This window comes from Coffea eugenioides, chromosome 6, assembly GCF_003713205.1.
Source record: "Coffea eugenioides isolate CCC68of chromosome 6, Ceug_1.0, whole genome shotgun sequence".
In the NCBI taxonomy this organism is placed as follows: Eukaryota; Viridiplantae; Streptophyta; class Magnoliopsida; order Gentianales; family Rubiaceae; genus Coffea; species Coffea eugenioides.
The window spans coordinates 9,400,253-9,510,884 of NC_040040.1; the positions used below are offsets into that span (position 1 = coordinate 9,400,253).

A 110,632-nucleotide genomic window follows, 5' to 3' on the forward strand; every position below is an offset into this window, starting at 1 on the left:
CAACTCTATTTCTTATTTCCTTTTTTTTTTTTTGACGTTAGTAACTTCAACAATGTTAAAAACTCTCGGACGACTCGTATCGTGCATGCGAAAATTGTAGTCGTCAAACCGTACGAACTTAAAACTTGGTGCACTACCTATACCTTCTGTGCTATATATTATACAGTATCTGAATGTATGTAAATGCTTTTTGGAATGCTCATCAACTGTTGGAGATTCTTCAGAAAAAAAAAAAGCTAAAAACAAATTCAGAAGGGAAACGTAATAGATATATTGAAATTGAGGCCGGAATGAGATAGATCATATTGAAAAATCAATGCGATTATGTTTTCCTTAGCCCTCCTTATGGTGTGGAAACTAAACTAAACAAAACTAAACAAGGGAAGTTAACTGTTGCATAACCAGATTCATCAAGAATTATATTATCAGATTCTTTTTCTGATATTCATTTTAATAACAACTTATTTTATGAAGCTCACATAAAAAGAAAAAGAAATGCTTTTCCCAGCCAACTATTATTTATCTATTATTGCAACAATGTCCAAAGTTCATAAGAAGAAGATCCGGATCATCATGATGTATGTGATGATAGAGTACAAGTCAATCTTTTTGAAGATCTTTAGACGACGATTCCCTGCTTAATTAACTCATAAAGTCGAGAAAACAGCAGTGTAACCCTGGAGACACATAGACCCCAAAAGCTGTTAAGATGAGGATTAAGTACAAGTTCCCTGTGCAATCTGTACTAGTGCACGCAGTTATAAATAATCAGTGGGAATCTCATTTGTTTATGGGATTGAGGTTGATACGGTGTGTGGTTGGATTGATTTGGAACCGGTGGCGTTGTCTGCAGATGCTGACCAGCTGCCTGCGGTTGGACGGATATGTTTATCGATTTGTCTCTGCACACAATACGGTTTTAATTAATTAATCAATTATAAATCCCTCTAGAGCATGGTTTAGCGGCAAAGATGGACGCTTAAGCTCTTTTCTTGTAAAAGACTCCAATGGTCCCTCAACTTTTACCATTTTAACATTTGGTCCCTTAATTTTTAAAATGTCTATTGGGTCGTTAAGCTTCTCAATTTGGCTTAAATGGTTCCGAACACCAAATTCAACGAGGATAGTTTTTCTTTTTACCCCCTCAAGATTTGAGTAATGTTAGTTTGTCCCCTCCCTTGTTCGAAGGCTAGGCAAATTGTCCCACTTAACAGTTTTGGGCAAGCATTTTAGAGTTGAGCTAGTTTAGCTAATTCAAATTTATAAAGCTACTAATTTTAACAATTTTATTCAAGCATGGATTCTATTCTAATATGTAATGAAGGAGTTATTGTTAAATAAAGCATTATTTAAATTGTTTGACTTATAATAACAAATTTAGTGTTAAGCAAGCAAAGAAGAATTCTTTTTTTATAAAAAAAAATAACAATATATGCAGTAGTTTAATTTTGTTCTTTTTATCATTTTATTATCAAAATTTATTTTCTATAATAGTGACTATTCTAAAATAAGATACTATTTGATGAAAAATATTTTCTTGTATTTATTTTCTGTCAAATTGTTTCATATCGATGTTGGATTTAATGTTTATTGGTAATTTTTTTATTAAATGGAATCATTATAAGAAAAATAATGATCATGATGGTAATGACGATATTTTTATAATTAAGTTGTTATATAAAGTGAGCATAATTTTGTAGAACTGAAGTTGTCACGTCCAGTTAGTCAAACTAGCCAACAATTAATTATTTCACTAAAACCACTAGCTATGCTAATATGGTTGGTTATCTCTAAGATTAGATGGGAGAAATAAACACTAAATTAAGATTTTTTTTTGAGGCGTGAGAGAGGTAGGGGAGGTGGAAGGGCCATGAAAATCGCCATTGGCCTAAAGGTTCCACTTTGAACCAAGTTCATTAGTTGGGGACAAAACATTAATTTAAAAGTTGTGGGACTAAAAACGAAGATAGGCTAGAAGTTCAATGACCATTGTTGTCATGTAGCCTAACTTCTCATGCATGTATTATTTCATATTTGATCACTAGGAGTGAGCATAGATTTACTTGGTGCGAATGACAAGTTTGTTTGCTATTAAAAGGTGAATATATAGAATTTTGTCTGTTCACTAATTAATAACTCTACGATTTTAATTAAGGAATCAGTACTGGCTTTAGAGGAATAACGGCCAAAGTGAGAAAAGGAAAAGAAAAGGGAGTGTTACCTAAATGAGTGAAGGATTGCGGATGCTGGGAAATAGCAAGAATAATGCATTCTCTTGTAGCTTTGCATGTGCCCACAATCTATAGTAGATATTCCTTCTCTACAATCTTTCCATCTCCCACTTAATTCTGTCTTTCTTTGTACTAAATCAAATCAATGCACCAAACAACATCAAATCGAACCTAATCAACATATTCCCTGCAATTATTTACTTTATCTTATCAGGAATCGATGTTTCTCTTTTCGTGGGTTAGGAAACAGCTATTAAAACTATTGAGCAAGGCAGGAAAGCGCAAATATGTTAGCTTGTATTTTACCTCAAAAATCTACTGCAGGAAAAAAAATGAAGTGCAGCTTATATTAATTTATTGACCCCAAAAGCCTCCTCGGACAAAAAAGGTACCCTCAAAATACTTCTTGACTAGCTTCTATAAAAGTCTGGTGGCTCAAGTTCGAGTCTGATCAGGTCGAAGCTACAAATCAGCGTGAGCCAAATTTAATTATAAAATATAAACAAGGAACATGAACAACTTTTTAAGAAAGATTGAACTTGTTAAGCTAGGGATCGAATCAAAAATCAATCCAACGAACGTCTTTTGGTAGTAGATAAATTTGGAGAAGTCAATAAAACTAGAGTGTTATATTATTTATAATGGTTTTTTTTTTTTTGCATTTAATTACACCTTTTTTTTTTAATCAGAGAACAAGTCCCGAGGCAGACAATTTTGTGTATTACTATTCAGAATTTCGTATGCATTGAGATATAACGTATAAAAGCTTTGGTTTAAAGCAACCTATATACCTCTGTAAATTTCCGCTGGTAGGTTTGAGGGGCCAAAGGCCTTTGTAAATTATAATACGGTTTCATAAAAAATGAGCCACTGTCTTTAAATATGACTTATTATTTTATGCGTTAGAGCCTATGAAGCTGCTCAACAAAATAAAAAACAAAAACCAGGAAATTTATTATTATTTTTTTCTAAAAGCTTGGAGAAGACTATATATTCTGTTTGGACGTCGTTAGCCATGGGTGGTTGTGACACATATCAAGAAGACACTAAAAAATGGCCATTTCTTGACCGCTTGAAAGAAAGAAAGAAAGAAATAGCGTAGGAGGATTTGAATAGTACATATTTAATCGTTTAGTATTTGGGATGTCAAACTTTTTATCCCTGATTGTTGGCAGAACCAATTAATTTGAAAACGAGCGATGCTGGGCATCATCTTGATGCTTCTTCTGTAGTTTTAATTAATTCAAGTTTTTTGGGTTCTGGAATTTGACTAATGGAAAAACCTCTTAATTTATTGACTTCGGACCCCAGCAAACTTACGCATCTTTGGAGACGTAGGCGGCAGGCATCGATCCTTGGAGCCCAGAATCCCTTTTCTCCCTCATCATTCTTTATCCTTAAATCGGTCGTATGTGGGCATATTATGTCGTCGACTGCCAAATTCATGTGATACTAATTTAATCGATGGTAAAAGTTGAATTCGAATGAGAAAACATATACAAATCAACCTTGCATTGGAAAAACCCGACTAATTAATACTCTGCTTCCAATGCCGACGCTTGGGCACATTGGCGCTTCATTGGCGTTTGACACGTAGCCACGGGCCAATATGCTCGGGCATCTCATGTGCACGTGCTGATCATATATGCATGTCATGTCAACTTTATTCTCGTGAATAAGGAAGGTTGAATTGGATGTTAAGATAAAACGAATTGCAAGTAGAATATCGTTGATTCGTAAATTTTTACTAATTAACAAAATTCATTCTTAAAACCATTGAGCTTGGCTCACTGTCCACCAAAGAGGGACTTGGACTATAGGCGCCGGGGGGTGGGGGTTCAACTTCCACTTGTAGCAAAAAAAATTTAAAGATGGTGTCAAAACACCCATTTGATTTATACAGGTCTGAATACTTGCTAGCCCTTAATACAAGTCTCTTTAGACTTCCCCTTCTCTATAACTTGGGATAGAATAAGTTATACAATTATTATCGTTTTCGAAAAAAAAAAACAAAAATCATTCTTAAAAAAAATTAATATATATGAATTATTTTTTTTAAATAAAATTACGATCAATTCACAATTATGAAAAAGATATAAGACAACTCAACAATATTACAGACTAATTCAAATAGTGTGTAAGAAATATTGACATACAATTAGACACAAATATGAACTGAATTAAATATGATTTGACAAATCTGAGCCATAAGAGCGTCTTATGGCCATTTTGATTGAGACCAATGTATTTTCTTAAATCCTAATTATTACTCCATATATTAACAAAGGGATGAAATGTTGATTACCAAGTGTGACTTTAAAAAAAAAAAAAAAATGTTACCAAGTGTGCTGCCAATATTGCCATCCAACTACGTGTCTCGTTTACTTTACTTTTTGGTTGAACGGTTTAAAAGGGTTGGGTCATTAAAGTGTGTTTGAAACCAGTGAGCTTTGTCTCGATATGGCCACAAAAAAGGAACTAATGTTATAGGTTAGTGGCTCGAATTCTACTTACAGTGAAAAAAATTTAAAGGAGGTATTTGGGCACTTCTTTAATTTAGTTAGATCTGTATACCTAATTCTCTTATATAGTTTCTTTAGACGCTCCTTTCCCTAGAATAGATTAGTTTATAGAAATGTTATCGTTGCGGTATCTGTTAATTTTTTACACAGTTTCTTTAAACTCTTCCTTTCTAGGATAGATTAGGTTAGCCTTTTACATAACCTCTTTAAACTCCCATTCTTTAGGATAAATTAGGTTATAAGAATGTTACCATTGTAGCAAAAAAAAAAAAAAAATTAAAGTGTGTTTGGCCAAGACGGTGGTTTTATTCGCTACTACTGTTATATACCCTATCTTCTGTTTTACAAACCCTGCGCAAGGACCACAGAGCCCTTACTTTCCCTGCTCTTTCCCCGTCCATCTCCTCGGTTTACATTGAAAATACAAGTACTGGTGATGTTTAGGAAATGATGCTGTCTTTTTTATTTTTTTCTTTTGAATTTTTGCGTGAGTTCACATGTCTGTTTAACAAATGATAGGACTTACTTTCCACCACACAACAACTCATAAAATATGACCCACAAATCATGCGTGGAACAGCTCAATTAGATATTGGTTTATTGGTGCAAGGCAGCTCAGAATTATATGCTTTTATATGGTTTTTGACCAGAGTAATTGCCATGGATCCACAGTGGACATAAAGTAACCCTAGCGCACGTAGTCATACATACAAGTTGCGGAGAGTGTGAGAGTCAAGCTAATCGCCACGTAGCATGGATCCACACTGTCAATATATAATTTTTTTTATATTAATAGATTTAAAACATATCAAATAATATGAATTTAAATTTAAAATTTAAATAAATCATGTCATATAACATTAATTCAAATTTAAATTTTTTTTGATCAGTTCAAATTTAAAATTCAAATTATATATACGTGACATACATTCATAATTGTTAGTGTAAAAAAATCAGTATACTGTCAATGCATAAAATATTAATTCTTTAAATAAACTCTTGAAATCATTTTCAAGAAAATATGCTATAAGATTTCCAAATTTCCATGAAAGTGTTGAGAAATCATGGTCATGGTAAAATCTTAACTTCTTTCTAATGATTGACTTGCTATGCTAAAATAAATGGCGCAAGCCAATATCTAAATTTTCTTTCTCATCAATCCCGCATTATGCCCGTCTAAATTTGTAGTACCTTTGAATTTCCTGTTTAGCTTTGAAAATAGTCGTTTTTTTTTTCTTTTGAAAGGATGGAAGGACGCAGTGGAAAGGAGAGATGGATTGGGTTCTCTAATTTATGCAATTCTCTTGATCCATGATTAAGTAGTTGCTCATTAATATGACAAAAATAAGCCCCTTTTGATGTTTGATTAATTTTGCAATTTACCCCCAAATGTTTTATTTCTCTCACTTTATTCCTTATGTCTGTCTAACTCATTAAATGTACCATTAAAACATGATTGTTCACAGAAATACCCCCATTTTAACCATTTTGTGACCAAATCATCCCTCTTGATGTATTATTCGAAAACGACCTTCACAAATTTTCAAAGCCAAGTTTTTTTGCATCTATTGAGTATCAATCACACCAAAAATTTCTATTTCATCCACAAAATTTATAGGTAAAAAAAATGTTCTATTCTTTTTCAAATTCATTTTCTTACTCTTGCTCTAGATATTGTTCATCATACTGCATAGAAGAACCAACCTAAGAGCTGGAGCGTGTTTTTTTTTTCCCTCCATCAGGATGGATATTTTTGGAAATTAAAAAAAATATCGGATTTGAACCTATGGGCATTTTTGTCTATTCATTATTTTTTCGAGGATACCATTGCCCTTTTCATTTTAATTGTCACTACCGTTATAAAAAATTTGCTTTGACTATTAGTCGAGGAATAAAGTGAAAGAAATAAAACGTTAGGCGACAAACTGCAAAATTGACCAAACGTTAGGGGGAGTTTTTAGGATTAACCCTTATTCATATGTAAGAGCATTATGCTAATATATTCACCCACCCATTCTCTCATATGTGTGTGTAAGTGTAATTTGAGCAAAAAGTGCCTGGACACCTTGAAACGTTTCATTTCGGATTATTTCGTGGTGAAGGAGGAGCAAGATCAATTCATGATTGCATTCCGTGTATTTTGACAAATCTAAAACTAATGAAGAGAGAGACAACGGTGTGAAATAAGCTACTTAAGGGCAATCACAAGAATTGAAAGATATTCTCTTTTTTTTTTTTTTTCCTTTTCAAAAACTACGCTTGGAGACAATTTAAAGGGACAAATTCCGTTTAATTACCCTAGCTAATAATCGATGGGAATTATGTATTTACGTTGCTGAGCATCGAGTATGGGATCGGTATCCACAAAAAAAAGGAAGGATATGATATGGATTGAAGAGAGGTAGTATGACATAAATAATATGTTTGATGAAAAAATAAATTGCATACTAAATGGTGGTCCTTGTATGGTATGACCCAACAAGCAAATATCTTATGTTCCTATTTTACTCATCGCCATCTTTTCTTAATGTAGATCGAGCTTGGCAAGAATGGATTGCACTCTATCTATTGGCATGTTGTCTCTAAAACTGTCATATTTTCCTCTTCATATATTGCACCATAAATACGACCAACTCATACTTCCACCGTTCAACAAAAGGGTGGTGCTTAAATATATCTTTTGACCGTCGATCGTAATCCGGATAGATACCCACAGGCAAGTGAAACTAACTCATATCTTTTTAATTTTATTGTAATCCATGCAATTATGAATTCACAAGTGCAATCTAAGATGTTAATTTGTCTGCAGTTTTGTCCGGAGGAGAATGGCGTCGACAGTGAAAACGGCGCGTGCAAATGCCAAATAAGAAGAGCGTTGGAGAGTGGTTGTTTTATTACAAACGATTATTATATGAGTTTAGAGATCAGAGACAATCACTTTCAAGTGCTTTGTCTTCCAAGTCCATGAATATTGTGGCCAAGAAAAATTTTTAATTTTTAAATATAGGGCTCTTTTTTTATGGAAGTTTTCAACAAAAAAATGAGCTAGAACAGTATAAAATCCAACCATATATACATTAATGAATCCTGTAAATCTAGATACAATCTGATCCAGCGATGCAATAATTACTAGCCTTCAAAGTGTTGACAGCTTAAAAAGGGTGTTGAAGATCTCTGCTTCCACTGCACAGGTTAGCAAGAAATTTTCATTTCAACAAGTTGTTAGAAGGGATTCTCTCTCCTCTCTTTAATTATCAGTGTATCTCATCTCATCCCATCCCATCTCCGACTGTTGCTCCAATCATCATCTAAAACTACACACACAGACACACATATGGGCAGCGGTTACTATGGCGAGCCAAACTTAGGAAATGAAAGATCATCTTCGTCAGGGTCATCAAGAAAAGGCAGAAAGGGGAACTCAGACAAGCCCAAGCAACCTCAAAGAGGCCTTGGTGTTGCTCAGTTGGAGAAGATTAGACTGCATAGCCAAATGGGCTGCTCTAGTTATCTTCCTTCTGCTCAGAATCCCTATTCTCCTAACCTCAGCCAGGTCTCCATAAAATATACTTCTACATCTCTCTCTTTTTTCTTTTTCAACACCCCCCCCCCTTTTTCCCCCCTCTCTTTTTGTTTCCCCTCTTGTTTTGGGTTGTCTTTGTTGGCATCAATCTTTTTTTTTTTTTTTGAACTTTTGAGCTGATAATTATACATTCTTTTGCAGGAGGATGTGAGACTTCAAACAGCTTATTCATCATCGTCTTCCCTCTCATATTCAACGCCATCCTCCTCTTCTTACGGTTTCCCCAGCCACCAAAACATTGGGGTAAGAAGACTTTTTAGTAGTCGAGAAAAAATGTTTCATAGCAGACGATTTCTTCACATTTGACTGCCCAAAAAAGTCTTGCCCCGATGAGTCTCTACGGTTGGGTTGGGGGAGGGTGGGGAAGGTAAAAGAATAGTTCTATGCAGGTATAGTTGACGACGGATTCTTATTTACTATCTCATGCTTCTGCTGGTAGATTGACCTCCAAAGCATCTCCTTCTTGATCCCCTTTTTCTGATTTATTGATCTAAACAGATGGTAGTAGTAATATAAGTTTCAAGTCTACCAACGGATTGCAAGTTCCTTGTATCAAACCCTAAGTTAGCCCTTCTGCTCAAAGTTTCCTCATTTATTAGTAGAGCGAAGAAAAGAAATAATGAAATTTCGTAATTAGCCCATGAATTAGCATGCATGTGTTCGGAGATAGCGTCTTTTTTCTTCCAAGAAATTATGCAGCAACTACTTCTTGAGCACAGATTTCCAAAAAAGATATGCTTCTATAAATCAGAAGAGGCGAATTTGCGTGAATTGCGCTTATGTTTGATCATCACTATGTTTTTCAGATGGGAATGAGCGACTTGGAAGGAAGAGCAAATATAAGATATGGAGATGCCCAGCCTACCACTACAACCAGGTACCAATGCATACCAAGAGAATTACATTTTATTTGACCTCTTTTTTTTTTTTTTTTTGGCTTTTGGGTTCAATGAAGTATAATGATCTTAAATCTTTTTCTTTGGAAGAGCTTCTATGAGCAATTTCCTAATTCTTTGTCTCAGTTTCTTGAATTTAATTGAATATGAAGAAATATTTATTTTTCTCTTCATTTTTTCAGTCAGTAAGTATGTAGCTTTTTTGTGTATACCATTAATGATAGAATTCTTGAATTCAACAATATCAGATGGCCCCCGGGCAACACATTCTTCGATTATTCCCAACAATATGCACAACCAAACATGACTAGACAGCTCTTGGACCTACAAGTAGAGGTATTTAGCTACATTGTCACATGAAATTAATGTTATGGTTGATAACTAGGACACCAAATAAATTCCAGTGTCATCTAACAAATTGCTTTTGGTTTGGACACTATTCATCTAACAGGACTCGTATGAAAAGAGGCGGAAGAGAGACGGAAGCGACTCAAGTAGTCACAATTCTGAATCAAATTGCCGTGAAGACTTAGATTTGGAGCTTAGACTTTCACTTTAATCTACATATTTTTCATGTGATACTCTGTGCATGATTTTCTTCCTCATGAATTATCAAAGTAGAATAGTATCGTGCCCAAAATTCGCACAATTCATTCAGCACAAGTTTATGCAATTGGATTGTCACTGTGTAATTGAAGGTACATTGACTTTCAATGAATCAACACATTTTATAATTTGACATAGCTTTTACCCTTTGGTTAGGTTCAAAGATTGACATGCGGGACAATGAGTTTCATGACACGAATCATTTCTGTTCTCTTATTCCTTCTGTTCAAAAGCATCATACTTTATTAAAGAAGGTTAATAAAGGAGGGAACACAAAAAATCTTGATAAGAAAAACTCAGTACTATAAGATGTAAAAATTTCTTTTGCGCGCGGTAAACGGGAAAACTTTTTGCGCCGTACTTTTGTGTTTACCTTTGATTTAGTCGCCTAAGTTATTAGGAAGAGGGTAATTATCATTGATTTGTTGGATATTTGTCCCATAATTGTGGTCTGGGAAACAGTCACACGGGGTAGAGCGTGAAACATTAGCCGTGTACTTGAACATAGCAATGGTAGTGCTTTGCCAATTATGTTGACCGTTGCCTTAGAAGCATGAAACATTGCCTTTCATTTGCCCAATATCACAAGGAAAAACCTTCCTAACCATCTCCGAAGGAGAAGACAGGGTAAACGGTGGCAAAGAATGTGATGTTACTGGGTGATGTTGCATTAGTGAAGAGTGCTGCATCTCATTGTATGATTTGGCTGCAGATTGAATCAATTAAGAGATATATTCTGATACTACACTGTCAAGAATCCAATCAGAGTCGAGCATCATAGTTGATACACTTTTGAAGGAGAAGACAGGATAAACGTTGGCAAAGAATGTGATGTTACTGGGTGATGTTGTGTTAGTAGTGAAGAGTGCTGCATCTCATTGTATGATTTGGCTGCAGATTGAATCAATTAAGAGATATATTCTGATACTAGACTGTCAAGAATCCAATCAGAGTCGAGCATCATAGTTGATACACTTTTGAAGGAGAAGACAGGATAAACGTTGGCAAAGAATGTGATGTTACTGGGTGATGTTGTGTTAGTAGTGAAGAGTGCTGCATCTCATTGTATGATTTGGCTGCAGATTGAATCAATTAAGAGATATATTCTGGTACTAAACTGTCAAGAATCCAATCAGAGTCGAGCATCATAGTTGATACTATTTTGAAGCAACCAAAATTGCCTTATTTGCCCACTAGGGCCAGTAAAATTTGAAGGATTTCTTAGGTCAGATTGGCTATAGTATGAAGCATAATATAGCTGTGTCCGGTTGACACCAGTTTGCCATGCATAGAAATGTAGAGAGTGACAACTGACAATGTGGTTCCGGAGACTAGTAAGTACAGCTTCAGAAGCTCATTCGTTCAAAATCAGCAAGAGCTGTTATTTGATGACACATGCGGCATTTGCGCAAAGCAATTCGTGCTTTGATAAGCTTAGGCATTCGGCAGTAGACCGTGCCGTTTTCGCATAGATACTAGTACTGTACTGGGGGTAGGATTAGGACCAGTGAGCTAAAATAATCCTGTTAAGTGACTTAGGTGTCAAATGGTTTACAAAATGTATCCCTCCTCTTTCTTTGTTTTCTTGTCTCTTCTTTGATGATGCATTTTTAGAATCTATGTAAAAAATTAGAAACGTAGAGCACCCTTTTTAGAAGATGAACGTTTTAAATATTTGAACCGTGTGTATAAGAACTTATAAATTCTAGAGGTGTACAAGCATTTGAGGCCACGACCTTCAAATGCATTGACCTTAAACAAAGTAGGCATTGAGAGGAGCATAGCCAATCCTTGCTCTTCCTGCTATTACATAATTTATCCAAATATACGGGGAGGATTGCTTGACATCAGTTTACACAAAAGATGTTGCTTACAGTGTTTCTTAATTGAGTAGTCTCTAAAAGAAGCGTAACTGAATAAAGATAGAGTTCTTGTAAACTTGGTTGGTGTTTTCTAAGAGTAAAGATTGTGTCCTTGTGTGCTGGTGGTTCACCAGCTGATTCAATAGTTCAGTTGGCACTTGGGGGTAATTGATTTGGTTGAAACACCACGGAAAATGTGTTTTAGTCGTGTCATTTGCCTTGGAGTCAAGCCTCCATTGAACTTTTTGACTAGTCTTCTATTACACATCAGCTGAGTTCCTAGTTGCTAATACGAAAAACAAAATCCAAGTTAAACCGTCAAAAGTTAGTGTTGCAGTTCATTAGCACCCTCAGAGCTTCCTAAGAAAACGTAACCTAACAAATAAAGCAATTGAAGGTTCTACCATTTTGTTCGAAAATGCCTAGACGAATGCATGGTAATATTCTCGAAATAGCTATCTGACAGAATGCACTTGAGTCTTTCTATGGTTGCAGTTTGAAAACTGATGTATGCGACTAGTTTTTGCGTACTATTCACAGAGAGAGAATTAGGTTTTCGGAATGTTTTGTGAGTAAAGTCACTTCTCCACAGACTTTTAATGTGATGAGTTATTAAAACCTATTGATGTGTTAAAAAAAAAAGATTTGAAGGCTAACGGTTGACCAAATGTTCTGTGAAAATTGATGGAAGTGTTGCTTTCACCGTTGGATAAATTTATCATTGGATTATATGCTCAAATCTACATGTAAATTGTTGAACTAATTTTCTGGAATGCTGATTTGACGAAGCCTGGAAATCAATGTTTTACCTGCTTCCCCAGTACTATTCTGGAGATGGATCGACATCCCTTCCGTTTCGTTACTGAGTTGTGGTCAAATAGTTGGACCTCTGAAACCAAGCAAGTGACTCCAGCTTCTGGCACTGCTCCCATTTTTTGCCCAATTTTCCGTCAACAAATGGGCTAAAGATTCCAAGAACAACAGCGTCAACAAGCCTTGATGAGGCCTGCCAATTCGTTTGTGCATGTTTTCTTGACAGATTGTGTGAATTCAAGCCTGTCATTATCAGGTTGCACGAACAGATTGGCACGCCCGATGGGACGCATCAAGAAAAAATTGGCACTTCTAGAGGAACACATCAGCTAATTCTAATGTCCAAGGGTTTTGGTGCAAGACATTGTTCAGATCATAGTGTTCGTCCGACCAAAATGTTTTAGGCATCATTTGGATTGACATTTGATCAATAGACATTTGAATTTGTATGATTTATAAGCTTAAATACCTTCTAAATAGCCTAAACAGTTGAAAGAAATAATTAGCACAATAAAAAATAAATAACTTTTTTTGAAGAAAAAATTAAATCAAAGGTGGCTAATTCACACACACACATATATATAAAAACTCTCATAATATAAACTAAAATTGTAAAAAAATTAGGAGGGGCCAACTTTGTCTTATACATATATTTACATATTATGAATTAAAATTTTCAAAAAGTTGGCCCCCCTCAGCACCCTCTTGGCTCCGTCATTGTTCATGGGACCAAAATGTTTTAGGCATCATTTGGATTGAAAAATTTGACCAAACATTTGATCAATAGACATTTGAATTTGTATGATTTATAAGCTTAAATACCTTCTAAATAGCCTAAACAGTTGAAAGAAATAATTAGCACAATAAAAAATAAATAACTTTTTTTGAAGAAAAAATTAAATCAAAGGTGGCTAATTCACACACACACACACACACATATATATATATATAAAGACTCTCATAATATAAACTAAAATTGTAAAAAATTAGGGGAGGTCAACTTTGTGTTATACATATATTTACATATTATGAATTAAAATTTTCAAAAAATTGGCCCCCCTCAGCACCCTCTTGGCTCCGTCATTGTTCATGGGACCAAAATGTTTTAGGCATCATTTGGATTGAAAAATTTGACCAAACATTTGATCAATAGACATCTGAATTTGTATGATATATAAGCTTAAATACCTTCTAAATAGTCTAAGGAGTTAAAGAAAGAGATTTAAAAGATTTTCAAATCTTTTATCAAATCTGTCAATTCATCCAAATGCAGCCTGTAGAATTCCTTGCTGCTACAAAGAACTCATGTCTCCCTTTTAACATCTTGCCCACTTATCAACTTATCTTAGTATAACATCTTGCCCACTTATCAACTTATCATGATAAATACCAAGGATAAGACCTTATCTTGACTCCTAAGAACAAGGGATTGTAGCTACAACACGGCCAGAAGATGTATATTACCACTACCAGACTTCCAGCGGCGCTGCTGCTGCTGCTGCTGCTAACGGACTTTTTGCATTAACCTTCAGATATCTCCCCTTGAAGGCGCTAATAGTCATCCGCGGAAAATTGCATTATGACACAAGACCAATCGAAAGGAAAGAAAATTTTCTCATCTAACCTCAACTGCTGGCCAATTCTACTTGCATTTCTCATCTCCAATTGTTTTAGTTTCTATAAGTTATTTTCTGCATACACATTCAGCTCCTTCTGGAGTCTAGCCCACTTTCAGATCACTACATTATCATGCAATGTACAACCGTATTGACAAAGCCAATCTCCGCAATGGAAGTGATGAAATCTTCAGCATCACCGAAATCTTGATGAGCATTACATTTTTTTTTTATTTTTTTTTTTGGTGTGTGTGTCACCAAGTCTAAGCGAGATTCGAAGTCTTATAATAGGGAAAGGGAAAACTCAAAGATTTGAGAGTTGGAACTCTTCTTCTTTTTTCTTTTTTTTTTTTGTTTTTTAAAACACTGTTGTATTATGAATATGATTTGCCGTTCAAACTATACTGTGGCCCAAATTGATTGATACTAACTCCGATATGAGATTTCAGAATTAAGTCCAGTCCAATCCAGACCCAAATATAGAGTGGAAGATAAAAGGCACGTCAACTCGGAGGCTTGTTAGTCCAGCCTTGGCATATTGAGCCGCCAGACACTTGTTAGTCCACCCGTTTTATTTGCTTAAATAACAAACATTTTACTTCCCGTCCCCTGTTACAAGTTAACGGCCATCCTTTTTATGCGTGAAAAGCAGCACTAAACCATCTCATTCGAAGAAGGCTCCTACTTTTCACCAAAGTCACCGTAGTGCCACGCTAAACTTTTTTCCAACCCCACAAAAAAAAAAAAAAAAGGGGTTTGGGTGCACCGACCAAAACTCACATTCCTCCTCAAGAACAAATTCCATACCACAGATTCTGCAAGGTACATTATTTTTTGTATGGTATCATGCCACTAACAGCTAAATATTACTTATAGTAATATATTTTTTTTTGAGATTTTAGTACAAAATTTTCACTTTGAAAAAGAGAAATTAAAAAAAAAAGGGGGAATATATGGTAGAATTGAGATTTTTGTACTAGGATGTGGCTTTATTTGGGAATGTACTTCAAATATTCTGTCTCTAATCGACACATTTGACACTCCTCATACAAGCGCCAGGCCTATAAATTGAGACATGCAGAGGGAGACAAATATTTCACGGAAGCCGTGAAAGGGGCATTCTCCGATATTGGGGATTTTGGAATTCATGGCTGTTCTGTTCAAAGCCTTTCTTGTTCTTCCCCTTGTGTTCCTTGGCACCTTTGCCGGGACACCCATCAACCAAGTCCAAAAGCATGGCTTCTCCCTTGGCATAAGAAATCCCTTCGGCAGCATTCAATTTGGTTTTGGAGGCCAAGATGGCAGTAACTTTGATGGCTTCCAGCAACCTCCTGATGGCACCCAACAGCCCTCTGGCAAGAAACCCGAATTCCTTACAAATTTTCGAGGTCGTTGGGAGATTCATTCTGAAAATGCTGGAGTTTCAGCCATGCAGTTCCAGTTGCTGCCTAACAACAAAGCCGTGTGGTTTGACACCACCAACCTTGGCCCTTCCGGACTTCAGTTCGACCCTCCATATTGCCACCCAAATTTCAACAATGCCAGTCTAATCGACTGCTACGCTCATGCGGTAGAATATGATACTGAGACTGGATCCGTCAGGCCATTGAAGGTTTGTTTTCGTTTATGTCTTGATTTTTTACCAGCTTAAAATTGAGGTCCATATCCCTTTACCTCATACTCAAATGCATGCTGCTACTCAATATACTCAAATGCATGCAAAAAATAAATTCGTCCGCTTACGTGATACACATTTTACCGGCGTGACATGAAATTACGCATAATATTCCCTTCATGCATCAGTGTTCCTTGCTATAAATATCTAATTACCTCATCCATCATGCATAATCCACAATTAACAATAATGATACTTGGACGGATGGAGCTGGTGTAAAGAGTGAATTAAAAGTACTTACATAGTACTAGTAGCAGTAGTTTACTAGCCTATATAAAAAATTAAATGACCCATGGCACAAAAACTGAAAATGAAAACAGATTACAATTTTTTTTTTTTTTTTTTAAAAAAGAGGTGCTCTCTAACTTCCTATTTAAATGGTCTTATCTTCTTTTTCAGTTTTCGTTCGATCCCTGGTGCTCATCAGGAGGATTGGCAGCCAATGGAGAGATAATCAGCACTGGGGGAGCCATTGAAGCAATGAGAGCTGTTAGAACTTACACTTCCTGCGATAACTGCGAATTTCAGGAAAACCAAGTTGCCCTTGCGGAAAACAGATGGTATAAATATCTATGAATGATCTTCTCTCTCTCTCTCTCTTATTTTTCCTTCAAAGGATTTGTGTTCGTTCATGCTACAGAAATGAATAACTGTTTCGTTAATTAATTCCTCGTAATAATTACAGGTATTCGGGTCAGCAAACCCTAGAAGATGGTAGTTTTTTGCTGGTCGGAGGACGTGATGTTTTCAGCTATGAAATCGTTCCGCAAAACCAATTGCAATTCGAGCCAAGACTCTTTCAACTCCCTTTCCTTAGGGAGACCAGAGATGAGAAAGAGAACAATCTCTATCCATTTGTTTACTTACTCCCTGATGGCAACGTCTACGTCTTTGCAAATTCCAAATCCATCATTCTCAACCCCTACACCGGCGAGACCATCCGACAGCTCCCCGAGTTGGCCGGTGGATCCAGGAACTACCCTGTTTCAGGAATGTCCGTGCTTTTGCCCCTCCAACTTTCGGCAGATGGCTCCCATAACGTGGACGTTGAAGTCATGGTTTGTGGTGGTAATGCCCATGATGCTTTCAAGTACGCCGAAAACCCTCCCAGAAAATTCTTGCCAGCATTGAACGACTGCAACAGACTCAGCCTTACCCAAGAAAATGCTGACTGGGATAAGGAAATCATGCCATCAAGAAGAACCATGGGCGATGCCTTGCTTCTTCCAACGGGAGATGTGCTGATGCTTAATGGTGCAAAGGCAGGAACCTCTGCATGGGAATCTGCAGATGATGCCAACTTTACGCCAGTGCTCTATCGTCCCAGTGCAGCCAAAGGGAAGAGATTCAAGACATTGAAGCCCACGCAGATTGCGAGAATGTACCACTCCACTTCTGCGTTGTTGATAGATGGAAAGATCTTGGTTGCGGGCAGCAATCCCCACCAATTTTACACTTTCAACGTCAAGTATCCTACTGAATTGAGGGTGGAGAAGTTCACACCGCCTTACTTGGCTCCTGAGCTTGATAAGCACAGGCCTGTAATTGTTGAAGATGCATCTGATAAACAATTGATATATGGTCAACAGTTCGTGGTCAATATTAAGTTGGATGATCAAGTTGATGCGTCTGACATCAAGGTGACCATGTACCCACCACCATTCACCACCCATGGGTTTTCTCAGAGCCAGAGATTGCTGGTTTTGGGGCTGACCCAGGTGACGAATCAGCAAATCACGGCGGTGGCACCACCGTCCGGCAAGATTGCTCCTCCAGGGTACTATATGCTCTTTGTTGTTCACCGCGGGGTGCCAAGCCGTGGAATGTGGGTGCACATCATGTAGGCTTAGAGCTTTAATATATATAAATAGCATTGTAACAATATGGTTCTCTTGTGAAGATATTTATCTTCTCTTGAGTAGAGATTCATCTTCTTATTGGTCGCCCATTGTCACAGCCATAAACTTCGGTATCTTCTTTATTCCAATAGAAAAAGACGGCTCTCGGCTTGGGATAAATATTAGTCTTACGCTCTCCGTTTTGGCAAATCAAAGGCCCAGAGAAGCATTCCATCACCTAATGTAGGTATAGCCAGCCACTTCATCCCATGACATGAAAAATTGTCTGAGGGTACATACTACAGAGTCACAAGCCAGCCCTTGATGCATGATCAGATATAAACCTTTTTCTCTCATTTCGTTACATAAAAAATGATCGATTTGAAAAGGCTTTACTAAAAGAAATGTCACAACAAAAATTATTTGAGGTTTGAAGTCAATCACCCAAGGGTTAGTTGAAACTTCCAATAAAAGAATATGACAAAACGATTCCCAGAAGTTTCTGTTAGGAATTAGTAAGATCCTTTTGACTGATCAGGGTTGCTATCCGGCCAGAGCAACACCGCTTGAAATGGACGTATTAGCTGGAGAACAAATATAATTCATCTCAAAGAAAAGAACATCCTTCGGTTTTCTTTAAACAAAAAAAAAAAAAGAATAATGCAAGCTATGATAGATAGAATCAAGTCAACTTAATCGGTAACTAGAACCGTAACTGCCTGCTGCTACATTACTACTGCTACTTATGATAAAGAAACAAATAGTCTTAAGTTTTGTCTTAGTAAGGGAGTTCAATGCTAAGCCTTGCTCTTTGAAATCCTTCCTTGCTTTCTCCTTTTTCTGGAAGCTAAATTTAGAAAGCGCATGCACAAAGCAAACTTACTTGTTAATAAGCTTTTCTTTTCGAATGATTGAGCTGACTTGGAAAAGAAAAAAAAAACGTACATGATTACGCACGACATCTTTAGGCTACAATTGCGAGTATGTAGTTAAGAGACAGCAAAGAAAAGATGAAAAAAAAAAGAAGTTTAAAGTGTCCGAGGACAAGCTGATTAATTTATACAGCTGAAGAGGCAGAAAACCGTTGGCTTGCATGCGTCCCTCTTGGAAATGCAACCTCTTCCCTGGGGTAAACTCCAGCTGGCCGAAACACCCTCATTCCTTCACTTTTCATTAGGCCCTGGCACGTCTCCTACCTAAGAAGCGTTTCCCAGCTAAGACATACAGTTTCTAGTTGTACTTGAGTTTCGACTTTAAATTTTATATTAACAGCTAACCCCAAAACATTCCTCTTGAGACTAGAATGTTTCTATTTCTACAATCCAGATTCCGCGTTTCATCTTCAGACTTTCTCTATATACTATAGCAAAATGTTTTGAAGTGATTCTACGATTATTTCTACAAGACTCTGTGCATAAAAGTCTTCAAAGGTACTTAATTAATTTATATGCATAAAAATATTGAAATTCTTGATTTTCCCCCTCGGTTCCTCTCAGATTCAGGCGTGTAAGGGCAGACTTTTTCTGATTGTTGAAAATAACATCGTGACAGCTACTAAGAAGCCTTTTTTTTTTTTAATATCTAAGATTAATCCCAAGGCCTGCCCGAGCAATTTTCCAGTTAGACATGGTGAGCCAGGCATTATCTGATCGATCATAGCCTATATAAAACCAGTAGGCGTAAATTACAAAATGCTAGCCAAGTAAAGGAACAATTAAGAGATCAATAAAAGAACGTATTGATCACTGGTCACATTCATCAACATGGCATGTTTTCGAGTTCTCTGCGTGGCCCTTTTCCTCTCAGCATTCGCATTTCATTCAAGTACAGTAAATGGAAGCATAATAAAGAGCATGTACATCAGCTGGGGTGCTCAGCATACGGCAATTGAAGGAGATGATCTTGCGCTTGTCCTTGATCAATCTTCAGGCAAGTATCATTCTGACCTACATTCATTATGCATGAAAGTGCACTACTTGTACTTTTGAATAATATCAAGTGTTCTATCAATCTTATTGGTTAAGAAACAAAAAAAGTTTTGGAGCAAAAAGATGATGATAGAAGGTTTTCTATTGCTTGAGGATAAGATTAAAGCAACCACAGAAGATGTTTGGATCAAACAATCGGCCTCTGTGGTATTGATAAAGATGCTTCCCAAAGATGACAACATCCGGATCCGTCCACTAAAGATGACAGCTGTGTTTTTGTTTTCCAGGGACGGGAGCACAATCGAAGAAAACATTTCTATTTGGAAACATTGAGATGCTGATCAAATTCGTACCCGGAAACTCTGCTGGAACAGTCACTGCATACTATGTAAGTGCAGCTCTCTCACAACTTAGCAAAAAGATGGAATTCTTCTGTCTCTCTCTTTTTTATTTTTTTTAATAGAGGATTGCTTGAGGAATTTATTGAAGGAAAACTTGCTAAATTCCAGAATTGGCATATGCTAGTGAAATGCATACTGTGCAACTAAAATACAGGCTCATATCTAAATCACATCAGCAAATTAAAGGGCTGATTCTTCAGTGAATTTTGCTGGCAGCTATCTTCTACAGGCGACAAACATGATGAAATAGACTTCGAGTTTCTAGGAAACTCATCAGGACAGCCCTATACTCTCCACACAAATGTGTACATCCAGGGAGTTGGAAACAGGGAGCAGCAGTTCTACCCATGGTTCGACCCATCCGCTGATTACCACAACTACACCATCCATTGGAACAAGAATGCCATTGTGTACGTTAAACTACCAGCTAGAGAGTTTAAACCCCCGGCCTCCCCCTCCACCCTCTCCTTGATAGGTTTAACCGACATTAACTAAAATTTTCTTGTTGGTTGCAGTTGGTACGTCGATGGCATTCCACTCAGAGTCTTCAGGAACTATGAGAGCAAAGGAATTCCCTACCCAAGTCAACAAGGAATGAGGGTGTACACCAGCCTTTGGAATGCTGATGAGTGGGCAACCAGAGGCGGCCTTGTGAAGACTGACTGGAATAGCGCACCATTCATTGCCAGAATCCGCAATTTTAGGCCAAGGGCTTGCTTCTGGAATGGGCCAGTTAGCATCAGCCAGTGTTCCCTGCCTTCCCCTGCCAACTGGTGGAACACTCCAGCATTCAATCAACTCAGCGCAGCCAAGATGGGGCAGATGAACTGGGTCAGAAACAATTATATGATCTATGACTACTGCAAAGACGCCAAGAGATTCAATGGAGTGATGCCAGCTGAATGTTCCTTACCACAGTTTTAGGAGTGAGGATGATCAAAACTCTTACTCTTATTTTGTGACATATTTTCACAATAAACTGTTGTAAACGAACATATTTCTCTCTGATTTAATTCATTTTTTTTTCTTTCTTTGGATGTATTCCATGTGTTTAAATTGGTGCCACACAGCAGAGTCGACCTTCTGATTGATAATTTGAGAATGTAATTTAATCCTTCTGAGTTTAAGTTTTTTTTTTTTAATTTCTTGAATGTACCATCATTATCCATTTCCTTCCTGTTCTCTGGATTTTACGAGCCTTTTAAGGTTCTAGGTTTTTTGTTTACCTCAAAACATTGTCACAACTTACAACCCCACATAAACAATGGATAACTAATAATCATTCCATTTCCATGGCAATCAAGCTTCCTTTTAACTTTCAAGCCTCACTCTTACCAAACCGAGGAGAGTAGCAAAAGGTTGGACCGACAATCGACAGGTTCACATGCAGCAGCGTAGGCAAAAGTATCGACCAAGAATATGGAGCTTGAAGCGACTATTTAGATAATCTTGAAGCCTGAAATGATAAATTCGAATTTACTTTCTAATAGAAGAATCCTCAACATCAACCGCAGATCCGTGGCTGTTTTCAGTCGGTTGCGAACTGTTCCTTCAAAGTTCAAACGAGAACACATTTATGATCCTTGAATAGCATAATCCTCGAATTGTAACCTCTCAAATGCGTGGCAAAACTATTGACTTCCACTCGGATATACCTAAGCAACATTTCTGCAATAATGACGCAGACATTGCACATAATGATTGTCTTACAAATTCAAATGCAGGCAGTTACAAGTATGGTTTTCAGTGCACAACATTTCCGAATGCACTATTTTGTGTCTTCGTTAAATTTGACGGGCAAGATTAAACCTTCATTTTTACACCGTAGTATCGCTCATTACAGATTACACCAAGTATTAGATGATGGATTTCACCGTCATCTCAGGACTGTACATGCCACTAGTGAATAACTTATTACTCATTTATTAGTTCTGCTAATTAAAAGAGCAGTCCCTCTCTGGAAAGCTCGCATACTTACTATACAATTCCTTGCTTGCTTCACCTTAATTTTGTTTTATTTCGACTTAATTTTTTTCTTTTGAAAACTAAAGGATCCCATCGTGGTATGTTTGATCGCTTAATGCATTTTAATTTCAGATCTTTTGAAAGGAGCGATGGGAGTCCGGGAAAGATGGAGCAATAAGAGGATGGAGAAGGTAGCATTTGAACCCCTCAGGTAATGCTGTTAATCGAATCCAACCGAGTATTTGGCTGCCGAGTTCGACTCAAGCTTAACTCGAGTCTTCGCTCTACTGGGCGGACGAGTTTTGAAATGTGTCCGGACTCGGCTCGCTAAATGGGATATGTGACTCGAGCTTGAGTCTCGACTCGTTTATCACAAATGAACCGCTTGAGTTCGTGCAAATTAACCCCAATAAAAACCTATAATTTTTAATTTTTATACTTTTGAATTGTGAAATGACATATATACCCTTCCTTATCGAGCCTAATCCGAACTACTCGGATAACAAACGAGTCGAACTTACTCGGGTTGTTAATTAAATGAGCATATCTCGAGCTCAACTCATTTACCACAATTAACGAACCGAGCTCAAGCCATATCGAGTCGAGCTTAATCGAGCTTTCGAGCTGCTCGTTCCATTTAACCGCTCTAGCCCTCATTATAAGACACATTTGTCATATAAACAAATATCAAGCTCTTGTCAAGAGCAATTATCCATGGTAGACGTAGGAACTAAGATTCAACTCGCCAAATTTAGGATACAATTAATGTTTCGTGATCATTTGGACGATATGTTTCCTGCTCATTTGTTCAAATTTTCAAATTACATAAATGGGAGAAAAAAAATTCATTTTCCAACTACAACCAGGGTAGTTAATACAACGTTTAGATAACATAACACAACAAACTTGGATTCTCACGTTTTCCTAAAAATACCTATAATTACACTTCTCTAATTTCGGCTGATCAATAACTTAGGCATAGAAAAAAAGGAAGAAGAAGAAAAGGACCACAAACTATCTCGTCTCAAGCAGCCTCCGAAGATTTGCATATGCAGCTATATATATATATATATGTACACGTCTTAGGCTACAATATTCACATGTAATGCTATAGTTGTATACGCATGGAAAAGATACAACTAGAGTTGCAGTATCCGAGTATAAGCTACAGCTATGTAGCGAGGCAGAAAAACCACTACCTTAGATCCCGCTTGCAAATTGCGAATTATGTACAGATTCTCGTCTAGTAATTGTTGTAGTCTTGTAGAGGAAAATCTGTCGAGGCAAGCACGTATGCCCTCGAGCAAGCCAAGATTACAGGGGCAAATTCTTCCCTTCCATTGGCAATGGCAGCTGGCCGGCCAATCAGGCCTCCTCCGTCCCTTTCATTAGACTCGCGCACGTCTTCTATTAGCTTCAACGCGTCCCTGCTAAGACATAATAGCTTGTGGTTCTAGTTGGATTCCACTTTCATAAACTATTCGCAGTTATCCTAATAAAAACTGACCAAATAATTTTCGAATGTTTCTACTTTGATTAAGGGGATTCTTTGACATATTCAAGCGCAAAAGGTTTAGCCTTAATATCTGTGAGGCTTAATCTACTTCCACCCAATAAAGTGTAAACGCACCTAACATCTGGTATGTATATGGCATATGATATATTCCCCTCAGTTCCTCGAAACACCTGATATAAGTTAAATAACAAACATGAAACGAAGAAATATTAAAGAATATATCAGGATTTCAACCCCCACCCCGTAAGAGAGAGAGAGAGAGAGAGAGAGATAGATAGTCTCGACCAGGCAACATTTCATTATCATACCCATATAAAGGCAATGCGAGTAAAGAACTAAATGCGATCAAACATTAGGATTAAGAGAAAAAAAAAGGAACACATTGCCTGCTCATCAAAATGGCAAGTTTTCTAGTCATATGTCTAATCTTGTTCCTGTCAGCATTTGCATTCCACTCGAGTACGGTTGATGGCAGCATAAATGAAAGCATGTACGTCGACTGGGGTTCTCATCATTCTACAATTCAAGGAGATTATCTTCCGCTTGTCCTTGATCAATCTTCAGGCAAGTATCATTATCACCTACTCATTATGCATGAAATTGCACCACATTTAGTTCTCTAATTACTATCAAGGTAGTAGACTAGAAGGTTGGGCAGAGGAGGGGAACACAGTAAGAATGACTATAACAGTAAAACGAAAATATACTGAATAATTATGGTGCAATCCAACTGTTCCCTTTTTTCTAAAGGGAACGAAAGAAAAAGAGTTAGGATGTGACATCCAGATATCTGCAGTAAATTTCAGTTTCCGATCGCAGGCCTTTTGGCTATTCAGCAGTTTCCCACTTTGTAAGCATATTGACTAAAGTGGGGAGAAAAAGAAAAACCATCAGCAACTTTTGATCAATTCTTTTTAAAGCCAATATCCCTCTGACAGATGCCTGCTGATCTTTTGTTTTCAAGGGACTGGAGCACAATCACAGAAAGCTTATCTCTTTGGAAGCTTTGAGATGCAGATCAAATTTGTACCTGGCAATTCTGCTGGAACAGTCACAGCATATTATGTAAGTTGAACTCTCACACCTTAATACACAAGGTTAGGCCAAAACTGGACTTCTCCCATCTCTTTGAACAGAGGAATGCATGTTCCACAGTTGATAATTTTAATAGCTTTGAGATTCCACTAGGAGAAACTTTTGGCAATTCTAGCAATTTCTTGAAAAACAACCACATTATCCCAATAAAGTGCCATTTAGCATAAACTTATAAGTATGAAGAACAGAATATAAGTCAAATGCGATTTCTGAAATTAAAATTGAGAAACACAAAAGACATCAGGAAAAGAGCTGATTTTCTATTACATTTGGCAGCTGTCATCCACAGGCAATAAACATGATGAAGTTGATTTTGAGTTTCTAGGGAACTCATCAGGCCAACCCTACACTATCCACACAAACGTCTATACCCAAGGAGTTGGAGGCAAGGAACAGCAATTCTACCTCTGGTTTGACCCAACCGCTGATTACCATAACTACACCATACATTGGAACCCCAAAGCTATTGTGTATGTTAAGCTCCTTTGCTTCTTCCTCCCCTGCCTTTTGAAACCAAAGGTCTCCTGAATTTATGGAACTCAGAAGATTAAACTGCAGTCAGAAGTGCAGCACTCGCCAGTTTAATTTATATTCATTTTGGTTGCAGTTGGTACGTTGATGGTGTCCCACTCAGAGTTTACAGGAACTATCAGAGCAGGGGTATCCCCTACCCAAATCAACAAGGAATGAGGGCATACACAAGCCTTTGGGATGCCGATAACTGGGCAACCAGAGGCGGCCTCGTTAAAATTGACTGGAAGAGATCACCATTCATTGCTAGAATCCGCAATTTTAGACCAAGGGCTTGCACATGGAATGGGCCACTTAGCATCAGCCAATGTGCCCTACCTTCCCCTGGCAACTGGTGGACCTCTCCAGCATATGGTCAACTCAGCTTTGCCAAACTAGGACAGATGAATTGGATCAGACAAAAACACATGACCTATGACTACTGCAAAGATACCAAGCGATTCAATGGACTAATGCCAGCTGAGTGTTCATTGGCACAGTATTAGAAATGAGGATCAATACTCAGCATAATAACCCACCCTCAGTTTATGGGGTAATTTGACAATAAATCACACATGTATTCCTGCTTAATTTTCTTGATTTTAATTCTCTGGAGATATTCCACATGTTTAAATTATTATTTTGATGCAAATTTGGATTTTGATTGGTTTCAGAATGTAATTTTCCAGTTTTTCCCTTTCCAAGTTGCAGATCTCAATTTCTTTATTTTTTGAAAAATGATTGTCCATTTTCTTCCTGTTTTCCTAAGTTCATGAGCTGTGTTTTGTGCTTTAAGGGTCAAATTTCACTTACCATTAAATAGGCTCATACCACCAGCCAGAAACAAGAGAAGAAAAATGCCTTTTAATTCATGGTCCTGAGGTTTTACGTTTCCAAATCAAGGGCAGAGTAGAAACCACAAAGTTGGACAGTTATTAGACAAGTTTGCAGTACACAGTAAGCATAGACAAAATTATGCTGAAGGATATAAAATTTTAAGCAACTTTATAAGCATAGACAAAATTTTATGCAGGTAATCCTGAATCATAGAATGATAAAATGAAGTAATCACTAATGAGCAACTACAAGTCTGCAACATCAGCAACATCAATGGCAAATCCACTGGCAAGATCAGACTAAGTACCAGATTACAGATATGACCACTTTTAATTATCTAAATAATTTCTATACCAGTGACTGTTTTAGCCTGTTATGAACTGTTACTTCAAATATGAAAAATCATGGAAAGCTAATCTTTGACTCATAAAATCTCAAGATTACCAAAGGCGCAAGGCAAAATTGCAACTTTCTGCCCAAAAATACATACTGCACTTCGTATGTTGACATGGTGCAGAATGATAGTCTAACAAATTCAAATGCACACAGTTAAAACATTTGGATTCCAAACAGCACACATCGGGTGATATAAACTTATTTGATGTTCACTATGGAGATTAAAGTGGGACAAGGTTAAACCTTCTGTTAATACCAGAATACTATTCATTAGAAGCATCATCGGAGAAGTGCCATCAAGAAGATCTATGGAAATAGCTAATAGTTTACTAATCACCATTCTTCTAAACCGGAACATATTAAAACCATAGGAAAAGGTTTGATCGCTCAATTCTTCCTTTCCTTCTTTTTTTTTTTTCTGGTTTGTTTCCAATCTTGAGAAGGCGAAATTTGGGAAGGAAGAAGCTGGAAGGGGATGGGGTAGATGAAAATTGAACCATTCTTCTAAGAGGAGGAACAAATACCCCTCTGTTTGATCACTTACTTGCCAAAATCATATTACCAAGAATGTCAAACTCTTAGTCTGAGAAACAATCCAAGGTAGACATAAAGATCAAGAAGCAAATGCAAAAGGACGGATATAACCATTTCCGTCAATATTTTCCAAGGCCAAAGAAAATACTTGATCCATAAGAGCGATGGCAAATCCAACTACTTTAAAGGCAAGCATCACGATTACATACCAACATATTGAGTAAAGGATCAGTAACCAATATGGAGTACAAAAGAAAAACCCATTTTTCCAGCTAGTATTAAAATTAAATGAAGCAGATAAAAAGTAAGACAACAAAAAACAAGGAAACAAAATCAACAAAAATTGAATATCTGGATGCCTTGTATTTTCCTTCCAAACTTCAAAATTACAACTTTCTAATTGAAGTTGATGAACAATCACATCACACACAAATAGACACCAAGGATAATAAGAAAAGTACCAAACAAGGCTAACCCCACGTGGATCTCTTCTCCAAGGAGCATCCCAAAGACAGCAGTGGCAGCAAACGTCGTCGCATTCGTTACAGGTACAGCTAAAGAAATCGGGGTGTCACTTAAAATCGCAAAGAAAGTGGCTGAAGCTGAGAGGTTTACTACAAAAGGCAAAGAATATTGCCAAGTCAGTAAAAGGTTGAGCCAGTTCTTGACCGTACTGATTAGTGGGTGGCGGGGTGCGCTCGGTCGGGGCGTGGATTTGAGCTTTTGATCCCATATGATGGCCCCTTTTCGCATTAGGGCGTTAGTTGCGCCCCAAACAAGACCCACCGCCACCATCTTCTCCACTTCTCCCCCCATTCCTCACTTTCGGTTTGGACTGTTGCAGGCAGGAGCTATATTTATTAATTAACCTATTTGCCTGATATTAAGAAGTTGATTAACCTATATGCCTGATATTAAGAAAAGCTGAGTCTGCAAATTTGCTCGCCTGCGTGATTAAAATTGATTTCAAGCATTTCGTTTGTCAACATAAATTTGAAGGTTAGTTTTTTTTTTTTTTTACAAATAGTATATCATATATTTACTAATATAAATTTCTTTTCTCTCACCGAAAAAATTGGGATGGAAGGGACTCATCGTTTTGGATGATTAAGACAGGCAATTAGCACACTAGACGACAAAAGATTGATTTATACAAACCATTTATAGCGTTTATAAGAGTATTAAAGGTAACATTCTCTCTGTTTGAATTGACTGTTTTTTTTTTTTTTGGGTGTTTTAAAAAATATTTTACTTTAACAATGTAGATGAAATACTTTTATTGTACATGAAATTGTTTTTTGATGTTGTTTTATATATTTTTTGAAGTTGTTTTTGTGATTTTAGTGTTTTTGAAATTATTTTTTATATTTTAAAAATTATTTTTATTATATATTATTATAATATTATACATGAAAAACTTATTTTTTTAAAAATAAAGAATCTAAATAGAGGTATTTTGACATACTAATGTCCTCAATTTGGAGCCTCTACAATTATACGTCTCAATCACAAGTTACCAACCAATGCAAAACACATTATTGACCTGTTTCAATCACCATTATTTCATTTTACATGAGCATAACGTGAGAAAAAAATGGTTTATACCACAAAAATAAATCAAATAAAAAAAGGATTTATGGTTTGTGTGTATTATAATTCATGAATCACGACTAAATTTCAGCTAGAAAAACTTCAAATAACTTTTCAAGTTTAGCACTGGGGTTTTTTTTTTTTTCGCCTAGGATGTAAAACGGCCAGCCGTCCACCCCATTAAACCAAAGGTCCTGGGCACTGGACACATTACAACTTCTGCTAGCTATTTACGAAACTCTTTCTTTTTTCTTCGGCCGAACAAATTTTATTTACGGGTTTGTTTGGATTGCTTCATATTTTCTCAATTTTATTTGTTTACATTAACTTTACAATTTCCAATATACCTTTTTATCTTTCCAATATCTTTTTATCTCACATACATCACATCACAAAAAGTGCTACAGTAAAAATATCTCAAATAACTTACAATCCAAACATGGGGGAGGCTCCCTCCCTTTGCATAGAATTAGACTGAAAGTTGTACGGAAACGTGAAGCAAAAGAAAGTGAGGTGAATAAAAATGAAAATGAGCTTACCATACACTTTTGATTGTTTCGAAAACATAAGAAATTAATGACAGTTTTATTGAAATTTTTGTGATTAACCAATTATTTTCTTTCAAAAATGCTACATTTTACAAAATAGCAAATGAAGGCAAAATTTTAACATTTCCCGTGACCAAACATGCATGAAGCAAAAAATAATTAACTTTCATTCACTTTCTCACATTTTTCCCTGTAAAAAAATGATAAATATTTTATATACCGATAATGTATATATTAGTGTTTCGAAATACATATTACATATATAAAATTTGATATTTAAATTCAAATTCAGATAAAGATAACGTGACATACATTCAATTTCATCAATAAACACAATGACAACGTAAGGAAAATTAATCTTAAAAAAAAAAAACACTACCGGAGGGTGTAGAATGGAATTACACAAAAATACCCCGAAACCAACCAAATTATAATGCCAGCTCAGGCTTGGCCCCAAAAAGGTCGTACCTTATGCTTTACAAGCTGCAATCTCACCCTGCTCTCTGCAAATACACCTCTGGCATCATCAATTTCTCCTCAAAAGTCAACTACCCACGTAATTCAATCCCAAAAATACCCTCCACTAATTCTCTCCACGTGGCATTTCTATCTACAACGCACCCCAAAATGTCTTAAAAGCCCTTACTCGACATTGTCGTTTTGGCTCGTCCCTCAACTTTCACGACTCGGGTATGATAATAGTACAGGAGTGGTAGTCCTGTGTGGTTTGAGTTTCTCGATAAAATCTGCTATAAATAAATTTTCGCTCCTGTCCAAACAGGTCCATATCGGGATTACTACTTGATCGCAGTCGTCTAATATCAACCCTAGCTCAGCCCCGCTCGGCTCAGCTGTATATTCTGGACTTGCATGATCTGAAATAGTAAAGAGGGAGAGAGGGAGAGAGAATTGATCTGATCCGGCCATCCCAATTGAAGCATGGAAAGGATCGTCGGCGGCAAGTTCAAGCTCGGCCGGAAGATCGGTAGTGGATCCTTCGGAGAAATCTTTCTCGGTCAGTACATATATTTGTGTCTAAATATGTCATATGAATCAAATTCATGCGATGATTTTTTTTCCCTGCATTTTCTGCTTTTTCTTTATGAAACTCTTGCTAATTGCAGTTTAATTTGATTCTGCAGCCACGCATATCGATACCTTTGAGATCGTTGCTGTGAAGATTGTAAGTTTTCGTTTCTTTTTTGTCAATTCAGTTGATAGCTGTAATTGGTTTATCCGTTTGAGTTTATTGATTTGTCCCGGAATGCAGATATGATTGGTTTGGATCTAATTCAATTTCAATGGTGAAGAAAATCCTCATCAATTTGTGGTATTCGGTGTTTGGTTAAAAGAATAAGTACTTGTGGTTCCACTAATTTATGCATTTTTACAGTTTTTGCTGTGGAAGTTTCTTTCCGTGCGAACAACCATAGAAGAGAAATATTTAAGTTGCTTTGGTAAAAGATTTGAAAACAGTGTTGAAGTTGGTATATTTGAGATTACGTTACATTGAGCTGAAAGTTTCTGGTTAGTGGACGAAAATGGTCTGAACATTTACTTATTACCTACATACTATAATCTAGGGGTTAACTGCTTGTTTGGTTAGCTATTTAAGTTGTTCCAGAAGACAGACTTATGTGAAGATCTTGCTTGGAAGTACTTGTGTTGAACGGCACAGCCCAGTGGATGTGCAACTTCCATAATTAATACCTCTACAGCTCTATTCATTTCTGCGGTGATGAATTGAGTCATTTTGTTGCATCAGTATGTGATGTAAAACAACCTGGTAGTTCTTTCAAATCACTGATGCTACATTACCATATAGCTGTTCTTATCAAATTTCAAATTGAAAGGGCTGTTGAGCAGGATTAACTGTGCATAGCTTGCTTCTTCTTCTTCTTCTTTTTTTGTTTAAAAAAGGATGTCTTAAATGACATGAACTATTAAATAGGATTAAATGTGCATAGCTTTTATCTTTTTTTCTTTCCGTCCCATTATTTTTTTAAGATTTCCCTTGCTTCCGTCTTATCAATTTTTCTGCTTTTTCATTTCACAGGAGAACAATAAGACTAAGCACCCACAACTCTTATATGAAGCCAAGTTATACAACTTTCTTCAGGGTGGAAGTATGTGTTTATATACTTAGTGAATTTTTGTGGCGCGGTTACAATTTATGTTGTTAAATATATTAGAGGGGGATGGGAATCTCATTATACTTGTCTTCTAATTTTTCATTTTTAGGTGGCATTCCTGGTATAAAGTGGTCCGGCGTTGATGGGGATGACAATGTCCTAGTAATTGATTTGCTGGGGCCAAGTCTTGAGGATCTCTTTGTCTACTGTGGCAGGAAGTTTTCCTTGAAAACTGTATTAATGTTGGCTGATCAGATGGTAAAGATTAACTCAGATTAACTCCTAATCATTTAGGGAAGAAAGCACGTATACATAAGATCAGTCTTTTAAGTTTGTTTTCCTTAATGACACTTTATGCATCTTCCATGTGATCACGAGTCAATGACTGTGCATATGCAAGTGAGCTTGTGGTGTTTATTTTAATTTCAAGTGATATTTCTTTCTGGTTGTTGAATATTCCTGTTGTAATCAAGTAATTTTGTGTGCACATTCATGCATTGCAGAGTATTTCTCTCAATTTTTGGCCTGTGCACTGAATTCATGTATTGGTAGTTGGGTTTGGACTTGGAAACCTGAAGGATTTATCATCATGTTGATAGAATTTTAGGTATTGGGGATTTAACTCCTTTTATTCTCCTTGATATTGTCCAGATAACAAGAATTGAGTATGTGCATTCTAAAGGGTTTCTTCACAGAGATATCAAGCCTGATAACTTTCTCATGGGTCTTGGTCGAAAAGCAAATCAGGTAATAGTGACAATAATTGCTGGGCCTCTATAAACAGCATTGGTTCATCTAAGACTGATCACTCTGTTTAGAAAAGTTGGTTAATTTATATATAATTCTTAAAGCACAGGTATGCTGTTGATTTTATTTTCTCTTTTGCTGCCTTCTTAATGTTATTGTTATTGTGTTATACTCTTAGGTCTACATCATTGATTTTGGTCTTGCAAAAAGATATCGTGATGCAACTACTAACCGGCACATCCCCTACAGGTACACCTTTATCTGCCTATACGAGCTTTCGTAGGTTGGAGTGCTATCAAACCAGTTTTCTTATTATTCTTTTGCTTTCCTTTCTTTTGCATAGGGAGAATAAGAATTTAACAGGGACTGCGCGCTATGCAAGTTGTAACACTCATCTTGGAATTGGTGAGGCTCTGGAGGTTTTCTCTAATATTGTTATTTGAAATGGCTGCCTCTTTATTTCCTTGGATTGGAGGCAAATTATCTGTACGAGTCTTTAGGCACTGTGCATATAATGCTCATCGATTTGATTTGTAGAGCAGAGCCGACGGGATGACTTGGAATCTCTTGGATATGTACTTCTATATTTCTTGAGAGGAAGGTCTGCATTTTTATTTTGGTTTTTCCTTGTTTCTTTAAATTCTTACTGATGGAACTCTGGGATATACATAGGTGCAATTCTTCCTTAACAAGCATCATTTTGTGTATAGCCTTCCATGGCAGGGTTTGAAAGCTGCCACAAAGAAACAAAAGTATGACAAAATATGTGAGAAGAAGTTGTCTACTCCTATTGAGGTATAATATTTATTAGGCAATTTTAGTCTCATCTGTATGAAATTCATATGTTGAACTGGTAATCCATATATCTGTAGGTTTTATGTAAGTCTCATCCAGTGGAGTTCGCATCATACTTCCATTACTGCCATTCATTGACATTTGATCAGCGGCCTGATTATGGATTCTTGAAACGCCTCTTTCGTGATCTGTTTACGCGTGAAGGTCTGTTGTTCATCTCGTTGCCTCAAGCTTTCAGAAATTGGAGGAGATATCTCACTTGATTAGAAATATGAAATAACTTAAGTTTGACTTGTTTTATTGTCTTCAAATTTTGAATTCTCCTTGGGAGGAACTTGCTGAAATGGTGCTTCAACTACATAGTTTGATTTATCTAGTTTATTTTTATTTAGTTATTTTTTTTTTCTGCAGGGTGTGAATCCGATTACATATTTGACTGGACTATCTTAAAATATCAGCAGTCACAGTCAAGCAAAGTGCAGCAACGGGTATTGCACATTCTTGGTTGATTATGATTTTGTCTGGTCCCTTTTTGCATGATGGATGCGTGAAACTTCAGGGGTTTCACATAGCTTATAAAAGCCATATAATTCATCATCTTTTAGTAACTTCAGTGTTCATATGTGGCAGCCAATGCCTGCTGAGAGCAGTCGGGCAGTTCAAATGGACGTAGAAAAACATCAAGGTTAGACTATGCTAATTATGTATCTTTCTGTTCTTGCGTGTTAGATGGCAACTGACGCTAATAGAAATTTACATCAGCAGACAACCAGACAATCTTAACTGTTTGCCTTGGTGGTTTAGTGTCTTTTGACTGTTGATGGATATGTTTTAATCGTTGTAGCAATGAATTTAATATTTATTTGGCTTGGATTAATAATGTAACCAGTTCCATGTTGACTCCAGCTGGCAATAGCGCGCCTTTTTCAGCTGAGATGGCTGACCGTATAAGATCAAACAATGCTTCGAGTCCTGGCATCCGCATGCAATTTAAATCGCCTCCAAATAGGAATATGACTTCTGGAAATCCTCTTGAGAGAAATGTGAGTTATCTCCACTTTGTTTGAAACGCCATCTCATCTCCCTTTATTTTCCTGGTTGGTTGGAATTAAACTATCACTGATGATGACAAAATTGTGCTGACAATGGGACTTTTATGTTGTTTGATCGAAGTCTTTTTAGGTATTTACTAATTTTAAATCATGCTTTGGGGTCATTTGGTTCTTAGAAAACATTGGTTTGATTATCTTGCAGATATCTTATTGCTGTGTTTAATAACTAATACACATCCTTAAACTTAAAGGTTTTGAACACTGCACAAATGCCATCTACTTCGTTTGCCCCTCCTGGTGTACCAAAAGGCAATGTTTCAAGGCCTAATTTATCAGCTGAAATCTCAAATTCTGGTCATGGACATGGAGAAAGTACCGGTCCTTCTAGCAGCTGGATTTCTTCGCTGCGTCGCATTTCTTCTGCAAAGTGATCTGCATTGTATTCTCATCTAACACGGTCTTTTTCACTTTTTCCCCCTCCACCTGTTCCCTTTTCTTTAGTCTCATTCTCCCCATAGTAATCCTATGATTTTTTATTCCATGTTTATTGGCAGGAATGTATGATCACCAACCGCTCGATCTGGGTTCTGTGAATAGATTGCTGATGTGTCAGTGCAAACATATGGGGGATTCAGAGGTGCAATGTTATCAGATGGTTACCTGCTTGCATTAGATTCAAATGTGGTTTACTCTTGCATGCTGACTGTTTCTTGCACTTTGAGACAATCTGGCGATGCATCATATATGCACGAAGGTGCATGAGAGCAAGTTGATTGACTGTCTTGTAGAAGATTAGAGCTTGATTCGGGCATTTTCCTCCTCCCTGGAAGCTTGGGTGAAGATATCTTTCCTATGACAAGGGTACACATAATCCTTTCACAAAGATCAGAGCTCGCTTCTGCTGTTGTATATAGATGTAACGAACTAGGTGCTGCAACTATGTTAAGTTTGATGTAAAGTAAATGACGTGCAAAGTGTTCCTCTGCTCAACAGATTCATGCAGCTCCCTTGTGCAGTTGGTGGCTGCAAAAATTATTTTTTCACTTGCTTCATGGTTACAAGTTGCTTATGTTGTAAGCATTATTGCTTTTGGTGAGAAACCCAGTCTCTGTGTGAGGAAACAATTAAGCATTTGTCTGGATTTGGTTATGATTCTGATTATCTGAAATTCCCTATTGTGATACTATAACTGCCAGTTTAGAAATGAATTGTGTTTGTGATTTTAGCATTTTTTTGGTTTTTTAACCCATGCTTTATTCATCCTGTTTGAAGCACTGAGACCAGGGAATCATGTACAGTGAATGGCGGTGTATCAGGATTTCATTTAGTCTATCCTTTTTTGGGTGCTATTCTTACTATTCAGGATGATAGGCTGTAGTAAAACTTTGATTCAAGGGAACCATAGGTGGTCAATTAGAAATCCTATAGTAATTGAATTCTACTTGGCCAATACTGATGCAACTGATAGTCAATGATAACTTGCGTCTCTGTTATTTTGTACCTTCAGTTTCCTGTTATCTCTTATTATCATACAGCATCTCATCCCCCTCTCAGTCTCGATCCTATTACATGATTTCATTTTGATTACTACCATCCCCCAAGGCAGGCTGGGTATAGTCAATGTGACTCAGGCTTTATTGTCTGAGACTTTGATTTCATGGTTTTCAGTTTCAATTTAGTCATGCACATGTCAAATTTGCTACTTATCATCATTTTAAAGTTGTTATGTCTCTCAGTTATTAGTTTGTATTTTGCAAATTTGCAGGTTGTCTTCTGCAACAAAATGGGGCCATGAGTTTGCAAGTGGCAATGAATGTCACTCAACAATGGTTAGGAAGCTTATATAGGAAATGCCACTGCCCCTACTTTTTACTACAGGAATCTGCTAAACATCGTCTTTTTTATCATCAGTGCAGATATGGAAGGAAATCTCAATCTTAATTTTTGGCCTCCTGTTATGGATTTTACGTCTTGGAAGACAAAAGCGTGCTTTCAATGTGATCTGCAGATGCACATGGCCGATTTATGGCCTCAAAGCTTGTGATCTGTGGTGCTTCATTTCCCTGAATTCCTTTTCTTGGTGTGAATAATGTGATGCACTGGATTGCTGAAGGTCCTTTCCTCATGTATTGATCGCTATCGTGGTCTTGTGCTGATTAGGCTTTGCTAAAAGGTGCAGAAGATAGAAGGGGATTAGTACTGAAGAAGCTGGCAGCAGAGGTGGTCCTGATTGCAGTTTCTTACATTTGTATTCACTGATATAATTTCTGAACTATGATGAGAGAGCATGATAATACTATGTGCCAGAGTGGGTATATAGTTCATACTAAAGGTCTGCTGGCATTCCTTCATAGCGGTCAAGTTCATTCACTTTTTGGCCAACGCAGCTTCATTGATATGGAGAGCTGAAAACCAAGTTCTGCATCTTCTCTTGCTTGTCCACTGAATTTAATGGTAGTCTCATCCTTCCCGGTAGAGTGATGCTTTGGAGGTAAATAGACATGTTAACGTGCAGAATTTGAAAATTATAATGAGGACCGTCCAATTCTATGGCTTTTGGGATCTCTCTCTCTCTCTCTCCCTCCCTCTTACATTCGTCACTTCACTGGTCAGCATCTCTGCGATTTGTTACACATAAGGGTCTTGGGCTTCGGTATGTAACAGAACGTTTCTATAAACAAATGCAGACCTTTGGAGGAATTCCATCTCCAAGGGAGCGGGGGGAGAAGGGAGGATGACGTGTTTGGGGTCGGTGAAATGTTCCAAAAACGTTGATTATAAAAATCATATAGGGCGGTCGTTAACTAGAAGACTGCACTGTCAATTTCATCAATTGACAGAGAGGTGCAGCTGGGGCAAATCATGAACAGTGTAACAGAGTCGAGAAGAACGCTCATGGACAAAATGTATATGTTACAGAATGCAGAAATGGCACAGCCCCAAACAAAATGAGATAATAATCGCTTTTCACTGTGCTTCTCCGTCCCTCATATGCACTGTAATTACAAGGCATCTTCACAACCTATTTTTGAACATTACTTGCTTACTGGAAACTGAAAATGCATTCTTACAAGATTCATTTCCAGAATGCCAAAATTGGTCTGTTAAATCCACTCTTGCTATTAGGTAAGCTAGAGGTAATATTTTCCACGCTCCGAAATCCAATCTGCAACACGTTCAGAAATGAAAGTGTAAAGGTATTTTCTTCACAATAAGGATTGTATAGAAATTTCAAGTGTCTATGCTACTCCACATATGGAGAATTTCAAATAAAATATTAAAAAACACAACGAGGCAGGTACCTTGTCAAGAAGAATATCCTGGAAATCTTCTGGACCTATCTTCATATTCTGATAATTATCTGATGCAGTCTGCAACAAGTTCGAACAAAATTGAGTCAAACCATCTAAAAAAACAACAATAAAGTGCCTTGTTTCCCTTTCCTTTTGGGAGCAAATCAAATTAGTAAAAAGTCACAGCCGCCGCCAAATTATCATCACTACGAGGATTCCCAAGTCATGCATGTCACTTCAAAAGAGCATACCTGGGACACTAGACGATTCTTAGAATATGAGATCCATGGTTGGGGTTCGAGGATAAAAACACCACCCTAGTTAATAAAATGTTAAATTTAGAAATGTGTATACACTAGGGAGAGGCAGCATGATAGAATGAGACACAAACTACAAACCGGCTGAAGGAGCATCCAGACTTTCGAAAATAATGCAAGTAACCCATCATCACCCCAGTTTAGATGAATCCACTTTGTTACACTTAAGCTGCAAGATAGGAAACAATACAATTATGTCAGCCTGAAGCATGAATGAGACTGACTGTACGTGAAATAAAATTTTTGCTTTTGCATTTCAGAAACTGATCTTCAGAACAAAATTACCCCTTGAGATCGCACCTGGGGCATGGGGAGGAACGACAAATCAAGAGTTATTATGTTGATTGAGTAATGGAAAGCCAATTAAAGAGCTTTTATTAGCATGATTGTAGGGGACTAAAATCAAATCTATGCACAAACAGTGCAACAATATGATGAAAACCAAAATATATTATTTGCCAGGAATTATAAGATCCAAGATTCTCTAATCACTGGAGCTTAATTAGAATAAATTGAATTACATCCCAATTCTTAAAGTTGAAAGACTTCAAGAAAGCTGAAGACGCTTACCAAAGAATTGCATGATAATATGTATTCTCAGGTGGATGCCAACTCTGAACAAAATTTCCTTTCTGAAAAGACACTATGTCAGACAAATCTCCTCCAGAATTCCCAGAAAAGTCCCTTTGCAGTTCACTTTGCAACTCAGTTGCACATTTCTTGGATTGATTTACTTTCTCCCCCTGCATATTAAAACTCCTTTTCATGATTTTCTTCAGGCTCCAATGTGCATCATCGATTCGAGCTGGAAGTGATGGATAGTTATTATTACTTAAGTGCTAGAAGTATCCTATTCTAAAAAGCCTAAAAGAGTAGAAAACTATTTTTTAAGTGACAAAATACCAGACTTAAAATAAGAAAATGGTGCACAATAACATACTTGTCCCAATGGCCATTACTTGCACATTTGTAATTCAGAAAGATTTAGCCCTAGGCCAGAAATCTAGAAGGGAAGAAAAATAACATAAATCAACCCCAAAAAAAAATTTTCCAATCTCAATTTAGACTTCACCAATCAGTTAAAGAAAATAAATGACACATTTTGGATCTACACACAAAAAATCCTTCAGATGCCATATCTTTCCCTAAAAAAAAAAAAAAAAAAAACTAAACAAACAACCAGATTCATAATTTCTTACTAAATTGCTGGAAGATTCTACAAGCAGAAAAGCTTAATCAAACAGTGGAACACCAAATACATCATGATAAGACAATACCTACGAAAACATTTACAAGCTACTTTCATGCATTATGGTAAACTTTTTTTCATTCATATTCGGAAACAAAAAATGCATGCAAAAGTTAATAGAAGGGCACAAAGATTAAACTGGTAAAACTCACCACGATCAATATCAACTCCAAGGATACTGCGGCAAGAAAACTTCTTTGCTGCCAATGCGGAATTAGATAAACAAACTCAAAATTAGTTATACAAAGCCTGCAAATTCAACTAGCAAAATGCATGTAAACTGACAACATAGAGCAAACAATTTGTTATTGCAGCCAAATCTTGACACCTAAAAACAGAAAATAGGAATGCAGAGAATTGATTTACCAATGGTTATCGTGATGATGCCACTATTACAGCCAATATCCAGACAATCCTTGCCTTCAAACCATTCTTTCTTCATGACCTTTAATCTTGGATCCTCGTCCAAATCCTGACTTATCTGAGAACCACCATCATCAATCAATCACTCACTCCAAAATTACCCACAATCGTTATTCAAGTTACTCATCAAGAGGGCAATCAAAAAGGAAAAAAGTCTGAAAGGCCAATGAGATATACCCCTCAAAGTTTCAGACCTATTACCCTAGCAAAGCCCAGCTAGTTCGATTAAACATTCAAAATCCCATTTTAAGTAAATAAAATTTGGGATAAGAATGAGAAAACGAAACTTACTCGATAGCCATAGTAGTGTCTGTAGTTGCCAAAGATGGCGACTTCTTTCCGTTTTCTCTTCTTTTTTGAGTCAGAGTTAGAACAATTTGCTGGGCTTTGCTGCTCCTGTTGCTCATGCTCTTTCTGCTTCTCCTCCTCCTTGTCGTCAAGTGGTTCGCCCATTTTTTGAGTAACTTTGCTTCAATTTCTTGCTGCCGTAGAAACAAGGGACTCGGCGAAGGTGATGGAAAGAGGTTTAAGGAACTTAATTGTGGGGTTTCAGGGTTTCTGTTGGCTTCGCACAAAATTTTCCAATATTTTGGAAAATCGAGGCTTCTAAAGGCAAAGGCTTGCGACGGGATGACAATTGGGCGAATGCCCGCGTGGGAATTTTTTCCCCGGTTTAGAAACGAATTTTTTCCGCTAAAATATATATATACATACAATTAGATATTAGCTTTTTCCGCTCAGATAATACATATAAATACATATATATGTATGTATATATGTATATAATTATACATGTTTACTAATAGAAATTATTATTTAGTTATAATAAATTTATTAATATATTTATATTAAATTACTAATTACACTTTACATAATAATATTTTTTAAAAAAAAAACTGCAATAATGATACAATAATGATTAAGTGATTTTATTTGTATCAAAAGTGAAAATTTGACTATTTTAGTTATATTTAATTTTTTCATGTTGGATTGTATTCAAATAATTTGTTTAATTATTTTTATGAATTTTAATTATAAAATTATAATAGGTAATAACTTTATAATATTTTAATACTTAATTATTTACTAAAACTAATTATTATGAAATTATATAACAAAATTTTATTATCACAAATTTTTATTAACACTGCAAGTGCTGCGGGAGAAGCGGAAGGCGAGATAGGGATGGGGGAAATTAGTGGACAGCAGGGTGCAGGGCGGGGGAGCGGTACCCGGTTGTGCAGCGGTTGTATCTCTTTTCCGCTTATTTTGCTTGTCCTTTTATAGAGGCCAGAGCCAAAGACACCGTTATGTTTTCCCATCAATTTTCTTTTAAATTTTTTACGAACTTAGATTGGTAATTAAAAAAAAGGGATAATTTCACAAACCTCCTCAAATATTTTTAATAATTACAGAAAGCTCCCTTAAAATTTTAAAAATTACATATACCTCCCTTACTTTTACTATTTAGTAACAACATAGGTCTGATGAGATAGATTTTTTCACAAAAATCCTAATTTGCTTTTTTATACAAAACTAAGAAAGAAAAATATTGTATACTCAATAATTTTCTTCTGCATTTTGTATAAATCAACAAGCCTAATCCCTATCGACCATTCAAATATAAGTTCTAAAATCAAATAACCATCCAAAAAATTTTAAATTGTATATACAATATTAATACTTGTCAAGCAAAAAACAAAAAAATAAAAGACACACACAAACCCTATTGACAACCAATTGTACCCCAAAATTAAATATCAATGCTAAATTACCTTTTCAATACAAGCTAATCTGATTTAGAACCGCCATTATAACCCTTCTACAACCTTAAAAATATGAGCAAACTATTCGGATGGCCATTAAACTTTTGCAATCGTCGAATTTTGATCACTAAACTATTAAAATGTCTAGTTTTGGCCACTGAAATATCTAAAATTAAGACTCGAGACCATTCCGTTAAATTGAGTCGTTAAGAATGTCAGATCTGAGTGCCAGCGCGATATCCAAGACAAAATAAAGGGGCAATTTAGGAAGTTTGATATCCATTTTCTTCTTCTTATTCTATAAACCTAAAGAAGGAGTAACCATGAAATTACAAAATCTGCTACTGCTGCAACGATGGATAAGGAAATGGAAGAAGCCCAACTTGAGTTAGAGGAAGTAGGAGCAAGCTACCGCCTCTGTCTCCGCCACTGTACACAACCTCCATCCTTCAATCTATTCATCAATCGCGTACTTCTATCTCAATGGTTTCAACTAGTCCTCATTCTCCTGAAGGCAGAATCAGCCAAGCAACAGTCATAAAAAGCAGTAAAAGCTCTTACAAAATGAAAAAATCTCCACCCCAAAACAACCTACCATAAACCAGCTGCAGGAAAAGAAGAAAAGTAAGAATTTCTTGAAGATGAAAATGGTAACGAAGAAGAAGGTTTCATTTACCTCCTCTTGACCCTCAAGAAAATCCCACCGAAAGATTCATCCAAAATACCCCACAAAATTTCACTTCCAAACCTGCTTTACTCTATGGCTGATGACAACCTCAACCTTTGCTTGATTATAAATGACCGGCCCATCAAATCTCCGTATAGAATTACTGCAAAATTCGCTTAAAAGAAGGTGAAGTCCGAGGATATTCCCATTGATATGGTTGTCAAGCTATCCAAGTTGAAATAAGATTGCAAGACTCTGGAGGGAAGGCGAAAGATGTATCAATCATACGACATGTTTTTTGCGGATAAAAGGGATGTTTCGTTGCTTCAAGTGTTTTAGGGAAGCATTTTTATAAGAAGAAGATAAAAATTTCGGTGCCGTTGGATTTAAGTAGGGATAATTGGAAAGAGCATATTGAGACGGCAGTAAATTCGACATTTTTATGCTTTGGGAATCGCGTAGGCACTCAAATCTAACATACTTAACGACTAAATTTAGCGGAATGACCTCGAGTCTTTACTTTAAACATTTCAATGACCAAAACCAGATTTTTAATAGTTCAATGACAAAAACTCGATGATCGCAAAAGTTTAGTGACCTTTCGGATAATTTGCTCTAAAAATATTAATATCTCAAAAGTAGAGAATAAATTCAACCTCCATAATAAAATCATAATAAAAAATTTCTAATCCAATAAAAGAAACACTTATGTAATTATTGACATTTTATAAAAAAAAATTCTTGCAACAAAAAAACATGACAAATTTTACATCTTTAGTTCTTCTTTTTATTTCAATTATCAATTTCATTATTTATTTCTCTATTATTGTGAGTCTCTTCATTTTCTTCTAATTTGGCATATAATCTACTCTCTCTATTGATTTTATAATTTCAATTTACTAATATCCACAAAATTGAAGATAATAAAAGAGATTATATTAATTAGAAAAGAGAGGAGCAAAAATAGACAAGAGACAGAAAATAGATTTTTTTTAATGAATTTTGTAAATTTATTGCCTTAAATTTAAAACTGTTTGCCAAGTGAAGGGCATTATAGATATTTTACTATATTAATGGAGGTATGTGTAATTTTTTAAACTTGAGAGAAGCTAAGTGAAATTATCAAGAACCTCAAGGGAGGTTTGTGCAATTATTCCAAAAAAAAGTCTATTGCCTTGTCAGGAAATTTAGCCATGTTACTATCCAATAAAAATAATAAATTAATTAGGGACAGTTAAAAGATCTCAATCCTCAACAATACAAAATATCAAACTTTAATCATTCATTCTATTTTCACCATTAGATCCATTTGTTTTAACAATAGAGATGGTTGGAAAGATCAAATTTTCAAAATTTGATACTTTCCATCATTGAGAGCCAAATTGGGATTTGAAATAAATCAAGGACCAATTGAAGACAGTTAGAATAGTTTAAAGGCTTCCTAAATAGTTTATCCAAAAAAAGTATACTAGTTTACTCTAGAAAATATTACCTATTTTTTTTTTCTCTTAATAATGTAGCAAACGGACAACTTGCACATTAGAATTGTAGTAACAAATTCAAAGAAAATGCCAGTAGAAGTATTGTAATAAACAATTCAAAGAACTTGCCAATATAAGGAGATGTGACTCGCCGAAGAAACTGAGACTCTAAAAAAATTAAAGGTCATATGTTTAATTTTCCCTTTCCCCTGCTTAAAAAAATAAATAACTAAATAAATGGAAGCTTGGCTCTCGAAGGTCTAGTCCGTTTACCCTGGCAAATAGTCCGACAGAGTTTTCTTCTTGTCGAGTATTAAAAAAATCCAGGAACACTAACGATATGGCAAAAATACACCTTAACCCAGTTACTCACAGCTCCCTGCAAAGCTTGGAAATGCTCATCCTCAAAGAAAATTTCAACCAGTGACAAAATTTACATAGGCCTCGCAGAATAGAGGATAGGCCTTTGAAAACCTCCTCGCTAGTTCTATGCCCATCCCAGATGACAGAGTTCGATCAGGAACAGAGGATACATGAATAAATTGCAGAAGGACGACATGCTGATACAAAGGACAAAACCATATCTCAGCCTTTTCTACACTACTTTCCAGCTTTTGTGAGGTCACAATAATGCTGGTTACTACAACAATCTCTGTTAATTTCATCTACAAAAAGGAATTTAATACATTCTTTGGTGAGGGTCCATTATAGGAACCACTGTGGGGCTGTCGTTGTAGAAGCATTATTACTCTTCAGACGCGGTTCATCAATTATACAAGTTTGTCTCGTTGATTCCAGATCAAACCTCATTCCAGTTCCTTAAGAAAATCAATATTGTCAACAAAAACCTGCAAGTTTAAGACAACACAATGCAAATCGATCATAATCTTCTACCAGCTAAAGGGAGTAAGTCTTGACACAAAACTTTTTTTTTTTGGGTCCAGATCATGGGGTGGGTGGAGGTAAAAGGAAAGGTAATAGCCAACCTCATTTTCACACAAAAAGCAATAAGTTGAGAAATAAAAGTGGGGTGACCTTATCCTTTGTTGAAGCCACATGAATTTTTAGGTCGTCTTTTGGGCCTTAGTAAAAGCTGAGGGGAAGAATAATCTGAACATGATAATATTGTATGATCGTTGGTTTTCTTAGAAGGTTTCACCAGGTGTATTTATGCACACATTTGTCACTGAACCCAAGTAAAACACAAAAATTTCGTCTATTTATGAGAAGAAAATGCCTAATATATGTCCTTATCTACTAAGCAGACCAATCTCTTTTAAGCGGGTATAGTCAAGCTTGTGGTTAGGCTACTTCTTTTAAGACCCAACATCAATTTAAACAAGCCAAAGGGTAAATAAAGAACTTGATTCAGTCATGCTCAGACATTATGCAATTTTAGTTAGTTTCAAGAGCACATAGAATCAAAATAAAAGTAATTCTCAGGTAAAATACATACTGTCTTCCAACCATCAGGATCCAGGCAAGCAGTAATCTTGGTGTTGATACCAGGCAAAGGTCCAGGTTCCCGGGTAATCTTTCCACCACTGAGCCTAATTGCTTCTGCAGTTTTATAAACATCATCCGTTCCTATGGCTATCTGTTTAAGACAATCCATTTGAGCAGAACTTGAGCATTGGTATTCAACTTGCACATGAACCACATGGAATTTGAGGAAATCCTAAAGTCTACCTGTGCATATGCATTTCCTTTGTCATACTCGGAAACCCCATAATTATATGTCAACTCAATTACTGCACTTTTATCCTCTGGACCATAGCCCATCATTGCTACCGTATACTGCACAAAAGAAAGGTGGAAACAAAGGACAGAAGCAGTATCATATCAGCTGGAGACAACTATCTTCAACTTCAGTCATGAACTCCAAATTCATGACGAATATAAAAGCAGCAAAAGCATGCAGGAGCTCAAATGGCAGAATTACGGAAACACCAATTGGGCTACTGCTAACATAATATTTGAAATTGTAGAAAGCAGGACAATATAATCACGTTCCAAACCAATCGAAAGTGAATCAGGTCCAAAGGGGACATTTAAGAATTTGGCAATGATTCAAAATGCATAAAATTATTAACATATTGCTCATAAGCCAAGGATTTTGGTCAAGAAAACCTTATTAGCTTTAACCAAAACAAGCATCTAGAAAGCAGGAACTAGACCATGCTCATTCTTGGAATCCCAAAAAGCGAGAAAAGGCTAACAAGTACCAGCTCTAGAATAAAGCAAGCTCGCCACTGAAAAATTAGAAATTCAGAGAGAGAGAGAGGTCCTATCAAAATCCTAGCACAAAGTTAACTGCATTGTCACAGCAATGACACATTGAGACAAGAAGAGAAGAATAATCATCTTTAACAGATCCCCACCCATGGCATGTCAAGCTTAAGTCAACAAGGAAACATAGGGGTGAAGGAAGAACTTATATCTGATTACAATCTATATTCAACTAACTTCAGTGAAATGTACAACAGGAACTTCTTTGGAGCAAAAGAAATGGGACCCATTCAGTGAAACTTTTCTACCCAAGTCTTTTTCTTGTTTCTGATAATCAAAGGAAAACTTTTTATTCCCCTTCTTACTGAAACCTAAAATATAATCAGGAAATATTACCTACCTTATATTCAGCATTATCTCTTGTGCGAAGAAGCTCCATGCCATAAGCCTAATTGTAACCAGAAAAATGTCATCCAGATTAATATTACTCAAGAATACAAGGATCAGAAGAAACTAATACAAATTGCTTTTTCATCTTTGTCCAGATAATGTGCTACCTTCTCATAAAAATTTATAGCACGTTCAAGATCTCCAACTCGGAGCATTACTTGGCATAGTGGCTCAGGAGTAGGACCCCTCTCCAAAAGTTCAAATTTATATCCATCAGGATCTTCAATAAATGCAATAATTGTTTTGCCACCTTTGACAGGACCTGGTTCCCTTGTAACTTTACCACCCTTTGCTTTGATCAGATCTACAGTCTTTGTAACCTACAGACAGCAAACAACAGCTAATCAGTATTGCAATTAAGTACGACAGAACAAACCTAAGCCTTACAACTTGCTGAAGTAAGTTGTTAACTTAGGATAAAAAATAAGAGGACTTGAGAAATTGTTCGACACATGCCTTGAGAAATCACCCTTTTCTTTCTTTCTTTTTTCTTTACAAGTTAAAATAGTTAACTATAGTAGCCAAGATATGGCTTTCTCCAATTAAGTTTGAAATCAGAACATTACAATAGAATCTTTGTCCAAAGCCAAAGAATAAAGAAGCATAACTCCAAACAGACCTCAGTAATGAATTAAAACTGATTCCAAAATAAGTAGCATAAGACTATTATAAGAAGACTCCTCCAACATAAACAGCCTCTGGAATGTCTTTGAAAAGACATGATTTTGCCTAAACTTACATCCTCAACTGCAATGCCAAAATGACCAAAGCCAGCTCCAATATCATACTTATCAACTCCATAGTCTAGCAGCAAAATTAACAGGAAACAACATCAGAAACAAATCACCTTGGTATGCAAAATATAAACAATGCACTCAAGATTGATATACAGTGCCTTAAACGTCCAGACATCATCAAGTACATGGATTAGGAAACTTAGGAATGAGTAGTTTCAGAAAAATATCCTTACTGTAAGTGAGTTCAATAACAAAATGAGAATCTTCTGGGCCATATCCAAGAAAGGCATTTGTATATCTCTCCTCAGGTATGTCACGTTTCCTTAACAACTTCATGCCTAAACACTCTGTGTAGAATCTTCATCCACCATTCAAATAAACTTTGCACATTGTCAATATTGAAAAAAATAACTGAACACAATACCAACAAATTAATCGTGTCATTGTAAATTTACTTTATTGTCCTGTCCAAGTCCCCAACACGATAAACAACATGCAGCAATCTTCTCTTGTCCTTTTTAACCCACTCCAAGACATTTTCTTCAGTAGCAGCAGTGCTTGCTTGCGCTATATTCCCAGCAGCGCTAACAGCAGTGCTGCTTCCCTCTCCTCTTAACAGCTTGGATGCTTTAAGGCCAAATGACAGAGATTGTGGAACTGCTGAAAGAAAGAAGCATATTGTGACGTAAGAGTATTGATCTTCCTAGCGTAGCAATTTCTTAAATGTAAGCATACAAAATTAATTGGAAGGCTTTCAGTTTTCTCTATACAGGCATCACCATAGACTTTCAACATGTAAATGATAGGCCATCAGGGATTCAGGATCACACGCAATATTATCTCACTTAAACATTTTTATTCAGCGTTCATAAGTTTTTAAAAGAAAAAGAAGCAAGAACCAGAAATCATAAGCTGGCATACTTGACAAAATTCGAGCTCAAGATATATCAACTGTTTCACTTAAAATACTCAAAGTTGAGTTGAAGAAATAACAACACAAAATGAAAGCCAGATAATGACAAACATGAGAACTATAACCAAGCCCCTAATCCAATCATCTAAGCATGAAGAAAGCACGAAATTTTAAGGCAACCTTCAGGCTTCCATTAGCAAGTCAGACAATTTTTTGTGCAACTGATGGCACGTCCATCATGGGCAAACATTTCACCAGTTGAGTCACAAAGCCAATGGACAAAGCTAGAAGACATTTACAGTATAATACTGCACTTGTCAAACTCAAGCTCGCCATTAGTTTGCAAGTAATGTGTCTTTCCTGTAATTAACTATTAGCTTTGTTTCTCAGCTCCACTCACCCCAAAAAAATAAAAAAAGGTATTACATTTCATTGATTATTCAGCCGTGATTGAACCAATTAGGCCTTGGTCTAGTGGTGAAGGTTGAGGCTCCAGAAGTAGGAGGTCTTTGGTTCAAGTCTCCCAGAAGAGAGTTGTAGCCCACTGTTGTGAATTATCACCCCAACTTGTCTGTGGATGGTGTACTGTAATCCTTTTACTTCTTAAAAAAAAAATAATAATCCAGCCATAATTGGCAGCTGTTGTTATTCATCTATTTCCAATCAGAGTTTCATAACTCAAAATCAAGTTAAATTTAATATTAATGGCTGCAAACCATTTTTCCTATTTTCAAACCCCGTTCATTAAAAAAAAAAAAGAGGACATCATAGAAACTCAGATGAATTCTTTTTCCTTTATGATGCAAAATGTAGCAAAATCATCGATAAGATAGCAAAATTCCTCAGAAAGGGGGAAAAAACCATCATCGAGCAAAGTATCGACCAAGAAATGAAAGGGGTCAATTTCCCACCCCTCGGCCTCTCGCCGCACAAAAAACACCAAATTTGAACAGAAAAAAATTAATGAAATTAAATCAGAGTGAAAATATTACCACTGCCGAGATGCAATAAACTGAGCGGCCGACAAGAATTGTGGGATGGCGAAGCGAAGGGCGCAGCGAAGCGAGAAGGAGGCCCTGCAGCAGCCGCAGACCTGAAGGAAGACAGCGAAGGTCTAATGGACGACGCCATGGGTAGTATCCTCACCATTGTCACTCTATTTCTCTGTTGCCCGCTCACTCTCTCCTATATATGACCGGATTTCTACAGAATTTAATTTGTACAAAAAAGAAAAGACAGATAAAAGTCAAATGGATATACGCAGAGCAAAGAACCTGTGAAGTGAAGTAGAGGGTGGTGAGAGTAAGGAATTAGACGCGGAAGTTACTTACGGAGTGAGCACCGGACCCAGGACCCAGGACCCAGGACCCATGACAGAGAAGATTGTGTTGAATTGGCAGCTCTTTGGTTTCCGGGTTTACCATATCCCCCCACCCATAATATCATTCCTACTTTTGGACTTTCACAAATCAATCTCTCCGCCCTAAAAGGTTTTTGCTTTCATTCTCAAATCTCAATTCTACCTTGCTTCTTTCTCATTTTTTCTTTTGTTGGGTGCAAACGGGTAGATTGTCTTGAAAAGTTTATTTGAGGCCAATTTTAACAATTCTAATTTTTCTTGGAGATGAATGTAAGTTGAACTCTTGTGGTCTAACTTATTTGTGTATAAATTAAAATATTTTATATTTATCTCGCTGATAAAAATGCTTTAAAAAATCTTATTTTTGTTAATCAAAACATTCCTTGTAATTGTGTATTAGCCATATTTGGAGTGTAGTTTTTTCTTCAAAAAAATTAACGGTTTTATAAACGTATTTTTCAATCATCTTTTTACTTTATATACTATTAAATTGTTATGACATATATTTTTTTACAAAAATTTTTTAAAATAACAATCCGGACGTTTAAGATTTCACCTCCAAGGAGTAGTTTATTTAAATTCCGAGCATAGTTAAAAGGACCTTACTATTCAAAAAAAAAAAAAATGTAGCCTTGAACCCGAAGTTCCTCAAACATTTCACCTTTACATTTTTTGGCCACAAACGCAAAATCTAATTTTATTTTGAAATCAACTAAATTAATGAGCAATCATATCTATGCATTTAGTGCACCGTTGGAAATTGATAGGATTTAGCATGTTGATTGATGTTGGTAATTTGTACGAATCACAAACGTATCACTTTTGATATTTACCAAACAAATTATAAAGCATTTATTTTGCTTAAATAAATGCTACTTGCGTAACAATTGTATGTCATTTAAAAAAAAAAAAAAAAATTCCACTCCATCAGAACCATGAGTTGAAAGTCGAGAATTATCGAGGCAGGTGATGAAATTTTTTGTTGTAACCAAAGCTCCGCTTTGACCCTAATTGCTAACTATATTTCGAGTTTGGGCCAACTGCTACATGTAAATGCTATGAGCCCCCAATATGTTCTGTGACAGCACTACGGAGTCATATGCCACTGGTTTTGGATCATCCAATTATGGGCTGTGTACTTCATTAAAATCAGATAGCTGGTGTTCATTTGTTCAGTTAAATTCTGGACCACACATGGGCCAATTTTTCCCTTTGGAAACAGTAAAAATGGGTCGTTCCATAATTGACAGAGAGGTTATCATGAGATTTTTAATTCGATTTTTGAAGTTCTCATGAGATCCTTGTCTCAAACTAGAAAAAAAAAAGAAAAGAAAAAAGAGTTAGCGTTACTTCTGCTTCCCCATTAGTAAGTCTTAAGGACTATCAAGAAGTTGGGTGGATTTAGAAACTAGGTAAGACTGTGGAAGGGATGATTTGGGAGTATTAGCTTTTGACTACTTTGGGATATTCAGTACTAATATGAAAAGTTGACACCTTTGGATGATGAGAAATTATAGGCTGAAAATTGAGCTTGCCTCTTTGTTTTCCGCAGTTTAAACCGATTAAGAACCTGAAAAGGTGATGGGGTTGACAGCCCACATGAACAAAATATGCATTGCTGCAGTTTTTGTTCCCTCATTCCACTCATGCTTCAACCAACGTGGTGCAATTTCAGTCATCAAAACAAAAAAGATTGAAAACAAGACGTGGGTTATCCTAAGAGACAGTAGACACCGGGGCATTGAAGTGGAAGTCCCCAGCAGCAAAGACTTGTCCAGCTTCAGATGGGATGCTTCCGCTTGGATTTACTGGTCGCGATGTGATCAATCATCTTTGATCTAACTAGGTGCATTGCATCATCAATTATGGAGGCAAGAAGGACATGCATTTTCCAGCACTTGCTCAATAGATCCCACTAGCACTATCAAACTCTCAAACATCTTTTCAGATAGAACTGGTCTTTTTCAGATAACTTCTATGCAATAGTTTGTAGTCTAAGTTAGGCTTAAATAATGCATAAACATGTCACTTTTGTTTGGTGTTTCAGTGTGTGTGTGTATGTGTGTGTGTATATATATAATGGGGGTTAAACATTTTATTTTTCCCTCTGGTAAATCTATATTAGAACATTTTATACACACACACACACTACAAACTGTAAATGGATTGTCTTTCATAACTGTTACAGGTTGTACAAAAATGTTCCCAAGTGTTTTTGAGTATGAAGAAAAGGAAAAAGAAGTTCCAATGCCCCCACCCACATTGGCTGTGGCCGGATTCCAGAAACCCCGAGTTCCAGCTAAGGCTCGACGCCCCTCTCATACTACACTGTTTCATGATGGATGAGGGGCCTCCCTCGACAATTAAGACGGTTTGCTGTCATTTTTTCTTGGTCCAAAATAGCTACACAACTCACATTATAGAGGCCATCATTAATTATGGGCATGACAAATAAAGATTGCCTTCCCTAGTTTATGGCTTCGCCAATCTCAGCATCCATCATCCAAAACTTACTTGCAGATGTGCTTGAGGCCCAAAACTGCTGCTCCCTGCCAGCAACAAAGCCACGTTTGGTATCTGTCACGCGCCGCCGCAATCAAACACCAAATCCACGGGGGCCACCAGTTATATATGCTAGTGGCACAACACTTGGGAGTTATTATTTATTCTTTTGGTATACGGCAGCCGACTTAAAGAGCTTATATATTGCGTCTTAGAATTAGGTCAGTTCTTGGCCATCGCTAGAGCTGTTAAACGAACCGAACTGTTGGGTAGATCGGTTCGTTTCGACCCGTTCGTGTTCGTGAAAGGCTCGTTCGAAATCTTAAACGAACCGAGTTCGAACGAATTGTTTTGTTCGATTAATAATCGAGCGAACACGAGCATGTTCGCGAGTTTTAACGAACGTTCGCGAACATGCTAAACGAACGTTTGCGAACACGAGTATGTTCGCGAGTTTTAACGAACGTTCGCGAACATGAACATAATTATTATTTGACAAATTTTAGGGTTAATTTTATAGCTGGACTTTTATATTTGGAGGGCAAATTACTTTGTTTTATTTGTTGTTTTTATGTTAATGTTAGTTATATAGTTAATGAATAATAGAATTTAGTCACTTAGTGCTTTAATTATTTTTGAGAATGATTAATGATTTGCATGGCATATTTAAGGTTTAAAATAATTTGGATTCGAGCATTTCGAGCATACTCGCGAACGGCTCGTTTATGTTAAACGAGCTGAATACGAACTCGAACTCGAACACGAATTTTGCTTAACGAACCGAACACGAACACAAGTTTGGAGTTCGAAAATTAACGAACGAACATGAACGTTGTTCGAATCGCTTAACGAATAGAGTTCAAACATGAGATATTCGGTTCGATTCGATTCGTTTACAGCTCTAGCCATCGCCAGCGAACAGGGACATTGTTATATATAAAATCATTCTAAAGGCGGCCGCGTTCTTATCTTATTATATACTACTCGCTACTTTAGTGAAGGAGAAAAGAAAAAAGAAGTGGGGAAAGAAAAAAGTACCACCTAGTTCTCCCTTGCAATGCATGATCGCGCGAGTTTTCGTCCACTTTGGGTTGTGCATTATATGGGGAATAAAATTGGTCATTTTGATCAACAGTAGTATTTGACTGAATTGAACGACCAAAATCTGCTGGTTATTTACGCCACCATGAGTTGGTTGTGTTGCAACTTGCAAGCAGGTGGACGTAAAATTGCATGCACGTTGACTTTCGCCGCTCAATTTGATTCAAATCAGTCGTCGAGCAATTGCATGTCTATTGATTTCTACTCAACCTCGGGCCTCTTCCGCCTATCAAATAGTACAGCAGGGTGTTTGCTATTGGATCTGATGATGTGGAGACATAGGAGCTAATTCCTTCCCATTGGGCAATCAAAATCAGTTTGGGAATGAGAAACCCCGTGCTGTCACAATGGGGCGAATAATTCGGAGTAAACTTTAACAGTTTGATTCCAGTAATAGATTAGAGGATCATTATATGAACTTGGGTTGTCAATGGGTCGGGCCGGCCCGCTCAGTTTAAAAAAAATTAGGACTGATCTTCAAGTTTAACAGGATTGGGTTTAACAGGGTCGAGAGAGTTTGAATATAAGTGTAAGACCCAATTTTTTAATGAGTTTGGCCTAATTACAGCCCCGACCCAAATAATTTTATTTTAAAATGTATATTATATATATATAATATAAACTATACATATTATAAAGTAAAATATTAATAATTTATATAAAATCATATAGTAATACATAAATATTAAACATGCTTTTCATAAATAAATAATAAACATATGTTATATATTATTGCATATTTAATTGTAAACTTGGGCTTAACTTATTGTAAGTCTGAGACTCTAATAATTTTTAAGTTGAATATGAGCCTTCTTATATGAGTTTAAGCTCAAAGCACAAAAGTCAAAAAGCCTTTTTTTTTTTTTTTGTGATTCAAACTTGAACTTGTCGAAACTTAACTCACAAAACTCGATTGACAGCCTTAATATAAACCAATACTTCCCTATCAATAAACCCAATGTTAAGTTAATCATTGGAGTCGATCCAATAGTTAAGGAAGAACTGTTAGAGTATTTTTTGCTGCCAAGTTTAGAACCCTATATTTAATAGTTGGGATGTGAAGAGTGTGTTGAGAGACGGTAGGAGTACAGGAGGATTCGAATCATATGCTTGATATTTAGAGGTTAGAAGAGTTAAAAAAAAAGTCAGGTTACACTTAAAAAAATGTCAAAGTTACGTTAAAGTCATAAAAAAATGTCAAAGTTACGTTAAAGTCAATATAATACACTAAACTCTCTGTGCTATAAGGAAAGTGCTGGAATAGTATAAAAACACGCGGGAAGAATAGATACCTAAAAATCTTCGATTTATTTATTTTGTAAGGCCTGATTGGGTGCCGACAAAACTTTTAAAGGCAATTAAAGGAAACAATTAGTAACGGAAAAGTTTGTACCATTATGCTGAGGCTAATAAGTCACTCTGGATTATTGGCGTAGCGAGAAGCCATAAAACAAAAAACAACCGGAAATACGTGCAATAGTAGTAGAATATAAGCTCTATAATGACGATTGAAGGCGGAAATTTTCAAATCTCGTGGAGATTGAATTTCATGGATGCTGGACTTTTATAGCAGCTGTTGTTGTCTAGAAAGGATGGAATAATTGGATTTAAAGACGCAATAGATGATCGCATAATGTGGATTGTACTAGGGTGGGACATTTTGCCGTTGGGAAAAGATCGTTATCCATAATAAATTTAGGCTTTGAGTGGGTGTTGGGTATGGGAATTCACGTACCCAAAAATGGTAAAATGTTGGTTTTCATCATGGTGTGAGAATGGTAAAGAAAAGGCCATTGAAAATGTTTTTGTTTTTTTTTTAAAGCACATTTCATGCTCACCTAATTTTTTAAAGCAAAATTGTTTTGTAATACTTATCTATAATCATTCCTTATAAAATACCAATGAAAGACAACGTAGAGTTGTTATAGATCTACAACTAATGGTTTTTTTTTACTAGTAAGGATTAAACTCCAAATTAGCACTTTGCTCCAATTCAACTATCACTACACCAATTCAAGTTATCCTAGGGCCTTATCAAGTGCCTCTCAAAATTTGGTCCGGATTGAATTCACCTTTTTTTTAACCTCACCCTGTGTAATACTAATAATCCACCAACCACAAAGATGGGTAAGGCGTGCTAAATAAGTGCTGTGTGATAAATAAATATTTCAAAACAGATTCGAATCCGAATTGACAGGAAGGCATGACAGTGACCCTACCGCCAACTCAAGGGACGGATTGAATTTACCTTGCTAAATAGACATGCAGGACAAGACAAATAGTATAAACTCATACTAATTGTGAGAGTGAAATCATTCTAATAGGGGATCCTAATGGCTAATTGTGAAACCAACGGCTCCTGAATTGGGTAGGCAAATAAACAAATGATGAATGTGTCTTCTTTGCATGAGTTGGTTTGAGATTACCCATGTTATCCTGCAGCCTTGCAATTAAATCCCTCTCGTTCAGCTAACAATCAAGAAAAGAATTCCATCTGACCATAGCATTTAAATTTGGACGCCAAATGTCCTTTCCAGCGCTACCACTGGGCCCTTCATTATCCTAAACTTCATGAACCACCACAAACGGTGGCGCGTAGTCATCCAGGCGCGTGGCCTAATCCCTTCAATCTCCTCTCCAGAAAAATGCTATTGGCCAAGAAACCTTCCACTTCATGCACTATTGCACTTCACTCACTCACACATCTACTTCTCCTTTCAACTCCCCCAAGAGGACCAGGACAAAACGACTGATCTGAGACTACTGCCTTCTTCAACTCAACAGTCCCATTACGTCTCCTCCATTTTCCCCTCATTTTAAATTGCAATCTCGCTGCGCAATACGCACCCTGATTCTTTATAACTCCATCCCATCATCATCATCATCATCATCATCATCATCACCACCACCACCAGCAGAAGTAGTACAGTACAATCACTCCAGAGCCTCGTGGCAATAGCATCATTCCCCCCCATTTAATTGGATTGAATGTGGTATTAATCTAATTCCCCACTCAAGTATAATGCTCTGCTCTCATCATTTTTTGTTTTAATCACAATCTAAATATTTGTCCTTTGAACTTTCTTTTCGGTCTTCCCATTTAACTGTTCTTTTCTATAGTATTTTGGATCAATCACTCTAGTTTAGTTGTATTAGATGTCATAAAATTCATTACTCGGGCCATAATTTTGATTTATAGTGAATCTGAATGGTGGATTTTTCTGGGTTTTACTTAATAACGTAATTCTTTTGGTGCAAGTTAAGATTTTGTTGGAGACTGATTTTTTTTTTTAATTTCCCAGACTTGGGTATTGCTCTTGTGATTTTTCTGCTTGAGGAATTGTAGGAGACCTGTTTTGGAAGTCTTGGCTTTGGTGGTGTATTCTGTGGTTGATTAGACTTCGGTTGTTTGCTGAAGCTGTAAAGGCCTAATGAATGTTTTGGGAATTCTGGCATCTGGGTTTGTCTCGCTTTTGTGTTCACAATAATGGGCTGCGCTTATTCAAGGGCTTGTATTGGAGAGATATGTGCACCAAGAGAAGTCAAGGTTAAGGAAAGTGACAAGGTTAAAGCGGCTGAGATTCGAGTGTTCTCACCTGCTTCTACAGATGAAGAAGGGGAAATTAGAGATCAGTTTAACCAGTCAAGTTTAACTAGGGATCATGAGGTAGGTATAAGTAGACTGTCTAGGGTCTCAGCCCAATTTTTGCCCCCGGAAGGCTCACGGACTGTGAAGGTTCCGACAGGGAATTATGAATTGAGATACTCATTTCTATCTCAGAGAGGGTACTATCCCGATGCACTTGATAAAGCTAACCAAGACAGTTTTTGCATTCATACTCCATTTGGAACAAGTCCAGGTGATCATTTCTTCGGGGTTTTTGACGGCCATGGGGAATTTGGGGCTCAGTGTTCGCAGTTCGTTAAGCGGAAATTGTGCGAAAATTTGCTTAGGAATGGTAAGTTTCGTGTGGATGCTGTTGACACATGTAATGGAGCATTCTTAACGACAAATGCTCAGTTACATGCTGACGATTTGGATGACAGCATGAGTGGGACTACAGCAATTACAATATTGGTCCGTGGTACAACAATTTATGTTGCTAACTCAGGTGATTCAAGAGCTGTTATAGCTGAAAGAAGAGGGGACGATATTGTGGCTGTTGACCTTTCAATTGATCAAACTCCATTTCGACCTGACGAACTTGAAAGAGTTAAGCTTTGTGGAGCAAGAGTTCTCACTTTGGATCAAATTGAAGGACTGAAGAACCCCGATGAGCAATGTTGGGGCACTGAAGAAAGCGATGATGGTGATCCACCAAGATTGTGGGTACAACATGGGATGTATCCTGGTACGGCATTTACACGGAGTATAGGTGATTCTATTGCTGAGACAATTGGAGTCGTTGCAAATCCTGAAATTGTTGTTTTTGAGCTCACACCCAATAATCCCTTCTTTGTGCTTGCCAGTGATGGGGTCTTTGAATTCCTTTCCAGCCAGTCTGTTGTGGACATGGTATGACATTTGACAATTTTAATATCTTTTGTGGTTTGGAAGCATTGGTCAAAGTCAAAAGTTTTGTTCTATGTACATGGAGACTAATGATTCTATGTTTTATTTGATCACATTTTTAAGTCCAAATATCATATGATACGAATTTGAAGCTTAAGGACGTTATGTGACTGTTAAGAAGCGCTCATAAACTGTGTTTTAAGTTTTCATTGTAAACGTGGATTGAGATCATAATTTATTGTACCCACACTTTTATTGATAGAGTAGCCTTAATTCCAACATCACACATGACCATTGGCGTAAATCATCACTTTTGATATGCATATGATGTTTTACATTCTGGCGAAGTTAGTTTCAGGGATCTGCTATAATTACTCTGGAATGTTGAAAGTTCTGTCTACTTGCATTGGGAAATGCCGTTAACATGATGAATGCCTCTGTGTCAAGAAGAATGATGAAGTTGAAAAAAGGAAATAAAAAGAAAACAGTTGAATTTATTAATGTAAATCATAGTTCACCTTGTTACTGCGAGCATACGTGTTAAGTTAATAACTTAAGATGTCCTTATGAACTTTTATTACCATTCTTTGTGGTTATTTCTGTAAGCAAATTAAACATGCTATAAGCATTGTGAATGGCTGTAATATCCAAAAATCTTGGATATGCAAACAAGAATCAATAGTGACATGACATGTTGACAAGATATTTTGCACAACCTGTGTAATCATTTTTCGTCATAAATATATGTAGGTTCATATTGAACTACTGTTTTACTAAGGTGGAACTTTTATTCGATTGACTGATAGGATATGATGTTTTACTCAGCTTAGTTATACCATTTGCAAAGTTATTAGCTCTTGGGTTTGATCAATAATACCTTGTAACTTATAGTCCTTGTTAATGTCATCTTTCACAGTGAATCCGCTAGTAGCTTGATCCTGCATTTATGTTGAGCTTTGCTTAAGCCAGTCTGTCTCTATGGACCTGCTTTGTCGTTGATTGCAATACAGCTGTAAAATTGGTTAGATCAGATAAAGACATTCCAAATAGGTGTAATAAATACTCAGACACGACAATGGTATCGTCTAAGTTTTGTTGCTATTATTGTTTAATGCTATTAGACGCATGTTAATGACTCCCTTTTAGTTAATTGCTCATTATAGGCTTAGATCAAGATTTCCAACTATATTCTATTCTTAATATTCAGTTTTTCCTTTTAGATAGGTATATGCTAATATTTCATGAGGCCACCATTTCATTTGGTTGCGTAAGATTTCTGGAGGGTGCAGTGTACTTGGTTTCTTGACTTAAGAGTTAAATGGGAAAACCAAATGCCTAGTTACTTAATCAGTGACATAGATTAAACAAGATCGTAACAAGGATCTGTGCTTGTGATTTATTTGTTTGGCAGCTACACGTGAATTTTTTGGAGTAGCATGAGAATCATTAAAGGTTTCTTTATTTCTACTCTAACAATTAGATGCAATTAAATAGGGTAAGAACCGTCTCTTTCTATCTTATTCCAAATGGAATTCAGAAGGTTATTTTTTAAGGCCACCAAAGAGCAAATAATCATATGGGAGAGGTTAAGTTCACTGCCCCCTGCCTGGAAACCTTCTTTTTCTTGGGTGTGTAGTTGCCACTGATATGCACTATATTGGAAATACAATTTATGTAGTGAAAGGGAAGATATTATACATCTTATGTTTTTCTTTCCCAGTTTGCAAAATGTGCGCACTAGTTAAATCATTTCTTTGATTTTGCATGAAGGTTTTACTACCTTGTCTCTGGTATTCTGCAATCTAAAATTGGATATTTCTGTTTGTTCTAAAACATTTTTGTGGAAATAGAGTTCGTGCCGCTTTCTGTTTCTTTTGTTTGACTCTGCTGGTCAGCCATCTGCATCAACTGAATCTTAGTTATTTGGTGTAAGTCCAGACAGGGCCCTTGGGGGTATGGGTTGGGGTGGGTTTTGGGATAAGACACACTTTATCTAAACTTGATTGGTTTTTTGAAGTCTTTGTCTTTATGAGCTTATCCGAAACCACAGTCAATTGGTGTTTGCATTCATAATCATTTCCATTTTTATTCTAAGTAGCAAAAGAGTTACTTATTCTGTTATCAAAATCTCCAGGTGGTAAAACACAAGGAACCTCGTGATGCTTGTGCTGCAATTGTGGCGGAATCTTATCGTCTTTGGCTTCAGTATGAAACTCGTACAGATGACATTACTGTAATAGTTGTGCAAATTAGTGGCTTAACTCAGGTAAGAGCATCCTTTTTTGCATTTTTGGCCTTATATTTCAATTTAATCAGTGACCATACCCATTATTCAACTGAACAACTAATTTATGGATGGTCATCTTCTTCCAGGCTGCTGTTGCTCAATCACCAAGTTCTAATGTGGTTTTAAGACCCCCACTACCTCAAGTTGTTGAGGTGTCAGGATCAGAGTCTCCTTCAGTTTTGAGCTGGAATTCTAAAATCCACCGTGTAAGGCAAGATGTGTCAAAGGCACGACTTCGAGCTATAGAGAGTTCTTTGGATAAGGGGCAAATGTGGGTTCCTTCTTCTCCAGCTCACAGAAAGACATGGGAAGAAGAAGTAAGTCTTTTTCTCTAGTATTTAGCATAAGTTTGTTTTGGGAAAAGAAGCACATTCATTGTTTACTTACTGTCTTATATGACCATCACATGTTATACTCTAGTAATATCCTATGTGACAGGCACACATTCAAGGGGCATTGCACGATCATTTTCTTTTCAGAAAACTTACAGATTCTCAGTGTCAAGTTTTGTTGGATTGCATGCAAAGGGTTGAAGTTCAAGCAGGAGACATTGTGGTGAAGCAGGTTAATTTCTTGTTATTATTGTATGCTTCCGTAGCAAAAGAAAATATTCTTTGATTTCATGTGCAACTTGTTAAGCATTGGTAAACTTAACAGTTGTATGCAATTTTAATATTCGACGAAATCTTGTTCTATGTTTTTGTACAATGAAGTCCTCTCTGACACCATATTAGGTTAACAAAGTGTTGTGCTTGATCAATCTAGAAATAGCTATGGAAACAGGTTGTATACAAGCTAAGTTTAATACCTCTTTGTATATCTATCGACCTAAGAATGAGCAATTGATTTGAGATGAGGCTGTGAATGTATTGATAAACAAGCTGCGAAGAGGAGTTGCATGATTTAAACTTGTTGACAGGGGCGTATAATTCATATGTAGCTCATCTACTCAGGGGGAAAAGAGAAACAGAGTTTCTTCCTTTATTCTAATGCTTCAAGTAACACTATCAATGTCAATAGGGCTGCTATGGAGCCAAAACCGTTTTTAGCCTTGATATGATCAGGCTTTAATTTCATTTTACCTCAATCTTGATATTAAGTTCGACTTGTATATAAGATTAACACTTAAGCTTAAAATTTAAATAGTTGCAATAGTATATTCTTTAGGTTTAAGCATGGCTTGAAAGCTCAGCCCAACTTCTTTTCTTATATAATATCACATTTTCTCAGCATAATCCTGATCAAAAACCTTTAGTGTCTAAAATTATGAATAGCCATACTAATGCTTGTAATGCACATATTGTCCCATAGATGACACAAGTATATGTATACATATACAATGCTTGTATTTACAAATTACAAGTAAACTATTCCAGCTTGTTACCAAGTCTTGTAGCCATATATAAGTTTTCATCTTTCAGCTTGAAAATTTAGTGAACCTAGAGGTAAAGTCAAAGTTGAGCCTGAACTGGGCAATTTTAAACTGAAATCATTCCTTAATCCAATTGAACTTGGATCATTCCTTAAGGGCTCAGTTTTGCAACCATAACTAGTGCTATTGTTATTGCTAGTTTAACTTGTCTATGATTAGATGGTAAAACTCAATTGATTAATTGTTACTGCTCTCTATAAATAATTGATTTTAGCTACCGAGACTATTTTAAGGCTAAGAGTGTTCAGAATATTTTAAGTATAGAACCGATATACTCAAAGCTTGTGTCTGCATGGTTTCCCTGTTTTTAGTTTGATACTTTTCATTTGAGAGCTTCCTGCTTTTGATCATTGCTTTGAAATTATAAGCTCTATGGATAATAAATAAAGCACATTGCAGGGTGGTGAAGGTGACTGTTTTTATGTTGTTGGAAGTGGAGAATTTGAGGTCTTGGCCACACAGGTAATCATAGTTTTAATGCGGGATTACTCATTTCCAATAAGAACATGTTTCCTGGCTCTTATAATTGTTAGCTGCTTCTCAATTTAGTCATTGACCTTGTTTCATTTACTTAAAACTGCTTGATTCTAACTTAAGTTACAAGCTGCATTGTGGTAATCTCATCTTGTTTTTATCTCAACTTTTAGCTTGAAAAAAGTTTTGCTTGGGAAAGCTTTTTGAGACTATTATGTTTATTTTGTTCTGCAAATAGCTTTCTAGAGTTAGCCAAATATTGGTATTTTTAATGGAAGTCAGACAAATATTAATAATTCTAATCGTATTCCTTTTTCTTGTTCTTTCTTGTTTGGCTCCTCCTCCCTCTTTCTTTTTCTTCTAGCTGTGTCATAGGAGCAGATGTATTTCACAAGACATTGAAAAATTAGTTAATAACAAGAAGCAGATTCAAGAAAAAGCCCGTCACAAATTGCTCAAATAGGAAACAGAAACCATGAAATTGATACAAGAACCAGCAATGATTCACAGATGTAACATCCAAACATCTCGTGCAAAAAGTTGGAGACAAATAATTATAATAATTGCGAAACAAATATTCCCCTAATGGCAGCGGCAACCCTCAAGATCAAGTTTTCTTCTTTTGTGTGTGTGTGAGTGTGTGTAAATGATGGCAACAGGTATGGGATTGAAATGTGGGAAGAGAAGGAGAGGAGGAGGAGAGGATTTTAAAGCTGTGGCATAATTTTTGGGAGGGGTTGTAGTTTTAAGTGCCATATTTTTCCCTTTAAACTTTACCGTTAATTTAAGAAATCCACTTCCACATTTTGGGAAGACAATTAAAACTTCCAAAATTGTTTTGAATTCGATTAAGAATCTGAACATGTAATGAATAACCCTAGCTTTGTAGGTAATCACTTTTATCTGGAAATTAAAAGATCCATAGCACAAAACAACAGGCACTGTATAGATATTGTATATATTCTTTGCATCAAAGTAAATGTCCTTCAGTCCAATTGGTCTGAAACTCTCTCTCTCTCCCTCCCTCCCTCCCTCCCTCCCTCTCTTTAAATTTTCATTTTGTTGAATTTTGCTCTTAACATGATGCTATAAATCTCAGGAAGAGAAAAATGGGGAAGTGCCTAGGGTTTTACAACGGTACACAGCTGAGAAGTTATCATCGTTTGGAGAGCTGGCATTGATGTGAGAATTCATTATGCTATCACATGGATTTCAAATGAACTTTTTATTTCTGAATATTAGAGCACTCATTCAGACTTGGCCTGATCATGGATCATTCTTTTACAGTAGAGAATCCTGTAAACTAGTTTAGTGTCCTTGCATTATACAAGCACAATGTCCTTGAAAGAAAGCAGAATTACGCTGATTTGCTTGATAGTGTGTCTGTTATTCATTTCTAGTATAAAATAATGGAAGGTGGTCATACTCTTTATGCATTATTCAAGACAAAAATTATCAGCCTCTATTAGCGATGTTCATGTTGTTTTTTTGTAGATCTGGTTTGGTATTTAAATGGAGGAATTTTGGTATATCAGGTAGCACGGATCGCTTTTAAGAGTCTAAAATCCATTGCTGATTGTCATTCTTATTAATCAATTTCTTCTTTGAATACATCAAATTGCAGGTACAACAAGCCCCTCCAAGCTTCTGTTCGTGCTGTAACCACTGGAACTCTATGGGCGCTCAAGAGAGAGGATTTTAGAGGAATTCTTATGTCAGAGTTCTCTAATTTGTCATCATTGAAGCTTTTACGGTCGGTGGATCTTCTCTCAAGGTTGACAATACTGCAGCTAAGTCATATTGCTGATTGTCTTTCAGAAGTGTCTTTCTTGAATGGGCAGACAATAGTTGAAAAGGTAAGGATCAAGTATTTTTTAATAGCTTATTTCTCCTTTTGTTTAGAGATGGTGAATGGTGAGATTACCAAGTAATACACTTGTCATAATTGAACTCCCTCGCTAACAAGAATAGATTTTGCTGAAAAAAACAGATTTTTTACAGTTTTGACTTTTTATCCTACATTTTTTGGAGATTTTTCTTAACATTTCAGTTGCAACATTTATTTACATCATAATACAAAAACTTGTTCGTGTTTGAGTATTTTTTCATCAGTTGACTAATACTGGTTTCCATTTGACTATCAATTGGAAATGAATGCTTCTACGGACATTATAGTGCAAATATTGTTCTTATTCTTCCTCCTTTTGTGTTTGCAGAATGAGGATCATGGTTATATATATCCAAAGGGAGTGGTAGAAAATTCATTGACATGGATTCCTATGAAAATAGCAAGCGACAGCTTTTGTCTGAAAACTCAGGAGGATGATGATGCAGAAGAGGTGCTGCAGTAGAAAAGTCTGAGGGGAGTTTATTTTGGAGAAGGATGCCTTCTTGGTGAACAATTGCATCCCTAAAGGATCATTTGCTGGTGAGTGATGTTACTTGGTGCGTCTTAACAAAAGGAAAAGTTTGAATCAGTTTGTGGGTTCTGGCAAAGCTACACAGGATGATCAAGTATGTTGGTGACTGTCTGAATGATTCATAAATCAACACGTAATTATCTTGATTGATTTGTAAGCTTACTATGCTCTTGCAATACTTTATCTGAACAACAATAGGCCAAAAGACTATCCTGTGAGCTATCAGAATCTAATGGATATGTACGATGCTTCAACAATCTGGATACAGGTTCAGTTTCTGACTTGGTTAAAGGGACAAGTCATGGGCTCTTTAGGGGCTTATTTGCATAAATTTTTAACAAAGAGAAAGAAAGTGAATTGTACATAATGTTATATTTTAGGAGTGGAGAACGTGCTTGTTTATGGCCACAGATTGCCAGTGAGATTGGCCTGTATGGTGTGGAGACTCAGGTGTGGTGTTTTGCTCTATGTTTTGTGGATTTAGAAACTTGATCACTAACTAAAATATAGTTTTTCCTATTTATCAACATAAGTTGAAATGGAAGTAGTGATGGTTGCTGACCTTTAACTCTGGTCAGTAAATGTTGCTAGAGAAAAAAAGGTAATGTGTCAGATGAAAATGAAGCAATAGCAAGAAATCCATGAAAAAAGATTTCATTTGCTGAACTTCATTTACCACCTCCCTTTTTCTACGCTATGTTGCAGATAAATTGCTTAGCTTGAAGAGGTTTTCCAAGCAGAAGATTAAAAGACTGGGAAAACAAATGCAGGTTCTGAAAGAGAAGAATCTGATAATGTGCACAAGCCCATCTGCTGGAGTGCCTCGAATTGTATGCACCTCTGCTGATCAAACACATGCCGGCATACTTCTGGATACACGGCTTGCTTGCTCTTTAGCTTCTATTCTTCAGAGCCCACTTGATGAACCATGTGCACAGTTCTGTGCTGCCTGTGTTGTTACTGCTCTGGAAGATCTGCACAAGGTATTTCTTTTTCAAGGTACCCTTGATGATAGGACAAAACCTGTTTTCGTCTGAATGTGGTTTTATCAATTTCAGATTGGCATTCTTTACAGAGGTGTGTCTCCTGATGTTCTAATGTTTGACCAGATGGGATATATACAGGTGCAGTTTTACCGGTCTTTTTATTGCATGCTTTTTAGCAATTTCCACGTTGTAATTTGATCTTACGTGTCTATATACACTTAAAATAGTTGGCATGATGAATGCAATTAAATTTATTGGCTTTATCGTTTGTAGCTAGTAGACTTCAGATTTGGGAAGAAGTTTTCTGGTGCGGCTGGTGAGAGAACTTTTACAATTTGTGGGATTGCAGACTCTTTAGCTCCTGAAATTGTCCAAGGGAAAGGGCATGGTTTTCCTGCTGATTGGTAAATAACCACTTTCACTTGCATCCTTTTCATAGTAGTACTGTATTGTAGTAAGGGCAACCAATGACATTGGTAAATACTTGTTCTAGCAAATCCCTTTTTTATAAGTAAACTGGTCTTTGTGATATGAAGCTGAGGGCAAAAACATAGTACATCAGAAGTTTATGTGATATTTTCTGAGGTTGCACATGCATTGGAAAAGCATAACAAAATTGCATACACGAAGCGATTGATGCAAGTAGAATATTAAGTGTCTGCCATCAGATGAATTCAAGATTTAACTAAAACCATCATGCTTGTGCTTTTGATATTCACTTTCCAAATATCATTTCATGTTTAAGGAAATTGGTTAACTAAGTCCAGTTTGGCAAAGTGGAAAGTCATCTTATTTAGATTTCGCAGAATCCATTTAAACACTTTATGGTAAATCAGTTTAGGCTCGAGCTGCTGATCTCCACTAGACATTTTTAGTTACTTTTTGGCCTTAACATTTATTTAGCAACATTCACTACCTGAATCTGTCTTGGCACTCTCTGACTGTGTTGGTGGAATTTGCACAGGTGGGCTTTGGGAACCCTGATCTACTTCATGTTACAAGGTGAAATGCCATTTGGATCATGGAGAGAAAGTGAGCTTACGTATGCAAGAATTGCAAAAGGACAGCTAACTCTTCCACAAACTTTTAGTCACCATGCTGTTGACCTTATTACAAAGGTATCACTGAGACATTCAAGTATTTACTTTTATTGATTTCCTTTTAAGTTTGGAGGGATTGAACTGATGATTCCAATTCAATTCAGTTACTTGAAGTAAATGAAAGTTTAAGACTCGGAAGTGGAGGGGTTGGCTCTCTAAAAAGTCATCCATGGTTTGATGGCGTGGATTGGAAAGGAGTCAGAGAACGTACAATTCCAACTCCTCATGAAATATTCTCTCGTATAAATCAACACATGGAAAGCCCTTCTGAAGATAATGCATCCCCACTTAATTCTCCTGTTAACGACCTGGAAGAGCTTAACAACCCAGAATGGCTGGAGGATTGGTAGAAATTTGCCTTGGTAAGCAAAATTGACTTTGTTGGCATTCAAGTTTCATTGGCTGAAGTGCCAAGATACAACCTCTTGATCATCTCACCTGTATTTTAGGTGGTAGCATGGAGAAAATGCCTCGTTTTGCTTACTTTGCTATAGAGAACCACTCACTGATAAAACCAATTAACAGGTTGCTCCCTCTGTACATAACTCAAAATGCAAATGATTTGAGTGGTTTTCTTGCTTCTTCTGTCCCATTTCTTTAATGAGAGTGGAGATCCTTGTAAGAATGCAACTGCCAGATAGATAGCAGTTTAGCAAGGTTCCAGAAATTCTCAGTTAATAATAGGTTTCTTGTATCTCTTGGTAAAATGATTAACGATTGTTACCTCAGGAATTAAGATATGTGGAATACTTTTTTGATGGATATCAAAAACATCTGTGTTATTTTTTTTTTCTTTTCTTCCTGTGAATATATTAACATTTTTTTTTTTTTTTTGCATTATATCTCTTGATATCTCTGTGTCTTATTTCTTTCTACTATTACTACTATTACTTTATCATTATCTTTTTTTTTTTTGGGTTAAAAAAAAGAACCTAAAACATCAGCCTGCATTTCAGGTTGTTTTTTGAAACCTTGACAAGTATTCCTCCGCGCCCGGTTTTAGATTCTTGAATAAAATGACCAGCAAACTCCACCTTCCACAGTTCCAGTTCCCAAGATATCAAGAACTTATGGCCATATTTTGACCATCCCTTTTTGAGCTTTAAATTGTTCGCTCAATTGCCAAATTAAAAAAAAACAAAAATTTATGTTCCACAAGCGTTTTCATATGAGGCAAGGAAAGGAACTTTGTCACTCGTTTGCATGCATGGCTTTAACCCCATCAGAAAGAAAATAAAACCGGAAGGACAATGACAGAATCTGTCCGTCCCTCTGCCCGCCTGCGTCCTATATTCCTTTAGCAAACACCAACAACATCATAAAGTCCAAATTATCTTTTGCCCAACTCCACATTACGCTATGCATGATTGCATAAACTTCTCTGTCTTGCGCGGCAACGCTCCTAGTATATTTCTGAATCACCATTTGGGGTCTATTCAATTCTAAGAATTTAAATCTTGACAATTTCAAATATCCAGAAAATAGATCATCATGTTTTAAGGAATTTACACTATATTGGCCACATACATGCTTATCAACCGAAAATTGAATCTTCTCTGAGATTTAAAACTCTCTGAAGCTTGAAGAAAAATTAAGAAATTCGCCCCAAAAATCCTAGACGAGTAACCTTTTTGCCGATTGTGGTCCAAACACCGTGAAGCAAAAGGAATATCGAAGAGGGTCCAAATCTGCCTGCCTTGTACCAAACTTGTGGCTGCTTAGGCCTCCTAATTTGAGCAGCTTTGAGACCACCTCTTACCCCACCTCCACAAACAGGACTGCTGACAAGTGGTATTATTCCTTTGTTCATATGTGAAGCTGCATCTTGATCTATCCTATCAGAGAAGCTGAAATCTTCTTCAACCTATCTGGGCTCGAGTGAACCAAAAAAAAAAAGCACTAGCGTTATCTACCAATTGCAACGAAAAGTTAGAATGAGGGGCATTCAAGAGCATCAATTACTTTTTTTTAATATATATATACCTGATATAATCGCATCAGAAGAAGTGTTACAGTATTATTTTAAAAAATTTATCTAAATAGTATGTCTTCATTCATCTGATATCACATTTTATTTTTTTACGAACCTTCACATTTTATTTGTGACCATACTTACTTTTAATCATCTCAGCTACCTTATGTGAAGGCATGTTTTACAAAAACACCCATCTAAACTCGAAATCCTAGTGCCAATTCCGGGAAACAAACATACCTAGGTGGATTTTAGGAAGGGGTTTTCGATGACATTATACATGACATCACTCCATCTTGTTTTATCTTTTTCCTGCAGAAAGATACTTCTTTGTTTTTTTGAAAAAAAAAAAGGTATAATTCTATCCGTTCAATCCGGTGCCCATCTCTTTCCGGTGATATAAGCTTTAAATGACAGGTTTGTGATGATGAAAGAAAGATATATATACATATATATATAGTTCCAGTGTCATCTTTTAGACAAATTCAATTCGTTTAATACAAGTGTAGGTTGATTAGAATCAACAATAATGACTAGAGGCCTTTTTTTTTATTAATCCCAATACTAATTAGATGATGTGGATTAGGTTTAATACATCTAACTTAACTACTTCGAAAACTAAGCTAAAAGGTCAAAGAGAACTGCTAGTGCTGCCTCTCCGGTCCTTATTTTCAAGGATTTACCCTTTCTTTTCTTCTTAGTGTAAAGAAGTCAATTAATGACAATTACCAAGAAACTGGCACTCCGGTCCTCTTTTTCTTTTTTTTTTTTCTCTCTCTTTTTGGTTTAAAGTAGAATTAATCCATGTCGATGATACCAATAATAACACATATTTTACAATTAACTGAAAGATTGTGGAATAAATACAAAATTATGATTAGAACTCGGGAGAATCATAATTTTCAGAAACCTCCATTTCAGTTGTTGTATCATCTCTAGACCAATATATTCATTGGCTCAGACAACACTTAAATAAGCACCTAGTAAGTAGTAATTATTACTATATTAGAATGAGAAAGAAGTGAATATGATGATGATAAGTCATTTTCAATGACAACAATTGGACTTTATATATATATATATACTCATGACAAAAGTCCTTAATAAACCTCCAAATTAAAACAAGAAAAAAAAAATTGCACCGGTCAAGTCCAAGAAACTTTTGCTTTTTCATGTCCTTTTTGTTTCGTATAATTTATGTTTAGAAAATCATTTGACGTCCATAATACTTGTTAGTTAATAAGTTACGGTTTGGAATAAGAAGTACGATCGAGAGAGACCAGGGATCGGCTTCAATTTTTTTTTTTCCCTTTCTAAAAACGGAAGACTACTTAAAACATGCTTGAACGTTTAGTAATTCCTTGATTAACGACAAAGAAAGTGGAATCATCTCTTACGTTGGCGCTGTGGTGGGTAATGTTTGAGAACGACATGGATGGGGGTGACGAGTATTCTGATTTCTTGCTGGATTGGTTATTGACCAGAATCACATCAATCAAAGAACTAGGAGTATAGGTTGCGTTTGGATGGATGATTTTTTTCAAATCTCTCTAATTGTTTACATTATTTAGAATGTATTTGAATTTGTAAATTATCAATTATTATAATATTTGAAATATATTTTAATAATTGAACAAGCTCGATTTGGATGAATTTCAAAGTCTTTCGTTAAATTCATCGACCCAAACTTACCTAGAGATTGCTATAAGCCTATACGGGGTTGGTGATAGTGAGATATTATCTATGTTCTGAAGTATACAAGTTGAGAAATATTATAGTAGTGTCTCAACCAGACCATAATTCTTGTTTTCGTCAACAAATTTGGAAAGAAAAAAAAAAAAAAAACGAGGGGAATCAGAGGGCTTCTCCCACGCAAGGAGTTACACGTTAAATAGTCCTTCTTGATTGAAGGAACCAGAAAAGAAACCGGGGCGAGCGCGGAGCTTGTTGCTCAAGTGCTTTATTTTTCTAATGGATACAGTATCATAATATATTTGCAACGTGGGCAGCAATAAAAGACAGAGGGACGCAGAACGGAAGCCTTGTTTATGAACTTATTAGGCGCTAACTTCGTACTGCAATTATAAGGTGATCAATGATCATCACTTCAAACTTCTGGAGGCCCGAATTATGAATATTAACCTAAGTGATTTTGTGTACAATGTTGATGCAAGTATTCTCATGTTTATTTCTGTGACAAGTCAATTAGCAGCTGAAAATATGTCTACAAAAGACTATTAAAAAAACAAGAAGAAGAAGAAAGTACCTATCAAACTAATTCTACTATCTATAGAGGATTTCAACGAGTGGCTAACCAAAAACCAGAATCCAAAACTGCACCAGGTTTCAAGAACTTCAAATCCCTGAATACGGCAGAGACTTTATATTGGATGTTTAAGCATTCAAAGATTGCCTTGTGTTTTGAGGCTGAGTTGATCCTCTCTCTCTGTTGGCAAACCATTGAGCTGTTCTTCTTGCGATTGGCAGCCAAAGTCTCCTTATTTTTTCCTCCTTCACACTGTTCTCTGGATTGAATGGCTCTCTATCGTCATTATTCCTGGTGTTGAACTCTCTAAATCTTGGATGAACTATTATCTCTGACATGGATCTCTTCTCAGAGGGATTCAGGACATTTGATTCATTAATTCTTGAATCCCCTTTAGACCCTGATGAAGCTCTTGCAAAGTTTGGTAATGGTGGAAATGAATCATTGTGCTGGATTTTGCTGAACTTGATCTCAAACTCTCTTTTTCTGTCCATTTCCTGCTTAATATTCATCAGTTCACCATCTCCAATCACTCTTGTTGGAGTCGATTGCCCGGTAATACCCGATTCCAAAGCGGAGAATCTGTTGCTTGACACGTCATTAAGCATCTCTGAATTCAAGAACATCAGGTCTGAAGAACTCACATTGCTCCAACGATTCTTCATGAGGACAACATCAGAGACAACTATTTTGTGGTTAAATTTGTGAAAGATTTTTCCATTTTCGTCTGCATCGCCATTTAGCTGAATTGGCAATTCGTCTTCCTTCACATCTTTTCCTGTTTTCCCAAAACTGCTGGCAATACTAAATCTTGAAGATCCCAGACAACTTTCTTCTCTTTTAACATAAAGCTCCATGTTGGATTCCTCTTTTAGCTCTGCTTCGTTCCACATGAATCTCAAACTATTCGAATAAGTGAAGCTTGAAAGATCATCGGCACTGATCTTATGCCTGCAAAGTGGACAGCTTGAGTGCTTCTCTAGCCACTCATCAAGACAATTGATGTGAAAGGCATGCTTGCACTTTGGCAGTAACCGAAGAACTTCAATATCTTCGAATTTTGATAAGCAGATTGCACATTCAAGCCCCTCTCTGGACCCCTTCAAAGAAGAGAATCTAAAGAAAGGAAGGGATTCAATAACAGTTTTATCAATCCCTGAGAAACGTGACCTTGAACGAGGCAGGCCATCTGTAATTTGCAGGTTAGTGCGGACAGAGTTGGATGATGTGCTTCTGCAGAACTTTGCATATAGCAGGAGGATAAAAGTTAAAGAAAACATGATAGCGAGGATGCCAATCACCACAGCGAGGCTAGGCTGAAAATTGGAGACCGCATCTGGTGAAGCTACTCCATACTGATTTGCAGATGTCTGTGCTTTAACTTGGAAGAGCGCAAGATGAAGAAAACAGATACACAAACTCAGCGAATTCATGGAAAGATGATTGAAAGGTTGAAACTTGCCTAGAAGAAGTCCACACTTGCGCGGAGAGCATCCTTCTTGAAGATACATTACCTCCTGGCGCAGAATGGCTTGAAAAAAAAGGTTAGTTTGACATTGGTTTGGCAAGCAAGTATTTAATATGAAGAGTATACCCTTTCTGGATGGTCAGTTTTCTTGGTTTCTTCATGTGTAGGTTGTTCTTGTGTCCCAATTTGGGGTAATAAATATATGTTGTGTTTGGTGCACAGGTTCTTTAAAAATTTCAAGTTCTGATAATGATGGAGAAGTGGGGATGGCTTATGGTCTTTTAACACATTCAACCTGACATCACCTCACAGCACTATATTACTCATCCTCAACTGCAAATATGATTGGCTGCTAAATTTGAAATTTACATCAACCATGCAGAACTTGAGCCGAAAAAAACAAGCCCTGGTAAAACGTGGAATATTCTTCAGTGGTATTGATGTTCTAATTAATTCCCCCAAAAACAAATACTCCACTTTCTTTTTGTGATTATTTGTACTCATTTCGCCTAAGAAATATATATATCTTTTGTGTATTGGGAAAAGGAGGAAAGACAAGAAAGAGTGATTAGGTGAGGTTTTACATGCACTTATCCGATTGAACACTCTAGATAGAAATAGAATAGAACTAGCCGTCCGGTCACTTCATTCATTGTGGCCAACAAAAAAGTCAATGGCTATGAACTATTCGATTCAATTCTATAGTGCATCGAATCGAAAAGTTATTTCACCACAACCACAAGCAATCTTGATTGAAGTCAGATAAATTGAGATTATAGGTGGCTAGTTGCAACCGGTTAATAAACTGCCACCGACTAATATAATACTACCCCTTTTTGAAATGATTAAAAATTCTAATTATGCAAGCAGGATAGTCCACGATTTAAACCCAAAACAGGGTCAACTAATAAACAATATATATTTGGTTCGTAGCAAAACCTGAACTAGCCTACAAGACAAGGCCATGTGAATGAATACAAATTTGGTTTGATTTACATACTGATATGCTTAAGCTTCTTTCTTTTTTTTTTTTTCAATTTATTTGATCACTTGCATTATTAAACTAAGAAAGATGGGACAGATTCTTTTAAGTCCCTACATAATTTTCGTTTTAGTTTTGTTCCGTCTATTCATTCAAATTCAAGCAGTTGGCAATGGACCATTTTGTTTCTAACTGCTGTGTTTGGATTGTAAGTTATTTGAAATATTTTTACTGTAGCACTTTTTGTGATGTGATGTATGTGAGATAAAAAAGTAATTGGGAAGATAAAAAGGTGTATTGAAAATTGTAATGGTGATGTCAGCAAATATATTTGGCCAAATAATTGGCTGTCCAAACACACTTGCAAAAGCAAGTTTTTCTTCGAGAACAATTTAGATCGAACTCCTAGTAGCTAGCTAGTCATTCTGTTGCCCCTTAAATTAAATGCTAGCTGATCATTCCCACTTCTTTGAATGTGTACAATGACTATTCTGAATTTCCGCCAGCTTCTTCTACTCATAGTTTCTTCTTTTTATTATTTTATTGTTCTTGGAATGCACCAACAAAAAGAGAATGAACGAAAACAGAGCACGAAATCCGGCATTGTTGCACATGACATGGAGGATAATTACAGGAATTTTGCCTGTTCATAATCTCTCATGACACAAGCATGACAGATAATGCATGCTCATGCAACTCATTGTTTTATCTTCTTCTTCTTCTTCTTTAGTGTTTAATAATCCGCCCTGTGTTTAGCAAATTAGACAAGTATAAAAATCTGTTCCCAGCTCAAAATATGATGATGCCAAACCCTGACTTTTGAGTTTTGACTTTACGAAAATTACAGCCCTGTCCAAACGGGTTCTGGCTGGAAAAGAATTGGTTAATAATTGGCTGGGCAGGAGATGCTTTGAATTGAACAGGCCATACATACACAGGTCACATAATAATAAGGAAGTGTTGTGTTGACGACTCACTGGCCATCACTTCAGGGTGGCGGCTCGACAGGGAAAACACAGCAGTTTAATAAAAGCCAATTGTAATCGTCCATGTTGATTGATACATGGAATCAGGCCATCCATAACGTAGAAATCTACAATTTTTTGCATGTACATTACAGAAACTCAAGTCTGTACAATTGTGTCATGCATGAGAAACAAAGTTGACCCCAGACATCAATTGATGTTATACGATCTCATCAGACATTTGTCTTTCTTGATTCCTAGTTGGGTTTTTTTTTTTTTTTGACGTCACTGCCGTTTCCCTCTTTTTCACAAACAAAAAAACTTTTATAACGATCAACTCCGTGAATGATGATTATGCAGTACAGAACTTTGTGTCAAGGGATTGCTATAGAATGTGTCGGCATTGAGTATTTTTTAGGACCGTCAGTGGGGTTGGGTCAGCCCGAACTCGACTCGTTCGTCCCGATAAAATGCTCGATGAGTCCGACCTTTTAGTGGGCCGATCTGAGTTTGAACCTAAAAAATAATGTTCGAATTAAATATGAGTCGAGTTTGGGTCTCACTAGGCTCAAACCCGATATAGGTCCGACCCTTTAATTACTTATATATATAATATTTATATTTTTATATTATATATCCAAATATATTATTACTAAATACTAAATATATATAAATTACAAAACACAAAATACATCTGAAGACTCTTCTATAAGCTTTCTTGAGAGCCAATATTAGTAATGTATAATCGAACCTCTAATTTTTCTTATTAGTTGAGTAAATTTTTATGTTGGCATAATATTGGTTAATTTCTTTTTTGTCTAGAAACACAAATCATCAAGCATATTTGGATTCAAATCACATGGTTATAAAAAAGTTTCAACTTTTAAAGATGTATTGGCTTATGACCGCATGTTTTATTACTATTTTTCATGTATTTTGAACGAATTAAATATAAATATTGCTGAAAATTTTTTGGTTTATATACTTTTTAAGAATTATTATTTGTTCATGTTTAGTTTTAATATTGTAGTCTTGTAAATGTTAAATTAGTTTTACAACTTAATAGTTATAGTAATTATATTAAGAAAATTAAGGAGTAATAAGTGAGTTTGGGTTAAGCCTGAATAAGGCTCACAACCCGAATATTATGTGAGTTGAGTATCAAATTCACATCTATTAACTCGAAACTCATAGCCCGAAACCCGAAAATATTACAAATTAAACGAGCTGAACTCGATCTTATCAAAGTCTGGCTCATTAGACCCGATTTACAGCCCTAGTATTTTTCTGGTTTGTTCCAACTTTCAGACTTTAACCGAATCAATAAGAATAATTAGGAGGAGTCGCTTGTTTCTTGCGTCGTTTTTTCCTTTGGGCCGATCCACCCTTCCATCTCCAATTGGATTTATTCGTTTACCCTCCTCAAACGCAGTCCAACCTTATGCTCTTACCAAATTCTTGTCTAATGAACCAGGACTACGCAAATGAATTAAAATTGCCACCCTCCTAGAATTTAATTTACCCCTTCAATGCACTCAATGTTAGCAATGGTTAAGTTAATTAATTCATAGACCCGTACTGTACTACCTGAGAACTTTACTTTCTGGAATTGCTGAAATTTCATCCTAGTGGCCACCAATAAGACGATCAGGTGCATCCTCATAGACACTTCAAAACATATCAAAAAGGGCTCCCTCATGCATAATGTACAGAAGATTCAATGTTCTGAACTACCGTTAAATGCAATGGATGCTTTGTTCATGACATATTTGACCAAAAAATGCACCAAAGGGTTATTACATAATCCTGCGGGATACCATATCAATTGCTGCAGCCTCAGCCATTCAAACAAAATATTTGCTTCTAAAATTTCATTGGCGAGATGAGTTTGAAACAACACCTCATTAAAAACATAGCTTTCTTTTCTTGCATCTTGACAACTATAACTAGCCATGCAGAAAGCAGCGTTTCTCCGTGGCTAAATCAGCTTTGAGCTGAGGTCGCAGGATTGCTAGTCGGTAATACACCTGTACCAGTAACTGGCTTTGCAGGCTCTTCAGTAGCATGCCTAACAAACTCCTCAGGGGACATGTGCAAACCATGGCAAGCACATACTATCTTTATCTGCGTAGGACTGTATCTGTAGGTTACCCCTGATATTGTTCGGCCATTTGGGCCAGGAGCAGTTGTAGAAACCCAAGGTAAATTTGGGTACGAACCACAACCTCCAAATTTCAGTTCCGCAGCAATACCTGGCTTTATGGTCGGATATTCAGAAGGAAACGCTTCTGTTCTTGGTGGCTCAGGTCTGTCTTTTGGCCTGATGGACCCTTTGCTTCCTTTCGTATCATCATCTGTCTGAGTAGAAGCGCCTCCCTCCGCCAGCAGCTTACCATTCCCCATGGCATAATATAATCCTTTCCCATCGTGTTGCTTAGATTCAGGCATCTTTTGCGGAACTACTGAAGGGAAATAAATAAGCAGTTGTAAGAACCTCATTTCAAATAAATAAGCAGCCATTCGATAATCCAATAACCAATAAAATGAACCTCCCAAAAAAAAAAAAGGTATTCAAGTCTAGAAAAGCATATATTAATATCAATTAATGTTCTTCCAACAGTATAAAGCTTCCATAAATCATAAACACGACAAGAAACCAGAGAACTAAAGAAGGTTGATTTTGCAGCTCAGCAAATGGTGCTCGTACACAGATTTTAAGCAGATGTATCCAAATCATTACATTTTTTTGACAAGTTGGACAACCAAAAGAGGCCAACTACTATAACATCTCTGACAACTACTCCCTCACTGCTTCCTTTTCTGGATGTATCAACCCAAGAAACTAACACAGAAACAGGTAAACACCTTTTTTTTCCAGACAAGGAAAACCTTCAAGGATCACTAAATCAACCTCACATTTTGGTGACATTACATGGTACAAAAGTTGAAGTTTATCTTCATGCAAGTGAACAATGTCCAATCGATGAAGCCAGGGATAGCCAATATATTAAGTTTTAACAGGAGCCAAAATTGGCATTGCCATTTATCACACACCACTCTGCTTTTCATTCTTTCCCTAGACCAATATGTTCCTTCTTTACATGATTGCCTCCCATTTTTTTTTCTCATAACAAATAACTGGACAACGCGGCTGCTGCTCCACCTCTCTCTAACATGCACATCCAATTCCAAGAGCTCGGATCGAATACAAATAGAATAGCCGATTTATACAGAATGGTAAAGGGGACTTCTATGATCACCAATCATAGAATAGAAATCAAGGGTTAATCCTTAAATAGAGTGCAATGGATGGCCTCATTCTTCCAATCTGATGACTGATTTATTAACTAGCAAGACATCAAATTCTTAGAATGTTGATCTCATTTTTTCAACTTCAAATTGTCCTTATCCAAAATTCTGACAAATAATCAAATTTATAGGCACATTCAACAAAAACATATCTTAAGTTCCATTACACTTCACAACAGTGAAAGCAAATGGCAAAAGCTACCGCTACCTCTACATCCCTTACTTCTTGCCACAGCAATAAAGCATTATCAACTTTTGTGCAATTATGTTGAACCAACAATCTTTCTTACCTAATACTCTAGGTATTTTATCATGCTACAAAAGCAAGATCTGAAGACTTGCAACTCATAAGAAAGGTAGGAAGGGTATGAGAAAACCTTGACTTATCTTCAGATTATCCATGTGCTTATCTGAGTGTGTTGAAACCCTGTTGACAAAGGATGGGTGGATCTGCAGATGAGAAACCACTGGCCTAGAATTATCTTTATCTAGTGCTGGAAGCGGGACCGAAGAGTAGCTAACCACTAATGGTGCATTTGCAGGCAATACAGGTTGGCCTCCAGTTCTATCGCTGATCGTAGCAGCCATAACTTGCATCATGTTAGGTAGTTGTCTGCTGGCAACACCATCAGGTTTAGAGTCCTTTGCAGGCAGTGGCTGAGACATGCTCACAATGTTACCCGACTGGACAGGGAACTGGACACTCTGAGGCATGTTCCCAACCTTAAATTCCCTTTCTGATGTAATAATAAACCTCTTTTGTCCTGGTAATTCTCCAACATTTGACTCAGATATCCCATGGAAATCTTTGCGCCCCTCAGATAGAGCAGTTCCGGCATATCGTTTCGCTAAATCATCCTGGTGCAACATATGCTGCCTAGACGTTGAAGCCTCAGCTTCTGAATCTGCAACATCTTCATTTTCTGCGGTCGAACCATCATCAGTATTTATGGAAATGTAAGACACCCTTGCCTTGTCTTGTAGATCACTACCGTCAGTCTCTTTCTCATGCTTCTTTGGTTTACTTGTCTCGCCAAAAACGTTTTTTCGTTTTTCACGAATATCTGTCCTATTTTCTTCACCTTCAGTAGGCCTATCATTTACAGCCCAAAATACGCCACTGTTGATGTTTTTAGAAGTATCTACATCAGCAGGAGTGTTTGAAAGGTTGCTGAAGAAAATCTCAGGTTTCGCAGAATCAATCCCCTGAGACACCATTCCAGAGACAATTTGCATGTTGCCGCCATCAAGAAACTGTTTAAATTCATTGATCAATTTGGTATCTCTGTCACTAATGTCTGACCTATTTTCTGATGAAGTGCCAATTTTACCCTTAGACGTATTACTATCTCCACCACATGGAAGAGATAAGCTCAGGTCTAGGCCATTATCATCCTCCATCTTGGTCTAACAGTCAGATTTTCATCAAAATGCAATTACACTCTGATCCCAGAATTATTTGGATGCTCTCACTAAGAAGGCACTTCAGGTATGTAGCAACAGACCATAAGCTTAAACATCTGCACAAATCCATCTTAGATTTGAGAAAAAGGAATTGTGGGTAAGCAAAATCCCAATAATAGTTAACAACTAGAAGACGCAAGAAAAATGATGCTTGTGTTCTATCGGCCGGATACAAGCTAAGAGGAGAAAAAACATATATATGAAAACTGATGTACCCGTATCAGTCACTCTAACGGCCATCCCAACAAAAAATCTTATTTAACATACGAACAGTTATGTTATGGAGACCAAAAGGTGCAAATTTATGAATTTTCAACTTAATGCGGGAATGATTCTGGCAATAATTCCTGATGTTTATCCAGTTTAAGCAAACTACGATAATAAAAAATGAAAATTGCCATATTTGAAAACAAGTAGTAATAAATAAGCATCATAGCTGTCAGAACACCACCTTAACGACACCTACATATTAAGTTATAAAAGTCATTGAAATCATCAATTAGAAGGTCTAACCAAAGTCAGAGTAAGCATACAATTTTGCGTTAAGCAGCCTGCAAGACTTGGTAAAAGAGCAAAAAACCAGCCTCGTTCAATTTTAAGTATGCACATAACTTGAACTTACTCGTCCAGCATCACAATATTCAGTATCTGAGACAGAGCTAAACTAACCAACTTAACTAATCTTTCGCATACCGCGACTTAGTCATGAATAACCTCAGTTACTCAAGGGGCAAATACAATTAGATCTGATACCCGAATACGGATAACATTGAAACCCAAAACCCACATATCAAGAAAAAAAATTATATCTGCTTAGTATTCATCAAAACCAACAGAAAAGAAAGAGTAAAAAATGATTCCGGGGAAAGATCAGACAGGTAAAACATATCAAGATGGACTAAAACCGAAACAAGAATCATTAAATTAAGTTTACAGATATACCTACCTAGTGTGAAACACAAGTACCGAGGACCAGTGCAAACAAAGAAATGAAACAAACCAAGTTGAGATAGGACATGAATTAATCAAGCCCAGCAAACAAAAAAAAGGATGAAATCATGGATAAATTAAGCTGAAACTAGTACGTATAATCAAAACCCAGATTAAAAAGAAAAAAAAAACAAAGAAGAAACAGACAAGATATACCTGATGGTGGTTGATTCAAAACCCCTTTGTGAAGCTCAGAGGTGCTAGAACCGATACTGAGAGAGCCGCCGAAAAAGGGTTTGGTGCTTGGGCTGTTTGGGGGTGGAATGGAAATGGTGGTTGTTTTAGTGAGGGCAATGGGAATGAGGAGAGTGTATGGGGACCATTTAATATTAATTAATTGTTTTTCCCTGGTGAAGTGTTTGAGCACGTGGTTGCCATGGAATTCTATAATTCATCATTGCTTTTTGTCCATCTTTCCTACTCCCTACAATTTAATATTTTAAATTAGGAAAAGTGTCCAATTTCATCTCTAAAATCTTTTTTTTTTATTAGTGTATATTTAATTTTTAACTTTTATTTTTGGCCATTATCATCCACTAACTTCTAACTTTTGGTGCGGTTCCAATTAATGATTTCTGCGACGAAACTATCGCATAAACTCAGTCTAACTCCTAATTAACCAACTAAATAGAGATATGTGATTATTACTTTAGCACCTTACTGTAGTATGATCTGATATGGTATAACGATTGATAAGAATAATTTTACAACTACAATTATACGTTCAAAGCCACTGGTCATTTGGTCCAGTGGTCATCACCTTCTTTGATGATACTGGAGGTCAGGGGTTCAACTCCTGCCTCCCACAAACTTGCCACTTTACGTGGTTGGTCTTCTGCCCCCACAGGATAGCTCGAGCGGTCCGCTCCCCCTTGATAGGGTATGATGACCTTCCTGACTTGTCCAGGATTCGAGTGTTGACAAAAAAATAAAAATAAATAATTTAAAAAATAATTTCACATGGATGGATTAAAAACTCATTTTATGCATTGGGTATTTAACGCATAGTCAAGTATTTCACATGGTCCCACTGCCTCAAGCTTCAAACCGTTCATTTTTTCCCTTCTTCCTTACGAGGGATTAGCTTTTTGACTCTCTGACTCTTCGTTTTTTAATCCTTTTTTCTTGTACGGCGTAACATAGTCTATGAATAAAAAAATAAATAAAAAATATTATCTCACTGGGTAATGAAGAAGGGAATAATTCCATTTTGCACATTAAACTATACACTAATTCTTAATTTGATCCCTAAACTTCAAATATGACTCTCAATCACTGCACTCTTACTTAAACCCATGCCAACTAGCGCAATAATTACCAAGCTCCGTTAACTTGTTATTGTAATTAAAACCGCCCAAATCTACTTGGGATATTACCGAGCGAACACAAAAAAGAAAGAAATTCCTTTTCACGTCGGTCCAATAGTTTTCTGCCTTAATAACAGCCCTAATATTTATTTAAAGTACCTAGTGATTCCATGACAATAAGCACATTAAAAAGGCTTTAACAATTTTAAGATGGAATTACAACTAATAATAGTGGGATAATCATTAACATTTGTTTATTACTTAACCTGCGAAGTATATGGAAGATTACTAACACAACTGGAATCCAAAACCTCCCGCTCCTATTGATTAGCTTAACTTTGACATAATAAATTAACTAAACTAACCGCTTCATTTTATGAATAGGGAATGAAAGTGCACCCCTGGAAAGCAAAAATCAACTAATAAATTAAGCAACAAGAATGCTCCTTTTTTTTTTGGGTCTTTTTTTCTCTCTTATAAGGAGCAACAACAAGGTTAATTGTTCATCCATACTATATCTTCTTACTAGTTTAGTAAAGCATCAGCCCTTGGTTTTGATGTTAAGATATAATAACCTGACTAGATCAAATGAGGGGTTTTTTTCCTGCAAGTGGAGTTTGAACTCTCGACCTGCAGCTCTTTTGAAAATTTTTTTTACTGTAAGTGACATTTGAACCCTCAACTTACACCCAATGAGCGACCTATTAGTTCCTTTAATCCGCTTTTGATTGCCACTTATCTAAAGTTCGATGGTTTTGAAGTTAAGAACTTGCTTCACTACTTGTCTTGCACTTGTACGCACGTGCCCTTTCCCACTAATTTGGTTGATACACAATAAATAAAAAAAAGTTTGTGTCAAGGTATGGACAAAATTCTAGTTTTATTATTACCAACAAATGAGACGTTAATTTGCTGTAAGCATGCTGTCACCTGCGATTTTTGTTACCGGATGGTGAGGGTTAGTTAGCGTTTTAATTTGTAAAATTTTCAAACACCAAGAAGTCTCAAGTCACAATCTCGTAGTGGATTTTTTAAAATCCTCCCAACTAGCTATGGATTACCTTAACATACATACATACGTGGAACGGTCAAACTTGATCAGCGAATGTGCGGACCGGAGGGTGACAGGCAATTAAGGATTGGACCAATGAGCTGAGCGGCAGCCCCAATTGTGTGGGCTGAAAAACCGGCGACAGCTGCTTTGCAATTTGCATGACCATTAAATCGGGGATGCGAAAAGCTAATTACCAGCTTTTCTTGGGCTCAATGATAAGCGCGTGGGGTCTCATCCATCCATCATATCCCATATCTTCTTTCTTACATGAAATGAAAGTCCAGGCTCAGGAATTTAAAGAAAATGGGGAAAACATCTTTCTGGGGTCTATGCTTCTTTACTCTCCTTTTTTTTTTTTTTTGGGTCCAATTGAATATTTCAGACTTTATAGGGTGAAAAAGGTAAAAAACTAAGGTTTGAGAGCCAAATTAAAGATATTACAGTGATTTGTTTAGTGTCCTTTCTTGGAATCAATTGTCACGCATCCTACTTAGGTGAAGCAGCCATAAAATATATATTTTTTTTTATTTCTTTAAAATCAGGGACTAATGCTGCCTTTGCTTGACTTCTCACTGGTTTTACCTTTTTTTTTTTTTTTTTGATAATCTCACTGGTTTTACCTTTTTAATTGGAAAATACATTTATTTGTTTTTGACTTAAATTTCTTTAATGTATAGTAAGAAACATGGATAAGAATATATAGAAATCAATGGGATGGACCCGAGATGCTGGGTCAGGATTCAAGTGAATGAACGAAGTGATGGGTCTAAGAAACTACAGCAATGCGTGAGCTGTTCCAACTTCCAAATCAAAAATTGATATTGGATAAAGTCTGGTAAAATTCTCAGATTTTAATGCTATCATCACTTTCGGAGGCGTCAAGTTATTGCGGGATGACAAGTACAAGCAATAATTTTCCAACTAAGATTTGAAAAGATTTATTGGATTATTAAGTCTAGGAAGGCGGCACGTGATATCCAATTTTATGCATGAGAACCCTCTATTAATTAAAGGGTTAATCACATTTAATCCCCTTAATTTTGAGTTTTCCTCTTTCCTTTCTAGTTTTTCATTTTATTCCCAAGAAAATATCTTAAGATGAAAATGTGATTAACCCTTTAATTAATGTGATTAACCCTTAATTAAAACCTATCACTTTTGGTCATCCTTTAAATACCATGCCATGCACTTTAATTTCAAATTTGTTTTTATTGTTATGTATAGAGTAACATACGTCCACACCTATTAATGTAAACAATCCATTGCACTTACACTGGATAAGAATTTAATCCTTTATCTTATCCACCCCACATTTTTTTTCGTACCATAAATTTTCCATTGTTTATGGCTCATTATTTGTAAGTGGTAGATTTGAGACAATCCAACATAATCATTGGTTCAGTTCCGTGTCTAATTTTTTACATATAATTATATATTCTACCAATCCATTATCCTTTACAATTACTGTTTTGTTTTATGAAAGATTCGAAATTAAATAAATAGGCAAGTGACAAATAATATGCCAGCAAGTTCTCCTCCTGTTCAGGTGAATTTATTATACTACTTGGGTTCAGATTCTTAGAACGTAAACCCCAAAAATAAATAAATAAATAAATTACTAACCTTTTTTTTTATTTTTAGCAAAACTTACAATTAAGCTGTAAATATCAATAATGCCTTTCAAACCAGTATTTATTATTCCAAATTCATAGCTACTCTTCACATGCAGCAACAATAAAATTATTGAAAGCCAAACCAATGAAAGAAAGTGTAGAGGTCAATAAAATTATTGAGACATTCCAATACGGCAAAGGGTAAAGCTGAATACAATAAATTACTAAATCGGTCAATAGGTAGAACTGGATTCAATGAATTAATAATCTGTCAAGTTGAAAAATGAGAACAAAAAGAAAACCAGTAGTAATATTTGTATCCATCCCCTACTTTGACTAATACGTGCTGTCCTAATCACAAACTACAACATGCATTCCCAAATGTACCAAGACTTCCGCAGTTTGAGTAGTTCATCTTTATCCAATTTAACCAATTTAGGACTCAAATCTCTCTATTTAATGTCAACAACAATTGTCGTCTCCTGTCAAGATTCTGCGAGCTCTTCCTGATCAGCTCCTCCCTGTATTTCCTCGTTCACGAAGAAACTCACGATAGGCAGAAGAAACGAATACTCCTGGGAGGAAACGGTCAGTTTTACCTTTCTGGGAAGAAGACTTGAAGCTACAATGGCTGGCGGGGCATTTGTTGACGGAGGAGGATCGAGGGCTGCTCACTATGAGTATAAGATTACGTCATATTTTATCACTGCTTGCCTTATTGGCTCTTTTGGAGGATCCCTCTTTGGCTACGATTTGGGCGTTTCTGGTGAGTCTTCTGGTAGTTTTAGTACTTGGTTTTAAGATCACCAATGCTTTTGGCACTTTCTTGATTTCAATGTTCTTTTGTGGGTTCGACTGACTTCTGCACACTTTGGTGTCATCTCCTGTTGTGCTGGTATTTGTACGTAGTTTTGTGGTTTGACTAATTCATGATCCTTGTTGGAATATCCTTAATGGTGGGATCTGCACTATCTCTGTCCTGTCGTGGTTTTCATCAGAATCATCAAAAAGTTACCTTTAGGGATACATACTAATAAACAAATGTGTGGTACACATCATTTTATTTAAGTTCCAAGCAATCTTGAAGGTTGGGAATCAAGGTTTAACTTTTACTTTAAATGTAGATAATTATTGGGAATATGATGTTCATTTAGAAATTTCGTTAAGGAGCAGAAACTGGAAATAGTTTTTGTAGCGTACTTCCTGCTTCAGAATAAATGACAAATAATCCTGCAGAATGGTTTCTTTCATTTATCTTCCTCCTGTCTTTGAAAGTACAAATTTATGTATCGTTATTGAAATAAAAAGAAGAAAGACACAAACTCTAAATTGATACGGGCTGCTGTTACAGGAGGAGTGACTTCAATGGATGACTTCTTGATAAAATTCTTCCCCAAAGTGTACGAAAGGAAACACCACCATTTGACTGAAACAGATTATTGTAAATATGATAATCAGGTTCTCACTCTCTTTACCTCCTCCCTGTACTACGCTGCACTTCTTTCAACTTTGGGGGTGTCATACGTGACCAGAAATAAGGGCAGGAGGATGAGCATTATGTGTGGGGCAGTCAGCTTCTTTGCTGGAGGACTTATCAATGCAGCAGCCGAGAACATTGCGATGCTGATCATTGGCCGATGCCTGCTTGGTGTCGGCATTGGGTTTGGGAATCAGGTAAGCCATTTATCCTACACACCGAGTAATTCGTGTGAAAAAAAAATAAAGAAGATTGTCACATATGCTCGTTTTGTACCTGTTTCTGCAGGCGGTCCCTCTGTATCTTTCAGAAATGGCACCTGCTAAAATCCGAGGAGCAGTTAACCAACTGTTTCAACTAACAACCTGCTTGGGAATCCTTGTTGCCAACTTAATAAATTATGGTGTCCAAAGCATTCATCCATGGGGCTGGAGGTTAGCCCTCGGTTTAGCCATGGTTCCTGCTGCTATAATGTTCGTTGGTGGACTTTTTGCTCCAGAGACCCCAAACAGTCTTGTTGAACAGGGTAAACTAGACGAAGCAAGAAAGGTGCTGGAGAAAGTGAGAGGGACACCTAACGTGGATGCTGAATTTGCTGACCTATTAGAAGCAAGCGAAGCAGCACGAGCTATAAAGAATCCGTTCTCAAATCTGTTAAAGAGGAAGAACCGCCCCCAGCTTATAATAGGATCCCTTGGTATTCCAGCGTTCCAACAGCTCACTGGCAATAACTCCATTCTTTTCTATGCCCCTGTCATATTCCAGAGCTTAGGTTTTGGGTCCAATGCCTCCCTTTACTCCTCTGTCATTACAAATGGTGCACTAGTTGTAGCTGCCTTGATCTCTATGTCTCTCGTTGACAAGTTTGGCAGGAGAAAATTTTTCCTCGAAGCTGGTTGTGAAATGATAATCACCATGGTATGCTGTCTTGCAAAGTACTAACTACATGAATATGACCTCTGGCTTATGAATATAATCTAACAGGTAGACGTTTTCTTCATCTAAAATACATCACGCTATTGACTGATATGCAGGTTGCTGTTGGTGTTACGCTGGCTTTGAAATTTGGAAAGGGTGAGGAGCTCTCCAAAGGAATTAGTGCTTTCCTTGTCATTATGATCTTCGTGTTCGTTCTGGCTTATGGAAGGTCCTGGGGTCCTCTGGGTTGGTTAGTTCCAAGTGAGATCTTTCCCCTGGAGACGAGGTCGGCTGGCCAAAGTATTGTCGTTAGCGTGAATATGCTCTTCACGGCTCTTGTTGCTCAGTTTTTCCTGAAAGCTCTCTGCGGACTTAAATTCGGTATCTTTTTGCTGTTTGCTGGTCTAATAATTTTCATGAGCTGCTTTGTATACTTCCTCTTGCCCGAGACCAAGCAAGTCCCAATAGAGGAGATCTATTTGCTGTGGCAAAGCCACTGGTTTTGGAAGAGGTACTGCGCACCTGATGGCAATGAAGATGGACAGGAGATACAAAAACCAAGAAAACCCAATAATGAAACAGCCTAGAGAATAGGTCTGAGGGAGCTACTTTCTTTCTGTGCCTAATTATTTTGCGTCCTGACATACCTAGGGCACATTTTCTTTTGCTTTTGTGTTTATGGGTCTGTGCTTTTTCCTTGTTTGGATAATTTTACTTCAAGAATGGGGAAGTACAAGTCATAATCTGATAAGCAGATTTACATGTAATAGTGTTCATGTCATTGCTTAAAACAGTAGCATATCATGAAGTCAATTGAGCTAAAATTGCAGAAAATTGACCTCCTATATCTCCTTTCTAATTTTTAAGTTTCGAATGCATATTCCTTCTTAATATGTATTGATGAGAGGAGGGGTCAATTCTCAATGGTAGATCATAACTCTTATATCCCTCCATTGAATTAAAAGAAAAAAAACCTAAAAGATGCATGTGCATGGATCGTCTAACTTCCTGTTGTAAAGGGAAGTAGCTTGATCTAAAGCGGATCATCTAACTTCCTGTTGTAAAGCACATACATGGATGCATGGTACGAGCCCAACACAACGCTGTTTAACAAAATTGTGCTCCCACTGAGCACGAAATCCAAGAAGTTAACGTCACAACCTCGAGATAGTTTGCGGGAGAAGATCGAAGAAAAGAGTTTGAATGAATAAAGGTGGTCAAGAAGGATTCTCTCTGGCTCATAATTGAGGGTACTCAAGATGGAAGTTATAAGTAGAACCGCAGGACCAACTAACGGCCAAAACATAGAAGACCAAACTGAGTGATAAAAATAGCGCAACTGAAAGCCAAGCATGTTTGATTCATTGACCAAGGCGGAGAACAGGAAAGATGACAGTGAAAGATGCCGAGATTGCCTTAATATAAAGCACACTATACAAAGTTGATCTGTTAATTTATGGGTTCGACCATCTTCTGAATCCCTAATTCACTTGCTATTTGAACATACAACCTCTCACCCCTTCCTCCATCGGAAAAATAAATGAAGAACAAATAAAGTTACATAACAATACTAAAAGAACTCATTAAGCTAGCAATTTCGCTAGTTCATCTACTCTTAGGCTTCCCGGTTGATTTACATTTAGATAATCTTCCCTAATGTCCTTCATGCTTCGACCTTTAGAAGTCTTTTTCCCACTTCCTCTCTTACTTGAAAGAGTAACTTCTTTCTCTGGCACTTTGAGAGCCTCTTTCACCTCCAAATCATCACTTTGTGGCTTATCACATTCTGGAACCACCAACTGCTTACGTCGATGGCTAAAAACAGGCCCAGGTGGAGCAGACTTAGCAAGAGCGACGGCTCTTTCATAAACAATGTCTGCATCCAAGCTAGAATCCTCCAACATAACTGCGAGCCCACTTTCAACAGCCTGCCTGAGGAGGAGAAGAACTTCCTCAGCTGAAGGTGTAGTTGCACTTGAAAGTTCACTGATACCCTTTCTATCTTCAGATACACCTTCCAACTTGCTTGAAGTAAAAGGAGCCGTGAATGGAGGTTCTGAATGGTTGTCATTACTGAAAGTGCTTCCCAGCCTTGTTTCAGGCCCTGAAGACACAGTTAACATGGCATTGTGGTAAGAGTTTGAACCATCCCATTCTTCTTCACTTCTATCAAAATCCACCAAAACATCTGAACTGACGGCGCACTGAACATCTGGAGGACTTTCACTCTCATACGTTTCACATGCAGAAGTGGCTAAAGCTGTAAGATCACCAACCACCTCTTCTCCATATTCGCTGCTTCCATCTGATTCCACCTCTTCAAAATTCCAAGAACCACTGCTTGTGTTGAGATCTTTAATAGTTGTATTCATTTTTGTTGTGTTTGAAACAGATGATGCTGAAGCTGTTAATGACTCGGCTTCTCCTTCTAAAATTGTTCCAACAAAGGTCGTAGCATCAGATTCAGTTTCCGTCATTCCTTCTGCATCACTTCTTAGCTCTGGCAGGGATGACTTCCAGTCCTGTCCCCTCCACATGAGGATGTGCTCATTCTCAAAAGATATTAACACGCATGGGACAAGATCCTGCACTTAAAAGATTTAAGGATTGCTCAGATTTTTCTGTTCCTCAAAGCTCTAGATGTTAAGCATCCATAATTAAAAGACCAGACCTTGAGTTTGGCACCTATTTTACGATAATCACTCCCATTCACACCTTCGCAATTGATTCGCACCAGTTCACATGCTTCAAATGCCTCCCTGACATTCTTAACAAGGTCACAGTAGACCCCATTTTTAGCTGTAATAAACACAAAACTATAATCAGCTAATCCCTAGGAAAAAATGGTCGACTTTGCTCTGTCACTTCACCTAAAGACGGTATAGACAATCAAAATAAAGATAAACATACCAAGCTTGCATATTGGCACAAGATTGCGCCCCTTCTTCCGCATTTCTGTGGCTTCTTCTAAAGTCAAACCCTCAGGGACTCGTTTGACCAACCTTGGGTATACAGGAGTAACAGGTTTCCACAACATAAGAGGAAAACGCGGCCGAGTCTTATAATTATAGTTTCTACCACGGAATAGGTATATCACTCCCCCTCTACTATATATGACTTGTCCACCTGTTTTCTCCTGTTGGATGATGAACCTCAAAAGGATGTTATGCCTCTCCATGACGTTGCAATTAGACAAGGCAAACATTATGCAGCAAAAACATGCACAACCTAAGGGGGGATTAAAAAAAAAAAAGCAGAATTTTGATCCTTCAATTCTCTGTATTCTCCTTCCACCAGTCATCTACTAGTAGAGACCAGGGCAAATACTAGGCAACTATGACAGGACAAGAATGACATTATCATGCTTGATAACAGGAATATCAAGGATCATTCTTGAAAATTCAATCAAATAGTGGACTAAATATTTAACCTTCCAATTACATGCACAATTTTAACATCTACTTGGTTTTAAACAATTTAAGGAGGGAATCAACCCAAGTTCCTTGTTAAGCAAAAATCAAGCAACTATAAACTCCACTATTTTATAGTTTGGGTTCTTAAATGACAGCCCAGACACAGCTATTCACCAAGATGACTCTTAGCAAAAGAAAAAATAGAACAGCTACACATCACATGGAGGGGAATAGGTATACTTTCTATAAAATCAGCAGAGTAATTCTTATAGCACATGGTTTAGCTCTAATGAAAAGTTAAGAGCTTCATGTACATAAAACAAGGCGGAACACAATTCCTTAACATTGCTCATACTATACTAAATACCAACAGGAAGAGATGCATAAGGCAAAACTATTCAAGTATGAAGCAAGTATCATATTAACAAAAGGAAGATTAAATGCAATCAAAGAAAAGACAAAATAAGATAAATTTTATGTATGTGTATTTCCCAATAAACGTCGAACCTCTAACTGTTGGCGAACATTTTCCATGTCTACGGTACACACACCCTTGCATTTTATCTTGCACACCCTTCTTCGCTTCCAGTGAGCATGTATGTTATCCAACATGTTGTGCGTAAAACCATCTCTTCCTAAAAACCAAAAGCACTGGCATGTTAACAAAAAGGTCACACCCATAGTAAGAAGAAACCCGGTTTCAGTCACTGCTTGGCTAAATTCAAGACACGCAGCGGTTTTCCTCGAAACCAGAAATAGAAAATTTCTTGTACAGTTAAACATCATTACAGTTCCAGAAAATCTGGTTCACCACAAATCAAAATTTCACCAATCAATAACTAAACGCAGATAATGAAAACTTGAATACAGAATGATCATAATCTCATAACCTTAATATCAAAAAACAAGGTTGGCATTGATTATTACCCATATTCAGCTGGCGCTTCCATTTCTTGCAGCTTTCAACAAGCGCTTTAATCTCCTCTTTGGTCAAGGGCTCCCCCAACATCTGCTCTCTAGACTTCACATACATTGGCCCAGTTCCCGGCAAAAATGGGCCCGGTGCCTGGACGGGCTTCACACCCTTTTTATGAGGTGGAGGGAGCTGAAAAGAATCAAATTCCGGCAGTTTCTTTTTACTCGGCGGCAGCGGCTTCCGCCCCGTCCACGGCCTTCCCATAGTACCTGGCTCAAATGGCGCCACAAGCGGCTCCCTGATCCCCACCGGCTTCACCTTGGGCGTCTCGGTATAACTATACTGATAAAGAAATGGAGCTTCAGGAAATTCATATGACAACCCTTTTTCATCAATTTTGACGTTGGGAGCAAATTTTTCTTGTTCTTCAGCTTTAGTACTTTCGTCAGTCGTTCGGCTAGGATGAATTCTTTTAACTGGTATTTTTTTGTGTTTAAGGACGGGTTTAAATGCGGGGTGATCAAAGGGAAGTCTAGGTTTTTGTGGGTTTTTGGAGTATTTCGACTTTTTGCCCGGAATTGAAGGGTGGGAAGGAGAGGAAGGGGTGCCGGTGGATTTAAAGGTAGGGGTGGGAGGTGCCGGGTTGTAATTATGGGCAATGTTGAAGGCGGAATCGAAGCGTCTTTGGGAGCGGATTTGGTCTTCAATTTCCTTTTGGGTGCGTTCGCGGCGGATGAATTTCTGAGCGTTGGCGTTGTTCCACCGTGAGAAGCGGACTTCAAAGGCTGGGCGGTGGTTTGGAGGGCTGGGTGGTGGTGGGACGAATACCGGAAACTGGATTACTGGTCTCAAGGCCATTTTTTGGCTGAATATTCCTCAAAAAAGCTTCAAACTTTGATCAATATAAGCATAAAGCTATAATTTGCCCCGACGGAGGGAGACGTTTCTATTTTCCAGTTCAACTCCTCCTTCAGCTTTAGCCTTCAGCTGGGTCGAGCAAATACTTGCTGGGAAGTAAGACATGATGATTTCTTGAAATGGAAATCAGGTGAAATGCCAAGGGTAGTTTCGGCAGGACAGGAATACGATTTTTGTTCCCCTTTGGGTAAAAATGAAAAAAGATAACTCTTTTACTTTTTTTTTTCCTGGGTTTTTTCATTTAACAGGAAAAAAAAATTTACTGATAATTATTGGAATAAATTTAACCAGGATTTTCTCTTTATTCACTTGATTTCATGAAACTAGAACATTTCAAAACCCCCTAATTCTCAAATTAGTATTTTGGAAAGCTCAAGGAACCAAAAGAAAAAAAAAATTACCAAATTTAAAACTCATAACGTTTAATCATGAGTTTCAAATTAATTACTAAATCAAAACTACTTGACAAGTATTTAGAATTTGTACAACTTTATTAATAAAAGAAAAGAAAAAAAAATCCTTTCATCCAACTTAGAGCACGAGAGAACAAGTGCATTTATATTTACCAAAAATGGAAGTAACAAAGGTCATCATACGACGTCGGATTGAACTTTTGCTTCCGTTCGCTGTGATTATCTATCCGTAAGTGTGGAGACAGCTGAGTGCAATTATGGAATGGTCAACCTCCTCACGTTGGTTGGAATATTGGCAATGGGTCTTCAGCTTTTGACTCTAATAATTGGAGCAGCAGATGATAAAAGTTTTCTCAGGTATCTTGGAACCTCTTCCTATAAGTCGTCAACTTTACAGGAGCTCAAAATTTGTTGTTCTTTTATATTTCTGAATATCTTTGGCTCATCATTTTAAACAAAAGATTGAATCTTTGTGGCCGTTTTGCCACTTTTAGCTAGTGTTTGAACTGTTCCTCAACCCCTAGTAGATTAAAGTAACTAGAAATTTGATAATTTCCCACTTGAAATCCTCGTGTGTTTGCAATGGTAGAATCTAGAAATGAGTTTAATTTCTGGGATTCTTGACTTTCAAGTTTGCTGCTGTAAATTGTAGCAATAGGAAATCGAGCCGTCTTTTTGCTGACCTTGAGGCTTGAGCTAACTGAAAATGCTTTACATTCTTTAAATTACTGGGGATTATGTATCTTGCAAACTTTTATGAAACTAAAGTTAACTGAAGATGAGGTTCAAGGATTGTTCAGCTGTAGTTGTGGGGCTGTATGCTAAACTATTGTGACTCTTGCTACTAATTAAATTACTAGTATTGAAACCTCTGTTAAGTTCCAGAAGTATTGAAGTCATCTTTATGCAGCCCAAAAATGGGAAAAAAATCCTGCCTGCCTTATGATTGCTGCGCATGATGAATGCTTGAACTAAATATGAGAATATGAAGAGCGAAGATTGAGTTTGGCAGGCATGAGCATATTCCACGGAAGGATCATGAGAAAATTGTTGATTTGTGCTATTAGTTCTGAAACTTATACTAGGTGTGGATTTAACTTCTTCCTAGACGTATCAATATTTAGTTGATTTCTAACAAAATTCAAAACATTTGAAAAAATTACCATAATTTTGTTGGATAAACCAAAATCAAAGGTATAACTTGTAGGCCTGTAGAATTTACTTGTGTTCATGCTTCATATTTGTTCCAGGACATGGGGTGAATCTGGCGGATCAGTTTTTTAGTTTCGGTGGTGCATCCAAGTCAATCAACCTTACAGTCGTTTCTTGGTTAGCTGTTACTGTGTAGCATGAGAAACAGGTCTCAGATGGAGAGAATGTGTACTGTCAGAAACCAGAGATTGTTTTATGTGGTTGGCATTATTACCATCCTTATAATTCTTTCTCAGATTTTGGTAGTTCCGTATCAAAACTACATCTCAGTTCCATCACATGCAAATATCAGCTTGATTTTTAGCAAAACCATCCTTTCAAATATTTCGCAACAGACCAATGCAGATGTTTTTAATGGTAAGGCCAATGACAACAGTGCTTCTGGTTGGGATGAAGATGCTCTCATTGTGCAAGAAGAAGAAGGATCGCATCAAGGCCACAATATTTCAACGGAGGTGGGAGGACAGACAGGTGATTACTTGGAGAAGGAGAGACAGTTACCAACTCAGTTCACATCTGGCCAGGGATCAACATCTGATAAAATTGCAAAAATGATGTACTTAAATGAACCAGAGGACAATCCTATACTAGAGGGCCTAGAAACTGGACTTGAGTTCACAGAGCACGTAAAGAAATTAAAAGATGATGTTTCCGAAAGCCTTGCCCCAGGTGAAATTGCAAATTTGACAAAAGGATCAATCAGAAGTGTAGTCAATTTTATGTCTCCAATGGCTTTGACTACTGGATTGGAGTCTGTTGCTGATGCTTCAGATACTGCAGTACCATACCCTGCTGTCAACATTTCTGTAGTACGCACTGACAAGAAAGATCTTGACTTGGAATCCAACAAACAAGGTGATAGCTTACTACAAGCTGCTTCACTTTCACCAAAAGATAGCTCGAGAATGTTTGGCAAACCTTTCATAAAGAAGAATAATAGAAGGACAAAATCCATATCTGACATGACTATCTTGTTGCATCTTGGCTCTCCACCTGCAAATTTACCGGTAATTTGGATTAGAGATTATTTCAATATGAACAATGGTGGTCAGTTTTCTATTTTCTATGTTTGATCTCTCAGTTTAATTTGTTATAGAGACCAAAATGGTTTTCTGCTCGTGACAAGGAGCTTCAAAATGCAAGGCATCAGATTGAAAATGCTCCTGTAATAAGAAATGCTCCTAGAGCTTATGCTTATCTTTTCCGCAATTATTCCATGTTTGTAAGGTGGGTAATTTACATGCTAGCCTTTCTTATACCCATTACTCCCAGAAATTGGTAATTGATTTTTTTTTTTTTGACTTCAAATTGAATTCTACATTAGTATATCATGTGCTTTAATTTTCTTCAAGACACCTATTCTATTTGTATTGTGTTATGTGCTCTGCAACGCTTACACAGAAATTTTCAATATTCTATCTGAGTCAAAACATTGATTTAGAAACCTATATGTCCGGGCATGTCTTGGGGAGTCGAAGCTTTAGCCTTGAATACGAAATTACCAATTTAATAGTTAGATTGAAGCTATCTTATGTAGGTCTGACTCCTCGTAATGTGTGTAGCAGAAGTTATGAATTGATGGAGCGTGTGCTCAGAGTGTATATTTATAAGGAAGGGGACAAACCGGTATTTCATCAACCACATCTCAGGGGAATTTATGCTTCTGAAGGATGGTTCATGAAACTGATGGAGGGTAATAGGCAATTTGTTGTTCGGGATCCCAGAAAAGCACACTTATTTTATTTACCATTTAGTTCTCGAAGGCTGCGGAGTGTTCTGTATCAACAGAACTTCACAAGTCATAGGGATTTAGAGAATCATCTGAAGAACTACGTGCATGTTATAGCTAGTAAGTACCGCTTCTGGAACAGAACCAAAGGAGCAGATCATTTTCTAGTTGCTTGCCATGATTGGGTACGTGGTGAATTGTTTATGGCTGGTGGTAGGAATATGAATTAACCTCCATGATGTCATTGATGAATTCAATATCAAACTTGATGCTATTTTCTGGCTGTTAAATTCTCTGGCTACAAGATGATACTTGCACTTGAAATCTAGAACTCTCTAGGAGTTCAAGCTTTTGACTCCTCCAGATTTTTTGGTTCAAGCTTTTGATCCCTTTAGATGTTTTGCATGCATGCATTACCTGTCATCCTGCAACAGTTTGGTGAAAAGCTTTTAGTCCATTTAGGATGGCCATTCTTGTTGATTGTATTGTTGTAACTCAATAAATTATCATCAATGTAGTTACTTCATTTAAGCAAATTCGGCATTTTAACATTTCCCCTTAGCATATGTTTTGAACAGATGGTAAGCTTGTTCCTCAACGAAGAAAAATTTTTTGTTGTAGGGCCCAGGTTTCACAAGGAATAGTATGGGAAGTTGCATTAGAGCCCTCTGCAATTCCAACATTGCTAGAGGTTTTGAAATAGGGAAGGATGTGTCTCTGCCGGTTACCTACATTCTTTCAGCAGAGAACCCTCTAAAAGACCTTGGAGGGAACCAGCCTTCGGAGAGGCCTACTTTAGCTTTCTTTGCGGGGGGCATGCACGGTTATCTTCGTCCTATCTTGCTACAGTACTGGAAGGACAGAGAGCCAGATATGAAGATATTTGGGCCAATGCCTCGTGATCCTGACGGCAAACAAAGATATAGAGAGTTCATGAAAAGCAGCAAATATTGCATTTGCGCTCGGGGCTACGAGGTGCACACCCCACGGGTTATAGAATCCATATATTATGGATGTATTCCTGTAATCATATCAGATAACTACGTGCCTCCTTTCTTTGAGATTTTGGATTGGGAATCATTTGCCGTCTTTGTATTAGAGCAAGATATCCCAAACTTGAGGAACATGCTTCTCTCGATTCCTGAAAAGAAGTATATAGAGATGCAGAATCGATTAAAGATGGTGCAACGGCATTTTCTCTGGCACAAAGTTCCTGTGAAGTATGACTTATTTTACATGATCCTTCACTCCATCTGGTACAACAGAGTTTTCCAGGTAAAATCTTGATCTTGATGAGGAAGTCCGGATTACTGAAAAAAGGTTTCAGCTGTGGAAAACATCACAGGGACCATACTGCACGAAGCTAGTGATGCAATCCGTGATTAACAAGAATTTTAAAATTAGCTGATGACATAATCTTGAAGAAAAGCACTATTGCGAAAACCATCCATGATGACATTATTATTATTATTATTATTTTCTTGTATTTTTCGTTTTGGCTCCATGGAACTCGTCATTATTGTTTTTTGTATGTTGACATTTTTGTGTTACTTTCAGCAGATAAAAATTCGTCTCACAGATTTGGCCCCTTTTCTGCCGCCCTGCCCCTGGGTACCGTACTTGGGCGTTTGAACTTTCAGTTATTTAGTTACCCTTTACTGATTGCGCGATTCAATTAATTACTAACATTTATCTTGCAAAAAAGTCAGCCAACTTTATTTAATTTACCCATTTGACACTTTTCTTTTTATGATTCTGCGTGTAATAGTCATGTACTATTGGTCTTAGTTCATAAATTAAGCAGATTTCATTCTTATCTTTTCCTTTTTCTTTTTATTTTATTTTAATAGATTGTCCCTCCCCCTGCAGTCAAGACGAAAGGCCTCCGCACTGCAGCGCCAAATGATTCGAAATCTAAACCCCATCTCAAATTCTAGCATAAGGCCGTTGACCCAATAAATGCCAGCAAGAGTACTTGGTGCTTAAATATTTGCGGTCTTCTGCTCATTTTTTTTTTCTTTTTCTATTTTCAGTTTATAAGTGGAGAATCTTGAATTCTTTCCATTCTGTCACCCAGTACAACTCAACCATCCCCGCTGACTTGTCAACCAAACTCAAAAGTCCTTTTTTCGGTCGACCAAAATATTAAAGTCGCCAGATTGAAAAAAAAAAATACAACAAACTAAATTTATCTTAACAAAAACACAACCAAAGAAAAAAGGGATTTGTCTAATGAGTGTTTAATGAATTTGAATTCAATAAAAAGAGTGTCTACAGTTGAAGGGACATAGTGTGAGCGTATTAAACAGCAGTGTCTATTGATAATTAATTGCAGGATAAATATTTGATTATACAATAATTAACGAGTAGTATAATATAATGTTCAAAATCTAGTAATGGGTGTGTACTACTTTTTACAAGTCAAAACCAAAAGTTTTCTGAAAGCATGAAATAAGGGATAATTTCACAAACCTCCGTTGGTCGAGATTTCGGTCGAGGTTTCTGACACTTGCATTAACACCCCATGAGGTTTTAAAAATTTCACCGCAATGTAATTAGTTTTTTTTTTCTATTAATTATCATTTTTTAAATCCTTGCCACTTATCTCGCCAAGCGTTTAATGTTTAGCGGTGGCCACCGGCCCAAGCTGATAACAAAGGCTGGTAACTGCAACGTAATAAGTTATTTGGGTGTGACAGAGTGAGTCTGCAGTGCTTGCAGCAATATTTCAAATAAAAAAAAAAAAAGAAAAGTTGCAGCCAGAAAGTAGCTCAATAATGGCTACTTCCCGCAGGTCCCAGATGCAGCCAATTCATTAAAAATTAAAATATCAGCAATAAGCTAAACTTTCGCCATTTGAATATTCTCCTCCTGTAACTATCTTACTCAAGCAAGCAGGAAAATTGCTTAAGATCAATTAATCCAAAAGCATTAAATAAAAAGAAGAAGAAGAAGAGAGCTCAAACCAAACGATTATCACAAAGTTCAACGCAAGCAGAGAAAAAATCTTTTTTCGTTTGGTCTTATAACTCTGGATGGATAAGGGCTCTCTGCTACAGAGTCTATACTACTTATCTAATAAGCAAGTACTAATAACAAGGAAATCTAAAGTGTTTTAAAGCCCAAAGTGGTGGTGGGTGGTTACGTTTTCCACTCGAATGCTGTGTACTACTTGTTGTTTCTTGTGGCTGTCTAGCTTAGTTTATTATCAAGGCACAGTATCTTTTCTTTTCTTAGCTAAACCAGCCAAAGGTCTCTCTTTCTCGAGAACCGACAGTGACGGAAAAACGGCTTCTTGGATTTTGATGCATGTTGCTTCTCCAGGCTAGTGGTACTAGTACTCGAGTTTCTGCTTGCATGGTGGTACCTCTGCTTCCTCTCTCTGCACTCGGATCACGCGCGCCGACTGAGGTACTCCTTTGAGTATAATACAATTCTTGAAGAATTCTGGGCTCCATTTTGCGGTTTAAAACCCCAATCCTTTTGTTTAATGTGTTTAATATACTTGATTTAGTCGTTTTTATTTGTTTGTTACGCCTTTAGCCTTGAGTCTTGCTGGTTAATGGTGATTCTGTGGTTGGAATTGTGATGGTAGTTGTTTTAGGGGAAGATGGTTGCCAAAAATGCGGCTCATTTTAGGTTCTTTTGATACTCAATTAAGGATCGATTAGGCCATCAAGGTTTCTCATGGTCATAATCAATAAGATCTTTTGCTGGAATAGATTTTAGATATCTAAGTTGACACCCACGGACCCATTCTGAGGTTCTGGATGTTTCAACGTCCAATAGTGCCAAGCTTTTCTTTTCTTTCATTCTTCTTCTTCTTTTTTATTGGTGTTCTTTGACTAGCTTTTGGCATCCAATAGCAATTTCAAATTTATGTTTTTCAGGCTATAATTAGTAGTTTCAGTTTCTTGATCGCCTCGGCCCATGGTATACTTTTGGCTGAATCTCTAATATGGGTTACACTGTCCCTATTCGAAGGATATATCAGTTTGAGAAATGGAAATGGCTATTGATGGTAGGTTTGGTGGCTGCTACTCATTTGTTTTGTCAGTCCCTAATACTTCCTTATGGCAATGCTCTTCTATCTCTTATACCTGACGGAACTGTACATGAGAAGGTCGAGCTTATTTCTAAGCAATCAGCTGCCGGCAAGTCTATGATTCTTGATGATCCTCTTATTGATAATGGGTCAAATTTGGCCAACAAATCTCTACTCACTCGGAGCATCAAACGGGTGGGGCAAACAGATGCCATTGCTGGCAGTCGAGATGACGAAATAATTATGACCGAGGAAACTGAGAAAGAAAATCAAGTTCTTTCTGATAGCAAAGGTATTGATAATGCTGTTGATTTTGTTGAAGATGCCAATCTAGACAATGACATGGCATATGAGATAGGGAACAAAGATGAATTGGATTCAGTGGAAAGTGGTGATCAAGCTCATGATTTTGATTTGGAAAACAATGGTGAAATTAAGGCCAGCCTGTCACTTGAACAGGTTGTGGAGCCAAATAATCATACTTTATCAGACAAAATGCCCAGTTCGAGTATAATGATGAAAACTGAATTGACCTCCGCCAATTCATTGGTTAATGTAACATTTTCAGGAAACTTGGCATCAAATGTAAGCATTGTCAATAGTTCTAATTTTGATGCATCTTTAGGGGAAAAAGAAACGATAGCGCTTCCGTCTGAGTCTGAGGGGAGTAGTGTCCTCCTGCATACTCATGCTACTGGCTCAAGTAATAATTCTGCATTAGTAAGTAACCTGGCTAAAAAGAAGATGAAGTGTGAAATGCCTCCAAAAACGATAACACCAATCCCTGAGATGGAGCGGTTGCTAGTCCATCGCCATGCTCGTTCCCGTGCTATGGTAGACCTTTCCATTTCAAACTCAGTGTCGTTATTGTAAAGCTTTGGTTTTTGCATTATATGTATAACTCAGCTCCTCAATTTTTATTGTAGAGACCCCGATGGTCATCAGAACGTGACCGTGAAATATTGTCTGCGAAGGCACAGATTGAGAATGCTCCAGTTATAAGAAATGACCGAGAACTTTATGCTCCATTATTTCGAAATGTTTCAACTTTCAAGAAGTAAGTGCTTTTGTCGGATACTATTGAACTTGAGAACTATCACTTGTTCCATCACAGCCTGTTAAATACAGCACCTTCCTTGCGTTCTTCTTCTTTACTTCAGGGACTGATTCAATAAAGCCAGTCAACTTATAGTGTGAAATTGCAAGATTATGGTGTAATGTAATTTAGAAATAAATTAACGATGAACAGATAAAGACAACAAACACTTGGTACACCTCTAGTGTTGCTCTTTGCATACTTGCATTCCTGATACTTCCTTTCATCTGTACCCTGTACTTTATGAATCCTGAAGGTTCATACAGTGATCACCTCTATACCAATTTAAGTTACAGAAATTGTTGAATCTCTTGAGTTTGAAATTCTGATGGGTGTTGGAGTGAATATTGGATGCTAGAAAATGGAGTCAACATATATTTTACAGCTGTTAGTACATCAGTTTTATGGAGTTTTAGTCTGTCAATTTGTTAGTTTGCACGAGTAGGTTTGTCTTCAAATGGTATATGTCCTAATTCCAGCATTACTATGTGACAGGAGCTATGAGCTTATGGAACAAATACTTAAGATTCATGTCTACAAGGAAGGAACTAAACCCATTTTTCATCAACCAATCCTCAAAGGATTATATGCATCAGAAGGATGGTTTATGAAACTGATGGAGGGAAATAAGCGTTTTGTTGTGAAAGATCCACGAAGGGCACACCTTTTTTATATGCCCTTCAGTTCTAGAATGCTTGAATACACACTTTATGTGCGTAATTCACATAATCGTACAAACCTCCGCCAGTATTTGAGGGATTACTCTGAAAAAATTTCATCCAAGTACCGCTACTGGAACAGAACTGGAGGGGCAGATCATTTTCTGGTTGCTTGTCATGATTGGGTAATGCTTCCCCTCTTCATATGTTTTGGGATAATTTTGGCAAATATTTCTGCGGTTCACAAAGATAATATGCTTTTCTCCTCTTTTTCTAAATATTTAGTACAATCTAAACATGAGATATAGTACACATACCCCTACAAGAGAGACGCATGCATAAAGCGGAGAATATGCATCTCTTTGCTATTTGATGTCCTTTTTACCATTAAGAATTACTGCTTAGGGTGGGATGATACTCGTATCTTCTGTTATAATGCTCTGCTTTCTTGATGTATTCATAAGCCTAGAAATCTGTTTCCAGAGCATGTGTCATGATGTCATTTTTGATTGCGTAGGCTCCATATGAGACAAGGCACCACATGGAACATTGCATGAAAGCACTGTGCAATGCTGATGTTACGTTAGGTTTTAAAATAGGAAGGGATGTTTCCCTTCCAGAAACATATGTCCGTTCTGCGCGGAATCCTCTTAGAGATCTTGGAGGAAAGCCAGCATCAGAGAGGCATACTGTTGCTTTCTATGCAGGCAACATGCATGGTTATTTGCGTCCGATCTTGCTTAAACTTTGGAAGGACAAAGACCCCGATATGAAGATCTTTGGTCCAATGCCTCCTGGCGTAGCCAGCAAAATGAACTACATCCAGCACATGAAAAGCAGCAAGTATTGTATCTGTCCCAGGGGCTATGAAGTCAACAGCCCAAGGGTGGTTGAAGCCATATTTTACGAGTGTGTTCCAGTGATTATATCTGATAATTTTGTACCACCATTCTTTGAAGTCCTAAACTGGAGTGCGTTTTCAGTAATCCTTGCAGAAAAAGACATACCTAACTTGAAAGAAATTCTCCTGTCCATACCTGAGGCAAAGTATCTTGAAATGCAATCTGGGGTGAGAAAGGTTCAGCAACATTTTCTCTGGCATGCAAAGCCTGTGAAGTATGATCTCTTCCATATGACCCTTCATTCCATTTGGTACAACAGAGTTTTCCAGATTAAACCTAGATGACCCTGTCCAATAGGCCCTTCGACAACTGGAAGCTCTGAAGGAAAGATAGGAGACGTCAAAATGCATGAGCCAGTTGCTGATCATGCGATCTGCTTCTCCTGATTGCACGAATAGGTTTATGCTCTAGGTTCTCCTTAATGGTTCCTCTTTCCTTCCACCCGAGTCATTTTGAATCAAAATAGGAAATACCGAGGAACTCATTGAACTGTTTACAATTTGCTTTAAGTGACTCCTTGTATATATGAAGTTTTTGTCAATTTCTTGGTTTTGGAGATGAGTTAGCTGTTGAGGCTGTCAAATTATTATTGCAGATCGCATCGACAAGAAGGGTAACAGCTCTATTAGTCGTACGTGGCATAGCAGGTTGGTTGGAATTTCAAATGTATCCTCTTAAAAGCTCCAATTAGCGTTCATGCCGGATTTGTTTTCATAGAACCAGAAACTTGTTGCAATTACTAGTATTTGGTAGTGGAAATGAAGTGGCCGAAAAGCCACGTAGTCGACTGTTTGGCTGAAAAGCCAGTCCAGAAAATATATATATATATATATAAATAATTGTGTTGGCTCTTTCCCTAGAACATGTAAATTTATTCAATCTTAAATCTTAATCTAATTCAAATCGTAGAGTGGACTCAACTAGTGGTAGTTTATAAACGTATGCACATGTACAAATTTATGCCAAAAAAACCCAAAAAAAAAAAAAAAAAAAAAAAAAAAGAGTCCCACGCCATTGCTTACGAGGAAAAAGAAAATAAAAAAAAGGGATTCCATCTCTAATCCAAATCTTTTCGGGTATATAAAAACTCGAACCACTGGTATGGATTTTGACGTGCACATTAGGGTGTGGAATAGGTTTGGCATGTTCAATGTCCAAACCTGGCCTCTCTTGCGATTAATTTATGCCTTGTTTGGATTGCTTGTTTCTGTCGAAAAATATTATCGTTTTCCGTGATCACATTTCCCTATCACCTTCTTCCCTCACATATATCAAATCGCTACAGTAATTTTTCTATGAAAAATGACGGAAAATGCAATCCAAACACAACCTAATTAATGTCTAGATACCCAAGCACTTAACCAAAAACACATTCAGACAAGTTTTTCTGTCTTTTCCTTTTGTCATTATCGATGAGCGGGGCAGCGTTGTAGCACTTAAGAGTCTGGCTTTTGATTGAATTGGTAAGCATAATAACTTGATAGAGTGCAAAAATGTAAATGGAGTTATGTATGGGAATTCATGAATTAGACTGCGGACACAACAATTAGTATATAAATTTACCGATGGCATACATTATCTCGATTGAATTTCAAGATTTTAAAAATGTGAGGATCACCAACAGATTCTTAGGTCCAATCAATACTCATAGCCAAAATTCATTTCCAAGAAAATTTTCCCCTGACTTCTGCGGTGCTCTGAATTCGCACCAGTAGTATCTAGTTCGCGTAAGAGAGAGTGGCCTAGCGCATCATCACCCTTGATTCTGCAGTTTATGCTACAAAGCAGAGAAAAGTCACCACAACACCACCACTCAGAAAAGAAAAGGGTAGCTGGCTGGTGTGAACTCGCTGGTGCATCCACCATCAATGATCATCAAAGATCTTACCAGTACCACTAGAATTAATTCTCACACTAGCAAAAATCCAATCTCATGCGGAGCCTTCCCTTGCGTTTGTCCACTCACTCACTCTCCAACCCAACAAACAGCCCCCAACAATGAACAATCCACGTGTCCTTACCTTCCTTCAATCCCTTTCTTTTCTTTCATATTCCTTCTGCAAAGTGCAAAGCAAAATCCCATTTGAGTCGTTGACTGTTTTAAATGGATTCCACCTCCCATTCTCTGCTAACTGCATGACCACGCAATCAGTTAATCGCCACGTGTGCCTATTCATATCTCGTGATGTCTCCGATTAACCTGCCACGGAAACAACTTTTGGGGCACAATTTCTGAGATAGGTCTCCTTTTCACGGTCAAATTTAATACTCCCTCCGTCCCACTTTGATAGTCATGTATTCCTTTTTTATCTGTCCCAAATTATAATACACTTTCCAATTGAAGAATGTAGTTGTATTTTAATTTTCCTAAAATACCCTTATTCAATGTAAATGGTTGTTATTATAAACCTACCCCATTTAATGAGAGTTAATTTTTTTTTTACTATCAATTCAAGTTCCCATAAAATTGTACCATATTTAATGTGAGGGTATTTTAGGAAAATAGTAATCTAAATTTATTTTTCCAACAAAGTTAACTACTTTTTCTTAAATTGTGTGAAAAAAGAAACAAAACTATCAAAGTGGGACGGAGGGAGTAGTATAGTTTTCCTTTGCTTATATGCAGACCCACTGAGAGAAAGAAATTTAGGAAAAAGAAAAAGAGCACGAACAACAAAATTTTAGTACTTCATTTCGAGCTAAATTGAGTCAATTCTAGGAGGGCTTTTCCAAAGATTGAAACTTTGTTGAAGCATTCATTTGATTAAGGGTCCGTTTGGTTGGATTGAAAATATTTTCCCTAGTACATAGCTCCAAATGAATGCTTATTGAATTGAAATTACAAAATGACAAGTTGTCAAATCATATTTGTTGTCAAACTAAATGAAAAAGAAAAAGATGGCGGTGATATATAATACATACAAGAAAAAAAAATGATAGCTAAAAAGGGAATATGGATTAAAGAATATTACGATATTATACAAATTGTATTAAAAGAAATTTTGAGATATGAAAAATATAATCAGATTTGCCTAAAGACATGGATGTGGTCTCTAGTGTTGCTTTTGATTGCTCTATGTTGGTATTCTTGGTAGGTTACATTATTGTAGTAACAACAAGGTTGAATAGTGACATTGGTCAATTCAAACATTAAATTTAGGCAAAAAAAAAAAAATGAGGCTAAATATTAGGTTGAATGCATACTTTAATTGTCACAGTTGATTTGCATGGGAAGCTTTAGGGCGGCAATAGTAGACTGTCAAAATTGTAAGAATATGGGAATTAAGGTGAAATAGTTTTATTGAATTCGTTAAGGTGGTGGTTATGTCGTTTACAATAGTTGCAATGTGAAAGAATTTATTAGTTTGTTTTTTCCCCTTCTAAGTAACAAAGGGGTATTTTAGGATTTTTGAGTAGAAAGTTAGCATATTGGGTCTATATTGTTATTGAAATGCTAATCATAGGGGAGGTAGGTGTAATTTTTTAAACTAGAAGGGAGCTTCCTGCAATAGTCAGAAATCTCAGGGAAGGTTTTTGAAATTATCCCATCATTTAATTCTGGTAAGTGATTGAGCAACAGTCAACACCTTTATGAATGGGGCCCCATGGGCTAAGGGCCTGCGACTGTTTTCATAGATAAATAATGCAGGGAGGTTCAATAGAACTCCAATTTTTGCAAATCAAGGTGGGCCAAAATGTCCGCTGCATATGAACTCTCAAGGATGGAGGTTCATTATGAAAATACAGTTTGGCCACGGTAGGTATATTAACGCAAAATGGGCCAAAAAATCGGGTACATGACAATTGTGATATAGATGATTGCTTCACCATGATTTTATTTCGAAGGGTCGAAATAACATTAAATGGACCCCTGTCAATCTAAATTTGTCAAAGCCCATTTATTGATTAATCTACTACAGTCCAAATGACATTGATTAAGTAGGCCTAGTAATTGGTCCCAGCCCATAAACTTAAGACACTTCAGCATGTACCAGAAAAAAATAAAAATAAAAATAGGGAAGATGAAGAAAGCAATGTGGGCCATCTGAAAATGAAACTCTGAGGCAAACCCAATTGAATCACTGGAAACTGTGAACTGCTATGTGGGCCATCTGAAAATGAAACTCTGATGCAAACCCAATTGAATCACTGGAAACTGTGAACTGCTATAAAATTAGCCTTGGTTTAGGCGATGATGATGACCATTTTGCAATACAGTGACAAGAAAAGGTTACATTCACCATGAGGATTCTATCCTAAATAAGCACCCAGAATAAAACTTAATCACAATTGTACAAGTGATTAACATATATGGTACATGAAAGGTGTGGTTCAATTCGGATAAGATGGTACTAATTTAGCTTAGCTCCTCACTTAGCTTAATACTTAGACACCCTACCATCTAATTCATTGCTTTTAATCAGTGTCGTTTTCTTATTTTTACTTATCTGTTTGCTGATATAGGCAGACAAGGAAGGATGTCATGACCAAGATACCTGATGGCTCAAGCAATTTGCCCATCGGAAAACTCTTAAAAGATCATTAATCGGTTCAGGATAATGGATTTCACTTTTATAGTCAGATGCTCAACGTATGAGGCTGGAATGTTGGGAGTAGGGGTGGGCAAAATTATCCGCTAATCCAAAAACCCGTCATATTCGATCCGATCCGATCCGAAAATTAGGATATCCGATTTTTATTATTTGATCGGATCAAAAGATGTGGGGCGGGTTAGAGTCACATAATTAAGATCCCGCGAGTACCCGATCCGCCCCGCATTTATATATTTTTTATTTTTATTTTTATATACACACTATAAAATAATAATTTAGAACTAAATAAGTAATTTTATTGAACAAATTGCATTACAAATATGAGAGACTATAGTTTATTTACAAGATTCATTTGTAGAGGTCATGATCTTATATTTTATAGAAAAAAGTTTTAATTAATGTGGAACATATATATATTAAAAATTGTGCTATACTTATTTCAAACTTTTATTGATTTTGAATTCTTTTAATTTTTTGCCTTTATCTTATATTCTCTTCACATGCTTGTTTCTTGGTGGGAAACCTTTTTTAGAAAAAAAAAATTTATTAAATCTTAGATGAATGTGTAAAAATATAAAATTAAATTGGTATAAATTATTTTTTAAAAAAAATTAAATGATAAATAGGGCAGGGCGGGTACCCGCTGACCTGACCCTATCTCAGCGGGTACCTATAATCGGGTACCCGTTGATATGCGGGACGGGTAAGGGTCAGAAAATGGCTGACTCGCAAGGTGCGGGTCGAATCAGCCAAATGGTGAATGGGGCGGGTATCCGACCCGCGCTCACCCCTAGTTGGGAGAACCATTTTGAGGAAAAATTACTGCCCATCTCATTTGCCACGAGCACTGTAATATGCTTCAAGTTATACATATTTGCTTATTTTTACTAATAATAATAAATTTGAAGCCACTTAATTACAACAAATGTTGGAGTTTTGGCGAACGAGTTGGAAAAGAGTCACAGACTGGAGTACGAAGCAAAATAGTCATCTAGGACTGAAGGATGAATCAAACTACTCGATACTTGAATTGAACTCGGTTTGATAAGAGCTCATTCGAGTTTAGTTCCCTAACTAATCAAGTGAAATTTGAATAGATTTTTATGTTCGATGACATTCAAAATCAATAGAAAGCTCATATAAATTTGGTTCGATAATAAATAACCAAGACGCGTGTGAATAAATTTCGAATTCATTAAAATAATCAAACAAGTTTGAACACTGAAACGTTCGACTTGATTAGGCTGGTTTACATCCCTACGGTCATCATCGCGGCAAATTGAAATTGACAAGGCACATGAGGGACGAGGGGCCTGGACGGTTGTCTCTGACAACCGTCCCAGGCAGTTGACGGCCCGGATGAAGCTAAAAAATTTTGTGCGGCTCAGATCACGTTTTGTAACTCGATTTTCACGCCGTGTGGGACCCACAAAAATGGTGTTTTATTTTACTCGCTGTTGTTCAATTGTTACACATTGTACAGATGATGTTACACCATGTACAAATGGTGTTACACCTTCCGGAGCGGTTGTTCTGACAACCGCTCCAGCCCCGCGTCCGCACATGAGAGACTTGAAATCTTGTACGAGAATTAAATGGTATGCAATAGTAAATGTGGAATCAACAGGCAACCTTGCCTCAGCTGATGCAAGTACACATATTGTATTGGCCTTAATTTTGCTTGACGATTCATAACAACCACGTCGACGGAGTTTCGGACATGTGCATTTGCATCAATAAGGGTTCAAAGTGCAGGGCTTCAGTCCTTCACGTTCGGGCCCTCAACAATTACTGTTCCACAGCTTCATTATTAACACGAATCAGCAAGAGGCCCGGAGAGCCATGATAAGAACGATTGTGACAGCAACAAAAGAGAAGGGGAAAGGCATTAAGATGTAAACTTGAACTTGAAAGAACGGAAAAAGAGTGAAGGTGGGCATTGCAGCGGTCTGAGCTGCTGCTGTTTTCGCCATTTCAATGAAATAAATGAAATTTAAATCTCGGTGGGCAGTACATTTCGATGGGGTGTTTCGTGTTCCACCTTAATTTCTAAGCCAGCAAGAGCCTAATAATGAATTCTTGCTTCAGAGAACTAAATTCAGAACAGTTGGAATACATGACCCTTTTTACATGCTGATGCAATAAAATCATACTACTATCAGAGTATTTGATCACCAATCCTTCAGTTCAGTGCCATGCCCATTACATATCAAGTGTAGCATTAGCAAGAAACCTCGGCTTTTAATGGTTTTGCAACCCATTAATACTCGTCTATAAAAGACAGAAGGTACGCAGTCGTATTCCGGCCAGCTTTTCTAGATTCAGAAGATAGATCATGTCATACTCGTTCGTGAATCTGCACGTGTAAACCCACATTCATAATCATTTCCTGCTTCGATGATATGTCTTCAACTCGACATGGATCCGATCCCCTCCTTTCTTTTTTTTTTTTCCCCCATGATTGAGTTTTTATCTTTTGAATAAGAAGGTTTATTGACGCCAGCACAACTCCAGCTTCAGATCAGCAAATGTTGTACCCGGGATGTACACAAGACATTTCACACACTCCCCTTTTCTTTTTATTAGTATTATACAAATTCAGCCAACACATTAATTGCAGCCACCTCAAGCTGCATTGCACCTGGGATGTACAGGAGACCCTTTTACTGCCGAACTGCTTATCTTAAATTCGTCAACAAATCAAGGTGGTGTACAAGAAACCTGAAATTTCCTTCCTTTAGATTGTAAAATAATATACTCAAACGAACCCAAAAAAAAAAAACAAAAAACAGAAGGATTAATGGATTAAAAGGTCATGTGATTACCAGAAGGTTGAATGATTTACAGTTTTGGGCAATCGTTTTATTCAATGATATCTACGATCTGGATTAGACATTTTCAGGCTTGCAAGGATACGTAAGTAAGTTACTGGTGTCTAGGGAATTTTCCAAATTCACCCAAGAATTTCAGGCAGAAAGGAAATCGAAATGGGATGTTAACCGACTGATATTTCCATTTGTGTGCAAAAATACACATGAATGAAACGTCCCCGATCATCATTTATTGCCTTTCTGATTATCTTGCCAAACAAATTACCGTGCTTCCTATATACATCTTTCCGTGGTAACTTTCTATTTAACTCTTCAAACCAATCAAAAAATGAAGAGACAAACAAATTGTATTAATAAAAAATAAATTCACGTGCACAACAAAATTGTATTAATAATACAACAAATGTATGTGAGTGTATTGAAACTTCAACTGTGCTTGCCTCAAACTCCAACACGAACTATCGAGTTATTGTCATACATGGTCACTGAAATGCCTCATTCTCTCGAGTTATTGTCATGGTAGTAGGTTCAGAGGTAGGGGACTTGATATCCAATGCCTTTGCACCAGACAAATACATATCTGGGTCACAATTCACAAACACAATGGTACTACCTAAGTGAACATGTGGTCAATTGCCCATCAGCACACCGTCAGCTATAATTCCAGCTACGTACTCTCTGATTTGCCACATATCGATTGCCCATCGTACGACTGCGACTACAACTCCCACTGCCTCGAACCATTACCACTCAAACATGCATATGTTCTTGGGTTCTTCCGGAACTCCAAGGTCAAGTGGTCGAATCCCACTTAACTCCCGGTGCGCTTGGTGGCAGTGTACTTGGGCGCAGGGGATTAGTCGGGCCGCCTTCGGGTCTTGACCCGTACACCCCTGTGTTGACAAAAAAAAAAAAAAAAAAAAAGGAGGTATACGGGCAAATATTTGGGCTACTTAGACAAGTGCGTAGTTTTCACATCAACATTGGAATTAGATCATACAATATAGCGGTCCCAAGTGCCCAGTATTTTTCTCCATACTCAAAGCTAAAACTAAAAGTACCCTCCTCAGAGTCTTATCATTCGAGTTACCATTCCAACATTGAAGGGGTTTGTGAGTGAAAACTATTATTAAGAAGATTTGTTCCTCATCTTGGTTATGAGTTCCGGTAAATAATGTACATTATCAAATATTTCATTTTTTGTAAATAAATTTTTTAATTATTTTTTTATCTCACATGCATTAAATCACTATAGTATATTTTTTTCATAGAAACTCTAGAAAATAGCAATCCAAATGGGTTTAGTCGATTTTTTTTTTTTTTTGGAGTGAGGAGTTTGCCTTTTGTTGCTTTTTTTTTTTTTTTTTTGTATCGCAATGTGGAATTTATTGCATTGCTTTTCGAAATATCTGTGGACTACCACCATTTAAGTTAGTAAGTTTCAGTGGGAAGATAAAAGAAATGAGTCAATAACCAAATGCTCGTTTTTCCTCCCCGTTCATCTCACCGCCAGTATAGCATAGGTATGCGCTGGTCGAGGCTAATAGGTCAAATTCATTAGAAGCGTCTTTCAATCCGAAAAATTACGCTAACTGTTTTATGCCGTTGTTTAGTTCACAATCACATCGTACTTGTGAAAAAGTAGTAGTAAACTCGTAATTTCGTACTTAATCGAAGAAGCAAATACTAGATTGAACATTGGAACATGCATCCCGTTTTTCAACTCTACTAGAGTTCTAAGCAAAACGTCATAATGTAGATCGAAACCTTAAAATTCCTGTATAAAATTACTAGTCGCATGTGCCTCTGACGACCTCATTCCAAGTCTTATGGGTCCGATGTAAGAGCTGATGCTAAAGACGAGAATACTCTTCATGTTATTTCTAGTTATCTTTTATGCGCAACCTAACCTGCCCTTTTTTTTTGTTGTTTACTATTTTGGGCTGCAATGAACGTGCGATGTGCATCTAAATCCTCCCAAATTTCCGTCTGCTGCCACAAGAACGATATCAAGAATTAGTTATCGCTTAGACTAAAAACAAAGATATATATATTAGTCACCAAACATAATTGAAAGAAAACGAGGAAGAACAAGATTTGAAAGCTGATTCCAGCTTCTCTACTTGTAGGGAGCTATTCAATTTCCAGTTTTCACTCACATGACCCCCTTTAGCACCATTTGGTGATGTAAGATGCTAACCAGAGACCAAACAACACATTTGATTCTCGAGCGTTTCTAAGCAGCAACGCTAAGCTTCTAAACATATTACTCAATCACTTTTTTCTTTTATATACATTAAAATAAATTACGCAACATTTTTCTCAAATTTCTTTTAAAAGGGCTCGAGTCACTTCTTTAGAGACACATGAATTAGCATATATTTTATCTAGTTGCCCTTCCCTTTCAGCATGATCGACCATATTGTTCCGTTCTTTTTTACAGTATACAGTACGTCACACCAAAAATACATGTGATGCTTATTAGCCCAAGTGCAAATAAGGAGGAGTACTGTAGTTAGTTTATTTAATTGATTTAATTTCCTCATGAAAGCCCCAAAGTGATTCAACAATGGGTGGGTGAAGAGAATGGAGCAGAGAGATTAAATAGAACCATTTTGGGTCCTCCAACATATGGGCACTTGTCGATGGTTTGCAAGGTGTGGACCGGAGAAGTAATGAATTTAATCAGCTACAGGAAGAGATACAAAGACAACTAACGTTAAAGGAGCTAGTACAACAGATGCTTCTACTTCCACCACCTTGTTCTCTCTC

The 110,632-nt window shown here is 36.9% G+C and overlaps 15 protein-coding genes across 24 annotated transcripts; 8 read left to right on the forward strand and 7 right to left on the reverse strand.

Annotated features, from left to right (window-relative positions):
* The first annotated feature begins 8,087 nt into the window (after positions 1-8,087).
* LOC113773001 (protein SPEAR1-like) lies at positions 8,088-9,791 on the forward strand. The gene is made up of 5 exons (XM_027317519.1): positions 8,088-8,306; positions 8,478-8,579; positions 9,143-9,213; positions 9,481-9,568; positions 9,684-9,791. The coding sequence occupies exons 1-5, from the start codon at positions 8,088-8,090 to the stop codon at positions 9,789-9,791; spliced, it is 588 nt and encodes a 195-aa protein (XP_027173320.1).
* A 5,485-nt stretch (positions 9,792-15,276) lies between these two features.
* On the forward strand, positions 15,277-17,648 carry LOC113773501 (aldehyde oxidase GLOX1). The gene is made up of 3 exons (XM_027318145.1): positions 15,277-15,741; positions 16,204-16,364; positions 16,490-17,648. The coding sequence occupies exons 1-3, from the start codon at positions 15,277-15,279 to the stop codon at positions 17,646-17,648; spliced, it is 1,785 nt and encodes a 594-aa protein (XP_027173946.1).
* A 1,757-nt stretch (positions 17,649-19,405) lies between these two features.
* On the forward strand, positions 19,406-20,895 carry LOC113773502 (probable xyloglucan endotransglucosylase/hydrolase protein 26). Its single transcript, XM_027318146.1, has 4 exons — positions 19,406-19,571; positions 19,858-19,958; positions 20,188-20,381; positions 20,487-20,895. Exons 1-4 carry the CDS (start codon positions 19,406-19,408, stop codon positions 20,893-20,895), a joined length of 870 nt encoding a protein of 289 aa, XP_027173947.1.
* Positions 20,896-23,841: 2,946 nt separating this feature from the next.
* On the reverse strand, positions 23,842-27,743 carry LOC113772923 (transmembrane protein 234 homolog). The gene is made up of 2 exons (XM_027317420.1): positions 27,286-27,743; positions 23,842-24,033 (listed from the first exon to the last, which is right to left on the reverse strand). Exons 1-2 carry the CDS (start codon positions 27,638-27,640, stop codon positions 23,969-23,971), a joined length of 420 nt encoding a protein of 139 aa, XP_027173221.1. The 5' UTR covers positions 27,641-27,743; the 3' UTR covers positions 23,842-23,968.
* Positions 27,744-29,703: 1,960 nt separating this feature from the next.
* On the forward strand, positions 29,704-36,041 carry LOC113773100 (casein kinase 1-like protein 3). 7 transcript variants are annotated; one of them, XR_003468749.1, is made up of 17 exons: positions 29,704-29,977; positions 30,105-30,145; positions 31,019-31,088; positions 31,204-31,352; positions 31,746-31,841; positions 32,020-32,090; positions 32,185-32,246; positions 32,379-32,442; positions 32,552-32,636; positions 32,714-32,840; positions 33,048-33,124; positions 33,267-33,321; positions 33,543-33,679; positions 33,940-34,115; positions 34,243-34,780; positions 35,454-35,517; positions 35,600-36,041. XR_003468749.1 is itself a non-coding variant. In XM_027317636.1 (15 exons), exons 1-15 carry the CDS (start codon positions 29,902-29,904, stop codon positions 34,250-34,252), a joined length of 1,296 nt encoding a protein of 431 aa, XP_027173437.1. In that variant the 5' UTR covers positions 29,704-29,901; the 3' UTR covers positions 34,253-34,916. The 7 variants fall into 7 exon arrangements, 2 of the variants coding, with proteins under 2 accessions (XP_027173437.1, XP_027173438.1); XR_003468748.1 differs by having other exon boundaries at positions 35,605-36,041; XR_003468751.1 differs by having other exon boundaries at positions 34,243-34,549; positions 35,605-36,041.
* Positions 36,042-36,637: 596 nt separating this feature from the next.
* Positions 36,638-39,630, reverse strand: LOC113773101 (probable RNA methyltransferase At5g51130). The gene is made up of 8 exons (XM_027317638.1): positions 39,262-39,630; positions 38,914-39,028; positions 38,700-38,747; positions 37,869-38,103; positions 37,380-37,467; positions 37,233-37,298; positions 36,991-37,059; positions 36,638-36,854 (listed from the first exon to the last, which is right to left on the reverse strand). The coding sequence occupies exons 1-8, from the start codon at positions 39,421-39,423 to the stop codon at positions 36,765-36,767; spliced, it is 873 nt and encodes a 290-aa protein (XP_027173439.1). The 5' UTR covers positions 39,424-39,630; the 3' UTR covers positions 36,638-36,764.
* A 3,610-nt stretch (positions 39,631-43,240) lies between these two features.
* On the reverse strand, positions 43,241-48,508 carry LOC113774722 (probable lactoylglutathione lyase, chloroplastic). Of its 2 annotated transcripts, none has more exons than XM_027319329.1 (9): positions 48,206-48,508; positions 46,756-46,957; positions 46,534-46,658; positions 46,303-46,367; positions 45,671-45,883; positions 45,514-45,561; positions 44,574-44,681; positions 44,341-44,481; positions 43,241-43,732 (listed from the first exon to the last, which is right to left on the reverse strand). In XM_027319329.1, exons 1-9 carry the CDS (start codon positions 48,360-48,362, stop codon positions 43,691-43,693), a joined length of 1,101 nt encoding a protein of 366 aa, XP_027175130.1. In that variant the 5' UTR covers positions 48,363-48,508; the 3' UTR covers positions 43,241-43,690. The 2 variants fall into 2 exon arrangements, with proteins under 2 accessions (XP_027175130.1, XP_027175129.1); XM_027319328.1 differs by having other exon boundaries at positions 46,756-46,960.
* A 6,356-nt stretch (positions 48,509-54,864) lies between these two features.
* Positions 54,865-66,177, forward strand: LOC113773503 (protein phosphatase 2C and cyclic nucleotide-binding/kinase domain-containing protein). Its single transcript, XM_027318147.1, has 18 exons — positions 54,865-55,169; positions 55,479-56,692; positions 58,824-58,955; positions 59,063-59,293; positions 59,415-59,540; positions 60,808-60,870; positions 61,982-62,064; positions 62,507-62,738; positions 63,099-63,229; positions 63,345-63,396; positions 63,501-63,587; positions 63,714-63,752; positions 63,894-63,903; positions 64,008-64,285; positions 64,361-64,426; positions 64,562-64,692; positions 65,253-65,406; positions 65,493-66,177. The coding sequence occupies exons 2-18, from the start codon at positions 55,664-55,666 to the stop codon at positions 65,736-65,738; spliced, it is 3,090 nt and encodes a 1,029-aa protein (XP_027173948.1). The 5' UTR covers positions 54,865-55,169; positions 55,479-55,663; the 3' UTR covers positions 65,739-66,177.
* A 3,313-nt stretch (positions 66,178-69,490) lies between these two features.
* LOC113776008 (E3 ubiquitin-protein ligase ATL42-like) lies at positions 69,491-71,180 on the reverse strand. Its single transcript, XM_027321073.1, has one exon. It carries the CDS (start codon positions 71,135-71,137, stop codon positions 69,755-69,757), a length of 1,383 nt encoding a protein of 460 aa, XP_027176874.1. The 5' UTR covers positions 71,138-71,180; the 3' UTR covers positions 69,491-69,754.
* Positions 71,181-74,719: 3,539 nt separating this feature from the next.
* LOC113773165 (ninja-family protein mc410) lies at positions 74,720-79,108 on the reverse strand. Of its 3 annotated transcripts, none has more exons than XM_027317730.1 (3): positions 78,961-79,108; positions 76,728-77,870; positions 74,720-75,500 (listed from the first exon to the last, which is right to left on the reverse strand). In XM_027317730.1, the coding sequence occupies exons 2-3, from the start codon at positions 77,749-77,751 to the stop codon at positions 75,025-75,027; spliced, it is 1,500 nt and encodes a 499-aa protein (XP_027173531.1). In that variant the 5' UTR covers positions 77,752-77,870; positions 78,961-79,108; the 3' UTR covers positions 74,720-75,024. The 3 variants fall into 3 exon arrangements, with proteins under 3 accessions (XP_027173531.1, XP_027173529.1, XP_027173530.1); XM_027317728.1 differs by having other exon boundaries at positions 74,720-75,503; XM_027317729.1 differs by having other exon boundaries at positions 74,720-75,503; positions 76,728-77,884.
* A 4,027-nt stretch (positions 79,109-83,135) lies between these two features.
* LOC113775845 (sugar transport protein 14) lies at positions 83,136-85,942 on the forward strand. The gene is made up of 4 exons (XM_027320873.1): positions 83,136-83,544; positions 84,130-84,452; positions 84,544-85,173; positions 85,290-85,942. The coding sequence occupies exons 1-4, from the start codon at positions 83,406-83,408 to the stop codon at positions 85,758-85,760; spliced, it is 1,563 nt and encodes a 520-aa protein (XP_027176674.1). The 5' UTR covers positions 83,136-83,405; the 3' UTR covers positions 85,761-85,942.
* Positions 85,943-86,513: 571 nt separating this feature from the next.
* LOC113774629 (CRS2-associated factor 1, chloroplastic) lies at positions 86,514-90,491 on the reverse strand. The gene is made up of 5 exons (XM_027319203.1): positions 89,514-90,491; positions 89,094-89,221; positions 88,084-88,309; positions 87,845-87,972; positions 86,514-87,758 (listed from the first exon to the last, which is right to left on the reverse strand). Exons 1-5 carry the CDS (start codon positions 90,358-90,360, stop codon positions 86,757-86,759), a joined length of 2,331 nt encoding a protein of 776 aa, XP_027175004.1. The 5' UTR covers positions 90,361-90,491; the 3' UTR covers positions 86,514-86,756.
* A 569-nt stretch (positions 90,492-91,060) lies between these two features.
* On the forward strand, positions 91,061-95,363 carry LOC113774630 (probable glycosyltransferase At3g07620). Its single transcript, XM_027319205.1, has 5 exons — positions 91,061-91,190; positions 92,084-93,052; positions 93,142-93,272; positions 93,611-93,959; positions 94,396-95,363. Exons 2-5 carry the CDS (start codon positions 92,183-92,185, stop codon positions 95,059-95,061), a joined length of 2,016 nt encoding a protein of 671 aa, XP_027175006.1. The 5' UTR covers positions 91,061-91,190; positions 92,084-92,182; the 3' UTR covers positions 95,062-95,363.
* Positions 95,364-97,732: 2,369 nt separating this feature from the next.
* Positions 97,733-100,444, forward strand: LOC113773504 (probable glycosyltransferase At5g25310). The gene is made up of 5 exons (XM_027318148.1): positions 97,733-98,653; positions 98,746-98,876; positions 99,411-99,759; positions 100,092-100,281; positions 100,329-100,444. The coding sequence occupies exons 1-5, from the start codon at positions 97,733-97,735 to the stop codon at positions 100,442-100,444; spliced, it is 1,707 nt and encodes a 568-aa protein (XP_027173949.1).
* On the reverse strand, positions 100,391-101,285 carry LOC113775218. The gene is given in 2 exon segments (XM_027320002.1): positions 100,391-100,600; positions 100,602-101,285. Coding segments are annotated over 2 exon segments (366 nt in total). The 5' UTR covers positions 100,845-101,285; the 3' UTR covers positions 100,391-100,477.
* Positions 101,286-110,632: the final 9,347 nt, after the last annotated feature.

Bases quoted from the DNA above. Each gene is read 5' to 3' on its own strand.
- LOC113774630 (XM_027319205.1), top strand. From the start codon at position 92,183: ATGAGAAACAGGTCTCAGATGGAGAGAATGTGTACTGTCAGAAACCAG. The intron at 93,273-93,610 runs GTGGGTAATTTA...TGTGTGTAGCAG, and splicing joins AATTATTCCATGTTTGTAAG to AAGTTATGAATTGATGGAGC. The intron at 93,960-94,395 runs GTACGTGGTGAA...TTTTTGTTGTAG, and splicing joins TAGTTGCTTGCCATGATTGG to GGCCCAGGTTTCACAAGGAA.
- LOC113775845 (XM_027320873.1), top strand. From the start codon at position 83,406: ATGGCTGGCGGGGCATTTGTTGACGGAGGAGGATCGAGGGCTGCTCAC. The intron at 84,453-84,543 runs GTAAGCCATTTA...CTGTTTCTGCAG, and splicing joins GCATTGGGTTTGGGAATCAG to GCGGTCCCTCTGTATCTTTC. The intron at 85,174-85,289 runs GTATGCTGTCTT...ACTGATATGCAG, and splicing joins GTGAAATGATAATCACCATG to GTTGCTGTTGGTGTTACGCT.
- LOC113773165 (XM_027317728.1), bottom strand. From the start codon at position 77,751: ATGGAGGATGATAATGGCCTAGACCTGAGCTTATCTCTTCCATGTGGT. The intron at 75,504-76,727 runs GTTTTCTCATAC...ATTTCCCTTCAG, and splicing joins TAATCTGAAGATAAGTCAAG to TAGTTCCGCAAAAGATGCCT.
- LOC113773503 (XM_027318147.1), top strand. From the start codon at position 55,664: ATGGGCTGCGCTTATTCAAGGGCTTGTATTGGAGAGATATGTGCACCA. The intron at 56,693-58,823 runs GTATGACATTTG...CAAAATCTCCAG, and splicing joins GCCAGTCTGTTGTGGACATG to GTGGTAAAACACAAGGAACC. The intron at 64,693-65,252 runs GTAAATAACCAC...GAATTTGCACAG, and splicing joins CATGGTTTTCCTGCTGATTG to GTGGGCTTTGGGAACCCTGA.
- LOC113773501 (XM_027318145.1), top strand. From the start codon at position 15,277: ATGGCTGTTCTGTTCAAAGCCTTTCTTGTTCTTCCCCTTGTGTTCCTT. The intron at 15,742-16,203 runs GTTTGTTTTCGT...CTTCTTTTTCAG, and splicing joins GATCCGTCAGGCCATTGAAG to TTTTCGTTCGATCCCTGGTG. The intron at 16,365-16,489 runs GTATAAATATCT...TAATAATTACAG, and splicing joins GCCCTTGCGGAAAACAGATG to GTATTCGGGTCAGCAAACCC.
- LOC113773504 (XM_027318148.1), top strand. From the start codon at position 97,733: ATGGGTTACACTGTCCCTATTCGAAGGATATATCAGTTTGAGAAATGG. The intron at 98,654-98,745 runs GTAGACCTTTCC...TTTTTATTGTAG, and splicing joins ATGCTCGTTCCCGTGCTATG to AGACCCCGATGGTCATCAGA. The intron at 98,877-99,410 runs GTAAGTGCTTTT...ACTATGTGACAG, and splicing joins AATGTTTCAACTTTCAAGAA to GAGCTATGAGCTTATGGAAC.
- LOC113773101 (XM_027317638.1), bottom strand. From the start codon at position 39,423: ATGGGCGAACCACTTGACGACAAGGAGGAGGAGAAGCAGAAAGAGCAT. The intron at 39,029-39,261 runs GTAAGTTTCGTT...GGTGGTTCTCAG, and splicing joins GACACTACTATGGCTATCGA to ATAAGTCAGGATTTGGACGA. The intron at 38,104-38,699 runs GTGAGTTTTACC...CATCACTTCCAG, and splicing joins TGGAGTTGATATTGATCGTG to CTCGAATCGATGATGCACAT.
- LOC113772923 (XM_027317420.1), bottom strand. From the start codon at position 27,640: ATGGGGGGAGAAGTGGAGAAGATGGTGGCGGTGGGTCTTGTTTGGGGC. The intron at 24,034-27,285 runs GTACTTTTCTTA...CATAATGAGTAG, and splicing joins CGTGGGGTTAGCCTTGTTTG to GTGATAATGATACTTGCCTG.
- LOC113774629 (XM_027319203.1), bottom strand. From the start codon at position 90,360: ATGGCCTTGAGACCAGTAATCCAGTTTCCGGTATTCGTCCCACCACCA. The intron at 87,973-88,083 runs GTATGTTTATCT...TGTTTATTACAG, and splicing joins TGTGCCAATATGCAAGCTTG to CTAAAAATGGGGTCTACTGT. The intron at 87,759-87,844 runs GTCTGGTCTTTT...TTTTAAGTGCAG, and splicing joins AAATAGGTGCCAAACTCAAG to GATCTTGTCCCATGCGTGTT.
- LOC113773001 (XM_027317519.1), top strand. From the start codon at position 8,088: ATGGGCAGCGGTTACTATGGCGAGCCAAACTTAGGAAATGAAAGATCA. The intron at 8,307-8,477 runs GTCTCCATAAAA...ATTCTTTTGCAG, and splicing joins ATTCTCCTAACCTCAGCCAG to GAGGATGTGAGACTTCAAAC. The intron at 8,580-9,142 runs GTAAGAAGACTT...TATGTTTTTCAG, and splicing joins CCAGCCACCAAAACATTGGG to ATGGGAATGAGCGACTTGGA.
- LOC113773100 (XM_027317636.1), top strand. From the start codon at position 29,902: ATGGAAAGGATCGTCGGCGGCAAGTTCAAGCTCGGCCGGAAGATCGGT. The intron at 29,978-30,104 runs GTCAGTACATAT...TTGATTCTGCAG, and splicing joins CTTCGGAGAAATCTTTCTCG to CCACGCATATCGATACCTTT. The intron at 33,322-33,542 runs GTTAGACTATGC...TGTTGACTCCAG, and splicing joins GGACGTAGAAAAACATCAAG to CTGGCAATAGCGCGCCTTTT.
- LOC113773502 (XM_027318146.1), top strand. From the start codon at position 19,406: ATGGCATGTTTTCGAGTTCTCTGCGTGGCCCTTTTCCTCTCAGCATTC. The intron at 19,959-20,187 runs GTAAGTGCAGCT...TTTTGCTGGCAG, and splicing joins GAACAGTCACTGCATACTAT to CTATCTTCTACAGGCGACAA. The intron at 20,382-20,486 runs GTACGTTAAACT...TGTTGGTTGCAG, and splicing joins TGGAACAAGAATGCCATTGT to TTGGTACGTCGATGGCATTC.
- LOC113776008 (XM_027321073.1), bottom strand. From the start codon at position 71,137: ATGTATCTTCAAGAAGGATGCTCTCCGCGCAAGTGTGGACTTCTTCTA.
- LOC113774722 (XM_027319328.1), bottom strand. From the start codon at position 48,362: ATGGTGAGGATACTACCCATGGCGTCGTCCATTAGACCTTCGCTGTCT. The intron at 45,562-45,670 runs GTAGCACATTAT...GGTTACAATTAG, and splicing joins CTATAAATTTTTATGAGAAG to GCTTATGGCATGGAGCTTCT. The intron at 44,682-45,513 runs GTAGGTAATATT...TCTTTTGTGCAG, and splicing joins GAGATAATGCTGAATATAAG to TATACGGTAGCAATGATGGG.